The sequence below is a fragment of the Pseudophryne corroboree genome, chromosome 4 (genome assembly GCF_028390025.1).
Source record: "Pseudophryne corroboree isolate aPseCor3 chromosome 4, aPseCor3.hap2, whole genome shotgun sequence".
Classification (NCBI taxonomy): Eukaryota; Metazoa; Chordata; class Amphibia; order Anura; family Myobatrachidae; genus Pseudophryne; species Pseudophryne corroboree.
In genome coordinates, this window is record NC_086447.1 from 507,503,476 (window position 1) to 507,643,002 (window position 139,527).

Consider the following 139,527-nt stretch of genomic DNA (forward strand, 5'->3'; position numbering starts at 1 on the left):
ATATAATATCACTAGTACTGCAGCCGGACAGGTATATATATTTATTATGTAATGACTGATGACGGACCTGCTGGACACTGTCAGCTCAGCAGCACCGCAGACTGCTACAGTAAGCTACTATACTATAGTAGTATGTACAAAGAAGAAAGAGAAAAAAAAACCACGGGGAGGTGGTATACAATTATGGATGGACTGCCGAGTGCCGACACAGAGGTAGCTACAGCCGTGGACTAACGTACTGTGTCTGCTGCTAATATAGACTGGATGATAATGAGATGAAATCAATATATATGTATATATAGTATCACTAGTACTGCAGCCGGACAGGTATATATATATTTATTATGTAATGACTGATGACGGACCTGCTGGACACTGTCAGCTCAGCAGCACCGCAGACTGCTACAGTAAGCTACTATACTATAGTAGTATGTACAAAGAAGAAAGAAAAAAAAAAACCACGGGGAGGTGGTATACAATTATGGATGGACTGCCGAGTGCCGACACAGAGGTAGCTACAGCCGTGGACTAACGTACTGTGTCTGCTGCTAATATAGACTGGATGATAATGAGATGAAATCAATATATATGTATATATAGTATCACTAGTACTGCAGCCGGACAGGTATATATATTTATTATGTAATGACTGATGACGGACCTGCTGGACACTGTCAGCTCAGCAGCACCGCAGACTGCTACAGTAAGCTACTATAGTAGTATGTATAAAGAAGAATGAAAAAAAAAAAAACCACGGGTAGGTGGTATACAATATTATATATATATATATATTATATACAATTATATATATATATATATATATATATATATATTAAACTGGTGGTGGTGATTGATTATTATACTGGTGGTCAGGTCACTGGTCACACTATCAGCAACTTGCAAGTAGTACTCCTAGCAGACAATCACAAAATATATTATACTGGTCTGGTGGTCAGTGTGGTCACAATGGCAGTGTGGCACTGACTCTGGCAGCAAAAGTGTGCACTGTACGTTATATGTACTCCTGAGTCCTGCTCTCAGACTCTAACTGCTCCCCACTGTCAGTGTCTCCCCCACAAGTCAGATAATTAATACAGTCACACTATCTAATCTATATCACTTCAGCAAGTAGTAGTAGTATAGTAGTACTCCTCCTAATAATGCTCCCCAAAATTACTACTACTGTGTCTCTCTCTACTGTCTCACTCTCTTCTCTAAACGGAGAGGACGCCAGCCACGTCCTCTCCCTATGAATCTCAATGCACGTGTGAAAATGGCGGCGACGCGCGGCTCCTTATATAGAATCCGAGTCTCGCGATAGAATCGGAGCCTCGCGAGAATCCGACAGCGGGATGATGACGTTCGGGCGCGCTCGGGTTAACCGAGCAAGGCGGGAAGATCCGAGTCGCTCGGACCCGTGTAAAAAAACATGAAGTTCGGGCTGGTTCGGTTTCCGAGGAACCGAACCCGCTCATCTCTATGAACCACCATACTGGTTAAGGGGTTAGAGGCACTGGATTATGAGGAAAGACTGAAAAGGTTAGATTTGTTTACACTGGAAAAGAGACGATTGAGAAGGGACATTATTCATATTTATAAATACATAAAGGGACAATACAAGGATTTATCAAACGATTTGTTTCTAAAAAAAAAAATGCAACATAGGACATGAGGACACCCCATGAAGTTAGAAGAAATTTTTTTTCATACACAACAGAGAAAAGGGTTCTTGACAGTAAGAGCAGTAAGGATTTGGAATTCTCTGGCAGAGAAGGTAGTAGTGGTGTATTCAATCAATACGTTTAAAAATGGATTAGATAAATTCCTAGCTGAAAGAAATGTCCAAAGATACAGAACTTAATTAATTTAAAATTTATAATACAGGTTGAACTCGATGGACATTTGTCTTTTTTCAACCTCAACAATCACAGTATGTAATTATGTAACTTTGTAACACCAATTGATGGCACTAGACTTGTTTTGCACAAACCAGTTCATTTAAACAAATACAACAAATTAAAACATTAGCATTAAGTGAGGTTTGATACTCAGCATGAAAAAAATATTTTTTTACTAACCTTCACCATAATTATAATTCAAGGGGGAGGGGCATTGACACTTACTGTCTTTTGCAGGAGTAATGTGAAAACCTGCATTGTAAAACCCAGGCAGGACCTAAGTGTATCTGTCTTCATAGTAAAGTACTAAACTAGACTTTTTAATTTGGACAAGTTATCCTTTAACTCTTTTAGCCTTTTTTTCTCTTTTGCTTTGAATTTCAGAATAAATATATCTAGTATGCCTTGTACTGTACATGTGTGCTCTAGCAAGAATAGCACTGATATCTCTCTGTCAAATGACGCCACAATATTCACCAACAGGAATGACACCCATAAGCGCTTTCTGTAAATGTCAGGTTTGTTCCTACGGATTTAGTACTGCAACTATTACTGCAAATGACTTATTCAGATGTGGCAAAACTAACTTACAGTAGATGACTGGTATGATTCGGTACAGTACTCCATAAAATGTGAGATCATATTGCGTTAACTAACTCATTTCATATTATCGTTAACATGTTTATAATAACTATAGTGGACCTGGGGCCTGATTCACTATCATTTGCTAATGTGAGAACACACGCACTGAGCGTTTATTGCCAGACTACTCATGCATTGCAAACTGCAAACGCATTGCATGCCTGCAAAGGTCAAAATGCGATCAGTCTGCATATGCAGCCTAATTGTAAAGAGAACACAATTTGATTGACAGCAAGTGACCATTCATGGGTGGTAACTTGGCTTTTGTGGGGAGTGGTTGGGAAAACGCAGGCATTTTTGGGGTGTGTATCTGATGCCATCTGTGAATGCTGCGATGAAAAACATGGCACCCGGTGCAACTACATTCTCATTATTTTGAGTAGTCATGGGTCAGACGCAATTGTCCACTGTGCTTATTTTTTGCATATGCATTGCGATTCGACTAAAGCATACGCAGATTTGCTAAAGCATCGGTAGGCGTCTTTTATCCTTTCTGTGCAGCTCTTCAAATGCGATTTTTAGCAGTAGCTGGTTTGAGAAAATTGATAATTCAGCCTCGGTAGCAATCCATAGTGAATTAGGCCCTTGATTCTGAGGTGGGAGTAAAGCAAAAACCAACCAGCAAGTAACTGTGCACCTAGAGAAACCATGTTGCAATGCAAGGGGTGCAAATACATTTATGTAGTGTTTAGCATGGAGGGTAAGTACTGGCTGCTTTTGCATGTAACCTACAAATGTTGGACAGCTTTATTTTTGCCATTTAGATGTGTGTTTGAACAAGCTCCTCTCTCTCCGGATTGTTTTGGGATCCTGTCACCTGGGATGCTGGTAGTTAAAACTAGTGATGTGCACCGGAAATTTTTCGGGTTTTGGTTTTGGGTTCGGTTCCGCGGCCGTGTTTTGGGTTCGGACGCGTTTTGGCAAAACCTCACCGGAAATTTTTTGTCGGATTCGGGTGTGTTTTGGATTCGGGTGTTTTTTTCAAAAAACACTAAAAAACAGCTTAAATCATAGAATTTGGGGGTCATTTTGATCCCATAGTATTATTAACCTCAATAACCATAATTTCCACTCATTTTCAGTCTATTCTGAACACCTCACACCTCACAATATTATTTTTAGTCCTAAAATTTGCACCGAGGTCGCTGGATGGCTAAGCTAAGTGACACAAGTGGCCGACACAAACACCTGGCCCATCTAGGAGTGGCACTGCAGTGTCAGGCAGGATGGCACTTGAAAAAAATAGTCCCCAAACAGCACATGATGCAAAGAAAAAAAGAGGCGCAATGAGGTAGCTGTGTGACTAAGCTAAGCGACCCTAGTGGCCGACACAAACACCTGGCCCATCTAGGAGTGGCACTGCAGTGTCAGAGAGGATGGCACTTGAAAAAAATAGTCCCTAAATAGCACATGATGCAAAGAAAAAAAGAGGCGCAATGAGGTAGCTGTGTGACTAAGCTAAGCGACCCTAGTGGCCGACACAAACACCTGGCCCATCTAGGAGTGGCACTGCAGTGTCAGACAGGATGGCACTTGAAAAAAATAGTCCCCAAACAGCACATGATGCAAAGAAAAAAAGAGGCGCAATGAGGTAGCTGTGTGACTAAGCTAAGTGACCCAAGTGGCCGACACAAACACCTGGCCCATCTAGGAGTGACACTGCAGTGTCAGGCAGGATGGCCCTTCAAAAAAATACTCCCCAAATAGCACATGATGCAAAGAAAAATGAAAGAAAAAAGAGGTGCAAGATGGAATTGTCCTTGGGCCCTCCCACCCACCCTTATGTTGTATAAACAGGACATGCACACTTTAACAAACCCATCATTTCAGTGACAGGGTCTGCCACACGACTGTGACTGAAATGACTGGTTGGTTTGGGCCCCCACCAAAAAAGAAGCAATCAATCTCTCCTTGCACAAACTGGCTCTACAGAGGCAAGATGTCCACTTCATCATCATCGTCCGATTCATCACCCCTTTCACTGTGTACATCCCCCTCCTCACAGATTATTAATTCGTCCCCACTGGAATCCACCATCTCAGGTCCCCGTGTACTTTCTGGAGGCAATTGCTGCTGGTGAATGTCTCCACGGAGGAATTGATTATAATTCATTTTAATGAACATCATCTTCTCCACATTTTCTGGAAGTAACCTCGTACGCCGATTGCTGACAAGGTGAGCGGCGGCACTAAACACTCTTTCGGAGTACACACTGGAGGGAGGGCAACTTAGGTAGAATAAAGCCAGTTTCTGCAAGGGCCTCCAAATTGCCTCTTTTTCCTGCCAGTATACGTACGGACTGTCTGACGTGCCTACTTGGATGCGGTCACTCATATAATCCTCCACCATTCTTTCAATGGTGAGAGAATCATATGCAGTGACAGTAGACGACATGTCAGTAATCGTTGGCAGGTCCTTCAGTCCGGACCAGATGTCAGCACTCGCTCCAGACTGCCCTGCATCACCGCCAGCGGGTGGGCTCGGAATTCTTAGCCTTTTCCTCGCACCCCCAGTTGCGGGAGAATGTGAAGGAGGAGCTGTTGACGGGTCACGTTCCGCTTGACTTGACAATTTTCTCACCAGCAGGTCTTTGAACCCCTGCAGACTTGTGTCTGCCGGAAATAGAGATACAACGTAGGTTTTAAATCTAGGATCGAGCACGGTGGCCAAAATGTAGTGCTCTGATTTCAACAGACTGACCACCCGTGAATCCTGGTTAAGCAAATGAAGGGCTCCATCCACAAGTCCCACATGCCTAGCGGAATCGCTCTGTTTTAGCTCCTCCTTCAATGTCTCCAGCTTCTTCTGCAAAAGCCTGATGAGGGGAATGACCTGACTCAGGCTGGCAGTGTCTGAACTGACTTCACGTGTGGCAAGTTCAAAGGGTTGCAGAACCTTGCACAACGTTGAAATCATTCTCCACTGCGCTTGAGACAGGTGCATTCCACCTCCTTTGCCTATATCGTGGCCAGATGTATAGGCTTGAATGGCCTTTTGCTGCTCCTCCATCCTCTGAAGCATATAGAGGGTTGAATTCCACCTTGTTACCACCTCTTGCTTCAGATGATGGCAGGGCAGGTTCAGGTATTTTTGGTGGTACTCCAGTCTTCTGTACGCGGTGCCTAAATGCCGAAAGTGGCCCGCAATTCTTCGGGCCACCGACAGCATCTCTTGCACGCCCCTGTCATTTTTTAAATAATTCTGCACCACCAAATTCAAGGTATGTGCAAAACATGGGACGTGCTGGAATTTGCCCAGATGTAATGCACGCACAATATTGCTGGCGTTGTCCGATGTCACAAATCCCCAGGAGAGTCCAATTGGGGTAAGCCATTCTGCGATGATCTTCCTCAGTTGCCGTAAGAGGTTTTCAGCTGTGTGCGTATTCTGGAAAGCGGTGATACAAAGCGTAGCCTGCCTAGGAACGAGTTGGCGTTTGCGAGATGATGCTACTGGTGCCGCCGCTGCTGTCCTTGCTGCGGGAGGCAATACATCTACCCAGTGGGCTGTCACAGTCATATAGTCCTGAGTCTGCCCTGTTCCACTTGTCCACATGTCCGTGGTTAAGTGGACATTGGGTACAACTGCATTTTTTTAGGACACTGGTGAGTCTTTTTCTGAGGTCTGTGTACATTTTTTGTATCGCCTGCCTAGAGAAATGGAACCTAGATGGTATTTGGTACCGGGGACACAGTACCTCAATCAAGTCTATAGTTGGCTCTGAATTAACGATGGATACCGGAACCACATTTCTCACCGCCCAGGCTGCCAAGGCCTCAGTTATCCGCTTTGCAGCAGGATGACTGCTGTGATATTTCATCTTCCTCGCAAAGGACTGTTGGACAGTCAATTGCTTACTGGAAGTAGTACAAGTGGTCTTCCGACTTCCCCTCTGGGATGACGATTGACTTCCAGCAGCAACAACAGCAGCGGCAGCAGCAGTAGGCGTTACACTCAAGGATGCATCGGAGGAATCCCAGGCAGGAGAGGACTCGTCAGACTTGCCAGTGACGTGGCCTGCAGGACTATTGGCTTTCCTGGGTAAGGAGGAAATTGGTGGTGTGGTTTGCAGGAGCTTGGTTACAAGAGGAAGGGATTCACTGGTCAGTGGACTGCTTCCGCTGTCACCCAAAGTTTTTGAACTTGTCACTGACTTATGATGAATGCGCTGCAGGTGACGAATAAGGGAGGATGTTCTGAGGTGGTTAACATCCTTACCCCTACTTATTACAGCTTGACAAAGGCAACACACGGCTTGACACCTGTTGTCCGCATTTGTGTTGAAATAATCCCACACCGAAGAGCTGATTTTTTTGTATTTTGACCAGGCATGTCAAGGGCCATATTCCTCCCACGGACAACAGGTGTCTCCCCGGGTGCCTGACTTAAACAAACCACCTCACCATCAGAATCCTCCTTGTCAATTTCCTCCCCAGTGCCAGCAACACCCATATCCTCATCCTGGTGTACTTCAATAGTGACATCGTCAATTTGACTATCAGGAACTGGACTGCGGGTGCTCTTTCCAGCACTTGCAGGGGGTGTGCAAATGGTGGAAGGCGCAAGCTCTTCCCGTCCAGTGTCGGGAAGGTCAGGCATCGCAACCGACACAATTGGACTCTCCTTGGGGATTTGTGATTTTGAAGAACGCACAGTTCTTTGCTGTGCTTTTGCCAGCTTAAGTCTTTTCTTTTTTCTAGCGAGTGGATGAGTGCTTCCATCCTCATGTGAAGCTGAACCACTAGCCATGAACATAGGCCAGGGCCTCAGCCGTTCCTTGCCACTCCGTGTCGTAAATGGCATATTGGCAAGTTTACGCTTCTCCTCAGACGCTTTTAATTTTGATTTTTGAGGCATTTTACTGATCTTTTGTGTTTTGGATTTTACATGCTCTGTACTATGACATTGGGCATCGGCCTTGGCAGACGATGTTGATGGCATTTCATCGTCTCGGCCATGACTAGTGGCAGCAGCTTCAGCACGAGGTGGAAGTGGATCTTGATCTTTCCCTATTTTTTTAACCTCCACATTTTTGTTCTCCATATTTTAATGCGCACAACTAAAAGCCACCACAGGTATACAATGTAGATGGATGGATAGTATACTTTATGGATGACGAGTGACGACACAGAGGTAGGTACAGCAGTGGCCTACCGTACTGCTATATACAGTATAATGGACCTGGTGGACACTGTCAGCAGACTGCTAAACTACTAGTATAAAAAAAAAAGCCACCACAGGTATACAATGTAGATGGATGGATAGTATACTATTACTTTATGGATGACGAGTGACGACGCAGAGGTAGGTACAGCAGTGGCCTACCGTACTGCTATATACAGTATAATGGACCTGGTGGACACTATCAGCAGACTGCTAAACTACTAGTATAAAAAAAACACCACAGGTATACAATGTAGATGGATGGAAAGTATACTTTATGGATGACGAGTGACGACACAGAGGTAGGTACAGCAGTGGCCTACCGTACTGCTATATACAGTATAATGGACCTGGTGGACACTGTCAGCAGACTGCTAAACTACTAGTATAAAAAAAAAAAGCCACCACGGGTATACAATGTAGATGGATGGATAGTATACTTTATGGATGACGAGTGACGACACAGAGGTAGGTACAGCAGTGGCCTACCGTACTGCTATATACAGTATAATGGACCAGGTGGACACTGTCAGCAGACTGCTAATCTACTAGTATAAAAAAAAAGCCACCACAGGTATACAATGTAGATGGATGGAAAGTATACTTTATGGATGACGAGTGATGACACAGAGGTAGGTACAGCAGTGGCCTACCGTACTGTTATATACAGTATAATGGACCTGGTGGACACTGTCAGCAGACTGCTAAACTACTAGTATAAAAAAAAAGCCACCACAGGTATACAATGTAGATGGATGGATAGTATACTATTACTTTATGGATGACGAGTGACGACACAGAGGTAGGTACAGCAGTGGCCTACCTTACTGCTATATACAGTATAATGGACCTGGTGGACACTGTCAGCAGACTGCTAAACTACTAGTATAAAAAAAAGCCACCACAGGTATACAATGTAGATGGATGGATAGTATACTATTACTTTATGGATGACGAGTGACGACACAGAGGTAGGTACAGCAGTGGCCTACCGTACTGCTATATACAGTATAATGGACCTGGTGGACACTGTCAGCAGACTGCTAAACTACTAGTATAAAAAAAAAGCAACCACAGGTATACAATGTAGATGGATGGATAGTATACTTTATGGATGACGAGTGACGACACAGAGGTAGGTACAGCAGTGGCCTACCGTACTGCTATATACAGTATAATGGACCTGGTGGACACTGTCAGCAGACTGCTAAACTACTAGTATAAAAAAAGCCACCACAGGTATACAATGTAGATGGATGGATAGTATACTTTATGGATGACGAGTGACGACACAGAGGTAGGTACAGCAGTGACCTACCGTACTGCTATATACAGTATCATGGACCTGGTGGACACTGTCAGCAGACTGCTAAACTACTAGTATAAAAAAAAGCCACCACAGGTATACAATGTAGATGGATGGATAGTATACTTTATGGATGACGAGTGACGACACAGAGGTAGGTACAGCAGTGGCCTACCGTACTGCTATATACAGTATAATGGACCTGTTGGACACTGTCAGCAGACTGCTAAACTACTAGTATAAAAAAAAAGCAACCACAGGTATACAATGTAGATGGATAGTATACTTTATGGATGACGAGTGACGACACAGAGGTAGGTACAGCAGTGGCCTACCGTACTGCTATATACAATATAATGGACCTGGTGGACACTGTCAGCAGACTGCTAAACTACTAGTATAAAAAAAAAAGCCACCACAGGTATACAATGTAGATGGATGGATAGTATACTTTATGGATGATGAGTGACGACACAGAGGTAGGTACAGCAGTGGCCTACCGTACTGCTATATACAGTATAATGGACCTGGTGGACACTGTCAGCAGACTGCTAAACTACTAGTATAAAAAAAACACCACAGGTATACAATGTAGATGGATGGAAAGTATACTTTATGGATGACGAGTGACGACACAGAGGTAGGTACAGCAGTGGCCTACCGTACTGCTATATACAGTATAATGGACCTGGTGGACACTGTCAGCAGACTGCTAAACTACTAGTATAAAAAAAAAAGCCACCACAGGTATACAATGTAGATGGATGGATAGTATACTTTATGGATGACGAGTGATGACACAGAGGTAGGTACAGCAGTGGCCTACCGTACTGTTATATACAGTATAATGGACCTGGTGGACACTGTCAGCAGACTGCTAAACTACTAGTATAAAAAAAAAGCCACCACAGGTATACAATGTAGATGGATGAATAGTATACTATTACTTTATGGATGACGAGTGACGACACAGAGGTAGGTACAGCAGTGGCCTACCGTACTGCTATATACAGTATAATGGACCTGGTGGACACTGTCAGCAGACTGCTAAACTACTAGTATAAAAAAAAGCCACCACAGGTATACAATGTAGATGGATGGATAGTATACTATTACTTTATGGATGACGAGTGACGACACAGAGGTAGGTACAGCAGTGGCCTACCGTACTGCTATATACAGTATAATGGACCTGGTGGACACTGTCAGCAGACTGCTAAACTACTAGTATAAAAAAAAAAGCCACCACAGGTATACAATGTAGATGGATGGATAGTATACTTTATGGATGACGAGTGACGACACAGAGGTAGGTACAGCAGTGGCCTACCGTACTGCTATATACAGTATCATGGACCTGGTGGACACTGTCAGCAGACTGCTAAACTACTAGTATAAAAAAAAGCCACCACAGGTATACAATGTAGATGGATGGATAGTATACTATTACTTTATGGATGACGAGTGACGACACAGAGGTAGGTACAGCAGTGGCCTACCGTACTGCTATATACAGTATAATGGACCTGGTGGACACTGTCAGCAGACTGCTAAACTACTAGTATAAAAAAAAAGCCACCACAGGTATACAATGTAGATGGATGGATAGTATACTTTATGGATGACGAGTGACGACACAGAGGTAGGTACAGCAGTGGCCTACCGTACTGCTATATACAGTATAATGGACCTGGTGGACACTGTCAGCAGACTGCTAAACTACTAGTATAAAAAAAAAAGCCACCACAGGTATACAATGTAGATGGATGGATAGTATACTTTATGGATGACGAGTGACGACACAGAGGTAGGTACAGCAGTGGCCTACCATACTGCTATATACAGTATCATGGACCTGGTGGACAATGTCAGCAGACTGCTAAACTACTAGTATAAAAAAAAAGCCACCACAGGTATACAATGTAGATGGATGGATAGTATACTTTATGGATGACGAGTGACGACACAGAGGTAGGTACAGCAGTGGCCTACCGTACAGCTATATACAGTATAATGGACCTGGTGGACACTGACAGCAGACTGCTAAACTACTAGTATAAAAAAAAAAGCCACCACAGGTATACAATGTAGATGGATGGATAGTATACTATTACTTTATGGATGACGAGTGACGACGCAGAGGTAGGTACAGCAGTGGCCTACCGTACTGCTATATACAGTATAATGGACCTGGTGGACACTGTCAGCAGACTGCTAAACTACTAGTATAAAAAAAAAAGCCACCACAGGTATACAATGTAGATGGATGGATAGTATACTTTATGGATGACGAGTGACGACACAGAGGTAGGTACAGCAGTGGCCTACCGTACTGCTATATACAGTATAATGGACCAGGTGGACACTGTCAGCAGACTGCTAATCTACTAGTATAAAAAAAAAAGCCACCACAGGTATACAATGTAGATGGATGGAAAGTATACTTTATGGATGACGAGTGATGACACAGAGGTAGGTACAGCAGTGGCCTACCGTACTGTTATATACAGTATAATGGACCTGGTGGACACTGTCAGCAGACTGCTAAACTACTAGTATAAAAAAAAAGCCACCACAGGTATACAATGTAGATGGATGGATAGTATACTATTACTTTATGGATGACGAGTGACGACACAGAGGTAGGTACAGCAGTGGCCTACCGTACTGCTATATACAGTATAATGGACCTGGTGGACACTGTCAGCAGACTGCTAAACTACTAGTATAAAAAAAAGCCACCACAGGTATACAATGTAGATGGATGGATAGTATACTATTACTTTATGGATGACGAGTGACGACACAGAGGTAGGTACAGCAGTGGCCTACCGTACTGCTATGTACAGTATAATGGACCTGGTGGATACTGTCAGCAGACTGCTAAACTACTAGTATAAAAAAAAAAGCCACCACAGGTATACAATGTAGATGGATGGATAGTATACTTTATGGATGACGAGTGACGACACAGAGGTAGGTACAGCAGTGGCCTACCGTACTGCTATATACAGTATAATGGACCTGGTGGACACTGTCAGCAGACTGCTAAACTACTAGTATAAAAAAAAGCCACCACAGGTATACAATGTAGATGGATGGATAGTATACTTTATGGATGACGAGTGACGACACAGAGGTAGGTACAGCAGTGGCCTACCGTACTGCTATATACAGTATCATGGACCTGGTGGACACTGTCAGCAGACTGCTAAACTACTAGTATAAAAAAAAAAGCCACCACAGGTATACAATGTAGATGGATGGATAGTATACTTTATGGATGACGAGTGATGACACAGAGGTAGGTACAGCAGTGGCCTACCGTACTGCTATATACAGTATAATGGACCAGGTGGACACTGTCAACAGACTGCTAAACTACTAGTATAAAAAAAAAGCCACCACAGGTATACAATGTAGATGGATGGATAGTATACTATTACTTTATGGATGACGAGTGACGACACAGAGGTAGGTACAGCAGTGGCCTACCGTACTGCTATATACAGTATAATGGACCTGGTGGACACTGTCAGCAGACTGCTTAACTACTAGTATAAAAAAAAAAGCCACCACAGGTATACAATGTAGATGGATGGATAGTATACTTTATGGATGACGAGTGACGACACAGAGGTAGGTACAGCAGTGGCCTACCGTACTGTTATATACAGTATAATGGACCTGGTGGACACTGTCAGCAGACTGCTAAACTACTAGTATAAAAAAAAAGCCACCACAGGTATACAATGTAGATGGATGAATAGTATACTATTACTTTATGGATGACGAGTGACGACACAGAGGTAGGTACAGCAGTGGCCTACCGTACTGCTATATACAGTATAATGGACCTGGTGGACACTGTCAGCAGACTGCTAAACTACTAGTATAAAAAAAAGCCACCACAGGTATACAATGTAGATGGATGGATAGTATACTATTACTTTATGGATGACGAGTGACGACACAGAGGTAGGTACAGCAGTGGCCTACCGTACTGCTATATACAGTATAATGGACCTGGTGGACACTGTCAGCAGACTGCTAAACTACTAGTATTAAAAAAAAAGCCACCACAGGTATACAATGTAGATGGATGGATAGTATACTTTATGGATGACGAGTGACGACACAGAGGTAGGTACAGCAGTGGCCTACCGTACTGCTATATACAGTATAATGGACCTGGTGGACACTGTCAGCAGACTGCTAAACTACTAGTATAAAAAAAAGCCACCACAGGTATACAATGTAGATGGATGGATAGTATACTATTACTTTATGGATGACGAGTGACGACACAGAGGTAGGTACAGCAGTGGCCTACCGTACAGCTATATACAGTATAATGGACCTGGTGGACACTGTCAGCAGACTGCTAAACTACTAGTATAAAAAAAAAGCCACCACAGGTATACAATGTAGATGGATGGATAGTATACTTTATGGATGACGAGTGACGACACAGAGGTAGGTACAGCAGTGGCCTACCGTACTGCCTCATCTAGAATACTGTATTCAGTTCTGGAGGCCATATCTTCAAAAGGATATTAATACATTAGAAACTGTACAAAGGAGGGCAACTAAAATGGTGCATGGCCTACATCACAAAACATACCCAGAAAGACTAAGAAATCTCAATATGTATAGTTTGGAGCAGAGAAGAGAAAGGGGGGACATGATAGAAACTTTCAAATATATGAAGGGTTTTAACAAAGTCCAGGAGGGAAACATTCTCCAAATGAAGAGAAGCAATAGGACACGAGGACATGCACTGAGACTGGAGGGGGGGAGGTTCAGGGGAAATTTGCGGAAAAATTATTTCACAGAAAGGGTAGTGGACAAGTGGAATAGCCTCCCATCAGAGGTGGTAGAGGCTAAGACAGTAGAGCAATTTAAACATGCATGGGATAGACATAAGGATATCCTTACAAAGAAATAAGGAACAAATAAGGTTAGTGATAAAAAAATAAAATAATAATATATAAAAAAAAAAAGGGGCAGACTAGATGGGCCAAGTGGTTCTTATCTGCCGACAAATTCTATGTTTCTATGTTTCTATGTACAGTATAATGGACCTGGTGGACACTGTCAGCAGACTGCTAAACTACTAGTATAAAAAAAAAAGCCACCACAGGTATACAATGTAGATGGATGGATAGTATACTTTATGGATGACGAGTGACGACACAGAGGTAGGTACAGCAGTGGCCTACCGTACTGCTATATACAGTATCATGGACCTGGTGGACAATGTCAGCAGACTGCTAAACTACTAGTATAAAAAAAAAGCCACCACAGGTATACAATGTAGATGGATGGATAGTATACTTTATGGATGACGAGTGACGACACAGAGGTAGGTACAGCAGTGGCCTACCGTACTGCTATATACAGTATAATGGACCTGGTGGACACTGTCAGCAGACTGCTAAACTACTAGTATAAAAAAAAAAAAAAGCAACCACAGGTATACAATGTAGATGGATGGATAGTATACTTTATGGATGATGAATGACGACACAGAGGTAGGTACAGCAGTGGCCTACCGTACTGCTATATACAATATAATGGACCTGGTGGACACTGTCAGCAGACTGCTAAACTACTAGTATAAAAAAAAAAAGCCACCACAGGTATACAATGTAGATGGATGGATAGTATACTTTATGGATGACGAGTGACGACACAGAGGTAGGTACAGCAGTGGCCTACCGTACTGCTATATACAGTATAATGGACCTGGTGGACACTGTCAGCAAACTGCTAAACTACTAGTATAAAAAAAAAAGCCACAGGAGTATTTTTCAGGCAGACAAACGTATACTGGTGGTCACTGTCAGCAAAACTCTGCACTGTACTTCTGCTATAGCTGCTCCCCAGTCCCCACAATTAAGCAGTGTGAGCACTCAGCACAGATATATCATGCAGCACACTGAGCACAGATATGGTATGGAGCGTTTTTTTCAGGCAGAGAAGAGAACGGATAAAAAACTGGTGGTCACTATCAGCAAAACTCTGCACTGTACTCCTCCTAACAGCTGCTCCCCAATCCTCCCCACAATAGTAAAATAAACAAGCAAAGCAAAGCAATCAGATCAACTGTAGTGTCTCGTATAAACGGAGAGGACGCCAGCCACGTCCTCTCCCTATCAATCTCAATGCACGTGTGAAAATGGCGGCGACGCGCGGCTGCTTATAGAATCCGAATCTCGCGAGAATCCGACAGCGGGATGATGACGTTCGGGCGCGCTCGGGTTAGCCGAGCAAGGCGGGAGGATCCGAGTCTGCTCGGACCCGTGTAAAAAAAGGTAAAGCTCGGGTGGGTTCGGTTTCTCGGAAACCGAACCTGCTCATCACAAGTTAAAACACCTAAGTGGTAAAAATAAACAATAGTTACTGCGATCTTCTTTAGGGTATATTTGAACCACTTGTTGAAGAAGGATAATGTTAAAATACCCAAATGATCACAGTTACTAATACAAGAGGTAGGGCCCCTATGAATTAGGGGATTGTCTCCGTCATCAGGAGAGCGAATGGTGTGAATTTTGCCATCAATCTCCACAATGAGGCGGAAAGGGAATCCCCAGCGATATCTATATCCATTGTCACGTAATGTGGAAGTAACAGCGCGTAAATCGCGTCGTTTAGCAATGGTCACCGGTGACAGGTCTTGATAGATCTGAAGCCGGGAGTCTTCGAATAAGATTGAGGTTGAATTTCTGCACGCCAGAGTGATACTATTCTTAATCTTGAAGGACAGAAATCGGAGGATAACATCGCGGGGAGGCTCCGAGTCTTTCGGTTTAGGTCTCAGGGCGCGATGAGCTCTTTCTATTGAGATGGCAGAATTTGAAAGCGACGGGACCAGGTGTATAAACAAGCGTTGGAGGTATGGTTCCAGTTCAGAGGCTGTGATAGATTCAGAGACATTGCGGATACGCAAATTGTTCCATCTTTCGCGATTTTCACTATCCTCGACTTTATCCTTAAGAAGTTCCAGTTCACTGGATAGGTAACTCATGTCTTCACCTACTTGTTTGTGAAAATTTTGTTGGTGATCCACCCGTGCTTCCAGTGCGGTAGTGCGAGAGTCTAGTGTCGCCATATCAGATTTTATTTCTCCAATCGCTGTCTGGAAAGCTGTCGTAAATGAATTCTTAAGATCTAGTATCATGTTCTGGAGAGATTGAATGTCCGCCTTAGTTGAGGGTGCGTCCGTCTGGTCCATGATGGGTGTAGGCATCGGTGAGGATGGAGATGAAGCTTCTGACGGTTTTTCCCGGCGTGAGAAGTGTTGTGATATATCTTGTGTAGCTCCTGATTTTTTTGCTCTGGTGTTCGCTCTGCTCATAATATCTGGTGAACGGAGAACGTCCTTTTAAGGAGTGATAACAAGGATGGTCCACCTGGATGTTACGTATTCAACAGTTGGTCCGGGTGGGGGGGAAGTCAGGCATCCGTGAAATTACATCATTTATAGGACTTAGGTCCTATTAATCTGTGAAAGCAGTGAGAGGAGTTCACGGGAGAGCGTCCTGATTCACCATACACTTTTCCGTGGTTGTATGGGATGTAGTGTAGGAGATATGAAACAGCAGCTGCGGAGGTGAGGTTTTAATTTAATTCCCTGTCAAAATAGGAAGATCATTTCCTCACAGCACCTGTAGGGGCAGCATAGGGCATATAAGGTAAGATGGGCCTGTTCTGCCACCTCCAAGATGGCCGCCGTCAAAAGTAAGTGGAGTGCTCTTTTATGAATTTTCCTGACTTTGCCCCCAGGCGTTTGTTTAATGTTGGGTGTCCCCAGGCCTCTCAGCGACCTCCGCTCCCCCCCCCCCGTTCACCTCCGCGGTCAGCAGGCGTTGTGCAGTGGTGTAGCGCCTGAGTTCCGTCAGGTGCCACATCCAAGATGGCCGCCGCCACCGGAGCTCCTCGAGTACGTTCGGCTTCGGCCCCGCTCATTCAGGGACACTTATCTGTGTCTCTGCAGCTCTGTCAAGGCCCCCCAGGTAAGGGGTATTCGGTGTGGAAGCGGGGAAGGCCGGGGAGCAGCGTTTTGGCGGCCGGGCGGCGGGTGATCTCGGGCGGGGATGGTAACAAATTTAGGCCCCAGCTTCACCTCCCTGGGAAGGCCACATCCCGCAAGCACAGGGCAAGCCCGTGCTCCGGCTCTGCAGCTCACTCCCTAAGTGCCCTAGTCAACAGGGGCAATTGTGGGGTGGTATGGGGGAGATGCAGGTGGGGTAAAAGCTATTTTTAGGGGTTATTTGATTTTAATCCAGCAGGAGCTCTCTGAATGCACTACCTCTCAGTCAGGCCTCAAGCCACGCCCCCCGAATTAGGGGATTGAGTAACTTAGTCCTTGTAAAAAAATATTTTTAATTAAACAGAAATAATAGTCACTGTTGTGTGATAGATTTTTAAGTTATCTACCCCTTACCCCAAACCTCCCTAACCCTCATTTCACGCAGCTTGACCCTAACTCCCCCCCGCGCAGCCTAACCCTGACCCTCCCCGTTTGTGCCTAACCCCCTCTCCCTCTCCTGCAACCTAAATCTAACCTCCCACCCCCGCAGTCTAAACTTAACCCATGTCTGGGGTGCCTCCCCCCGCAGCCTAAACCTATCCTCCCTCCCAGCTTCCCTTCCCCCGCGGCTTACCAGAGTGGAGTCCCGGCAGACCGCGATCGGAATTCCAGCATTTGGGATTCCGGCGCTGGCATTTCAATCCATTTTGGGATTCCAGTGTCAGCATTCTGAACAGTGTCAGGATTCCTGTGTCGATATTCCGACTGTCAGTGTAACATGGTTTTCCAAGGTGCAAAGTTACTTGTTTTCTTGCTTTCCTCCCATATCAGAATCAGGGCCAGTATATTGGTAAATACATTACTATTTCAAAAAAAAATTCAATAAATGTTCAGTATTTATCGGTCAATATTTTTTATCCACTTTAAGATTCAAAGGTAACCTCAATAGCTTACACCTTTTTGTTAGAAATATTATGCTCACATTTTAAAAATAAAAACTGTAGTAAATAATAAATACAATTTATTTTATTCTTTATATAACCTTTATGTCATAGGTTGTTAATATAAATAAAGTTACTGTATATTTAAGAAGCTGGCTGTTAAAATGTCATTAGCATTACAATTTCCATCAACCAATATAATCAATTATTATCTTATCTTCCTGCACTTAGTGTTAATTAACAATTACAAACAGATGGCAAGTCACATAACAGAAATGTAAGTAACTGTGTATCAGATACAAATTCAAAGTAAGTGCATTAGTTTTACTAAATTGTGCTTTTCATTAGGATGACCATTACTATTGAACCCTTTTTCTTTGCTTTTAATATACGTAATGGGTAATAAAATAGCTTAATTGCACGTTTTATCAAAACCAATAAAACTCACTATCTGCAGTCAATTGACAGCCTATAAAATATTAATTCAATATACAGTTTACATTTGTTAGTGTCAGCTTCACTATATGATCTGACTGCTGTATCTGGCAGATTTATTTTCACCTTGACATTTCTTATCTGCACACCAATACCACTTATATGTTAAGTTAAATAAAACAAAATAGTAATTGTTGAGACAGTATAGCATCTATCCAGGGGTGCTTCAAAAGAGGAGGAGGCCTGTGTGCAGACCCTGTCTGGGACCCCTCCTCTCTAGCCAGCAGAGCTGTAGACTGTGGGCACTAGGGTCACTAGAAGACTTTAGCACTGTCTAGTCTAGTGCACATGTGCAGACATTTTCCCAGTGATTTTCTTAATGCACATGCACAAAATGTCAGGAAAATGGCTGCCCCACCAGCAGTGGTTCCCGTCTGGTCTTGTTAATTGCTCTTCTTGCCCAGATATCTCCGGTTCTTCTGGGACTCCCCTCATTCAATGGACACTAACAGCGTGTCTCTACTATGCTCAGAACTAGAGATATAAGCCTTTCAGCAGCCGGTCCCTGATCCAGCTCCACACACCTGGGATGCAGTTTTAGATTTGTGTAGGTGGATTGCTCCGGCTCTTGAAAGATGGGACTCTAGTTTTTATCCCATTAAAAGCTAAGAAATCCACTCCTAAGAACAGGAGATATCTGTGGTCAAGGAATCTGCCTCCAACCAGAAATTATGAATATTAAGCCCACTCCACTACCCACCCTCCCCCACATATGAAACACCCCCTACCACCCCTGAAAGTCATGCACCTGGGCCCCTTGATTCAGCCAAAGGCCCCCTTCTACAGTTTAGGGTTCTCCCTCCAACCCCAAGTTACTAAACACCCATCCAGGCAACAAAGGAGTAATTAGCAGAAATTACTTCTCCAGATACTGCAGTTCAATTGAAGATAGAACACCCCCTACCAGCCATGTGACATCACAGCCGCTGCTGATAGCACCCCCAGGGGTCTACACTGCTGTTAAGACAGTCCTACCTAACCCTAACCATCCCCTTCTGCAGCCTAACCCAAACCATCCCTCCTGCAGCCAGTACCAGTTTTAGGAGCGGACTAGCAGGGCAGTTGCCCAGGGTGCTGCTGCCTGAGCTTGCAGCCATAGTCACCACATGCCTGCAGCCCACACCGTGCTTGCTGCCTCTGCCTCCGGTGGCTGCTTCCCGATACTCAAAATTAGTGGGCATGACCTCGCAGGGAGGGGGCATGGCATCGCAGGTAGAGTGTGTGGCCTTGCAGGAAGTGCCACTGACACAGGCCATGCCCCCATTTTTGCTGCTGTGGGGGATCATGCTGAGCGTTCTGTGAGCTGCTGGCATGCCTCTGCCCCTCTCTCCTGGTAAATAGTCCATTCACTGCTGCTTTGCCACCGGTGAGAGAGGGACAGATGGGAGGCATGCTCCTGTGGTCAGACCCAGGACAGAGAGCTGACAGGTGGTGAGTGATGACACACACTCTCTCTCTCCCTTTCAATCTCTCTCTCTCTCTGTAGAGAGGCTCTACCTGGTGCAACATGTATAGAGTCTCTACCTGGTGCAATGTGCCCAAGAGGCTCTATCTGGCACAACGTGCATATGGGGCTCTACATGGCACAACAGTCATAAGGGGCTCATACCTGGCATAATATGTATAAGGGGTTCTACCTGGTACAATGTGTGTAAGGGGCTCTACCTGGCGCAACGTGCGTAAGGGGCTCTACCTGGTGCAATATGCATAAGGAGCTCTACTTGGCGTAACGTGCATAAGGGGAACTACCTGGCATAACGTGCATAAGGGGCTCTACCTGGTGTAATGTGTGTTAGAGGCTGTACCTGGCGTAACATGTATGAGGGACTCTACCTGGTGTAATGGGTATAATCTGGTTGCCTCCCAATGCACATTGCTATTCAGTCATTGACAAGGAAATAGGTAGACAAATATTGTTAATCAGTTAGACCCATATTCTTATCATCTACTGTAATAAGTGAACTTGTATAGATGCAATGCCTATCTGCGTTCCTTCATTAATAGTTTTTTATATACTGTATACATTTGTGGAATCTGTTTATTGTTTTGTTATTGTTATATATGTGCCTGGTTTAAATCTTTCAGTTTCATAAATCATACTTGTGAACATCTTTCTCAATTTATTGTTGCACTTTTATTAACCTACTATGGGAGGTATCCAGGGCTGGATTAAGGCTGGTGGGGGACCACACCAACCATATGCCAGCACACAACCCCCCCCCCCCCCCCCTTCCCCAGCCTCCACCAGCTCCTGCACCGCTTGTTACCCTCTTCCTCTGGCCAGTCAGCAGACATGCTGCCCCGGATCAGGAAGGAAGGCAATGAAGTCTGCAGCTGTGAGGCAGGAAACCTGGCTTCCAAACCCACTGGCGGTGGCGCACTAACCACCAATCTGCATTTACTATGACTGTGCAGAAGTACCTCGGTGGCTGCTGTTAGTGACCAAATGAGACTCCTGCAATTCAAAATGCAGTGTGTGTGGGCCCCTAATGTGTGGACAGCCCCGTTAGCCCATGTTTTAATCTGGCAGGGGGCTATCGGTATCCTATTAGCATTGGTACTTTACTGCTGCTAATTTATTTATTATTAGTTATTAACAGTTTCTTATATAGTGCAGCAAATTCCGTTGCACTTTACAATTGGAAATAACAATGATATAACAAAACTGGGTAATAAGTTATAACAAACAGTCATAGAGGTGGGAAGGCCCTGCTTGCATGCTTACAATCTATAGGGAAATAGGTATGGATACACAAGGATATATGTGCTATCTATTACAGAGTCGTCCACCAGATTTCAAAGGTTCCTGGTGGACTGTATGATATGGTCACACAGCAATGATGAAACAGGGTCGAGAAGGAAGGGAAAGTGAAGGACATGTGAGAATATGTGTGGACTGTGTAGAGTGGATGCAATTTGATATTAAGGTTTGTGAAAGTTATGTGGGCGATTCTGGAATTTGATACGCTTGCCTGAAGAGGTGAGTTTTCAGGGAACACTTGAAAGTTTGGAGACTAGAGGAGAGTCTTATTGTGCAGCCCGAAGAAAGTCCTGCAATCGTGAGTGGGAGCGAGTAATGAGTGTGGTTGTGAGACACAGATCTTGTGCAGAGTGAAGAGGTCGGGTTGGGAGATATTTTGAGATAAGCAAAGTGATGTATGTTGGTGCAGTTTGGTTAATGGCCTTGTGTGTGAGTAAAAGTATTTTATATTGAATACGGTAGAATACAGGTTACCAATGGAGGGACTGACAGAGTGGATCTGCAGACGATGAACATCTAGCGAAGAAGATTAGCCTCACAGCTGCATTCAGAGTGGATTATAGTGGGGAGAGTCTCATTTTGGGAAGACCAGTCAGGAGACTATTGCAATAATCAAAGCGGGAGATAATGAGAGCATGGATTAGAGTTTTAGCAGTGTCTTGTGTAAGGTATGGTTGTATTTTGGATATGTTTTTTAGAAGCCTGTAACATGATTTTGAGACAGATTGAATGCGGGGAACAAAGGACAGATCAGAGTCAAGGATGACACCTAGGCAGCGAGCTTGTGGGGTAGGGTTGATTGTCCAGTTTTCAACAGTGATAGAGATATCAGGTTGGTACCTACCATTGGCCGGTGGAAATATAATTAACTCAGATTTTGAAATATTAAGTTTGAGGTGGCGAGATGTCATCCAAGATGAAATGGCAGAAAGGCATTCAGGGACACGGCCCAGTACAGATAGGAACAAATCAGGAGAGGATAGGTAGATTTGAGTATTATCTGTGTACAGATGATACTGAAATCCAAAAGATCTGATTAGTTTACCAAGAGATGAGGTATAGATAGAGAAAAGCAGAGGACCCAAGACCGAGCCTTGCGGTACTCCAACTGAAAGAGGTAGCGAAGAGGAGGTAGATTCAGAGAAGCGAACACTGAAGGAGCAATTAGATAGGTAGGATAGGAACTAAGAAAGGGCTGTGTCTTTAAGATAAGATTGCTGGGGGCTATCCTATTAGCCCCGATGCTGGCATCCTTTTCCCCTGATGCTGACACTTATTGGGGATTATGTTTAAGGTGCCTCAGGCACCAGAAGCATTATTGACGATAAGGGGCCACTGAAACCGCAATAACACATGAGATCAGCCACTTATCCCCACTCCCATGTGTTTTTTTAAATGAGCATGGTTCCTTCGGCTGATCAAAATGGCCTCTAATTGGATATTGTAATAATGACCATTTAATTAAGTAATCTAACCTGCTTGTTGCCACATCATCACATGTTAAATTCAACTACCCAGTTGACATGAGTTGGACAGATGGCATAGACACTTCTAGGGTGTTCATTTAGAGATGAACGTCCACCTGTTTTATTTGCTTGAGACACATTTTCAGAATGTGCATTTGTAGATGTCCATATCAAGATATCAAGAGGGGGAACAAGGAAAAGGGTGGGCAGGTGTAGGCTGAGCACAATGAGGGCATGTTCACATAATTGTGACTCATTAAAAAATGAATACATATGCAAATATATGTCAACAGAGGTATATATCTTGCATGTGCTGGAGGGCTTGTGAAAATATTCACAAAACTGTCAACGATATTATGTCGTTGATTGTAGAGTAACCACTCCAGCAGATAACACTGACAACCTTATCTTGTCTATTTACATTACTTAATTGTCATTTCCCTATGGATTGCTACGGAAAGTTGATTCACAATTTATCCTTAAGGGCAAAAACAACAGATATGGAGGTGTTGTACTTTTCTTTTAAATGGTAAATTCAACTTTTGATTTTATTATTCTCTCTTGTGTATCTGACTGCATATCCCTATTTGTACAAAATGCAACAATGTTTTAAAACATGTTTTAATTAAATTACATATACAAATAGGGTAATTCTATGTCTGTATTGAGTTCTAAAACATGTTCCAAACATGTCCGTCTTTCATGTGTACATAGAAAAACGCATGCTTGTAAGCCTGAAGTACTATACACCTGTGCATGTACAGTACTGCCACCTCTAACTGAAACCATTGGAGTTTCTCCTTAAAAGCACTGAGTTGCGAGCAAATAAATAAATATATATATATATATATATATATATATATATGTGGAGGTAGGGGAGAAGAACAAGCGCCATATGGTGTAGTAATTTAAGTAAATGGTAAATTATAGACACGTAAATATGAGTTAAGTACCGGATGTAATCTTGAAATCAGGCCTATCCGTCTCTCTTTCCCAGTGGCTGTGTCCCACCTGTATGTCAGGAGACAAAGATCATCGCCATATAGTGTAGTACCTTCGTAAATATTTTGGGGTTCCCTCCCCTATATATCATGCGTACCAAGTCAATGCTTTAGTCAAGCATATAGGATAAGCTTTTATCCAGATAACCCAAGCAAGTCCTATGTAGTATGCTGTTCACTCAATTTCAACAAACTGCCTTGTATAACAATTTAAAAGTTTTTTAATAAACAAATACAAAATAATAAAGTAAAAAATCTTAGCTCAGTGATACAGGCAGTAGATAGGTAGGTCAGTCTCTCAATGCGTTTCGCCTTTTAGGCTTCCTCAGGAGAATACAGAGCCACAAAATATACACATATTTATAGCTACTTTCTGTCTAGTAATGTGGTTACTTCCGGTTCACGTCAATTGGTCCAGACTTCTCTCACAAAATAGAGGAAGACCATCTTATCGATCCAGGGATCTATCCTGGAGCAACAATCAGAGGAATAGATCTGCATCATACCACAAACCAAGGTTTCTTCCCAAATCTGAGATATTGAGAACAGAAAACCGGTTTACACCTTTGGAACTACCCTCAACAAGCATGACTAATGACTTTTTAGACCGGAAACCACAGAGACCATACAGGGACAGGGACCAACATGGAAGAATAAAAGAGAATATCCATACAGCATCTCTATTAAAACGAAGATTTCAAGACGGGGGAAACGAGGAGGAAGAAGACGAAAACCCAAGAAAAAGATACAACAAATAATGGATCCAAAGGATAAAGGTATATTCAACCTGTCTTCTCATGTTCTGACACAGCCACAGATTTCCTTACTAAGTAAAGGTACTACATTCGCACCTACACAGAAATCAGATAAGTTTCAAACATTTATAGATCTGAATAAATTTATTCGAAACCTGACTCTCAAACGCCACTTTGCAAGAAAGGACACAGCCATCTTAACAAATTACAATGCATCGAAATCAGGATTAAAACCAACGTCTAAATTCTATCCTTTGGAATCTAAAGGCTCCCACATAAACATTTTTTATGACTTGGTCAAAAAGGATTTATTTGAAGGTGAGGAACCACAAATAAAGAAATACAATCTCAGCAACTCCGAGAAACATGCCTTAAAAGAACTCCGGGAAAATGACAAGATTATTCTTAGACCGGCTGATAAAGGTGGAGGTCTGGTTGTACAGAATAGAGAAGATTATATTAAAGAGGCTCATAGATTACTAAGCGATACGGAATCATACAAAAAACAACCGAAAGACCCTACGGATGAATATATTGAGGAACTGAGTGCTATTCTTGTTGCAGGTTTATATAAGAATATAATCACTAAAGATGAATACCAGTACCTCATGAATAACAATCCCATTATCCCCATCATGTACCATTTGCCCAAGATACATAAGAAGTTGGACTGCCCACCCGGAAGACCTATTATAGCCGGCATTGACTCCCTAATGGCACATCTTTCTGAATATGTGGACGTTTTTTTAAAACCCTCTTTTTTAAAAGACACCACCAGCGTTTTGAGCCTTTTACAGAATTTTGAATGGAAAGAAACCTTCATATGGACTACCATAGATGTACAAGTTCTGTATTCAAGCATTACCCACGAAAAAGGGATAGAAGCATGCCGAGAGAAATTGGAGTCTGATCCCAAAATCACCAATGATCATTGCGAATTTTTATGTTCTCTTATCGAATTCATTTTAACCCATAATTATTTTAAGTTTTTGGATACTTTCTTTTTACAGGTCTGTGGTACCGCTATGGGTACAGTTTTTGCTCCGAGTTATGCGAATATTTTAATGGGCATGTGGGAACAGCGCTTCATTTATAACAATCCGGTTTTTAAAAACAACATTCGTTTTTATAGACGGTATATTGACGATATCATCATGGTCTGGGATGGAGACATAGAGAGTTTTAATCGTTTTATGGAATTCATTGGTACAAATGATTTTCATTTGAAATTTACCTGTACGACAAGCAAGAACCAAGTTGAATTTTTAGATTTGATTTTAAGTAGTGATGGTGATAAAGTTACCACGAAGAATTACATAAAAACAGTTGACACTAACAGCTACCTACATTATGACAGCAGTCATACCAAAAAATGGAAAAATAACACCCCTTTCTCGCAGATGTACAGGATAAGGAGGAACTGCAGTACTCATGAGACCTTCACAGAACAGTCTAAAATATATGCAGACAGATTCAGAGAAAGAGGCTATCCTGAGAAGATTATTAAAGAAGCTGTTGATCGTGGCGAGAAACTAGACAGAGGAACCCTAATTCATCCAAAAGAGAAGGAAATGAAGAATACTATAGTATCATTCATTACTAAATACAGTTGTGAAGAAATGAAGATTAAAAAATCGTTTTCAAGACACTGGCATATCCTAAAAATGGACCCTTTGCTCAAAGAAATTCTCCCAGAACATCCACAAGTTGTTTTTAGAAAATCCCAAAATCTTAAGGAAATCCTGGCACCCAGCATGATTAGGAGTAATGTGAGTACTACTCAAAGCCTTCCCAAGTGTAAAGGCATGTACAAATGTGGACACTGCAATATGTGTAGGTTTGTCCACCTGAATAGGAAATCCTTTTTTAATACTGAACAGACAAGGGAATTCAAGATGAAGGATTTCATCAACTGTAACACCACATCTGTAATCTATGTGATTGAGTGTGGATGCCACCTTAAATATGTGGGCAAGACAAAAAGACTACTGAAACTTTGCATCCAAGAACACGTACGAAACATCAAAAATAAAGGGGAGAGCCACCCCCTCTCAAGACATTTCGCTGAGACTCACAATTCAAGCACGGAAACTTTTACATTCAGAGCCATTGAACACGTCAAATTAGGGCCCAGAGGGGGCGACATGCTGAGAAAACTATCCCAACGGGAGATGTACTGGATTTTTACTTTAAATACCCTCCAACCACAAGGTCACAATGAAGGCTATGAGATTGCCCCTTTTTTATGAAGTACTTGTAGGGACCCCTAGAGGAAAGATTATGCATTTATCTCTGGTCTCCAAAATCGGATATTTTACATATCCCCTTCTCCTCCTCTCACCCTCACTTCCGGGTTAGATCTATTATATTCTACGATATGAACCAATATATATTAATACCAATATCGGTCATATACACATATGATGCTTTGTTTTTCTATGTATATTTATAATGTTTATGTTGATATATTTTAGAGTGATTTTATGACTGATACTAAATCTATATTTATCAATAATGATTTTATATATTTATATAAGCACAAGATTTCAAATTTTAAAAGTGTATTTATGTCCTGAAGTTGGTTTCCATATACCCCTGTTTGTATATACAAACATAAATAGGTGCTATGGTCATTAGACACTTGTATCCAAGAAATTTATTGCACCCATAGATGCCCGGTCTCGGCGTCATAACCGGTACCTGCTACTTCCGGGGACGCATACGGCGTCCACATCACTTCCGGTAGTATTTAAAAATTAAACTTTGAGCACCAAATATGTTTTTGAGCCATTCCCTTTACTTGTTGCTGTACCAACAAGTACTCACTAATAAGTATTATTTCCCACCCGGACCGCCTGTAGCGACGGAACGGACAATTATCAGGACTTGACGTCACTTCCTGTTTAGAGCCGCTACTTCCGGGAACTGATGTAATGTGCTCAAGTTGTTATATACTACCAAAAATACTATCCAATCTACTCCTCCTTTGCTACATTACAATTATAGGCAATACCGGAGGTGACAGCACTTGCGTCACTTCCGTGAGTAAAGAGGCCCATTTATTATGCATTACTCCATTAGAAGGAAGCAGGAAATGACATAGCAGTAAGGACGCGTCACTTCCGCCAATGTAAGAGCAGACTTCAGTCACTGGGGCTGGCTTGTAGGAAGTAACCGGAAGTGACGCGGCCACGGCCGGTACGAACCACGTCACTTCCGGTAATCAAGTACACACAAGCGGTGACTTAAGTCACTGCTTGTGTGTTTTGTATTAGAGATATGCATCCCACTTACTTAACCACTGACCTACCAATGTTTTTGATATATTTCTTATGTATGTTTATCATATTGAGGATCCAGGTTGATCGAGTGCAACTTCCGGTTCCGGAAATGACGTGAACCGGAAGTAACCACATTACTAGACAGAAAGTAGCTATAAATATGTGTATATTTTGTGGCTCTGTATTCTCCTGAGGAAGCCTAAAAGGCGAAACGCGTTGAGAGACTGACCTACCTATCTACTGCCTGTATCACTGAGCTAAGATTTTTTACTTTATTATTTTGTATTTGTTTATTAAAAAACTTTTAAATTGTTATACAAGGCAGTTTGTTGAAATTGAGTGAACAGCATACTACACAGGACTTGCTTGGGTTATCTGGATAAAAGCTTATCCTATATGCTTGACTAAAGCATTGACTTGGTACGCATGATATATAGGGGAGGGAACCCCAAAATATTTACGAAGGTACTACACTATATGGCGATGATCTTTGTCTCCTGACATACAGGTGGGGAACAGCCACTGGGAAAGAGAGACGGATAGGCCTGATTTCAAGATTACATCCGGTACTTAACTCATATTTATGTGTCTATAATTTACCATTTACTTAAATTACTACACCATATAGCGCTTGTTCTTCTCCCCTACCTCCACAGAAATTCATGACTAAACCTACCCAGGTCATTTTTTGAGGAACTGAGCTGCCACCAAAGAAGTTTGGAAGGTGTACATAGAACCTGAGAAAACTTGCTAGACGATTTTGGATGTTGACTCAATACAACTAATTAAGTCTTTTGCATGGTGATATCTAGCGACCCTTGGAAGGGACTTTCGAACGTTGGATAAAGCGCACTGATCTATAAAAACATTTTCTTCATATATATATATATATATATATAACGATACCCTTTGTCCGGCACTCACTAACCAACTTCAAACAGCTTGTTCTGGTGCACAACCTCTCGCAGAGCATGCAGAAAAGGAACCAATGGAGGCACTCAGAAAGAAAAAGACGACACACCGCTGGATAGGTCGACGTTTCAGGGACGGATCCCTTTTATCAAGACACGACCAGCATATACAAAAAGACAAATATTTATACAAGAACATGACTCACCAAACACCCGTCGTGGATCTCAGGCCGCCGCTTCCTGCCGAGTTGCGATGACTTCACCTGCGTGACTAAGCGCCGGGAATCATTGTCAGTCGGGTAGGGGGCGCGGCTAGCCCGTGTCAGAGTGCGGTTGCCAGGCAACCTAAACAAACAAGTTGTGCACATAAATAAAAATAACACACAAAAACAGTTATACAGATAATGAGGAACATCACCGCTAGTAATACGCTCCTGACCATACAAATGATGACAACCGTAGCGCTATATATGATATGTCTATAATTGCAATGCGACATAAGCTATGCTTGATGGGTGTTTGGTGAGTCATGTTCTTGTATAAATATTTGTCTTTTTGTATATGCTGGTCGTGTCTTGATAAAAGGGATCCGTCCCTGAAACGTCGACCTATCCAGCGGTGTGTCGTCTTTTTCTTTCTGAGTGCCTCCATTGGTTCCTTTTCTATATATATATATATATATATATATATATATATATATAAACATAACTTTGTGCCTTGGCAAAACCATGTTAAAATGCAGGTGTACCAGATTTTAAATGTACAAAATGATTAAGATTTGGGAGGGACATGTCTGATGTCAAATCTAAATTGCAGTGTCAAAATTCTTCGGACTTTGTATTCCATGATGCTGTTGTCTGTAAATATACACTTTCTGATGGGTGGAACTGTGAGGATTGGGGTGTTCCTTACTGAGAGAAGGATGATGGGTAGATGACAATAAATGAATGACATCACTGATGTAGAACTCATAAACACTCCACCGATGGCTGTCCCATGGCAGGATATATATATAAAAAAACATAGCATTTCTTATGCCATATACAGTATCCCACCACTTATTGCATGCATAGCAGAGTTAATAGCACCGTTATGCATGTACAAATGCAAGTTGGCCTTTGCCTTTGACCTTCACTGGCTGATGCACAAGCCGCGGGGTACACTTGGAGCCTTCTATGAGAATATTGTTAAAAGAAGGCCATAGGCAACAACGTGGCATTCCCTCCCAGGGATTTGTACATACATGGAATGTGGTCACACCTCAAATAACAGAGGTTTTTGAAATGTTGCCTACATTTTATAATATCTAATAATAGGAGATTACAGTTACTGTATGTAGTTAGTACAAACATATTATGCAGAGCTTAACGGAGAATACATAATTTCAGTTATTGACATTAGCACTTTATTTGAATAAGATACTTGATGCCAATGAACTTTCCATACATCCTTAAAGAAGTAAGCAATTTTAGTGAAATGTCATCATATTTACTTAGCACATGCAGAAGTTCCTTTGCTGACCTGGCAGATACTGATCACCACATGGTTCTAATATGTCAGATGCCTATTCTATCATTTCATCTAGTTAATACAGTTTTGTCCTGCTGACATTACTTGCTTACAATAATGTGCAATGTTGTAACAGCGCAACATACTAGTGTATAAAAGTAGCCATATTAAAAAAAAAACAAGGAAAGTAAAGTGTTACTAATACCCCTTTTACACCAATCAGCATATAACATGGGTTATTGCACATAAGCGTGCATAACCTGTGTTGCTGATTGGTATAAAAGATCCGAGTTGGAATAATCTGGGTCGAGTGACCCGGTATTCCAACTCGGGTTGCTTGCAGGATTGAACACGGGTTCAACCCGGTAAACGGTGCAACCCAGCTTCTGTTCACAGTGTATGGAACGGCGGCACTGGGAAATAATGTGACCTCCTAGGGCCTCTCCCGCCGCATCACGGGCAGCATCACCAACCCGGCAATGTGCCGGGATGGTGACTGCAACTGGAAAGGGGGCTGACATGGGTGGAAAAGGGGTACTAGTAAAATCATTGCTTCAGTTTGTATTTATGGGGTCTATTTACTAAGCCTTGGATGGAAATAAAGAGGACAGTGATAAAGTACCAGCCAATCAGCTCCTAATTGTCATTTCTCAGACACAGCCTGTGGCATGGCAGTTAGGAGCTGCTTGGCTGGTACTTTATCTCTGTTGACTTTATCTCCATTCACGGCTTAGTAAATAGACCATTTAGTAACTTATGGCAACAATCATATGCAAAAACATTAGAACGGAACTCACAATTAAATATTCTTTGTATTTGACAGGGAGGCTTCACTAGAAAATATTCTCTTAATTCAAAGACTGGAACTCTGCTTCCTGAATTCCCTAGTGCTCAGCATCTTGTTTTACAAGGATGTTTGTCCAAAGAAAAGGTAGGAGTACATTTTATTGCTAACAACCATCTTTCCCTTATCTAAGCCTTCCAAAATGCTACTATATCAATGAAAATACAAGTGTCTGATTTATAGAGTTTGTTTTATAGTCCAAATGAAATGTTGTTAATCAATGATAGGCTTTGATTTCAACAAATAAATACAGATACAGGTTGAGTATCCCTTATCCAAAATGCTTGGGACCAGAGGTATTTTGGATATCGGATTTTTCCGTATTTTGGAATAATTGCATACCATAATGAGATATCATGGCAATGGGACCTAAATCTAAGCACAGAATGCATTTATGTTTTATATGCACCTTATACACACAGCCTGAAGATAATTTTAGACAATATTTTTTATAACTTTGTGCATTAAACAAAGTGTGTCTACATTCACACAATTCATTTATGTTTCATATACACAGTCTGAAGGTCATTTAATACAATATTTTTAATAACTGTGTGTATTAAACAAAGTTTGTGTACATTGAGCCATCAAAAAACAAAAGTTTCACTATCTCACTCTCGCTCAAAAAAGTCCGTATTTCGGAATATTCCGTATTTTGGATATTTGGATATGGGATACTCAACCTGTACTGCGTACTGGTGAAGGAAATGTTTCACTAAATATTTACTTAATTGTGAGTTTGATATTTGCATTTGTGAGTTCAATATTATTTGATCCATTTCATTTCTAAAGTGAAATTTATAGGATATTGTAAAAAAGGAATTTAATTGTAAAGTGGATCAGGGTTAAGTTAGTCGAAATAAAATGGAAAAAATGGTAGGGGTTTTAAAATATTACAGTGTTAGGAGAGGAAAATCATGTCATAATCAATAAATAATAGTAGGATTAAGGGGATGGCACAAATTGTTGAATAAATGGAGTAGTTAACATTGAGGGACTAAAGAACTATTTGGGTATTGGGAGGCTTTCCACAATACATGAGATAAGATGAGAATCAAGAAGCAAAAATGAAGAACCACCATTGTTTGCATACTGATTGCATGTGTGTCACGAGCTGTTCCTGCAGCTCAGCGCTAGTCCCAGCTGTTGCTAAGCGAGCAGGACATCAAAGCGGCTACGGGGGATTTTGGGCCAGCTGGAGGGACGTGCGATGCTCCAGCTGCACAGAATGTGTCATTTGGAGGGAGTCTATTCCAATGGGCCTCCGGATTGTCTCTCCTTCTCTATATCTCTCTGACACTCCTGTCTAGCCTTGCCAGTTATAGTCCTCAGTTACTGCGGCAGCTCTTGTCGCTCTGTGTTATAAAGGATCTTCCTGGCCCCTTTGTCTGCTGTAGCCAATCCTGCAAACCTGGTCTGCTTGTTGAGTTCCTGTAAGTCTGCACTTCAGCCGAATCCACAAACTTAGCCTGTCAACTAATATCCTGCAAGTCCGCACTTCAGTTGAACCCACAAACTTGGCCTGTCAGCTTATATCCTACATGTCTGCACTTCAGCTGAACCTGCACACCTGGTCTGTCAGTTAATATCCTACAAGTCCACTCTCCAGCTAATCCTGGTCTGTCAATTTATACCCTGCAAGTCAAGCTTCAACCAATCCTGCAGACCTGGTCTGCCAGCTAACATCCAGCTAGGCCAAGTTTGGGTTAATTCTGTTTACCTGGTCTATCTGTTAATATTCTGCAAATACAAGCCCACGGTCAATCCAGTATGTCTGGTGCAAGCTTTTTACAAGGCCAAGCTATGACTAATCCGGCATACCATTCCTGTCTGCTGATATCCTGTAAATCCAGGCAACTTCTGCTCTGACATGTCTGATGGACTACTGTTGTCCTCCATGGCCAGGCTGCAGAAGTTCCTGACTACTATCTGTCAACATTTGCCAACAGCCTTCAACACCTCTCTGAAACCTCTGGTATGGGCGGATTACGTTGGACCCAGCGGTACTGGAGTCCCATCAGGATTGTGTTCTAGTCTCCAAGACACTAGTGGATCTCCTTTCCTCAGTCTTTTATACTGTCTAATCTGGATTCTCTGGTCTATTGGGTGAGCTCCTACTGCTGGAGGAATAAAGTCCAGGGGGATCCCTAAGTACCGGTGTGCACAACAAGTGCTAAGGGAACAGCGGGGGAGTTGCTAATGGTAAACTCCTCTTGAGGGCTCTAGGAGTCTCACCCTAATAGAACTGGAGTTTCCCTTGACTACAAGCAAGTCCAAGGCAGCTACTGTACATTTTCAATTAGTTCAGAAGCTCTCTATGGAACTTTGCAAGTTCAAGTATCCAGTCTTTTGTAACAATGTGTGGACTCTATTAAGAAAGTAAATTCAATTATTTCCTCCTTGGCCACTATGTCCTAAATTTGTTTAGTAAGTTTGGATAGTGATGGCGAGCAAAGGATTTTCCAGTATATTTGCCTATTAGGCACTCATCGGCTGTTAGAATATGTGCAACCAATTTCTAATTTTCAAGAGAATTTATTGAGGTTATGAGGGGATTGCCTAGTAAGCAGAACCAGTGATGGATGGTTTCCTGTTTTGTTTTTTTTTTCTGTAGAGGAAATAGTTGCATCAGAACAGAAAAAGACTTCTGCTTTTGGAAGTTCTTGGAAGTATTGGAAGTTATTGGAATATTTGGAGCTTCCTCTTTTGGAAGTTAGTGTTGGAGTTTGATGGCTGCATGGAGTATGGCCAGATATTCATGTATCTGGTGGTTTTCTCAGAGAGCTGAGGAATCTCCAACATTAGAATCAGAGTTTGTTACAAGTGAAAAACGAGTTTCATGGAAACGAAAATAAGCAGAGAAAATTGCTAAAGCATCAGAGCTCTATGGTGCTGAAAATAAGAGTTAAAGTTATTTACATTGTCGGACTGGAGATATTGGATTATATTTGTGGGTGGTGGGGGAGGGGGCAGATGTTTACATGAGATAACCAAAGGATTTATTGCTGGAATGATGTAGTGCACAGGTTCTCAAACTCGGTCCTCAGGACCCCACATGGTGCATGTTTTGCAGGTCTCCTCACAGAATCACAAGTGACATAATTAACTCCACCTGTGGACCTTTTAAAATGTGTCAGTGATTAATTAATATACCTGTGCACCTGCTGGGTTACCTGCAAAACATGCACTGTGTGGGGTCCTGAGGACCGAGTTTGAGAACCACTGATGTAGTGTGTCTACCAGACATTCATTTTGGTGAGGAAGAAGATAATAGGGTTAATTATCTAGAAAAATCTGTGAAGTTGAGTGTATAATTTGATAACTAGAGTGGCTAATCTCTTGTTTGAAGTAAGAGCAGTTTGTTGTATTGGGGGTTTGCTGATCAAGAGGAATGAGCTGCTAGCTGGATGGAAGCCTGCAGTAGGCATACTGGGAAAGTTGATTGCTGGAGGGGGAGGGAGGGATTATGTTTTGATTGAATATGTGCCAAATTTGTCACTGCGTCAAGCTATTTAAAATAAAGTAAAAATCTACTATGTTCATGTTCAGTCCTCATATCATTTTCTGTGAAGCAGTCTAAAATGTCTGTAGAAGTGGAATTGTACATTTATTCAACATTTTCTGATACCTTTTGCAGGTGGACACACTGATCATGATGTATAAAACCCACTGTCAGTGTATACTTGACAATGCAATCAATGGGAATTTTGAGGAGGTATTTATGCCTTTCAGCAATTCAGCATTTTATTTCTGTCCAGGGGAACATTAATTACTGTATGTCTGACTTTTGTTTTAGATCCAGCACTTTTTGTTGCATTTTTGGCAAGGAATGCCAGATCATCTGCTGCCACTGCTTGAAAATCCTATAATTATAGATATATTTTGTGTTTGTGACTCCATCCTTTACAAGGTAGGCTGTTGCTTTTTCTTTTTCTTTTCAGTAACCTCATTGGGATCTTTAAGAATGTAAATGATTGTTTATGTTTGTTTTAGGTTCTCACAGATGTCCTTATACCTGCAACAATGCAGGAAATGCCTGAAAGGTAAAGAGAAAAGAGATCCAGAGCCGTAACTAGACATTTTGATGCCCTGTGCCAGAGAGAGAACTGGCACCTCCAACCCCTCATTTATTTTCAATAGGGACATAAGGTGCATGCCATGTGGGGTAGGGGCTTGACAAGATTAAATCCAGAGATAGCCCATGCTATAATACCCCTTCCCACATTATATATATATATATATATATATATATATATCGTGGGCTATACAGTATCTGTATGTATATTAGAACATATGCAATACAACATTTTCAGGAAAACACATATTAAGTTGCATTAAGGTTAGCATTAAGGTTAGAAAAAGAAGGGGATTTGGTCAGACTGTCGAAATGCCGATGCAGGAATCCTGAAACTGCCAGGAATGCCGGCACTGGCATCCTGACAAGGTTTATAAATCCACCACCGGGATCCTGATAGCCAGGATTCTGAGTGAGTGAGTGTGTGCCGTGCCACCAAAGAGGTAAACCACGGGATCATTTATGTTTAGACTGCGTGGGGGAGGATTAGGCTGCGGGAAGTGGGGGTTAGGTTTTGGCTGTGGAAGGGGGGGGGGGGTTAGGGTCAGGGACTTCTTAACAGCAGTGTATGCACCTGGGCAAAGCAATGCACTGAGGCCCCTACCCATCCTCCAGCAGGGGGTGCTAGCAGCGGCAGCTTTGATGTCCCACGGGCGTTAGGGTGTTCTATCTGCCGCTCAGCATGTAGGACCTGATGCAGTAATTTCTGCTAATTACTCATTTACTGCACAGATGGTGGGAGATGGGACAGGAGGGAGAACACTAAACTGTAGAAGGGGGCATTGGGCTGAATGAAGGGCCCCCAGTACATGACTTCCAGGGTGGTAGGGGTTTTTAATATGCAGGGGAGGAGTGGATAGTGGATTGGGCTTAATATTCATAATTTTCCATTAGGATGGCAGCTTGGTTGATTGCAGATATCTCCAGTTAGTGGATAAAGATTTCTTAGCTTTCAATAGGAAAAAAAACTAGAGTCCCACCTTTCAGGAGGTACTCGGAACTTGGGAATATGAGTTTAGGCCAGAGCAATCCACCGACGAAAATATGAAACTGCATATCAGGCATGTGGATCTGGAACAGGGGACCAGTGCTGGAAGGCTTATAACGCTGGTTCTGGGCATAGTAAAGCCTGCCAGTGTCCACCAAAAGGGAAGAGCTATTGCAGTATACCCTCAGAAAAACTCCTAGTCAGAAAGAACCTGAGATATTTCACCGATTTTCAAAAATCTAACACCACTGGAAAAAGAAGACCCTCACCTATCAGACTAAGCCTTGGGCAACTGCCTATTGAGCCCATACATAAAGACAACCTTGGTTAGGGTTAGATACCTCTGGGGTGGGTTAGGGTTAGGCTGCATGTGGGGAGGGTTGGGTTTCAGCTGAGGGTAGGGAGGGTTAGGGTTACGAGAGCATTGGGGAAGGATACGTTTACTTACCTTTCCCCTGTTGGTATTCCCACCATCGGAAAGCTGCGGTCTGCTAATTTTATGGCAGGCATTTCATACCCAATGCAAAAAAAGTATACTAGTTTATCTTACTGTACCAATATTATAGAGAGAGACTGAATGCATTTACTTTGCTACACAATCCATCAATTTTTGTAAATAATGAACATTTGGAGGCAATTAAAACTATTGAGGTTATTTATCCCTCCATGCAACATTTTGTATAGCAAGAGGACATCTTTTGCAAAGGACCTATTTCAGTGTTTCCCAATCTTGGTCATCAAGGCACACTAAATGTCCAGGTTTTAGTGATATCCATGCTCGAGCACAGATTGTTAAATCAATTCTTTCCTTAAAACCTGGACTTTTGATGTGCCTTGAGGATGGTGGTTGGGAAAGACTGATCAATTAATGTATTCCCATTGGTGGAAATTCAGTATATAACAAACTTTATGCATGATTCTTTAGTTGTATTTATGCACATGCCAACTCCTAAATTATGAATGCAATAGGTTGCACTAAAATGGTAAACAGAGGCCAGAGATAACACAATGATAGCTTTTTACTGCACTGATACCATAATTACCAAATCTCCCAAGTTCCCTGAGTTCTACTGTATGTTTTATTCTTCGAATGTAAGGGGCCATTCCAAGTTGATCGTAGCTGTGCTGAATTTAGCACAGCTACGATCATCTTCCCTGACATGGGGGGGGGGGATGCCCAGCACAGGGCTAGTCCGCCAAGCATGTCAGTCCGCCTGCCCCCCCCCCCCCCCCCGCACAAATACAAAAGCATTGCACAGTGGCAATGCTTTTGTATTTGTGGAGTAACTCCCGGCCAGCGCAGCTCCTGCGGCTTGCCGAGAGTTGATTTTTGCTGCCACTGGCCGCAGAGGCTGCGTGAGACGTCACGCAGCCGCCGCGGCCCGCCCCCCCCCAACGGTCCGGCCACGCCTGCGTTGGCCAGACAGCGCCGCCGTCCAGCCCCCTCCTGCCCTGCGACCGCCTCTGCCTGTCAATCAGGCAGAGGCGATCGCTACTGAACGATGGTCTTCGGCCGCCTGGCATGCGCCAGCGCACTGCGGCGCTGGCGCATGTGCAATTCCGACCCGATCGATGCGCTGCGATAAACTGCAGTAAGCGATCGGGTCGGAATGACCTCCTTAGTCTTTGTTGCCTCAACCTTTTTTGCTCCCAAAACTATTATCCAATCACTATAATCACCAGTCTTGACAATTGCAACCTCCTGTCTGCCATTCCCTTCACCTGTATCTCCCATCTACAAATATTTCTTATGCATCAACAAGCGCTGCACACACATGCTTTACTCTTGTTTCCACTATTGGGAGCTTGGCAAATCCCAGTGGCAGTTGCTGGTATGATCAGTTTTTGCATTAATAGACACATTAACTAAACACCCATTTATTTATTTTCTAGATGCAACAAGGTCTCTCACTGTTCTACTTCTGCTGCACTGTGTTGCAGAAAACTGTGCACTCCAGAAATACAGAAAGCTCAAATTACCCCTCCTACCAACAAAGACCTCAACAACACACCTTCATACATCACATCACTAATATACTGGCTCTCACAGTTTTAGTGCCAACTCCGAGCTGCACTTCACTTGGCCCAAATGTACAAATGTATTAAGCCTTAAAAAGTGATAAGGTGGAGATGAATAAAGAGTGATAAAGTATCAGCCAATCAGCTTCCTAACTGCCATGTCACAGGGGGAGGCAGTTAGCTTTACCAACATACGGGATCCCAGCATTCAGTATACCGATGCCGGGTTACCGAGGAAGGACGCAATGCCGGCATCAAAATACCGACGCCTCTTGGGTTGCCAGCATCTAATTACCAACATCCAGCATCCTGATCATCCTCACAGTGGGACACACTGCCCTCCTGCCTACGGGGAGAGGTTAGGTTTAGGCAGGAGAAGGGGGGTTAGGGATGGGAAGGTTAGGTTTGGGAACGAGGAGGTAGGGTTAGGGTTAGGCACATAGAAGGGGAGGTTAGAGTTAGGCATCAAGTGGGGAGGGTTAAGTTTAGGCAGCGGGGAAGAGAGAGTTAGGGTTAGGCACCAAGCAGGGAGGGTTAGGTACCACCGGGGACGGTTAGGGTTAGGCCCCTACAAGGGAGGATTAGTGTAGGGGGAAGAGGAGGGTTAGGGGCCTTAATGGGGGGCTGTCGGGATTCTGATGGACGGCATGCCGCTGTTGGTATACTGACCACCGGCATCCCATCCATTGGTAAATCATACTGATCCCGTCACAGGCTGTGTTTCAAAAATGCCAGTTAGGAGCTGATTGGCTAGTCATTTATCACTCTTTATACATCTCCACTTTATCACTTTTTCAGGCTTAATACATTTGAGCCAAGGGGAGATTTATTAAACCTTTGAGAGAGGATGTTGTCACCCATAGTAACTAATCAACTTGTACCTGTCATTTTCAAGACTATCCTATATAAATGATAGCTATAAACTATAAGCTGGATCATAGGGGCAACTTCCCTACTTTATGTCTGTCACAGTTTTTTTTATATATTTCCCCTATAGTCTCTTTTAAAGATCTATCTCTTGAGCCACTTGATACCCAGTGACGGCACCTGGGTTGGTGACATACGGTGTGACCAATAGTATCCCCCTGGTCTGGAAAAAGGACGTGGCCTTGTTGAAGGAACATGACCTAGCGGAATCCCCCCACTGTTGTCACTGCAAGGTGCGGCCTAGTGGGAAGCCCCTGATTACCTCACTCTGCGAGCATGCCAGCATCCACGAAGGTGCTGTGCTCCCCCCTGAGATTACTGTCTGCAATGCTGTCTCCTACTCATTGACAGGAGCTGGTTGCTGCAGGATAATGTCACACTGAAGCACCTGGCTCCTGTCACTGCAGTGGAGCTGGCATTTTGGTGTCACCCAATCTGATGATAACACCTGGGTGTGTCCAGCACCCTCCTTGTGATATCTGTGATGCTAGCCAATTATGCATTTTTGTATTGTAGGCAGGATATATAAAAAATGAAAAATTCCCAATATGTATTAAAATGGTTTACATCAGATATGTTAGATATTATCTGCGGTCCCCTCCAATGTCAGGATCTTCACTGTCAGGATGCCAGTGCAGGCCTCCCAACTAGCAATATTTTATAACGAACCAGTGTAGGCATACATACAACATGTTCCAAGGCCATAATCACACGGAAAATACCATTGTATTTTATAGTATTAATTATATGACATTTCATATAAAGATAGCCTTATTGTTGACTTACCTTCCTAAGATTTGACCACCAAACTGATTTTTAATATTAAGTTCATACTAGTTAGTCAGTTCTTTTCATTGATAACAAACTTGCCCCATGTCAATCAGGAGCAGTGATCAGTCAGTTATGGTATTTTAAATACAGTTAGAGTGGCCAGGCAATACCCCCTGCCATATCCTCAGGCACCAGGTACAGTCATGCAGGGTGCAGTTGCATTGATTGTTGGACGACACTTGTTGTTCAACATTCAGAGTAGTGGTATGTCCTAGTCAATGGGGGTCAGCTGATAATAATTTCTAGTGGATTCAGAGGCATTTGCGGCAGTATGTCCAAACCCTAACTCTAACTCATATCATTAACCCTCCCTCTAGTGCCTAACCCTAAAATCCCCCCCCCCCCCATAATGTAATCCCAACCGTCCCATGCCCACAACCTTATTCTAATTCCTCCACCCGCAGCCTAACCCTAAACCTCTTTCTCTAACGTCCTAAGTGGATGCTGGGGACTCCGTCAGGACCATGGGGAATAGCGGCTCCGCAGGAGACAGGGCACAAAAATAAAGCTTTAGGATTAGGTGGTGTGTACTGGCTCCTCCCCCTATGACCCTCCTCCAAGCCTCAGTTAGGTTTTTGTGCCCGTCCGAGCAGGGTGCAATCTAGGTGGCTCTCCTAAAGAGCTGCTTAGAAAAAGTTTTTAGGTTTTTTATTTTCAGTGAGTCCTGCTGGCAACAGGCTCACTGCATCGAGGGACTTAGGGGAGAGAATTTCAACTCACCTGCGTGCAGGATGGATTGGATTCTTAGGCTACTGGACACCATTAGCTCCAGAGGGAGTCGGAACACAGGTCTCACCCTGGGGTTCGTCCCGGAGCCGCGCCACCGACCCCCCTTACAGATGCTGAAGATTGAAGGTCCGGAAACAGGCGGCAGAAGGCTCTTCAGTCTTCATGAAGGTAGCGCACAGCACTGCAGCTGTGCGCCATTGTTGTCACACACTTCACACCAAGCGGTCACGGAGGGTGCAGGGCGCTGCTGGGGGCGCCCTGGGCAGCAATATTTAATACCTTTATGGCAAAAGAATACATCACATATAGCCATTGAGGCTATATGTATGTATTTAACCCATGCCAGTTATCTAAAACTACGGGAGAAAAGCCCGCCGAAATAGGGGGCGGAGCTTATTCTCCTCAGCACACAGCGCCATTTTCCTGCTCAGCTCCGCTGTGAGGAAGGCTCCCAGGACTCTCCCCTGCACTGCACTACAGAAACAGGGTAAAACAGAGAGGGGGGGCATTTTTTTGGCGATATTTTGATATATTTAAGCTGCTATAAAGAACAACACTTATATAAGGTTGTTCCCATATATATTATAGCGCTTGGGTGTGTGCTGGCAAACTCTCCCTCTGTCTCCCCAAAGGGCTAGTGGGGTCCTGTCTTCGATAAGAGCATTCCCTGTGTGTCTGCTGTGTGTCGGTACGTGTGTGTCGACATGTATGAGGACGATGTTGGTGTGGAGGCAGAGCAATTGCCGATAATGGTGATGTCACCCCCCAGGGAGTCGACACCGGAATGGATGGCTTTGTTTATGGAATTACGTGATAATGTCAGCACATTACAAAAATGACGACATGAGACGGCCGGCAAACCAGTTAGTACCTGCCCAGGCGTCTCAGACACCGTCAGGGGCTGTAAAGCGCCCTTTACCTCAGTCGGTCGACACAGACCCAGACACAGACACTGAATCTAGTGTCGACGGTGATGAAACAAACGTATTTTCAAGTAGGGCCACACGTTATATGATCACGGCAATGAAGGAGGCTTTGCATATCTCTGATACTGCAAGTACCACAAAAAGGGGTATTATGTGGGGGGTGAAAAAACTACCTGTAGTTTTTCCTGAATCAGAGGAATTAAATGATGTATGTGATGAAGCGTGGGTTAACCCAGATAGAAAAATGCTAATTTCAAAAAAGTTATTAGCATTATACCCTTTCCCGCCAGAGGTTAGGGCGCGCTGGGAAACACCCCCTAGGGTGGATAAGGCGCTCACACGCTTATCAAAACAAGTGGCGTTACCGTCTCCTGATACGGCCGCCCTCAGGGATCCAGCTGATAGGAGAATGGAAACTACCCTAAAAAGTATATACACACATACTGGTGTTATACTGCGACCAGCCATCGCCTCAGCCTGGATGTGCAGTGCTGGGGTCGTCTGGTTGGATTCCCTGACTGAAAATATTGATACCCTGGATAGGGACAGTATTTTATTGACTATAGAGCAATTAAAGGATGCTTTCCTTTATATGCGAGATGCTCAGAGAGATATTTGCACTCTGGCATCGAGAGTAAATGCGATGTCCATATCTGCCAGAAGGAGTTTATGGACGCGACAGTGGTCAGGTGATGCGGATTCCAAACGACATATGGAAGTATTGCCGTATAAAGGGGAGGAATTATTTGGCGTCGGTCTATCGGATCTGGTGGCCACGGCAACTGCCGGAAAATCCACCTTTTTACCTCAGACCCCCTCCCAACAGAAAAAGACACCGTCTTTTCAGCCGCAGTCCTTTCGGTCCTATAAGAACAAGCGGACAAAAGGACAGTCATATCTGCCTCGGGGCAGAGGAAGGGGTAAGAGAGGGCAGCAAGCAGCCCCTGCCCAGGAACAGAAGCCCTCCCAGGGTTCTGCAAAGCCCTCAGCATGACGCTGGGGCCTTACAAGCGGACTCAGGAGCGGTGGGGGGTCGACTCAAGAATTTCAGCACACAGTGGGCTTGCTCACAGGTGGACCCCTGGATTCTGCAGGTAGTATCTCAGGGTTACAGGTTGGAATTCGAGAAGTCTCCCCCTCGCCGGTTCCTAAAGTCTGCTTTGCCAACGTCTCCCTCAGACAGGGCGACGGTATTGGAAGCCATTCACAAGCTGTTTTCTCAGCAGGTGATAGTCAAGGTACCCCTCCTACAACAGGGAAAGGGGTATTACTCCACGCTATATTGTAGTACCGAAGCCGGACGGCTCGGTAAGACCTATTCTAAATCTGAAATCTTTGAACCTGTACATACAAAAATTCAAGTTCAAGATGGAGTCACTCAGAGCAGTGATAGCGAATCTGGAAGAAGGGGACTTTATGGTGTCCCTGGACATAAAGGATGCTTACCTACATGTCCCAATTTGCCCTTCACATCAAGGGTACCTCAGGTTCGTGGTGCAAAACTGTCATTATCAGTTTCAGACGCTGCCGTTTGGATTGTCCACGGCACCTCGGGTCTTTACCAAGGTAATGGCCGAAATGATGATTCTTCTGCGAAGAAGAGGCGTATTAATTATCCCTTACTTGGACGATCTCCTGATAAGGGCAAGGTCCAGAGAACAGCTGGAGGACGGAGTAGCACTAACCCAACTAGTGCTGCAACAACACGGGTGGATTCTGAATTTTCCAAAATCTCAGTTGACCCCGACGACACGTCTGCTGTTCCTGGGAATGATTCTGGACACGGTTCAGAAAAAGGTGTTTCTTCCGGAGGAGAAAGCCAGGGAGTTATCCGAACTTGTCAGGAACCTCCTAAAACCAGGGAAAGTGTCTGTGCATCAATGCACAAGAGTCCTGGGAAAGATGGTGGCTTCTTACGAAGCGATTCCATTCGGCAGATTCCACGCACGAACTTTTCAGTGGGATCTGCTGGACAAATGGTCCGGATCGCATCTGCAGATGCATCAGCGGATAACCTTATCGCCACGGACAAGGGTGTCTCTTCTGTGGTGGTTGCAGAGTGCTCATCTGTTAGAGGGCCGCAGATTCGGCATACAGGACTGGGTCCTGGTGACCACGGATGCCAGTCTGAGAGGCTGGGGAGCGGTCACACAGGGAAGAAACTTCCAGGGAGTATGGTCAAGCCTGGAGATGTCTCTTCACATAAATATACTGGAGCTAAGAGCGATTTACAATGCTCTAAGTCTGGCAAAACCCCTGCTTCAAGGTCAGCCGGTGTTGATCCAGTCGGACAACATCACGGCAGTCGCCCACGTAAACAGACAGGGCGGCACAAGAAGCAGGACAGCAATGGCAGAAGCTGCAAGGATTCTTCGCTGGGCGGAAGATCATGTGATAGCACTGTCAGCAGTATTCATTCCGGGAGTGGACAACTGGGAAGCAGACTTCCTCAGCAGACACGATCTACACCCGGGAGAGTGGGGACTTCATCCAGAAGTCTTCCACATGATTGTGAACCGTTGGGAAAAACCAATGGTGGATATGATGGCGTCCCGCCTCAACAAAAAACTGGACAGGTATTGCGCCAGGTCAAGAGACCCTCAGGCAATAGCTGTGGACGCTCTGGTAACACCGTGGGTGTTCCAGTCAGTGTATGTGTTCCCTCCTCTGCCTCTCATACCAAAGGTACTGAGAATTATACGGCAAAAGGGAGTAAGAACGATACTAGTGGCTCCGGATTGGCCAAGAAGAACTTGGTACCCGGAACTTCAAGAGATGCTCACGGAGGATCCGTGGCCTCTACCTCTAAGACCGGACCTGCTTCAGCAGGGACCGTGTCTATTCCAAGACTTACCGCGGCTGAGTTTGACGGCATGGCGGTTGAACGCCGAATTCTAAGGGAAAAAGGCATTCCGGAAGAGGTCATTCCTACACTGGTAAAAGCCAGGAAGGAGGTGACTGCACAACATTATCACCGCATTTGGAGAAAATATGTTGCGTGGTGTGAGGCCAGGAAGGCCCCCACGGAGGAATTTCAACTGGGTCGATTCCTACATTTCCTGCAAACAGGATTGTCTATGGGCCTCAAATTGGGGTCCATTAAGGTTCAAATTTCGGCCCTGTCGATTTTCTTCCAGAAAGAATTGGCTTCAGTTCCTGAAGTCCAGACTTTTGTAAAAGGAGTACTACATATACAGTCCCCGGTTGTGCCCCCAGTGGCACCCTGGGATCTTAATGTAGTCTTGGATTTTCTCAAATCCCATTGGTTTGAGCCGCTCAAATCGGTGGAGTTGAAGTATCTTACATGGAAAGTAACCATGCTACTGGCCCTGGCTTCAGCCAGGAGAGTATCAGAATTGGCGGCTTTATCATATAAGAGCCCATATCTGATTTTCCATACGGACAGGGCAGAACTGCGGACACGTCCTCATTTTCTGCCTAAGGTGGTGTCAGCGTTTCACCTGAACCAGCCTATTGTGGTGCCTGCGGCTACTAACGATTTGGAAGATTCCAAGTTGTTGGACGTGGTCCGGGCATTGAAAATATATATTTCAAGAACGGCGGGAGTCAGAAAGTCTGACTCACTGTTTATATTGTATGCACCCAACAAGATGGGTGCTCCTGCTTCTAAGCAGACGATTGCTCGTTGGATTTGTAGCACAATTCAACTTGCACATTCTGTGGCAGGCTTGCCACAACCTAAATCTGTCAAGGCCCATTCCACAAGGAAAGTGGGCTCATCCTGGGCGGCTGCCCGGGGGGTCTCGGCATTACAACTCTGCCGAGCTGCTACTTGGTCAGGGGCAAACACATTTGCAAAATTCTACAAATTTGATACCCTGGCTGAGGAGGACCTTGAGTTCTCTCATTCGGTGCTGCAGAGTCATCCGCACTCTCCCGCCCGTTTGGGAGCTTTGGTATAATCCCCATGGTCCTGACTGAGTCCCCAGCATCCACTTAGGACGTTAGAGAAAATAAGAATTTACTTACCGATAATTCTATTTCTCGTAGTCCGTAGTGGATGCTGGGCGCCCATCCCAAGTGCGGATTGTCTGCAATACTTGTACATAGTTATTGTTACATACAAATTCGGGTTGTTATTGTTGTGAGCCGTCTGTTCAGAGGCTCCTACGTTTGTCATACTGTTAACTGGGTTCAGATCACAAGTTATACGGTGTGATTGGTGTGGCTGGTATGAGTCTTACCCGGGATTCAATATCCTTCCTTATTGTGTACGCTCGTCCGGGCACAGTATCCTAACTGAGGCTTGGAGGAGGGTCATAGGGGGAGGAGCCAGTACACACCACCTAATCCTAAAGCTTTATTTTTGTGCCCTGTCTCCTGCGGAGCCGCTATTCCCCATGGTCCTGACGGAGTCCCCAGCATCCACTACGGACTACGAGAAATAGAATTATCGGTAAGTAAATTCTTATTTTTACTAGTCCGTGCATAATGTCAGCATTTCACATGTTTTTATTTCACGTGTCGTCGTTGTGAACATGTAATCAGCATTTCACATGCCGTGTACATGCCGACATGTTCAATGCAACATTTTAACAATGTCAACATTGTTTATGCCAACATTTTGACTAAATCCGCTACAGATATGGGTCTGAATTTTAATAACACCAGAGAACTGGGGTCTTCTTTCATGTTACTGTAGAGATTGAGGAGGAGGCAGATTTTACATTATACCAGTGTTTTGGAGTCTATATTTTTATTATAACATGCTCCACTCCTCCACAAAGAAAAGTCTGGATCTGCCTTTGAGTAACGCGCATCAATCATAAATGATTCACCCAAGAGGCTGTAAACTAGGATGCATGTTTACTTGCTAAAAACACACTCATATAGTTGCTAATGTCAGTGTAAGTTATGTGTGTCTGTGTATAGATAGAAACAAATCATTTAACTAATTTATTGATTTGAAAACTATGTATGACTATGTATTTATAATCTACTATCTCTACAGACCTATTTTTTTTATTAGTTTATTAGCAGACATAAGAAATTTTGCTAAACACTGGGAGCAGTGGGTTATTTCATCATTGGAAAACCTTCCAGAAACTCTCTCAGAGAAGAAACTGCCAATCGTCAGAAGATTTGTATCGTCTTTGAAAAGACAGACTTCATTCTTACACTTAGCTCAGGTATGTCTTTAATAACACCTACTGCTTTGTGCTTGGGGGTAAACCATTTTGACAGACTTAAAAAGGAATATGAAACGTGTAATAGATTATTCAATCTGACCTGGGTGAGAGCTGAATACACTGTGGGGTTTTACCATGCCGGGTCAATTCAATTAGTGGGGATAAACCCGTGCGTTAATCCCCAAGTGTGTTCTGTTCATCCTCGCAGCTGCAAGTGCTTAACCTTTCCCAATGTAGAGGGGTTCTCTGTCCAGGTGTGTCCAGTGACCTGCTGCTGTGGGTGCCAGTGAAGGGGCAGCGCATACATGTTGGATACAGTACAGATTTGAGCAGATTATTATATAGATCTGTATGCAGTTGGAGCAGCAATCATTCAGAAAGTACGTTGTTAGAGTTAAAACTTATCTAACCACAATGATGAAAAATGCTTATTGTAAAATATGGGGAGGGTGTCATCTTATCTAACTCAGTTGTATGTTGCATATTTTGCTGTCTGGGTGTTGCCTAATAAGTTATAATAATTTATGTGATAATTTGCTGCATACAGTGTCGGACTGGGGCATGAAGGGCACCGGGCAGTTGTTTACGGGTTTGAATAACCTTAAGAGGGGGTGTGGCCACAGATGCTTGGCTAACCATCAGAGAGTGGTTGTCTGGGCCCCTTGATAAATATATACAGTAAATACTGCTAGTACATGCATAATGATGTACCAGATTGATGGGTCCGGGGTTTACGGTTTTCATATATGGCTATAAACAATCCTAACTCCCATTGGAAAACCATGCACCAGAATTAACTTCTGTCACCTTGGTTATACATTTTGGATATGTATCTAAAGTTTAAAACAGAAATTGAGACATTTTTGAAATTTTCATTTTTGATCATAATTGTGGGTCCTGGGCTTATGTTTTTTTTCATATACGGCCATATACATTTCTGACTCCCATTGGAAAACCATGCACCAGAATTAACTTCTGTCACCTTGGTGATACATTTTGGATATGTACCTAAAGTTTAAAGCAGAAACAGCAATGCACTGTAGAGAATATAGCATAGTCCTGTGCAGCATATGATAACATATGTACAATGTATAATTCAAATGCATAGTCTGGAACATGCTGCGGGATGTAATGGAGTCAGGAGTGCGGGATACTGGTCGATCTTGGACTTTTTTTTAAAGGGACAATCACTTACAAGTAGAGATGAGCGGGTTCGGTTCCTCGGAATCCGAACCCCCCCGAACTTCAGCCTTTTTACACGGGTCCGAGGCAGACTCGGATCTTCCCGCCTTGCTCGGTTAACCCGAGCGCGCCCGAACGTCATCATCCCGCTGTCGGATTCTCGCGAGGCTCGGATTCTATCGCGAGACTCGGATTCTATATAAGGAGCCGCGCGTCCCCGCCATTTTCACACATGCATTGAGATTGATAGGGAGAGGACGTGGCTGGCGTCCTCTCCGTTAGAATAGATAGAGACACTTGAGTTGATTTACTACTAACTTAGTAATTTTGGGGAGCATTAGGAGTACTCAGAGTGCAGAGTTTTGCTGATAGTTACTAGTGACCACCACCAGTTTTATTTATTATTTAATATAATCCGTTCTCTGCCTGAAAAAAAACGATACACAGTCACATACCATATCTGTGCTCAGCCTCAGTGTGCTGCATGATAATATCATCTATGTATATCTGACTGTGCTGAGTGCTCACTGCTCACACAGCTGAATTGTGGGGGAGACTGGGGTGCAGTTATAGCAGGAGTACAGTGCACACTTTTGCTGCCAGTGTGACTGACCAGTGACCACCAGTATATTGTCTGCCTGAAAAAGTTAAACACTCCTGTGGTGTTTTTTTATTTTATTCTATAAACGCATTCTGCTGACAGTGTCCAGCAGGTCCGTCATTCATTATATTATATAAATATTTACCTGCAGTAGTGTTATATTTTTTTTGTTCATCTCTATCATCTTTATCATCTCTATATTAGCAGACGCAGTACGGTAGTCCACGGCTGTGGCTACCTCTGTGTCGTCAGTGCTCGTCCATAATTGTATACCTACCTGTGGTGGTTTTTTTTTTTCTATCTTCTTCATACTAGTAGTTTAGGAGTCTGCTGACAGTGTCCAGCAGGTCCGTCATTATATTATATATACCTGCAGTAGTGATATATATATATTTCTCTGACGTCCTAAGTGGATGCTGGGGACTCCGTCAGGACCATGGGGATTAGCGGCTCCGCAGGAGACAGGGCACAAAAGTAAAAGCTTTAGGATCAGGTGGTGTGCACTGGCTCCTCCCCCCATGACCCTCCTCCAAGCCTCAGTTAGATTTTTGTGCCCGGCCGAGAAGGGTGCAATCTAGGTGGCTCTCCTAAAGAGCTGCTTAGAGTAAAAGTTTTGTTAGGTTTTTTATTTTCAGTGAGTCCTGCTGGCAACAGGCTCACTGCTACGAGGGACTTAGGGGAGAAGAAGTGAACTCACCTGCGTGCAGGATGGATTGGCTTCTTAGGCTACTGGACACCATTAGCTCCAGAGGGATCGAACACAGGCCCAGCCATGGAGTCCGGTCCCAGAGCCGCGCCGCCGACCCCCTTGCAGATGCCGAAGAGTGAAGAGGTCCAGAAACCGGCGGCAGAAGACTTTTCAGTCTTCATGAGGTAGCGCACAGCACTGCAGCTGTGCGCCATTGTTGTCAGCACACTTCACACCAGCGGTCACTGAGGGTGCAGGGCGCTGGGGGGGGCGCCCTGGGCAGCAATGAAATACCTATACTGGCTAAAAGATACATCACATATAGCCCCTGGGGCTATATGGATGTATTTAACCCTTGCCAGGTCTCAGAAAAACGGGAGAAGAAGCCCGCCGAAAAGGGGGCGGAGCCTATTCTCCTCAGCACACAGCGCCATTTTCCCTCACAGAAATGCTGGTGGGAAGGCTCCCAAGCTCTCCCCTGCACTGCACTACAGAAACAGGGTTAAAACAGAGAGGGGGGGCACTTATTTGGCGATATGATTATATATATTAAGATGCTATAAGGGAAAAACACTTATATAAAGGTTGTCCCTGTATAATTATAGCGTTTTGGTGTGTGCTGGCAAACTCTCCCTCTGTCTCCCCAAAGGGCTAGTGGGGTCCTGTCCTCTATCAGAGCATTCCCTGTGTGTGTGCTGTGTGTCGGTACGTGTGTGTCGACATGTATGAGGACGATGTTGGTGAGGAGGCGGAGCAATTGCCTGTAATGGTGATGTCACTCTCTAGGGAGTCGACACCGGAATGGATGGCTTATTTAGGGAATTACGTGATAATGTCAACACGCTGCAAGGTCGGTTGACGACATGAGACGGCCGGCAAACCAATTAGTACCTGTCCAGGCGTCTCAAACACCGTCAGGGGCTTTAAAACGCCCATTTACCTCAGTCGGTCGACACAGACACAGACACGGACACTGACTCCAGTGTCGACGGTGAAGAAACAAACGTATTTTCCATTTGGGCCACACGTTACATGTTAAGGGCAATGAAGGAGGTGTTACATATTTCTGATACTACAAGTACCACAAAAGAGGGTATTATGTGGGGTGTGAAAAAACTACCTGTAGTTTTTCCTGAATCAGATAAATTAAATGAAGTGTGTGATGATGCGTGGGTTTTCCCCGATAGATAATTATTGGCGTTATACCCTTTCCCGCCAGAAGTTAGGGCGCGTTGGGAAACACCCCTTAGGGTGGATAAGGCGCTCACACGCTTATCAAAACAAGTGGCGTTACCGTCTCCAGATACGGCCGCCCTCAAGGAGCCAGCTGATAGGAGGCTGGAAAATATCCTAAAAAGTACATACACACATACTGGTGTTATACTGCGACCAGCGATCGCCTCAGCCTGGATGTGCAGCGCTGGGGTGGCTTGGTCGGATTCCCTGACTGAAAATATTGATACCCTTGACAGGGACAGTATTTTATTGACTATAGAGCATTTAAAGGATGCATTTCTATATATGCGAGATGCACAGAGGGATATTTGCACTCTGGCATCAAGAGTAAGTGCGATGTCCATATCTGCCAGAAGATGTTTATGGACACGACAGTGGTCAGGTGATGCAGATTCCAAACGGCACATGGAAGTATTGCCGTATAAAGGGGATCGGTCCATCGGACCTGGTGGCCACGGCAACAGCTGGAAAATCCACCTTTTTTACCCCAAGTCACATCTCAGCAGAAAAAGACACCGTCTTTTCAGCCTCAGTCCTTTTGTCCCCATAAGGGCAAGTAGGCAAAAGGCCAGTCATATCTGCCCAGGGATAGAGGAAAGGGAAGAAGACTGCAGCAGGCAGCCCATTCCCAGGAACAGAAGTCCTCCACCGCTTTGGCCAAGTCCTCAGCATGACGCTGGGGCCGTACAAGCGGACTCAGCTGCGGTGGGGGGTCGTCTCAAGAGTTTCAGCGCGCAGTGGGCTCACTCGCAAGTGGACCCCTGGATCCTACAAGTAGTATCCCAGGGGAACAGATTGGAGATTCGAGACGTCTCCCCCTCGCAGGTTCCTGAAGTCTGCTTTACCAACGTCTCCCTCCGACAGGGAGGCAGTATTGGAAACAATTCACAAGCTGTATTCCCAGCAGGTGATAATCAAAGTACCCCTCCTACAATAAGGAAAGGGGTATTATTCCACACTATATTGTGGTACTGAAGCCAGACGGCTCGGTGAGACCTATTCTAAATCTGAAATATTTGAACACTTACATACAAAGGTTCAAATCAAGATGGAGTCACTCAGAGCAGTGATAGCGAACCAGGAAGAAGGGGACTATATGGTGTCCCTGGACATCAAGGATGCTTACCTCCATGTCCCAATTTGCCCTTCTCACCAAGGGTACCTCAGGTTCGTGGTACAAACTGTCACTATCAGTTTCAGACGCTGCCGTTTGGATTGTCCACGGCACCCCGGGTCTTTACCAAGGTAATGGCCGAAATGATGATTCTTCTTCAAAGAAAAGGCGTCTTAATTATCCCTTACTTGGACGATCTCCTGATAAGGGCAAGGTCCAGAGAACAGTTGGAGGTCGGAGTAGCACTATCTCAAGTAGTTCTACGACAGCACGGGTGGATTCGAAATATTCCAAAATCGCAGCTGTCTCCGACGACACGTCTGCTGTTCCTAGGGATGATTCTGGACACAGTCCAGAAAAAGGTGTTTCTCCCGGAGGAGAAAACCAGGGAGTTATCCGAGCTAGTCAGGAACCTCCTAAAACCAGGAAAAGTGTCAGTGCATCATTGCACAAGGGTCCTGGGAAAAATGGTGGCTTCTTACGAAGCGATTCCATTCGGCAGATTTCACGCAAGAACTTTTCAGTGGGATCTGCTGGAAAAAGGGTCCGGATCGCATCTTCAGATGCATCAGCGGATAACCCTGTCTCCAAGGACAAGGGTGTCTCTTCTGTGGTGGCTGCAGAGTGCTCATCTACTAAAGGGCCACAGATTCGGCATTCAGGACTGGGTCCTGGTGACCACGGATGCCAGCCTGAAAGGCTGGGGAGCAGTCACACAAGGAAAAAATTTCCAGGGAGTGTGATCAAGTCTGGAGACTTCTCTCCACATAAATATACTGGAGCTAAGAGCAATTACAATGCTCTAAGCTTAGCAAGACCTCTGCTTCAAGGTCAGCCGGTATTGATCCAGTGGGACAACATCACGGCAGTCGCCCACGTAAACAGACTGGGCGGCACAAGAAGCAGGAGGGCAATGGCAGAAACTGCAAGGATTCTTCGCTGGGCGGAAAATCATGTGTTAGCACTGTCAGCAGTGTTCATTCCGGGAGTGGAAAACTGGGAAGCAAACTTCCTCAGCACGACCTCCACCCGGGAGAGTGGGGACTTCATCGGGAAGTCTTCCACATGATTGTGAACCGTTGGGAAAGACCAAAGGTGGACATGATGGCGTCCCGCCTGAACAAAAAACTGGACAGGTATTGCGCCAGGTCAAGAGACCCTCAGGCAAATAGCTGTGGACGTTCTGGTAACACCGTGGGTGTACCAGTCGGTGTATGTGTTCCCTCCTCTGCTTCTCATACCTAAGGTACTGAGAATTATAAGACGTAGAGGAGTAAGAACTATACTCGTGGCTCCGGATTGGCCAAGAAGGACTTGGTACCCGGAACTTCAAGAGATGCTCACAGAGGACTCATGGCCTCTGCCGCTAAGAAGGGACTTGCTTCAGCAAGTACCATGTCTGTTCCAAGACTTACCGTGGCTGCGTTTGACGGCATGGCGGTTGAACGCCGGATCCTAAGGGAAAAAGGCATTCCGGAAGAGGTCATTCCTACCCTGGTCAAAGCCAGGAAGGAGGTGACCGCACAACATTATCACCACATGTGGCGAAAATTTGTTGCGTGGTGGGAGGCCAGGAAGGCCCCACGAAGAAATTTCAACTCGGTCGATTCCTGCATTTCCTGCAAACAGGAGTGTCTATGGGCCTCAAATTGGGGTCCATTAAGGTTCAAATTTCGGCCCTGTCGATTTTCTTCCAGAAAGAATTGGCTTCAGTTCCTGAAGTCCAGAAGTTTGTCAAGGGAGTACTGCATATACAACCCCCTTTTGTGCCTCCAGTGGCACTGTGGGATCTCAACGTAGTTCTGGGATTCCTCAAATCACATTGGTTTAAACCGCTCAAATCTGTGGATTTGAAATATCTCACATGGAAAGTGACCATGATGTTGGCCCTGGCCTCGGCCAGGCGAGTGTCAGAATTGGCGGCTTTGTCTCACAAAAGCCCATATCTGATTGTCCATTCGGACAGGGCAGAGCTGCGGACTCGTCCCCAGTTTCTCCCTAAGGTGGTGTCAGCGTTTCACCTGAACCAGCTTATTGTGGTACCTGCGGCTACTAGGGACTTGGAGGACTCCAAGTTTCTAGATGTTGTCAGGGCCCTGAAAATATAGGTTTCCAGGACGGCTGGAGTCAGGAAAACTGACTTGCTGTTATCCTGTATGCACCCAACAAACTGGGTGCTCTTGCTTCTAAGCAGACGATTGCTAGTTGGATGTGTAGTACAATTCAGCTTGCACATTCTGTGGCAGGCCTGCCACAGCCAAAATATGTAAATGCCCATTCCACAAGGAAGGTGGGCTCATCTTGGGCGGCTGCCCGAGGGGTCTCGGCTTTACAACTTTGCCGAGCTGCTACTTGGTCAGGGGCACACCCTGGCTGAGGAGGACCTGGAGTTCTCTCACTCGGTGCTGCAGAGTCATCCGCACTCTCCCGCCCGTTTGGGAGCTTTGGTATAATCCCCATGGTCCTGACGGAGTCCCCAGCATCCACTTAGGACGTCAGAGAAAATAAGAATTTACTTACCGATAATTCTATTTCTCGTAGTCCGTAGTGGATGCTGGGCGCCCATCCCAAGTGCGGATTGTCTGCAATACTTGTACATAGTTATTGTTCAAAAATCGGGTTATTGTTGTTGTGAGTCATCTTTTCAGAGGCTCCGCTGTTATCATGCTGTTAACTGGGTTCAGATCACAGGTTGTACAGTGTGATTGGTGTGGCTGGTATGAGTCTTACCCGGGATTCAAAATCCTTCCTTATTGTGTACGCTCGTCCGGGCACAGTATCCTAACTGAGGCTTGGAGGAGGGTCATGGGGGGAGGAGCCAGTGCACACCACCTGATCCTAAAGCTTTTACTTTTGTGCCCTGTCTCCTGCGGAGCCGCTAATCCCCATGGTCCTGATGGAGTCCCCAGCATCCACTACGGACTACGAGAAATAGAATTATCGGTAAGTAAATTCTTATTTTTTTTATATCATTATCATCTCTATACTAGCAGACGCAGTACGGTAGTCCACGGCTGTAGCTACCTCTGTGTCGTCAGTGCTCGTCCATAATTGTATACCTACCTGTGGTGGGGTTTTTTTTTCTATCTTCTTCATACTAGTAGTAGGAGTCTGCTGACAGTGTCCAGCAGGTCCGTCATTATATTATATATACCTGCAGTAGTGATATATATATATATTTTTATATCATTATCATCTCTATACTAGCAGACGCAGTACGGTAGTCCACGGCTGTAGCTACCTCTGTGTCGTCAGTCACTCGTCATCCATAAGTATACTAGTATCCATCCATCTCCATTGTTTACCTGAGGTGCCTTTTAGTTGTGCCTATTAAAATATGGAGAACAAAAATGTTGAGGTTCCAAAAATAGGGAAAGATCAAGATCCACTTCCACCTCGTGCTGAAGCTGCTGCCACTAGTCATGGCCGAGACGATGAAATTCCATCAACGTCGTCTGCCAAGGCCGATGCCCAATGTCATAGTACAGAGCATGTAAAATCCAAAACACAAAATATCAGTAAAAAAAGGACTCAAAAATCTAAAATAAAATCGTCAGAGGAGAAGCGTAAACTTGCCAATATGCCATTTACCACACGGAGTGGCAAGGAACGGCTGAGGCCCTGGCCTATGTTCATGGCTAGTGGTTCAGCTTCACATGAGGATGGAAGCACTCAGCCTCTCGCTAGAAAAATGAAAAGACTTAAGCTGGCAAAAGCACAGCAAAGAACTGTGCGTTCTTCGAAATCACAAATCCACAAGGAGAGTCCAATTGTGTCGGTTGCGATGTCTGACCTTCCCAACACTGGACGTGAAGAGCATGCGCCTTCCACCATTTGCACGCCTCCTGCAAGTGCTGGAAGGAGCACCCGCAGTCCAGTTCCTGATAGTCAGATTGAAGATGTCAGTGTTGAAGTACACCAGGATGAGGAGGATATGGGTGTTGCTGGCGCTGGGGAGGAAATTGACAAGGAGGATTCTGATGGTGAGGTGGTTTGTTTAAGTCAGGCACCCGGGGAGACACCTGTTGTCCGTGGGAGGAATATGGCCATTGACATGCCTGGTGAAAATACAAAAAAATCAGCTCTTCGGTGTGGAAGTATTTCACCAGAAATGCGGACAACAGGTGTCAAGCCGTGTGTTGCCTTTGTCAAGCTGTAATAAGTAGGGGTAAGGACGTTAACCACCTCGGAACATCCTCCCTTATACTTCACCTGCAGCGCATTCATCATAAGTCAGTGACAAGTTCAAAAACTTTGGGCGACAGCGGAAGCAGTCCACTGACCAGTAAATCCCTTCCTCTTGTAACCAAGCTCACGCAAACCACCCCACCAACTCCCTCAGTGTCAATTTCCTCCTTCCCCAGAAATGCCAATAGTCCTGAAGGCCATGTCACTGGCAATTCTGACGAGTCCTCTCCTGCCTGGGATTCTTCCGATGCATCCTTGAGTGTAACGCCTACTGCTGCTGGCGCTGCTGTTGTTGCTGCTGGGATTCGATGGTCATCCCAGAGGGGAAGTCGTAAGACCACTTTTACTACTTCCACCAAGCAATTGACTGTCCAACAGTCCTTTGCGAGGAAGATGAAATATCACAGCAGTCATCCTGCTGCAAAGCGGATAACTGAGGCCTTGGCATCCTGGGCGGTGAGAAACGTGGTTCCGGTATCCATCATTACTGCAGAGCCAACTATAGACTTGTTTGAGGTACTGTGTCCCCGGTACCAAATACCATCTAGGTTCCATTTCTCTAGGCAGGCGATACCGAAAATGTACACAGACCTCAGAAAAAGACTCACCAGTGTCCTAAAAAATGCAGTTGTACCCAATGTCCACTTAACCACGGACATGTGGACAAGTGGAGCAGGGCAGACTCAGGACTATATGACTGTGACAGCCCACTGGGTAGATGTATTGACTCCCGCCGCTAGAACAGCAGCGGTGGCACCAGTAGCAGCATCTCGCAAACGCCAACTCTTTCCTAGGCAGGCTACGCTTTGTATCACCGCTTTCCAGAATACGCACACAGCTGAAAACCTCTTACGGCAACTGAGGAAGATCATCGCAGAATGGCTTACCCCAATTGGACTCTCCTGTGGATTTGTGGCATCGGACAACGTCAGCAATATTGTGTGTGCATTAAATCTGGGCAAATTCCAGCACGTCCCATATTTTGCACATACCTTGAATTTGGTGGTGCAGAATTATTTAAAAAACGACAGGGGCGTGCAAGAGATGCTGTCGGTGGCCAGAAGAATTGCGGGACACTTTCGGCGTACAGGCACCACGTACAGAAGACTGGAGCACCACCAAAAACGCCTGAACCTGCCCTGCCATCATCTGAAGCAAGAAGTGGTAACGAGGTGGAATTCAACCCTCTATATGCTTCAGAGGTTGGAGGAGCAGCAAAAGGCCATTCAAGCCTATACAACTGACCACGATATAGGAGGTGGAATGCACCTGTCTCAAGCGCAGTGGAGAATGATTTCAACGTTGTGCAAGGTTCTGCAACCTTTTGAACTTGCCACACGTGAAGTCAGTTCAGACACTGCCAGCCTGAGTCAGGTCATTCCCCTCATCAGGCTTTTGCAGAAGAAGCTGGAGACATTGAAGGAGGAGCTAACACAGAGCGATTCCGCTAGGCATGTGGGACTTGTGGATGGAGCCCTTAATTCGCTTAACAAGGATTCACGGGTGGTCAATCTGTTGAAATCAGAGCACTACATTTTGGCCACCGTGCTCGATCCTAGATTTAAAACCTACGTTGTATCTCTCTTTCCGGCAGACACAAGTCTGCAGGGGTTCAAAGAACTGCTGGTGAGAAAATTGTCAAGTCAAGCGGAACGCGACCTGTCAACATCTCCTCCTTCACATTCTCCCGCAACTGGGGGTGCGAGGAAAAGGCTCAGAATTCCGAGCCCACCCGCTGGCGGTGATGCAGTGCAGTCTGGAGCGACTGCTGATGCTGACATCTGTTCCAGACTGAAGGACCTGCCAACGATTACGGACATGTCGTCTACTGTCACTGCATATGATTCTCTCACCATTGAAAGAATGGTAGAGGATTATATGAGTGATCGCATCCAAGTAGGCACGTCAGACAGTCCGTACGTATACTGGCAGGAAAAAGAGGCAATTTGGAGGCCCTTGCACAAACTGGCTTTATTCTACCTAAGTTGCCCTCCCACAAGTGTGTACTCCGAAAGAGTGTTTAGTGCCGCCGCTCACCTTGTCAGCAATCGGCGTACGAGGTTACTTCCAGAAAACGTGGAGAAGATGATGTTCATTAAAATGAATTATAATCCATTCCTCCGTGGAGACATTCACCAGCAGCAATTGCCTCCACAAAGTACACAGGGAGCTGTGATGGTGGATTCCAGTGGGGACGAATTGATAATCTTTGAGGAGGGGGATGTACACGGTGATGAATCGGAGGATGATGATGAGGTGGACATCTTGCCTCTGTAGAGCCATTTAGTGCAAGGAGAGATTAATTGCTTCTTTTTTGGTGGGGGTCCAAACCAACCCGTCATTTCAGTCACAGTCGTGTGGCAGACCCTGTCACTGAAATGATGGGTTGGTTAAAGTGTGCATGTCCTGTTTATACAACATAAGGGTGGGTGGGAGGGCCCAAGGACAATTCCATCTTGCACCTCTTTTTTCTTTCATTTTTCTTTGCGTCATGTGCTGTTTGGGGAGTGTTTTTTGGAAGGGCCATCCTGCGTGACACTGCAGTGCCACTCCTAGATGGGCCAGGTGTTTGTGTCGGCCACTAGGGTCGCTTATCTTAGTCACACAGCTACCTCATTGCGCCTCTTTTTTTTCTTCTTTGCGTCATGTGCTGTTTGGGGAGTATTTTTTGGAAGGGCCATCCTGCGTGACACTGCAGTGCCACTCCTAGATGGGCCAGGTGTTTGTGTCGGCCACTAGGGTCACTTATCTTAGTCACACAGCTACCTCATTGCGCCTCTTTTTTTCTTTGAGTCATGTGCTGTTTGGGGGGGTGTTTTTTGGAAGGGCCATCCTGCGTGACACTGCAGTGCCACTCCTAGATGGGCCAGGTGTTTGTGTCGGCCACTTGGGTCGCTTATCTTAGTCACACAGCTACCTCATTGCGCCTCTTTTTTTTCTTCTTTGCGTCATGTGCTGTTTGGGGAGTATTTTTTGGAAGGGCCATCCTGCGTGACACTGCAGTGCCACTCTGACAATGCTAAATTCCTTTGTCGTATAACAACCCTTTATGAAGCTAAGAACACTGTACGCTGTTTGCTTAAGAAGTACCGTAATGGTACGCTATTGGCGTAGCGATCGCTCAGCCGTAGGCGAGACGCTCAAGCGTCACGTTCGCTCGCGGCCCAGTGATCACAGGACACGTTATTGGTTATGTCTAGGGGAAAGATTCGCTGTAGCGTAGCCTACGCTCGAGACCACGAGGAGGTCACCAGCGATGCAGACGCTCACAACACTATACCTTTATGATAAAACCTTATACCAATGAAATACACTGAATACCTTAATGTGAGTACAGGGTGTAAGTGCAACCTTGTGTAACCTGACTAACTACAAAGCTGCTTGAGCGTCACCGACGCTCAAGTGAACACTTAACACTATAGAAAATACACAGATACTGGTTTAGGTTCCAAAGCCTATTAACTGTATTATATCTAATATACTTGTAAAAGGGGATAACAGTACAAATGATACACTACAATATAACAGAGACTTCCTAACCACAGAACTAAACAATAAATACAAAAAGACAATACTACACTGACCTAAATGCAATACAATACAATACTATCTAATACAATACAATACTAGCCTAGTCTAGGGGAGATATGAGAGAACAGGACAGAGAGAGAGAGAGAGCGAGAGAGAGAGAGAGAGAGATTGGCTCACAGAAAGACAATGATAACGGAGAGAAACTTACGCACAAAGGGTATGATCGCCTGCGCCTCGATATCCAGCTCCCGGCTATCAGCAGATAACCGTTGATGAGAGAGTGAGAGCTGGATGTGGTCGGCCTGCCTATTTATGCCCCACACACAATGCAATCTCCTGGTCCTACAATCCCATTGTCCATTGGCCGAAGGAATTCGGCCCTGCATCATAACAAAAGGTCATAGGGTGATTCATACAGGTGGGCTGTGACGATTTCCAACAGCTCAGGTGGGTGGGAAACTGGGTTTCCCGCCGCATACCTGAGTATGTGTAAATAATAGAAATGGACATAAACTTCTTATGTCCATAACTATTCGCACGAGCGATTAATACGCTCCAAACCAACACCGGAATATTGCTAATTAAATACTCTTCCGATGGGTACCAAACACTGCTGTATGATTCCTGTTAGACCCTTCGTACGATATAAAGAGGGATTCCTCAGCCCTGGGACATTGTATTTTAACCAAACTTTCAGAATCTATCAAAGGGACCATGATCTATAAACTACATTAATTGTGAAAATATGTAACGAATGAGTCGCACGCTACGACTATATAAACTCTACCGTAAATACGCATACCGCGCCTGCGAGTGCACGCTATTGCGGGTATGCGCCTCCACGGGAGAGCGAACGCACGCGCAGCGCGGACCAGTGTGTGGTGCAAATATGGCAACGTGCATTGAGACATTTTTCTGACTTTGACAGTCCACCCTTTGGCAGTCAATAATAACTGCCACAAAACATTTAAGGAGAAAAATGTAAGTCAGGGGTTAATTGATTTCCATGGTTGGGTAGGGGAGGAGAGAGGAGAAGGTGTGAAGAGGGTATGACCTAGTGAGATAGCAGAAGCATGTGTGTATGAATCCATGTTTGGGGGGTCATGTATCATCGTGCCGTACGTGTTGTAAATCAAGCTTCGAGGTATTGCGAAGTATACATTTGAATTCCTTCTTATCCTGTGGTACAGGTCTGTGGATGGGCTGTCAAACTTTACCGAGCTCTTTTCGGATTTTGAACAAAATGGGGAGCACATTTTAGTTGATGATACATGAGTGGGGGAGGTATGTGGTTGCTGATATCTGTGCCTGTGTTCCCTATCGTCTATGTGTGTCATTACCTGAGGGTTGTAGAGATGAAGATAAAGAACACTTACGAAAAATGCAATGATATTCTATGTCAGGGAAATGTACATCTGTTGTTGAAGTTGTGTTCGGTATCTGTTGAGAGTCGTCTTCTTTGCGCTGTTTTGCTCCTTAGGCATGAGCAACAAGCTTTGTCAGTGCCATCAGATTTACAAAAATGTTGGGCTAGCGTGAGTTTAAAAATACTAGGGAAACTGGGGATCCATGGCAAAGTTCATCAAGTGTCCATATTTAAAGTTGTCAAATCTTCTTCTTTGGTCAATCCGTTGTCTGTATACATCTCGTCTCGTCAGCTTCCTCGTCCAAGGGGGTCTTTGTATCTTGGAGAAAAGCAGAAAAACAGGTGAAAGAAACGGACCGTATAATCGCATTTTCATCACATTCTGGTTTCTATCATTGGGTCATAAATCAAATCCAGGTTAATTACGGTTTCCTCACTCCTCAAGCTCATCACTTTTGTACTTTGTTTGCACCTCATTAAAGCCTGCCCGCATCTAAATATCAATCCAATCGATATAACGACACCCAAGATACATAGTAGAAACTTTCCAACATCCATTATGACTCCTTGAGCCCACTCTCCCAAACCGGAGAACCAATTTCGCGGGTTCAACCATGACACCCAACTAGTCAGCTCATTACCTACAGCAGCAAGGGTGAGATTGTGTTTTCGACGAAATTCCCACTTCAATTGGAGAATATCATCCATCTTTTGGTCTATGACCTCTACCGGATCCTCGGTGCTATTCGTGATATACGTGCAACACTTTATGCCGTACTGTGTTGCCAATGTAACACAATATCCGCCTGTTACTGCTGTAAGATAATTAAGAACCATCCTATGCTGAACTAGTTCTGTTTTATAAGCTTGAAGTTCCCTTCCAGTGTATCTAAACGTGTCATCATACATTTCAGTGATATTATCTAACAAATTGGCGAGTGCGGAAATGTATCTATAATTCATCACTCCTCGAGCGGTACGAGTGAAATCTAACGCTACCAGAACCTGAATCCCGGTGGATTCATGGATAAGATCAGAGGCCGGATGCTCTAACCTTTCTGACAGTTGTCTTTTAACTCGGTGCTCGTAATGAGTGTGAGTATAAGGAGCTTGGGCACCACGGTGTATGTCCTTCATTTTGTCATGTGTTACAGTCATCACTTCAGGCAATACTTTTCCAATATAACACAATCCTTCAGAGTTTGGGGCAAGCCACTTGTACGCCTTTCTCCCGCATATGAAATATGCATCATCGGGGAGAACATAAGGGACGGAGAAGGACATGATCATGTTACAAACCTTCCAGGTGAAATCTCCTGACCCTAATTCTTCCATCTGCTTAATGCACGTATCGGTTTGTACGATATGTGCACAGTATCCTGGTGATACCTCTCCAACTCTAGTAATCCTATTTCCTAAGGTATATCGATACCGGAAAGATTTTCCTCTACTGGCTATGTGGCGTACGAGCTCTGTATCTGTAGGCATTCTATCTGCTCTGTGTGAAAAGGTCATGGTAAGGTTGCTCCATGACACTTCCCAATTTCCCGGTTTTCTAGGATTGGAGATGTTAAAACATAAGAGGGACCTATCCACATGGTATTGGTGGAGCTTCAAACTAGGAGGGCTGGAGATGTTAAACCTCCGGTCCACCGGTCTCCCACCACTTAGCTCAAGTACCTCCCCTAACGTTAAAGGAAATGGTACTAGCCCTGATTTGCTGTGACCCTGAGGTACTTGAGAGCATACCCAACAATCTGTTTGGTTTAACACGTTACCCACTAAGGAGTGATAGTCACTCAATGGATGCCGGTCTATATGGATATTAAAACTAGATTGGCATTTCTTTATGCATCCATCTTCAACCAGATTATCACAGAGCCTACAGATACAATTTTCTTCAGCTAACAATCCATCACAATTTCTTCTATCAGATCGTTTTCTGATACTCGCCTTTGCTTGTTGGTTTGGTTGATCTTGGAAAACTACGCCTCCATCATCATAATCGGAACCCATTCCAGAACCTCTTTCGACCTCTATGGTACTCTCGCCGGAACAGACTGCTCTGGTCAACATCATGGTTAACATCAAAATCCGGATCACAGTCTCTTGGGGCAAGTCCATCTTTGAGGAGGGAAATAGAGAAGAATGAGAAGGGGGAAAAAGAAATTTTAAGGGAGAGGGGCTGAGAAGTGGAGAAAAACAATAAAAGGGAGAAGGGAGTCGACAACTGCTTTCGGTCTTCAAGGCTCAGGTGCCGCCTCAGTCCTCCTGGAACAGACACTCCAGTGATACAACCTCTACCGTCTGTTCCTTATCACGGGACTTCTCTGGATCAGCAACCTTTTTGCAGTGGGATGAATGGACCCAAGTCTCTCTCTCAGCCACCTTCAATGCTGTGGTGCTAGTCAATAAGACCTGGTATGGTCCTTCCCATCTATCAATAAGACAACCTGAGCGTAGAAAATTTCGTATCATTACATAATCCCCAGGTTCAATGTCATGACAATTACTATCTGGTAAATCAGGAATCATCAACTTCAGATTATCATTTTGATTCCTCAACTGCTTACTCATGTTAATCAAGTACTTTACAGTTACTTCATTGTTACATTTCAAATCATCCAGAGGGTTAATCATGACATGCGGTTGTCGACCAAACAAGATTTCAAAAGGGGACAGATTAAGAGGGGACCTGGGAGTGGTTCTGATGCTATACAAAACAATGGGTAAAGCTTCTGGCCACGTCAATCCTGTCTCTGCCATTACTTTACTCAATTTATTTTTAATAGTGCTGTTCACTCTTTCGACCTTCGCACTCGCCTGTGGACGGTACGGAGTGTGCAGCTTGCTATCAATACCCATCAACTTACACATTCCTTGAAAGACATCACCTGTAAAATGGGTACCCCTATCACTTTCAATGATTCTAGGGATACCATATCTACATACAAATTCCTGCACAATTTTCTTAGCTGTAAACATAGCGGTATTTGTAGCTGCTGGAAAAGCTTCGACCCAATTCGAGAAAACATCTATACAGACAAGTACATATTTCAAATTTCTACATGGGGGTAATTGAATGAAGTCAATTTGTATTACCTGGAAAGGGCCGCCGGCAGGTGGGATATGGGATGGTTCTGTAGGTATTGCTTTTCCAATATTCTTTCTCAGACAGGTAAGGCATGACATTGCTCTTTTACCCGCATGAGAGGAGAATCCTGGGGCGCACCAGTATGCTCTTACCAATTTGCACATCCCCTCCTTGCCTAGATGAGTCAGCCCGTGAGCTGCTTCAGCCAGACATGGAAGGTATGCCCTGGGGGCCACCGGTTTACCATGTCCATCCGTCCAGAGCCCTGAGGACTCCTGGCCATATCCCTTTGCCTTCCAGACTGCTCTTTCCTGTGTGGAACACAAATTCTGCATCTCACACAACTTCTGTGTGTTGATGGTATTAAATACCATCAACTGTGTGGTGTTTGTCCGTGTGGGGGTAGCAGCTGCAAACTTTGCGGCTTCGTCTGCTCGGCTGTTACCAAGGGATACTGGGTCTTGGCTATATGTATGTGCTTTACATTTGATAACAGCCACTCTGTCGGGTTCCTGTATCGCTGTTAGAAGCCTTTTTATGTGAGCTGCATGCGCTATCGGTGTACCAGCTGCTGTCATGAAATTTCTGAGACGCCATAGCGCTCCGAAATCATGTACTACCCCGAACGCGTATCTGGAATCGGTGTAGATATTGGCTGACTTACCCTTAGCCAATTCACATGCTCTGGTTAGGGCGACCAGTTCAGCAACCTGGGCTGAGTGAGGTGGGCCTAGCGGTTCCGCTTCTATGGTGTCTTGGTCATCTACGACTGCGTATCCAGTACACAAGTCTCCCGAGTCTGACTGTCTGTGACAACTACCGTCCGTGTAGAACGTGAGTTCTGCATCTTCCAGTGGATTGTCACTGATGTCAGGCCTTGCGGTAAAATTTTGGGTCAAATATTCCATACAATCATGTGTATCTTCCTTTGCATTAAATCCTCCTTCCCCATCACTCTCACCTTCCACCCTTTGTGTCTGACCAGGCACACCTGGGAGAAATGTTGCAGGATTTAATGCGCTGCATCTCCTTATGGTGATGTTTACGGGGGCCATTAATGCCAATTCCCATCTTGTAAACCTTGCTGATGAGACGTGTCTGGTTTGGGCAGAATTCAATAAGGCAGATACCGCATGCGGTGTATGGATTGTGAGGTTGTGGCCTAGCACAACATCTTCGCTTTTTGTCACTAGCAATGCTATCGCCGCAACGCTACGCAAGCATGTGGGGAGGGATCGCGCTACCGTGTCTAGCTGAGCGCTGTAGTATGCAATTGGCCTGCTGGCATCACCGTGTTTTTGTGTTAGTACACCTGCTGCGCACCCAACACTTTCTGTTCCGTATAGTTCAAAGGGTTTCCCATAGTCTGGCATACCTAGTGCTGGTGCCTGCGTTAGGCACTGTTTGAGTCTCTCAAATGCTGTTTCAGATTCGTCTGTATGCGAAATCCGATCAGGTTTGTTTGAAGAGACCATTTCCTGCAAAGGTAGCGCCAATATGGAAAACCCTGGGATCCAATTACGGCAATACCCACACATTCCTAAAAACGTCCTGATCTGTTGCTGGGTTTGTGGCAGTGTCATGTCTCTAATGGCTTGGATTCTATCAGCGGTCAGGTGTCTCAGTCCTTGTGTTAGACAGTGTCCCAAATATTTTACCTTAGCTTGGCATAATTGCAACTTGTCTTTGGAAACCTTGTGACCTGTGTCTGAAAGATGAAACAGGAGCTGTTTCGTATCCTTCAGAGATGTTTCCAGTGAATCTGAACACAGTAATAAATCGTCCACATACTGTATCAATACTGATCCACTGTCTGGTTGGAAAGACTGTAAACAATCATGCAAAGCCTGAGAAAATATACTTGGACTATCTATGAAACCTTGGGGTAACCGAGTCCACGTGTATTGGACTCCTCTGTATGTGAATGCAAACAAATATTGGCTGTCAGGGTGCAGAGGTACCGAAAAGAAAGCGGAGCAGAGGTCAATAACAGTGAAAAATTTGGCAGTGGGAGGAATTTGCATTAGGATGACAGCTGGATTAGGCACTACGGGGAACTGACTCTCAACTATTTTGTTAATCCCCCTTAGATCCTGCACTAGCCTGTAACCCCTCCCCCCACTCTTTTTAACAGGGAAGATGGGACTATTTGCGGTGCTGGACGTTCTTACTAGAATGCCCTGTTGTAGCAAGCGCTCTATTACGGGAAAAACTCCTAACTCCACCTCTGGCTTCAGAGGATACTGTGGGATTTTTGGAGCTATCCTACCATCTTTTACTTGCACAACTACTGGAGCTACGTTTGCCATTAATCCAGTGTCCTGTCCATCTTTTGTCCAAAGTGACTCTGGTATCTGAGATATCATCTCTTCTACTTGGGATGGATTCCTATTTGTCATAATGGAATGTGACATTAATTTTGATGGGGAGTCTAACATGTCTCGTACTTCCTGAGCGTGATTCTCAGGAATGTCCAAGAATACACCTTCAGGAGTACAATAAATGACGCAACCCATTTTACATAGTAAGTCTCTCCCCAGGAGATTAGTTGGTGCCGATGCAGCCAGCAAAAAGGAATGCTTGGTATGCAAAGGCCCTATTGTAATCTCGGCTGGTTTGCTAACAGGGTAGTGCTGGACTACTCCTGTTACTCCCATGGCTGGAATTGTCCTACCAGTGGTTCTCATGCCCACTGTCGAATTTATCACTGACTTGGCCGCCCCTGTGTCTACAAGAAAGTTTAAAGTTTTACCAGCCACATTGATTGCAATCTCTGGTTCGCTTCCAAGACTGGCAATCAACTTAACTGGCTGCAGATTACAGGTATGGCCACACCCCTATTGGGTATGCTGACCTCCCTGAATCCCGCTGGCAGCAACTACTTGTGAGGGAGTTAGCTGGGAACTACCAGAGGCATGCCAATCTCTGTTTGTGGGATATCTTTTTGTTTCCCCTGTATGTGGCTCAAAACTCCGCCTCTGTGGACCCTGCTCCCAATGTCGTGTGTTGTGTTGTTGTCTAGGGGGTTGAAAAGATCTTTGTACATTCTTTGTTCTACATTCTCGTGCAAAGTGTCCCGGTCTGTTACAAGAAAAACACGTTATTACACTTGCCTTACCCACAGGATTCGGTGGTACATACGCAGGTTGCCTTGTGGTCAGCGCCTGTATACTTACGGACATCAACTTATCACTTTGCGACTCCCTGTGCCTAGTGATGTTTCTGTCGTGATCAATAGCAGCCTCTCTCAATGTGGACACTGACAGACCTCGCCAACATGGCTGCGTGGTCTGTACCCTAGCTTTTAATGTTTCTTTCAAACCATCCATCAGTACAGATACTGCTACTTCTCGATGGTTTGGGTTGGTCTTAATGTCTTCTATACCAGTGTACTTTGCCATTTCTAATAGTGCCCGGTGAAAATATTCTGTTGCCGTTTCGGACTCCTTTTGCTTAATGGAAAATATTTTATTCCATTTAACAACGGCTGGGAAATACTCTTTTAGCTGTAAATTTATCCTTTTTACATTATCCTTGTTGTACACGTCTGTAAGCGGTACATCTTTATCCAATGCACAGTCAGCTAAAAATTTAGTTGCGTCAACATTGGAAGGTAAACAAGCTCTTAGCAGTATCTGCCAATCCTTGTTGTTGGGTTCTACAGTGTTACCTAGATCCCTGATGTATTTTTGGCTAGCAACTAAATCCTTTCTGGGGTCAGGAAATTCGGACACTATTGTTCTTAATTCCATTCTGGAAAATGGAGTGTACATGGCAATGTTCCTTATGGGAGTGGCTCCAGACACATCTGTTTTTCCATTGGGAACTGCTATTACCCTTACAGGAGCAATTCTAACAGCCTCTTCCTGTGTAGATTCTACAGCTTGTTGTGGTACAATTGTTTCAGTGTAGTGCATGGTGCCGTACTTACCCGTTGACACGACCTCACCTATCCCTCCGCTAGGGGCTTTCACTAATCTCGTGGGTGTCGCTGTGCCTACTGTGGTCTCTGCTATGGTGGCTGCAAGAGAGAGAGCTGAAATTGTTGCTGAATCGTCTTCTTGATCACACTCCTGAGGAAGGTTCAAAACAGGGTACATCTTGCACGGGTTAATACTTGCATGAGTTATTTGGTTAACATCATTAACATTTACAGTGTTACTAAGAGTTTGTGTTTTACAACCCAGTGCGTTTCTCTCCGCAATCAACCTCTCTCCTGCAATGTATGGTGGAGGAGGAGCTGTGGCAATCAACTTCCTGACTGCCCCAGATCCTGCCGCCAGAGCCAAACCTCTCTGTATCTCACCTTCCTGGTGCCATAACTGTAAACAATCATGATGTTGAATTCGTCTCTTTGTTGATTTTACGAGACATATCCTCCTCCTTAAATTTTGTAACACTTCTGGACTGAAGCTACCTATTCTTGGGAATTTGTCCCTGTCTTGTACAGTCATTCTCTCCCATTCATCACATAAAGATTCGGTGTGAATTCCATATTTTTCACACATTACATATCGTGCCGACCCAATTGGTCGGTTCACAGAATCAACCTGAACCAGGGTTGATCGCCCCCTACCTGAGCAACTGGCCCCCATAGTCTGCAGGTGTTGCTTAGTCCTCCTTGGATCTCTGTATCAAGGTTTTCAGCAAGCCTTTACAGACAACCAAATTACTCCACAGTAGGCCGGCGGTGGCGGTTTACCGAGTACCCCACTCACTCGCCCACCTCGACCAATACGACCTGATCACACCGATATGGTGCTGGCGTACTCGATACAGGGCCCCTATGGAACCTTCAGTTTACTGGAACATATGAGGGTTACCCGCAGGACACTTACTCTTTCCAGTAAAGTTGGGGTTGTTAGATAGTTCCTGAGTGACCAGCGAACTTCCCTTCCAAAAATAAAAAATTACACAAATCACGTCAGAATGTACAGATAGCGTTTGTGACCACTTTACTCTAATGGTATTAGGTCAGATTACTAACTACTGCACACAATTACGTGTGGTCCAATCGTTCAGTACACGAGCACTACTTGTCATGTACTGAAAGATCAATGGAATCGATGTTTCCGGCCGCGATTCCTTCAGCAAGAGCTTATGGCCTATATGGGTTCTGCACCAACACCCCAGGCGTTGTGCCACTGGACTTTTATAGCGGACCTTTTACCTTACGACCTCCTGGTCTGTTACCTTATGACCTCCTGGTCTTGTTACCTTATGACCTCCTGGTCTTGTTACCTTATGGTCCGCTATACTCTAATGCTCAAATATTATTTAACCAGGGATGCCTCCCTAGCCACCGTATATGTCACTTACACGTATGTCCCTTGACGAGTACCCGGCTTTCCTTTTGGTTCCACCTTAAAGTTATATAAACTTTTGTATACAAAACACACTCACTCAACACATGTACACTTTTGTTTCTATATCTATTTCTGCGCAGAAATTGTCTTTAGGCCAAAAGTGTTACCAATTAGGAGCAGGATCTGTTAAACTAAATTTCAGATTTTCCAAAAATAGATTTGCGCTATTTACCGCTTCGCGTTATCTACCGCTGTGCGTTACTTATCGCCTTTGCGTTACTTCACTTTATCACAGCTTGAGCTACGTGGGCGTAACCGGACGCTACGTTGCGTAATGAACGCTGCGTGCGTCTGCCTTTGGATTGCGTACGCAAGTCTTTTGTTAGGGACACGTGTACGCAAAACAAAGATCCACCGTAACACAATTTCTACCTTTATCAATGTAGATGATCCCTGATCATCTACCGCAATCCACACTGACTGCCTTGTATCTCAGACAAACCGTGTGTTTGTTCTATACTTTAACTATCACCTCTACTATGAAATAACAGCAAATCTCTTTTTAGCACTTTCTATCAACTATAAAATTTGGCAAACAGGAATAGTGATATACGAAAATGAAACAGAAAATGCAGATATATGTATGCGTGCGTACGCAAGACAAAAGAAAAATAAACAGTTTTAAAAAGACACAAGCGTTTTGTTCTTACTTCCGGTTCCCGGATTCCTTCAGCACTCTTTATCTAAGCGAAGCAGACGCTTATCCCGCCAGCACTATGAGACAACCTCCCACCCTTTGCTGGAGGGATAATGTCTGCTCTGATCTACCTAGTGCAGATATGAGAAGGATAGGACGAGTCCCCAATTGACAATGCTAAATTCCTTTGTCGTATAACAACCCTTTATGAAGCTAAGAACACTGTACGCTGTTTGCTTAAGAAGTACCGTAATGGTACGCTATTGGCGTAGCGATCGCTCAGCCGTAGGCGAGACGCTTAAGCGTCACGTTCGCTCGCGGCCCAGTGATCACAGGACACGTTATTGGTTATGTCTAGGGGAAAGATTCGCTGTAGCGTAGCCTACGCTCGAGACCACGAGGAGGTCACCAGCGATGCAGACGCTCACAACACTATACCTTTATGATAAAACCTTATACCAATGAAATACACTGAATACCTTAATGTGAGTACAGGGTGTAAGTGCAACCTTGTGTAACCTGACTAACTACAAAGCTGCTTGAGCGTCACCGACGCTCAAGTGAACACTTAACACTATAGAAAATACACAGATACTGGTTTAGGTTCCAAAGCCTATTAACTGTATTATATCTAATATACTTGTAAAAGGGGATAACAGTACAAATGATACACTACAATATAACAGAGACTTCCTAACCACAGAACTAAACAATAAATACAAAAAGACAATACTACACTGACCTAAATGCAATACAATACAATACTATCTAATACAATACAATACTAGCCTAGTCTAGGGGAGATATGAGAGAACAGGACAGAGAGAGAGAGAGAGCGAGAGAGAGAGAGAGAGAGATTGGCTCACAGAAAGACAATGATAACGGAGAGAAACTTACGCACAAAGGGTATGATCGCCTGCGCCTCGATATCCAGCTCCCGGCTATCAGCAGATAACCGTTGATGAGAGAGTGAGAGCTGGATGTGGTCGGCCTGCCTATTTATGCCCCACACACAATGCAATCTCCTGGTCCTACAATCCCATTGTCCATTGGCCGAAGGAATTCGGCCCTGCATCATAACAAAAGGTCATAGGGTGATTCATACAGGTGGGCTGTGACGATTTCCAACAGCTCAGGTGGGTGGGAAACTGGGTTTCCCGCCGCATACCTGAGTATGTGTAAATAATAGAAATGGACATAAACTTCTTATGTCCATAACTATTCGCACGAGCGATTAATACGCTCCAAACCAACACCGGAATATTGCTAATTAAATACTCTTCCGATGGGTACCAAACACTGCTGTATGATTCCTGTTAGACCCTTCGTACGATATAAAGAGGGATTCCTCAGCCCTGGGACATTGTATTTTAACCAAACTTTCAGAATCTATCAAAGGGACCATGATCTATAAACTACATTAATTGTGAAAATATGTAACGAATGAGTCGCACGCTACGACTATATAAACTCTACCGTAAATACGCATACCGCGCCTGCGAGTGCACGCTATTGCGGGTATGCGCCTCCACGGGAGAGCGTACGCACGCGCAGCGCGGACCAGTGTGTGGTGCAAATATGGCAACGTGCATTGAGACATTTTTCTGACTTTGACAACTCCTAGATGGGCCAGGTGTTTGTGTCGGCCACTAGGGTCACTTATCTTAGTCACACAGCTACCTCATTGCGCCTCTTTTTTTTCTTTGCGTCATGTGCTGTTTGGGGGGGTGTTTTTTGGAAGGGCCATCCTGCGTGACACTGCAGTGCCACTCCTAGATGGGCCAGGTGTTTGTGTCGGCCACTTGGGTCGCTGAGCTTAGTCATCCAGCGACCTCGGTGCAAATTTTAGGACTAAAAATAATATTGTGAGGTGTGAGGTGTTCATAATAGACTGAAAATGAGTGGAAATTATGGTTATTAAGGGTTAATAATACTTTGGGATCAAAATGACCCCCAAATTCTATGATTTAAGCAGTTTTTTAGGGTTTTTTTAAAAAAACACCCGAATCCAAAACACACCCGAATCCGACAAAAAAAATTCGTGAGGTTTTGCCAAAACGCGTTCGAACCCAAAACACGGCCACGGAACCGAACCCAAAACCAAAACACAAAACCCGAAAAATTTCCGGTGCACATCTCTACTTACAAGGCATGGTTTTGCCTTGTAAGTGTCTGGCGATCTCGTACTCCATTACATCCTGCCGCTCATCATTAGAGGAGGGGCTGGGCCCGTAGGCAGTGGGGCCCACTGGGGTTTTCCACTGTACTCCTGTGGGCCAGTCCAACCCTGGCTGTATACACTAAAAACAAAGCTTTGTGATATAGGGGGGTGATGTATCAAACCTTGGAGAGAGATAAAGTGGAGAAGTTGTCCAAAGCAACCAATCAGAATGTAAATGTTCTTTATCTAGCACAGTCTATGAAATGACAGATGATAGGTTGCTTTGGACAACTTTATCTCTCTCTAATGCTTGATACAGTACATCTACCCTATAGTAATAGATTGACATTAATAGTACAATTCATTAATTGATACAAGTCAGTGACGTGATACAGAATTTCCTTACAGAAATGTGGCAGCCTTCAGTCAAACAAGAAATGTTGTCTCTAATTTATAACAGAGCATTTCTGTTATCTGCTGAATAGTGCAAATCAGCATGTCAATATTTTGGACTTTGGCTTCACTTTAAGATAAACTGAGGTCAAAAACATAATCGGTTTAATTAAAAAGACAAGCAGAATTAATTCCAAGAAACAGTTATCTTATTACTATAGTAATGAATACTAAAGAAATGAAAAATAATACCTTTTATTTTTATAACCATCATTATACAGTAACCCATAGTCTTTTCACATGTCATTCTGATAATTTAAGTGAGATAATTAGGAAATATTTGAAGATTAATTCAAGTTAAAGAACACAAACACACAAAAATACAGTTTCTATTTGCCAATTACTGTAAGCCAAGTAGCCATACATGCAATGTAGAATGTAATACAAAAGCTGGGTGTCAGGATGGACATTCCATAAGAAAGCCTGACCCCACTGACAGTAGCACTGCAGAAATAGCAGTCCTCCTCTCATTAAGATTAGTGAGAGCATTACCCTGAAGGCTGCTGAGTGTTGTACATTAATTGGTTTGCATTAGTGTAGCAATATTATTTCAAGTATTTTATTGAAAACGTGGGAATGAGTTGACAATTTTCCACTATGTTATGTATTTATGTTTACACTTATTCTGGCATACCTCCAAACTGTCCCAATTTTCGCGGGCAGTTGGGAGGCTCTGTCACTCGCTGCTCTGCGGTGAATAGACGCTGTGCACATGGCATGGATTGAGGCGTCACTGCAAGGTCATGCCCCTTTCCTGAGGCCACACACCCTTTTCCAGCCAGGCACAGCTACGCAGCGCAGGAGTCCCGCTTTCAGTCTCACAAAAGTTAGGAGGTATGTCCTAGTAAAAGTAAGTGCTAAAAGACAACACTGAACTAACACAACTATGGGACAATTGGCTTAGTCAAGATGAGAAAAAAAACAGTCTAGACCAGCGGTTCACAAACTTTTTTAAATCATAGCGCTCTAGAGTATCAGGGAAAAAGTTTCTATTGAGAAATTTAGAAAGAAATATTAAATTAAATTAATTGTGTCTATATTTCATCCTTAGGCTCAGTTATGTGGTGGGGGACAAGCTTTGCTTCTGTTTGTCCACAGTTTATGATTGACCAGGGACGTGCAGTCAGGAGAGGCAGGGGAGGCAGTGCCTCCCCTGTCATTAATGATTAAAATAATACAAAGAAGATACTTATGACACATATTCTGTGTCATAAAGTATCTGCTTTAGCCTTCATATTATATTATTCATTTTTGCCTGGTAAATAACTGTTTTAAATGTGTTTTCGAGGCACCGCTCTCGGTGCCTCCCGCTGTCAGTGTAAAGGGCCGGAGGAGGGGGGCGGGGCCAAGCTTTGGTCAGTGAAAGCCCATTAAAAAAGCAGCACAAGCGGCACCTAACAGGAGTGCCGCTTTGACAGGGGCATGCTTTCAGCTCATATGAAAGCACGCCCCTGTCTCTGAGGAAGCTGTGATTGAGCAGTGGGCAGGGCCGGCCCTATAATTACTCCTGTAGGTGGAACTGGTAAGAGGCTGTGTACGGCCCCCAGTGTACCCGCACCCTACCCAGATCCTCTCTGTACACTTCACCACTGGCGGGGGTCCAGGTGAGCACTGGTCAGGGGTCCAGGTGATCCGGGAGTGTCATGGAGGGGAGGATCATAAATACATGGTCGGACTCTGTGACAGGGGGGATCTCTACAGGTGCTAGGAGCCCCGTGGGGTGAGAGGACGCTCTTACAAGGCAGGATCGCTGCTGGGTCTGCCTGGCAGTATGAGAAAGGAAGGTTCTCTGTGAGGAAGGGGCATGTCTGCAGCCCCCCCCCTCCCGCATACCTGCATTCTGACCTTCTGCTGGGCCGGTTCCCACTGTGCGCAGTGCCACATGGCCGCTACCGCGATCGGTGCTCAGCCAGTAACAGGAAGCCAGGTAGGGGACTCATCTACAGGGGAAAGCTGTGCGGGTGCCCATAAGTCTCTCCCCATATGTTTTATATTTTAACTAGGGGTTGTGAGGCCAATTGCAGCCCCTACCCTCCCCTTTGCCGTGGGACACTGTTTTTGCTCTGTCTCCGGGGTTCCTCCCACTGTGAGCAGCGCTAGAGCACCTGCCCCCATTCCTCTGCAGAGCAGGATATTGTGTTCCACTTCCTGATTCTTCCTGACTGTACAATAATAGCTCCCATGTGGCAGGTGTAGAGGTGGGCCAGTGAGGAGCAGGCTGATGTATCATCATATATGGGTATACATAACAAGGTAATGGCTTAAGTGGAGAGGGGCTGATATGTGATTTCCTCCCTTTATCTTTCTTGTCTGACTGTTCCTTCATTCTGTTTGTCTCTTTGCTGTCCATCGATCTCTCTGTTACTCTCTGCCACCTGCCTCTTCATTCTGCCTGCCTCTTTCCTCGGTGTCTGACTTCCCACCATCCTCTCACATCCTCTGTCTGTCTGCCTGTCGCTTTCCTCTGTGTGTCTCTTTCCACCATCTTTTCACTTTCTCTGTCTGTCTGTCTGCCTGTCTGTCTCTTTCATCTGTGTGTCTCTTTCCACCATCCTCTCACTTCCTCTGTCTGTTTGCCTGTCTGTCTCTTTCCTCTGTGTGTCTCTTTCCACCATCCACTCAAATCCTCTGCCTGTCTGTCTCTTTCCTTTGTGTCTCTCTTTCCACCATCCTCTCACATCCACTGTCTGTCTCTTTCCTGTTTGTCTTTCTGCCATCCTCTCACACCCTCTGTCTGTCTGCCTGTCTGTCTCTTTCCTGTGTGTGTCTCTTTTTCTGCCATCCTCTCACATCCACTGTCTATCTGTCTCTTTCCTTTATATTTCTCTTTCCACCATACTCTCACATCCTCTGTCTGTTCATCTGTCTCTTTCCTCTGTCCTCTCATATCCTCTATCTGCTAGTCTGTCTCTTTCCACCATCATCTCACATCCTCTGTCTGTTTACCTGTGTGTCTTTTCCTTTGTGTCTCTTTTTCTGCCGTCCCCTGTCATATTCTGTGTCACTGACCTAGGTTGGGGGTGTTGTGAACTTGGGGGTTCTCCCGATGGTAGGGGAGAGGAACCACAGTTGGGACGGAACAGAGATGGCTTGATATAGGTCTTCCTCATACAGGACTCTGACAGGAAAGCTTGGTGAAATTATTAAAGGACTTTATTGCAGGAAGAGAGCAACACAATGTCACATAACAGAGAAGGAGTGTATGGAGAAATGTCCAGGAAGTACTTGTGAGTGACGGTAAAAGATACTGGTGACTGAAGAACTTGAGAGCGGTGGTTAAAAGACACTGATGATTTGAAGAACTTGAGAGTGGTGGTTAAGACTTTGATAATTCCCATTCCCACATCTTTTGAACTCCAGGATGACCGGAAAACTTGGAAACATGAGCCCACTGCAACAACCTTGGTCGAAATTTAGCTGGCACAGACATTCTCCCAGGAGGAGGACCCAAAGCAGTGGAAGCCGCTGACATAGAAACTGGACTGAGTATCAAAGCCTTCTCAACGGAATTCTCCTCATCCGAAGCTATTAAGGAATGGGATAAAGCATCAGCCTTGGTGTTAAAAGTCCCAGCCCGGTACTTAATAACAAACGAAAACCGGGTAAAGAAGAGCGCCCATCTAGCTTGACGGGGATTCAAGCACTGGGCCATCTTGAGGTACAGCAAATTCTTATGATCAGTGAAAATTGTAATTAGGTGTTTAGCACCTTCCAAAAGATATCTCCATTCCTCCAAGGCAGATTTTATTGCCGAAAGCTCTTTGTCTCCAATGGTGTAATTCTGTTCCGCAGGAGAGAATTTGCGAGAATGGAAACCACATGGATGTAACTTCCCATCTGGAGCGTACTGCGAAAGCACGGCACCTATGCCTACCGAGGAAGCATCAACCTCCAAGAAGAATGGTTTTGAAAAATTTGGTTGTTGAAGGACTGGAGCGGACATAAAGGCTGCCTTTAACTGAGCGAACGCTGCTACGGCTTTGGAGGACCAATGACTTGGGTCAGAACCCTTCTTGGTTAGGGCAGTAATGGGTGCCACGATGGTAGAGAATCCTTTTATGAATTTCCGGTAGTAATTTGCAAAGCCCAGAAATCGTTGTACCGCTTTCAAGGAAAGAGGCTGAGTCTAGTCCCGGATAGCAGTGAGTTTCTCTGGATCCATACGAAGCTCCGTGCCCGAAATGATGTAACCAAGAAATGGAATAGAAGGAACCTCAAAAGTACATTTGGAAATCTTGCCATAAAGATGATTCTCTCGTAATCGAAGAAGTACCTCTTTGACCTGTATTCTGTGCTCTGTGAGATTTTTAGAAAATATCAGAATGTCATCCAAATATACCACTACACTTAAGTATAGCATATCCCGAAAGACTTCATTAATGAATCCCTGGAAGACGGCAGGGGCATTGCTGAGGCCAAACGGCATTACCAGATACTCGTAATGCCCGTCCCTGGTATTGAAGGCCGTCTTCCATTCGTCCCCCTGTCGGATACGTATCAAATTATAAGCTCCCCTTAAATCAAGCTTGGTGAAAACTCAGGCTCCGCGAACTCTATCAAAAAGCTCCGTAATGAGCAGCAAAGGATACTTGTTCTTAATGGTGACATCATTTAGACCACGATAGTCAATACATGGTCTCAGCCCTCCGTCCTTCTTCTTCACAAAAAAGAAACCCGCCCCCGCCGGAGAAGTAGAGGGGCGGATGAATCCTTTCTGTAGATTAGACTTGATATAGTCCGACATAGCTTGGGTCTCGAGCAATGATAAGGGATAAGTGCGACCCCGAGGTGGCATTTTCCCCGGAATGAGCTCAATGGGGCAGTCCCAGGGTCTATGCGGTGGTAGCTGATCGGCCGCTTGCTCTGAGAACATGTCAGAAAACTCCTGATAGGCCTCCGGAATGAGCCCTTCATCTGACTTGGAAGATACACGGAGCGGATAGACTGGGGTGAGACAATTTGAATGACAAAAAGAACTCCAAGATGTTATTTGTGTCGAACTCCAGTCGACGTGAGGATTGTGAAGTTTAAGCCAAGGAAGGCCAAGAACCAGATCGTGGGGCATCTCCCGAATCACTAGGAACTCTCGGTGTTCTTGATGCAGAGCTCCCACTTGCAGTTTGATTGGTACTGTACAACTTGAAATCAGACCGTTAGAAATTTGGGTACCATTGATAGCAGTCAACGTAATAGATCGTTTGACCGACCGTAGCTGACAACCCAGATCCTGGGCACAGGAAATGGAAATAAAATTCCCTGCAGCCCCTGAGTCCAGCAGAGCCTTAACGGATTTGACTATTGACTCAGAGAACAGAGACACGGAGAGTAAACAGTCCACTGGCGGAGAATGTTTAGAAGAAACTCCTAGCTCGACTCCTCTGGAACAAGCTAGGACTGCCCGTTTCCCGGGCGAGACTTGCAAAGCTTGAGAAAGTGATCCGCGGCTCCAAAGTAGAGGCAGAGTCTACACTCACGACGATGCTGACGTTCTTCTGGGGACAGCCGAGATCGATTAATCTGCATGGGTTCATCAGGACTTGGAATAATCGTTTGCTTAGACGGAAGAGATCGGACCCTTGATCGATCTGACCGACTATGTTCGCCACCTCGTTCCTACATGCGAAGATCTACCTTTACACAGAGCGAGATCAACTGTTCTAAAGAATCCGGCAAATCTCTAGTGACCAACTCGTCCTTTAGACGATCGGAGAGCCCGTTCCAAAAGGCAGCCCGAAGGGCATCATTATTCCAGCGCAGTTCTGAGGCTATGGTCTGAAAATTAATCACATGCTGTCCCACTGAACGAGAGCCTTGTCGGACACGAAGCAAGTCTGCAGAGGCAGCGGTCGTCCTGCCGGGCTCATCAAAGATCCTCTGGAATGACGTAATGAAATTGGTGTAACTAGAAACCAATGGATCAGATCGCTCCCATAACGGAGACACCCAATCCATCGCTGAACCCTCGAGCAAAGAAATAATGTATGCCACCTTGGACCGATCAGTAGGGAAGTTATGTGAAAGCAGTTCAAAATGTACCTCGCACTGATTGAGAAAACCACGGCAATTATTTGGATTCCCATTATAGCGAGAAGGAGTAGGGAGCTGAAGGCGTGACCTGGTTCCAGAGGAGGATGGAATATTACTAGAGACAACCACTGGAGCGGGTACTGGAGCTGGGGCCGGTACTACTGAGGCCAGAGAAGTCTGAATTTGATCCAGCCGACCAGACAATTCCTGTAGATAATGCATCACCTGGCCCTGTGCTGCTTCCTGACTTTGTACTCGAGAAATCAAGTCCTGGATGGTACTTGCCTCTGGGCTCCGATTCCCCGGGTCCATGAGGCCTGAGTATACTGTCACTGACCTAGGTTGGGGGTGTTGTGAACTTGGGGGCTCTCCCGATGGTAGGGGAGAGGAACCACAGTTGGGACGGAACAGGGATGGCTTGATATAGGTCTTCCTCATACAGGACTCTGACAGGAAAGCTTGGTGAAAATATTAAAGGACTTTATTGCTGGAAGAGAGCAACACAATGTCACATAACAGAGAAGGAGTGTATGGAGAAATGTCCAGGAAGTACTTGTGAGTGACGGTAAAAGATACTGGTGACTGAAGAACTTGAGAGCGGTGGTTAAAAGACACTGATGATTTGAAGAACTTGAGAGCGGTGGTTAAGACTGATAATTTGAAGAATTTGAGAGTGGTGGTTAAAGACACTGATGATTTGAAGAACTTGAGAGCGGTGGTTAAAGACACTGATGATTTGAAGAACTTGAGAGCGGTGGTTAAGACTCTGATAATTTGAAGAACTTGAGAGTGGTGGTTAAAGACACTGATGATTTGAAGAACTTGAGAGCGGTGGTTAAGACTCTGATAATTTGAAGAACTTGAGAGCGGTGGTTAAAGACACTGATGATTTGAAGAACTTGAGAGCGGTGGTTAAAGACACTGATGATTTGAAGAACTTGAGAGCGGTGGTTAAAGACACTGAGGACTTGTATAACTTGAGAGCGAGGGTTAAAGACACTGAGGACTTGTATAACTTGAGAGCGAGGGTTAAAGACACTGAGGACTTGTATAACTTGAGAGCGAGGGTTAAAGACACTGAGGACTTGTATAACTTGAGAGCGAGGGTTAAAGACACTGAGGACTGGTATAACTTGAGAGCGAGGTTTAACCTGCAGCCCACGCTGACTCCAAGAAGCACTGGTGACCAGAGCGCAGTGGAACCCAGCAGCGGCTGGGAACGCTGGAAGCTGTGCAACAACTGACACCTGGAAATGCCGGAGACACTGGGGTATGCTGCAGAGAGATCCGCCGAGGACAGAAGCACTGGCATCCACTTCAGCGGAAAAGACGATACTCAGGCGCCGAGACGCTGCCCGGCATCTGCCTTTGAATCTCCCGCCTCCGCTGGATTGGCGGAACAGTCTGATGACGTCACCTGCTCCCCGCCCACGTGATGCCGGGTGTCATGTCGGCGCCCCTGCCCCGGAGAACCGCCGGGAGCCGCGCCAGCCAGGCGCCGGAGCCCGTGGACCAACGAAGGCGGAGGCCGCAACACAGACCAGCAGGCACGCATGGGGTAAGCGCGGTGAACGCCGCCTATGGCGTGTGACATTCTGTCTCTCTTTCACCAGTAAGTCAACCCTATCGCCTTATCTACCCAACAGTTCATATTGTGTGGAGGACAGACATAATTACTAGTGGACGTTCTGAATTAGTTAAATATTTAAAAAGGGTATTCCACCTCCAAATGATTACACACAGCTTTCTCTCTCCACATTTTCTATATATATCTCAATCATGTCCCGTCTCCTGACTCCTTTATTCTGTCCTCACTGTCCTGTCTTTGTCCCCACTGTCGTGTCCCTGTCCCCTCTGTAATGGTGCTATCACCTTTGTATTTTCCCTGTCACTCCTGTCTCCTGACTCCTCTGTTCTGTCCTGTCGTCTCTTTCCTGGTCCTATGACCTCTGTCCTGTCCTCACTGTCCCTGTCCTCACTGTATTATCCCTGTCCCCTCTGTAATGGCGCTATCACCTTTGTACTTTCCCTGTCACTCCTGTCTGCTGACTCCTCTGTTCTGTCCTGTCCTCTCTGTCCTGGCACTATCACCTCTGTCCCTATCCCAACTGTCCTGTCCCTGTCCCCACTGTTCTGGTGCTATTACCTCTGTCTTGTCTTCACTGTACTGTCTCTGTCCCCACTGTCCCGATGCTGTTACCTATGTCCTGTCCCTGTCCCTCCTATCTTCCGACCTCCCTGTTCTGTCCTGCCATTACCTCGGTCCTGTCCCTGTCACTCCTGTTTCCTGACCCCTCTGTTCTGTCCCTGCATCCTCTGTTCTGTAGAGCTGTGAAACGGGGGAGAGACAGCGGGGAGGGATCTGAAAAGATCCCTCACCTGCACAAGCTGCCGCATCAAGGACATCAGCGGTAACTGGCAATGGGTTTGGGGTGATAGCGGGCATCAGCTCGGCAGCGGTAGGGGTCATCAGCGGGACACGGCGAACATTATGGCTGCAGTGCCTCACCAGCCACTGACCTCACCGCACGCCACTGTGATTGAAAGTCACTAGCACTGGTTTTGCCTATTACATTGACCATAAATAATTTCAATTGGTCCTGGACCACCAATCCAAGGCACACCTGCAAGAGTCTCGCAGCACCCCAGGGTGCCACAGCACACAGTTTGAGAACCACTGGTCTAGACATTAAAATGATACAAAAATGATAGACTTGCATGAGTTTCTCATTTTTCTCTTTCTTACCTCTGAGTTTCCAAGTGCTCTTTTTTGTTTGTTATTATTTTCTGCCAATCTAATGCATATTAGCCTATGGAAACTTCATGTCCATCATGCAAAACAGCAAAGATTGACATTGTTGTTTTTTGAAGGGGAAAACACTTACAAGGCAAAACCATGCATTTTTAAAAAAGATTACCCCTTTAAAAAAGTCTAAGATTGGCCGGCATCCCACACCTCCTGCAATCTCGAACTCCATTACATCCCGCTCTGTCAGTCAAATTGTTTGCACTACTAGTATAAACCATACACACTTGTTTTGCATAATATGAAAAACAAAAATTGAATTCAAGATAATCAACTATAAACAATGTATGTTTCTATTTTTCAGATTGCTCGGCCAGCCCTGTTTGATCAGAATGTGGTGAACGCCATGACATCTGACATTGATAAAGTAGACTTGTACAGTATTGGTTCTCAGGCTCTTCTCAGTAGCTGCAGTGGTGCTGACTCAGACAGTGACGTCTACACAGAGTGTGAGTTCCTGTCTTGTCAATGATATTTATAAAAGAAAGGAAATATATTGATTTATAAAAAAATTGTTTGTATTGGCATATAAAGTAATTCAGTAAGCCATGCAATTCTGCATAAATATAGACATGTACCAAAAGCAGATTATTTTGCATATCAGTCTGTGATTTGTATCTACCTGTATGTGCAATGATGGCAACTTTGGGGTTTGCATAGAATGAAACATGGATAAATCACTTAGGCCAAAGGCCAAATGTGGTTCATGAAGATGCAGTTTTAAATTTACAAATGGACTACAGAGATTTTCAGTGTGCAATCAACGCAATTCTAAAAGATTACTACTCAGATTGTTTTTAAAGGAATCACTTAGAGATCAATTTCAAATTGTTCTGTTGATTATGATTATTCAAAGCAGCAACAAGCACTAGGCTATGACAGGCTGAGCTAGTGGCTCTGTAATAGAATGGACTGGAGATACTATAACAGTGAAAGCCGTAGATTTATAATGTACAGTAATACTGTCCCAGCCTGTTCAACGGGATGGCGGTGGTCATGTGACCAATGGCGGAATTCTCAGATCGGGGCTGGAACATCAACAGCCAACATTAAGGCCCGGGGTGGGGGAGGGTGGGGGAGGGTTAGGGTTAGGCACTAGGGGGGTTTAGGGTTAGGTACTAGGAGGGGTAGTTAGCGATAGCCAACACCCCTGAGGGTTAGTTGTAGCCTTCTGAGGGTAAGGGATAAGGTAAGGAAGTGAGGAGAGTAAAAATACTTACCCTGTCCAGTGTTGGGATCTTCAGTTTCGGTAATGTGACGGCCATCATCCCAACCGCCGGTATTACATACCGAACCCTGTTCAACATGATGGTAATTTCACTAAAATAATCAGGCCCACATGCAAAATACTGCCACTCCCTTGGAAAAATATAACAGTGCTGAATGCACTAGGAGGTTTTCAATATACATAGCAGGAGGGTATAGAGTATGCTGGCACTTATATTTCTAGATGTTCCAATATACAGTATAAGTGCTTTGAGGCTGTGCCTTTTTTGGGGCCTGATTCAGTACTGTGATTAACTGGTTGGGGCTGTGTATGTACAATTATAAAATGGCGCTTCCCCGTTGTGAGTTTCCTTATTATAGTGCCTCCAAGGACGTGCGGTAAGGTAAATGGCTCAGGAGACACTGGCTAGCACCAAAGCCAGATTTACACACAATATATGATCCAAAGGGTTCATGTGGGCATTATGCAAAGGTGCAGAGGTATAAACTCCTGGAAATTTGCTGTGTTGATAAGAGAAGTGCAGAAAATATAGGCAGGGAGGACACTGCTTCACCTGTCATAAACTTTTTACTCCACAGTTTTGACTATAAAAATGATTAGAATAATACAAAGAAGATATTTCTAACATATTATGTGAATTTTTCATATACTTTATACAGTCAAAACTCTGGCGCAAACATTTGTATGACAGGAAAGGCTCTGCCTCACCTGCCTCACCCCACCGCACGTCACTGAGTGCCTCTAGCTATAACAGATCATAGCCAAATGATGGTTGCTGTCGTACCCCACGCTGTTTGTTCCCGGTACTCGCTGCAACTACCTTAGGCTATGAACCCTTCCAAAGTATATTTATAAAGTCATATAAATAAATCTTTCTGTGTTTATTTTCAGTTGCATATCAATGTTAAGTAAATGTGCTTTTTTTGCACCACATATTTTAAGTTTCCACTACTAAAGTAAATCTGTCCAATGCTAAATTAGTTTGTTAGTGCATAAAACAGAGCATAAAACATTTTTGTTTGATTTCTCTTTACACAGTGTTTCAAGAGTTAAAAGATCTCTTAAAGAAAAATGCTACGGTGGAGTCCTTTATTGAGTGGTTGGATAATGTTGTAGAGCAAAGAGTTATCAAGGTGAATCACTTTTCTGTACATAAAAATAGTAAATCAGGGAGCAACGTGACAAATCTTTGACACAATGGCCCTCATTCCGAGTTGTTCGCTCGCAAGCTGCTTTTAGCAGCATTGCACACGCTAAGCCGCCGCCTACTGGGAGTGAATCTTAGCATCTTAAAATTGCGAACGAAAGATTCGCAATATTGCGATAAGACATCTCTGTGCAGTTTCTGAGTAGCTCGAGACTTACTCTGCCAGTGCGATAATTTCAGTGCTTGTCGTTCCTGGTTTGACGTCACAAACACACCCAGCGTTCGCCCAGACACTCCTCCGTTTCTCCAGCCACTCCCGCGTTTTTCCCAGAAACGGTAGCGTTTTTTCACACACACCCATAAAACGGCCAGTTTCCGCCCAGAAACACCCACTTCCTGTCAATCACATTACGATCACCAGAACGAAGAAAAAACCGTGAGTAAAATTTCTAACTGCATAGCAATTTTACTTGGCGCAGTCGCAGTGCGAACATTGCGCATGCGCATTAAGTGGAAAATCGCTGCGATGCGAAGAAATTTACCAAGCGAACAACTCGGAATGACCCCCAATGATTTTTGTGATTTTACAAATGAAGTATATTGAGCGATATTGCTCATTTTCCCCCTTCTAAGAGACGGGGTGACACCACTGAACAATACCCTGGGAGGGTAGGGAAAACACTAGGTGATATCGCTCATAGGTGGTCATTCCGAGTTGTTCGCTAGCTGCATTCGGTTGCCGTGCAGTGATGAGGCTAGAAAACGGCACTTCTGCGCATGCGTATGCGGCGCAATGCGCACGCGCGTCGTACTATTACAGTGAACGATGTAGTTTCACATAGGGTCAAGCGAAGCTTTTCAGTCGCACTGCTGGCCGCAGAGTGATTGACATGAAGTGGGCATTTCTGGGTGTCAACTGACCGTTTTCAGGGAGTGGTCGGTAAAACGCAGGCGTGCCAGGAAAAACGCAGGCGTGGCTGGGCGAACGCAGGGTGTGTTTGTGACATCAAAACAGTAACTGAACAGTCTGAAGTGATCGCAAGCGCTGAGTAGATATTGTGCTACTCTAAAACTGCACAAAAAAACTTTGTAGCCGCTGTGCGATCCTTTCGTTCGCACTTCTGCTAAGCTAACATACACTCCCAATGGGAGGCGGCATAGCGTTTGCACGCCTGCTAAAAACTGCTAGCGAGCGAGCAACTCGGAATGACCACCATAGAACGTAACGTCTAGTGTGTACCCAGCTTAAGAATAACACAATAGTCATACAGTAACAGAGTTACTGGGGGTTAATAGTGATTTGAGGAGACCTCCATGCAGACTACTGCTGATACTGCAAGGAATTTAAATCCCCTGAATGCCATGTGCATAAACCAGTCTGGAAGCACATAAAACTGCAGAGAACTGCATGTGGCATAGGCTGGATATCTCGTTGTTACATGATAGAGTAATCACTGTTTTAACATACCAGAACTAGTGATGATTACCCTAATTAATGAAAGTGTAATCAGCCGGCACATGTTACCTCACAGGAAGACGCAATTATGACGTGTGTGTTATATTAGGTTAGAAGGGCACTGTATGTCAAGACTGTAGCTTGTGGTTCCATAGAGCACTTCGGCCCAAATGTTTTAAACATTAAAAAATGATTAAGTGGAGACAGATAAAGGGGTATATTAAATAAAAGTCGGATCCATTCCGACATGCAGTTGTCAGAATGGATCCGACAATCCCTATTCAATGGACGGCCGCTGCTGTCAGCAGCTGCGGATGCGCTGACAGCAGCGGCCAGGAGTGCAGATGGCGGCGGGCGTGAGCGGGACGGCGGCGGGGGGTAAGCTGGGCAGTGGGGGGAGCAGTGATCGGCAGCCGGAGGGGGAAAGCTGGCTGCGGGGGGACATGTCTGCGGCGGCGGGGGGAGGCGCTGCAGGGAGAGAGGTCTCCCTGCAGCGCCTCCCCCGCCGCCACAGACATGTCCCCCCGCCGGCCGACGATCTCTGCTCCCCCCGCGGCCCGCAGCACCGCTTGTCTCCTCACCTCAATCCGACTTGTTTTCAAGTCGGATTGAGTTTGTCGGAAAGGGTGCCAATACCTGTCGGATTTGTCCCCATTTCCGACAGAAGTTTTTTGTCGGAAAAAATCAGCCCCTATTGAATAGGTCAGAACCCCTTCCGACCTATTTCTGTCGGAAGCTGCTGTCTTTGCGACAAGACGGCAGCTTCCGACAGTTATTGAATACAGCCCTTAGAGTGATAAAGTACCAGCCAATCAGCTCCTATCATTTTGTAAACACAGCCTGTGACATGGCAGTTAGGCAGCTGATTGGCTGTTACTTTATCACTCTAAGGGGGTCATTCCGAGTTGATTGCTAGCTGCCGTTGTTCGCAGCGCAGCGATCAGGCAAAAAATCGGCACTCTGTGCATGCGTATGGTGCGCACTGCGCACACGCGACGTACTTTCACAAAAGCCAATGTAGTTTTACACAAGCTCTAGCGACGCTTTTCAGACGCACTTCTGGCCGCAGAGTGATTGACAGGAAGTGGGTGTTTCTGGGTGGTAACTGGCCATTTTCGGGGTGTGTGAAAAAACGCAAGCGTGCCAGATAAAAACGCAGGAGTGGCTGGAGAAACGGGGGAGTGGCTGGCTGAACGCAGGGCGTGTTTGTGACGTCAAAACAGGAACTAAACAGTCTGAAGTGATCGCAAGGTAGGAGCAGCTACTCTTAAACTGCACAATTTTTTTTTGTAGCAGCGCTGCGATCCTTTCGTTCGCACTTCTGCTAAGCTAAGATACACTCCCAGAGGGCGGCGGCTTAGTGTTTGCACTGCTGCTAAAAGCAGCTAGCGAGCGAACAACTCGGAATGAGGGCCTATATCCATCTATTATCACTTGTTAAGGATTAATACATATGGGCCTTCATGAACACTGTTGAAGGACTTAAATTTAATTAGAAGGGTAACCTTTTTAAATGTGGAGAGAAAAGGTGTATGGGCACAACATAAATGGGGAGATTAACAAGAAAAGTGTATGATAAAAATAGGGGACACCTACACAAAACAATGACTTACAACAGTGGTGGGCAAGAATGTCTGACATGTAGAAAAGTGATTTGTGATAGTTATCCAAGTTGAAATTTTGTATACAAGATATTGGTGTTGAGCTTGGGACTGGCATGATGGGATGGGAACCTCCTCACAATTTTGCTATAGGATTCAGGGGGAGATGTACAGTATCAAAGCTTGGAGATAGATAAAGTGGAAAGAGATAAAGTACCAGTCAAACAGCTCCTGTAATTCTCAACACAGCCTGTAACATGGCAGTTAGAAGCTGATGAGTTGGTAATTTATCTCTCTGCACTGTATAACTTCAAGTTTTGATACATCCCCCTCAGTCATGTCTAATTAGTGTGAATACAAAAATTAGTTGTAAAAAATATGAATGTACAATGGGGGTGATTCAGACCTGATCGCTGCTGTGCGTTTTAGCTGAGCAGCGATTATCGTTTGACTGCATATGCACCGCAATGCGCACGCGTGTCAGCAAACAGTAACAGGCTGATGCAAAAATGTCAATATCACAGCCATTCGCATGTTGATTGACAGGAAGAGGCTGTTTGTGGGCGGTAAGTAACTGACCGTTTTCTGGGAGTGTCAGGTAAAATGCACAAGCGTTTTTTGGGAGGGTGTGTGACGTCACCTCCGGACCTGATCACCTCATCGCACTATGGGCAGGATGTATTAACATACAATGCCGCCCCTCACAGCAATGTTGATCGCATATGTACTAACATATGCGATTAACATCGCAATGCAGTGACGAAGGCCACCCGCAATACCTGTGAGGTGGTGTGTGGGGTTTCTCCGTCACCTCCCTGGGGTGTCCACCTGCTCATCTGCTGTGAAGCAGGCAGCAGATTGTCCAGGGCGCCTCCTCTTCCTCCCTGCAGCCGGAAGGACCGCCGGCTGTATTGCTAGGGGGAGGAGGAGTTTAGCTTCCGGGACCAGAGCTTCCTGGATGAAGGTATGCCAGGGGGAGGGGGGTCGGCATCTGCGGCGGGGGGCGACGGAGGTGGCGGGTTGCAGTGGCCGGTGGTAAGAAGCCCATAGGCTTCTATAGGGTATCGCCATCCCTTTAGTACATCCCGCCCTGTAGGAGTAAGTGCTGCGCTGTGCACAGACTGCACACAGTGGAAAAATACTTCAATGGTGAGTGAGGTGCTAATGGATTTGCAGCTGTCCACTGACTGAGGGATTTTTTGCAGTTCGGCGTACACATGTGACCGCACACTTGCACAGCGAATATACACTCTCCTTGGGCGACAACTATCTGAACGCAGCACAACAAATTTAGCAGCCCAGCGATCAGGTCTGAATCACCCCCAATGTTTGGTCATTCAGTCTGTGTATGTGATTAATTGTATCTTGTTTGGTCAATTTACTTGGGACCAACAGTTGGAAGCTGTGCATTCTGTTTACATTTGTTTAACAAATAATTTGAAAAGTACATATCGCTTGTGGCTTTGTGATTTTAAACCATTATTGTCTTTATGTAATTTCATTATCTCCTTGTGTTTTACCACAATCTATCAGAATAAAAAATAGCTCGAGTTGAAAACCACAATAAGATTCAATAAAGATTAAATGATCATTTGAACAGCTTAAGATAGTAAGGCAGTGGTTCCCAAACTTTTTTGAATCACGGCTCCCTAGAATATCAGAATTTTTTTCAGGCACCCCTAGGCCAAATATTTCTTATTGAGAAATTGAGAAAGAAATATTACATTAAGTAGATCACGTTTATATGTCATCCTTAGGGTCAGTTTTGTGGTGAGGGACAAGATTTGCTGCTGTTTGGCCACATATTTTATGACTGGCAGCCACCAGCACTGGTTTTGCCTATTATATTGACCATGAATAATTTGAATTGGTCCTGGACCACCAACCCAGGGCACCCCTGCAAGTGTCCCGAGGCACCCCAGGGAGCCACGGCACACAGTTTGGGAACCTCTGTAGTAAGGTAAAAATGAGCAGATATGCATCCATGATAAGCTTTTGTCATATCCTGTAATGTTCATTGTGTTCATTTGAACAAACTTGTACCTTTCAGTATCTTAATAGTAATGGCAAGCCTCTTTGTCACAATAAATACAGACACCTTTATCTTTCCATTCTTCTGTTGAATCTGGTACAGTTAATTCATGTAGCAATGGAAAATTTTGGCAGTTGTGTTCCAATGAACTTGTAGTAGGCTTTATGTCACAAATTACACTAATATTGCTTTATTATAATTGTTTTTCTGCTCCCAGACTAGCAAGCAAAATGGAAAATCACTGAAGAAGAGAGCTCAAGATTTTCTTTTGAAGTGGAGTTTTTTTGGAGCCCGTGTTATGCACACTTTAACGTTAAACAACGCATCTAGTTTTGGTATTGGAGCTTAACAATGAAAAGTGTAATATCTTTATGTATAGTGTAAATACTGTATTGTTTCATAACAAATGTAATAAACACATAAAGATGTTTGAACATATATACAGTATGTCAGTCTAATCTATGGCTCAATTCAATATCATATTATTTGCCAGGAGAAATGATTGCCGTAATACATACTGTACTACATACTACGTAGCTACTGTATTTGTGGAGTCTACTCATTTTAATTCACTATCCATTTTAAAAGGAATAGAAATTATATGTGGCTTACACTCATTAAGATGCTTTTTGTAAATACTTTTAGCTATTTATATTATATATATATTAATATATAAATAAAGAAATAAAGACCTGTATACCATCACTCATTGCATTCTTATATCTAATAGAAAACACCTTGCAGAGATTATAAGGCTACAAGTCATGTAATCTGTATAAAAAATGCTAAGGAATTAACCTAAACTTAGTTACTTCCTCGATTACTTTTAATATCACTAACTAACCATAACTCGAAATTTATGGGCCAATTAAAAAATTTGGAGGGTTCCAAACAGCTACCCAATTCAACTACAATTCAGTTTCTTGCTTAGCCCAAACTATGGGCAACGCATTTATTAAATATTTAGCAATCACAAAGAGCTAATTTAATTATAATCACCCTTCATCCACATGAGCTGTAATTTCTGATTGATGCCCACATGAATAATAGTCAGCCATTTGATAGGACGCTTAAAGCATAGGTCTGCAAACTCGGTCCCCATTACCCCACACAGTGCATGACTCCTTGAGTGTATTGTCTACAACCGCCTTACTTCCTTTCTTTCCTCACACTCACTACTCGACCCATTCCAGTCTGGCTTCCGTCCTCTCCACTCCACTGAAACTGCCCTTACAAAAGTATGCAATGACCTCCATGCTGCTAAATCTAAGGGACACTACTCTCTACTTATTCTACTTGATCTCTCTGCTGCTTTTGACACTGTGGACCATCCTCTCCTACTGCAAATCCTTCACTCCATTGGTCTGCGCGACACTGCCCTCTCTTGGCTGTCTTCCTACCTCTCTGACCGTTCATTCTCTGTCTCTTCTCATGACTCCACCTCCCTCTCACTTCCACTAACTGTAGGTGTACCCCAAGGTTCTGTCCTTGGTCCTCTCCTCTTCTCACTCTATACGTCCTCACTAGGTAAGCTCATTAGTTCTTTTGGTTTCCAATATCATCTCTATGCTGATGACACCCAAATCTATCTTTCCTCTCCAGACCTCTCCCCTGCTCTCCTCACTCGTATCTCCAACTGTCTCTCTGCTACCTCTTCCTGGATGTCCCAGCGCTTTCTTAAACTTAACATGTCTAAGACCGAACTGATCATCTTTCCTCCCTCCCGCATAACCTCAACTCCTACAATCTCATTATCTATTGATGGCACTACTATCTCCTCTAGCCCCCAAGTGCGCTGTCTTGAAGTAATCCTTGACTCCTCCCTCTCCTTCAAACCACACATTCAGCACCTCTCACAAACCTGCCGTTTTCATCTAAAAAATATTTCCAGGATCAGACCCTTTCTGACCCAGGATGCTACTAAGACTCTTATCCACTCACTGGTCATCTCCAGACTGGATTACTGTAATCTCCTCCTGACTGGCATTCCTGACAAACACCTCTCTCCACTCCAATCTATCCTCAATGCTGCTGCCCGGCTCATTTTCCTCACCAAACGCACTACGTCTACCTCTCCTCTCTTACTAGACCTTCATTGGCTCCCCTTTCCTTTCAGAATCCATTTCAAGCTTCTCACACTCGCTTACAAAGCCCTCACCCACTCCTCTCCCATCTACATCTCTGATCTTATCTCCCTTTACATTCCCACACGTCCTCTTCGCTCTGCTAATGCACAACGACTTTCCTGCCTACGGATCACCTCCTCCCACTCCTACCTCCAAGATTTTTCACGTGCTGCACCATTTCTCTGGAATTCCCTACCTCTCCCCCTCAGACTCTCCACCTCTCTACAAAACTTCAAACGGGCTCTCAAGGCCCACTTCTTCACCAAACCCAGCCAAATCTCATCCTAACCCTCTGTTCTACACTCTCCATGTACCCCATCTATGTCACGCCTGTCTGTCTACCCCTCCCCTTTAGAATGTAAGCTCTCACGAGCAGGGCCCTCTTCCCTCATGTGCTTATCCTTTCTTACTTTAATAATCTTCAACTGCATCAACTCCAGCAGTCTTCTGCCACCTGATACTTATTCCAGTGTCATCTGCTGATGTAACTATGTTTATTTACCCTGTACTTGTCCTATACTGTCATCAACTGTAAGTTGCTGTTTTCCTGTTTGATTATTTATGTACTCTGTAATTGGGCGCTGCGGAACCCTTGTGGCGCCATATAAATAAAGGATAATAATAATAATAATAATAATAAAGGTGCACAGGTGTATTAATTACTCACAGACACATTTTAAAAGGTCCGCAGGGGGAGTTAATTATTTAACTTGTGATTCTGTGAGGAGACCTGCAAAACATGCACTGTGTGGGGTAATGAGGACCGAGTTTGCAGACCTATGGCTTAAAGGATAATGGGCCTAACTCAGACCTGATCACAGCAGCACATTTGTTAGCTAATGGGCAAAACCATGGGGGTCATTCCGAGTTGATCGTAGCTGTGCTAAATTTAGCACAGCTACGATCTTCTTCCCTGACATGCGGGGGGACACCCAGCCCCAGCACAAATACAAAAGCATCACAGAGCAGCGAGGCCTTTGTATTTGAGGAGTAACTCCCGGCCAGTGCAGCTCCTGCGGCTGGCAGGGAGTTAATGGACGCTGCCACTGGCCGCAGCGGCTGCGTAAAACATCAAACAGCCGCCGCGCCCCCCCCCCCCAACGGTCCGGCCGCGCCTGCATTGGCCGGACCTCTCCCCCTAAACGGCGGCTTAACACCGCCGTTCAGCCCCCTCTCGCCCAGCGACCGCCTCTGTGTCTGTCTGTGAGGCAATCGCTAGGCAACAAAAGCTGCCATGCGCCAGCGCACTGTGGCACCAGCGCATGCGCAGTTCCGACCCGATCGCTGCGCTGCGACAAACTGCAGAGAGCGATCGGGTCGGAATGACCCCCCATGTGCACTGCAGGTGTGGCAGATATAATATTTGCAGAGAGTTAAGGTGGCCATCCACTACTCAGACTTGTCTGAACTGCAGATAGCATCAGATTTCTCTTGAACTCTCCCGGGAGCGTCCCGGGAATCGGATCAGACCCTGGCTTTAATTTGCATTGCTTTCACTTCAGATATATCTGATGCAATATATCATGTGCCAGATCGCATCAGGTATATCTGATGCACACATGCTACATGCGATTCATCTGATGCTGCTGCTGCCGCTGTTCCCCCTCTTGGTGGGTGGGAGTGGCCAGGGAGATGCCAGTCAAGTGACGCTTCAGATGAATCTGATCAGATACATCTGAAGTAAAAAAAACACTCTGATGTGCACCTGTTTTCTTCAGATTCAGATAAATAGTTGGGGCAGCCTCAGAGATCTGTAGTTCAGACATATCTGACACGGGAGTGAGCATTGGATCGGAAGAGCCATCCAATGTGACACTTTTCTTCAGATATGACGGTCAGATGCATCGAAATCTGAAGAAAACTGCCCAAATCTGAGTAGTGGATGGGGACCTTTAGATTTGGGTGGGTTATTTTGTTTGTTTCTGTGCAGGGTAAATACTGGCTGCTTTCTTTTTACACTGCAATTTAGATTTCAGTTTGAACACACCCCAACCAAATCTAACTCTCTCTGCACATGTTATATCTGCCTCCCCTGCAGTGCACATGGTTTTGCCCATTAGCTAACAAATTTGCTGATGTGATGAGGTCTGAATTAGGCACAATGTTTTCCTATAGGCCATAGTTTTAATAAGTGAACTGACAATATAATTTCATAGAATGTCATGGATATGTTTTGCCTTTTCTAAAGTAGCAGCTACGTATCCTGTTATGTACTGTACAGTATGTTCTCTATTTAATAGATACACACAAGCCCTCCATAAAAATGCAAATTTATACTATTATATTATTATTCACACGTACTGTATATATTTTTCTTTTAAGCCATTACATATTGCTGTATTGATGTTATAATACTGGAAAATGGTGGCTGATATATAAGACACACAATAAAAATACAAATTTGTAATTTAACTAAATTGCAGGATTAAAATTACCATTATTGTTTTATGTAGTTATTTAATAGTATTAAATAGGACTCAGTAAGGTGTTATATTGTTCCTAAATGTATACAATTCTGGTTGACTCTGGAAAGTTTGTTATATTTACATAGCAGATAAAGTACATAGACAGAGAACAGTAAAGCTGATCGTAAATCAAGTCTTTGCTTTTCTTTAGTATAGGACATCTTACTTTCATCAGGATGCCCTTTGATCTAATGTTTGTGTCATCAAATAGTAAATAAATTGAAATATGTGCCTCATTCAACTAGAGATTAGAATAAGATCCAAAAACTGGTCTTTGTTGATCTTGGTAGGTCATTTAAAGTACAGCAACTATTGATTTAATTGCCTTCACTTGCTCCTTGTAGAGTGTGGGGAGATGGTCATGAAGATAATAGCAATAATGCACTTTTCATTTTGTTTATCTGCAGGATCATTCCATTTAATAAGAATGCTACTTGATGAATATATACTACTGGCTGTGGAGACACAGTTTAACAACGATAAGGAACAAGAGCTCCAGAATTTATTGGATAAGTACATGAAGAATGCAGGTAGATTGGTAGAATATATATTTCAATCTTTATAACCAACAACAGATATACTGCAACTGCTTTTAGTACAAAATAATACAGATGGCGCAAGATGCATGATACAACTTACTGTAGATGCGCTGCCAGGAGTAGCAATTATTCTTATTCTTATTATTATTATTATTATTATTATTATCCTTTATTTATATGGTGCTACAAGGGATCTGCAGCGCCCAATTACAGAGTACATAAACAAAATAATCAAAACAGGAAAATAGTGACTACAGTTGAAGACAATATAAGACAAGTACAGGGTAAATATAGGGTAAATATAGTTACAGCAGCAGATGACATTGACATAAATATCAGGATGGCAGAAAACCGTGGGATTTGGTGTCATGGAAGATGATAAGCACATGAGGGTTAAGGACCCTGCCCGTGAGAGCTTACATTCTAAAGGGGAGGGGCAGACAGACAGGGGTGACACAGATTGGGTAAACAGTAAGCGTGGAATAGATGGTTAAGGGGGGTACTCACGGAGAGATCCATGCTTAAAATCTAAGCAATCTGACTAGATTACTTAGAGTTTAAGCACAGATCACTCGTGTGTACCCCCCACAGCGATAGTGATGCGCGGCCCCGCACATTGCTATCGCCGGTGCTAGATTGGCTCAATGAGCGAGCTCCCCAAACCCCCCTTCCCCACGCTCAGCACATATCGCGCTGTGCTGAACGGGTGGGGAGATGTGTGTTGAGCGGTTCGCTCAGCACACATCTCTCCCGTGTATAGGGTCCTTTAGGATGAGAATTCCCTGGCCACTTTGGATTAGTTTTTTTTATCACAATATAATGTTATACAGTTGCTGATTTTATATATATATGTGTGTGTGTGTGTGTGTGTGTGTGTGTGTGTGTGTGTGTGTGTGTGTGTGTATCACTCCAAAACATTTCTCACAGAGACACTATTCACAGAAAAACAGCAAATACCTGCTTCGCTGGCAGCAGCACGTCACTGCCTCACTGAAAGCAGCACATCACTGCCTCACTGACAGCGGTACATCACTGCCTCACTTATAGCAGTACATCACTGCCTCACTGACAGCGGTACATCACTGCCTCACTGACAGCAGCACATCACTGCCTCACTGACAGCAGTACATCACTGCCTCACTGACAGCAGCACATCCCTGCTTCACTGACAGCAGTACATCACTGCCTCACTGACAGCAGCACATCCCTGCCTAACTGAAAGCAATACTTCACTGCCTCACTGACAGAAGCACATGAATTAGGCCCTTAGGGGTCTATGTACTAAAACTTGGAGAGAGATAAAGTGGACAGAAATAAAGTACCAGACAATCAGCTTCTAACTGCCATGTTACAGGCTGTGTTTGAAAAATGTCAGGAGCTGGCTGGTACTTTATCTCTTTCCACTTTATCAATCTCCAAGGCTTAGTAAATTGACCCCATAGTCACTTACACTATTAACCAGTTAAACATTTATTCATTAAAAATAATCCAAATTAAACAGTCTATTCTGAACTATCTTTTCCTCCTGTTTTATATGATAGATATACATATACAACTCTTGGGTGTATGGTCACACTCTAATATACAGTATATGCATGCCTTTGACTGTATATGTCACAACACACACCAAGGTATGTGTATGCCAGATTGCAACCATACACCCAAAAGTGGTATATGAGTTACTTAAGCAGCATTGTGACACAGTGGTAATCAATGTTATGTCAGTGCTGAGACCATGCTTTTGCTTTTGATCTGGGTCAGAGATTGCATGCTCTTCTATTTTTTTGTGTGATCTTACTGACTGGAGGGAAGCGACTCTAGTGGATGTTTTGTAGAGAATTTAATTTGCAAGCTTCACTGGAGCAGGTACTAATGTGAATGAACATTGTCTGTAAAGCATTGTTTAATATGCTGGCATTCTATATATAAAGGTAAATAATATATACATGGTGGTCAAAGCTTTCCTGGGAAATAAATGTTTAGATTGTTTTAGAGTCATTGGAGGGGATATGTATCAAGCATCTGATAAATATAAAGTGGTGAAGTTGCCTAAAGCAACAAATTAACTTCTGTCAATTCAAAGACTGTTTATTTCCTTCAGAGGAAAAATGGGAGACCATGTGGTACAGATGGTACATCCCCCCTCCTCTGATGTCAGATGTTCTGCAAAATACTGAGTGACCTCCCTGTGTTGTATGAAAGAGGTTAAGAAATACAATAGAGGTCAAGTGATGTTGTGGCATCTCTAGCTATAGATAATGATCAAGTTCAGTCTTATTGTCTGCTTTATGTCAATGACCCATCAAGCTTCACACACTACCCTAGTTACAATAACAGGTGAGACATGATTAATGGTACATAAAGCAGACAATTATTGCTGAGGCCACTATAGTGTACAACTGATAAAAGGACCAATGGGGCATAAAGAAGGAAAGAGCTGGGGTCCTCAGATGGAAGCCCATCTGGTACCCATCACTGGGATATAGCATAAGTGCCACATATTAACCACTTAACTGGCAAGACAGGCTGACAAGGCCTAACAAGGTTACAGCAAATGTGACTGTCCTCTTCATCCCCTGGTGTTTTAAGAGGAAATATATTCAACTCCCAGGTGTGATGTAGCTGTCTCTTACTGTGGACATCACCCCAGAACATCATCCTAGTGCACATGCTCCTATAACAAAAGTGCAAAGAGAGAATCTTGAGCCTACCCTTGAACTCTAGTATGCAAAGATCGGCTGCAGCAGGGAGACTGTTGATAAGTCCCCCCTATGACACACTCAGTTGTGCTTTACATGGTGGAAATGGGAAGAGTGCCTCATAAAGATGTATTGCAACTGGGAGGATAGGGGTGCAGTATTTCAATGGTGACACATGGCACAGGTGGAGGGGAGTAGTACAACAATAGGGATCTATGGGGATTGATGAGTGAGGGTGCTTCCACTGAGGATTTATTACCATTAGTAATAGTATTACAATTGACATGAGAGGGGTAGGGGTGATGCCACTGGGAATCTATGATCACTGGGGGTGTGGGGTTAATGTTACAGTAGGAACATACAGTATGGACACTGAGGTGGTGCTAGATACATGCAATGTGTATTTTTTCAAAATAATAGGTACATTTAGTTTTTTTACAGATGTTCTTGACTTAAAATTATTTGAATAAATTGACAATTTTTGATGATGTTTTTGAAAAAATAATTGTCAGTTAAGTGGTTAATAAATACAGAGACAGTTGCTTCACAGAGCATTAATACATTTTTACATTTCCAGATGCAAGCAAAGCAACATTTACTGCCTCACCAAGCTCTTGCTTCCTTGCTAGCCGAAACAAATCCGGTGGTCTTCCAAGTGATCCTGCAGTTAAAAATGAGTGTCTCCAAGAACAGAATTACCATGATCTGTCACCACAGCAACATGTTGGACTTGTTCGTGGCTTACACTCTTTTACAAATGAAAATAATGAAGACATTACACTTACAGGTAATTTGTGTGGTAATAGTATGGGTGAAAATGCATATCACGCCATGAATAATGTAAAATTAATAATCTATAAACCAAAACATGATTACTATTGATCTTTGCAGGTAATGTATTCTAGTGTTTACATAATTTTCAAAAGTAAAACTGGTACATTCTGGTTTTCTGAAGTGTGTGCAGATCATAAACCCACCACTTCCTTTTTTGGTTCCTCAAAAGGTAGTATTAATAGAACTTCCTGCTTATCCTGATAATTTTGGTTTAGTAAGAACTACATACTGTTTTAATTAACATTGTGCTTTACACACACTTTCCTGGAATAATTATGTCATAAGCCATAATATAAGCCATTTTTGAATTTTGAAGGCATTTAGAAGTCATCAAGGAACTGAAGGCCTGTGTTGTGGCTGCATAATCTGAATATTATGATATACTGTACTGTCCTGACATACAGTAGAAACTGTTTAGTCAAAAAGAGACCACATAGCATACCATTGAAATATATTTTCATTTAACATTTATTGTTTTTTAGATCACATGGAGGTTTCCCACAGCACAGCCCATCTGATGACTCCACCTATGTCACCAACCATTTTGAACCGAGGAAGTGTTATAAATCAAGGACCAATGGCTTTAAGGCCTTCTAGTGTAGGTTCAGGAATACCTACCCATTCTCAAGCCTCCTCATTTTCTGAACCACTCTACCAAAATATTCCTCAACCAAACCAGAACTATTTTGGTACTAGTTCAAACTATCAAGCCATGTTTAGAGCACATGTTCAGTCTCCTTCTGGGGCCTTTCACCATAGGTTGGATCAGAGTCGATACCCACAATTAAATGAGCAACAAGTTCCACGAGATTATTTCACCAACAGCTGTGCAGTAACTCCATTTAACACTCGTCCTTCTTCAAACTATGGAACTTCATCAAATACTCAAGACATGCAGTTCTTTAATACCAGTGGATTTAATTTTTTAAATGGTTCTGTCTCTGGAAACTGTCCAGGAGGAGGTTTTTCTTCAAGCACATCCAATGGTATTGTTCAAAATTTGTATAAAATAGTTTGTTTACAATATTTTTTTTCCAAATGTAACATATAATTTTATTCAGCATATCATTTTACTCAGCAGAACCTGCTTGTGCGTCCTATTACATTACTTTGCGTCTAAGATGCATTTTCACAGAAAAAAATGCACAAAAAGACGCTTGGTGCTGCAGAGTCACACAGCACTCACACGTTATGTGTAACACAACTTGTAGCGCATGGAGCAAAGATGTAAGAGGACACATCTGTGTCTGCAATATCATAGCCTTTTCTGATCTTTCATTATAAAGAGGATTAGAAAAGTGGAGAATAAAGTAGATGATTCTTGTGAACTACATGTACTGTCAGATAAATGTTTTTTTTTCTTTGAGTAGATTAGTGTGAAGTATGTATGGAAGCCAGCAAGATGATTGTTTCTGGAGTTATTTGCTTAGATACCCAGTGGTATTACTGGTACAGTAGGTGAAAGTAAAAAAAAATTAAAAAGTGGCCCTCATGATGATCATTAATATATACATTAAATAAACCAGTATATCTAGCTGTGGAAAATCCTATTGACATAGAAATTAAATCTATATACATTACTTTTGATATTTACCAAACTTGTACTGTATGTTGTGTCTTTTCTGATAGGTTACTATGGAAATCCTTTAAACTACTCAGAATCTCATCGGCTTGGGTCAATAATTGATCAACATGTATCAGTCATTAGCAGCGTTAGTTCTATTCGCCCTCTTCATTCATTTAATGACATCCATGATCCACTCAATATATTAGATGACAGTGGAAGAAAGCAAGTTGGATCTTACTACTCTGACTCATCGCCTCCTATTATTTGTCACAATGCAGTGGGTAAGATAAATACAATTTTTTTTTGCAGATAATTAACTGAAGTTAATCACAGACAAAGGCAATATCTGTTATTGGGCTCCTTTTAACACTAATACTAAATACCAGTGGTATATTTAATTTAGTATCAGTGGTACTATCAGTGGTACTAACGAATATGCTACCAGTACTTTACATAACTTATCTGTCCGGTGGGTCCCACAGTGTTCCCCTCCCCTATCCTGCACCCTAACAATGCCAGTGAAGGGCTAATGACCAACATGCATGCGCATTGTGCTTAAAACCGGCGGGAAATCAACAAAGCCTTAAAGACTTCACTGAAGTTGGAAAGCGACCCCATTTCCCAAACCCTTCACTGCCTAAGTATAAGATGTTGGTAAATCTGGCAGCATAGCATCCCCATAGAAACCTATGAGGGTTGCGGCTCGGTTGCGGCTGCCGGTAGGAATGCAGGTACCTGCTGCGGTCCCTCAGAAATACATTTGAGGGATACTAAATATTTGAGGTTAACCCCACAATATTAAGTTATGTTAATTCTTAAATGGAGCCCATTGTCTGTTTAACTTCAGCGATGCTACTCCCAGCACTCATCTCAGCTCCCTTCACTACTTTTTGTGCTAAGTGCTTTCAGTCGGTAACTTGCACCTGCAAAATGCAGTAAGTCATCAGCATTGTGATTTATGTACATACTTAACATAACACCCCTGTACCTCACACTGTGGAGATTCTTCCCAGAACTACTTGGTTGGGCATAGGCCTGGATTCTTGTTCTGCCTTGCGGCTGTCTTTTTTGTGTTTTCACTACTTAGAGGTCCTGCTGGAATTTTAAACTTGAGGGCCTGTGACTTGAGCTGCAAGCTTAAATGTTGTGATCTAATACATACCTCCCAACTGCTCTGATTTTCGTGTTTTTTGGGGACTGTCCCGCTGTCCCACCCGCGGGCAGCAGTGTCCTGCGGTGGGGGGGGGGTTAGTTGGGAGGCTCCTACACTCGCTGCTCTGCTTAGCAGAGCAGCGCTGAATAGACGCTGTGCGCATGCACACAGCGTCTATTCAGTGCAGACAGAGGGAGAGAGGGCATGCCAGCGGCTAACAGAGCGCTGGGCATGCCCCCTCAGTGATGAAACCGGGGGAGTGGCTCGCGATCATGGGTCCTCTTGTGAATCCACGCCCCCTTTCAAAGGCCATGCCCCTTTTCGGGAGCGCGCGTCGCCGCGCGTGTGTCCCTCTTCACAGCCGGACAAAATTGGGAGGTATGTCTAATACCTAATGTTTTAATTTGACTTACTTTCCAAAATGAAAACAAGCTGTGACAGTAGCTGTCTTTTTGTTTTAGTCTTCTATGTTTGTTGGTAGTTAGTGTTCAGTTTTGCATGTTCAATATTCCAAAGGTGTTTAAGTAGAGGGGTTGTCAAGGTAGTCTTTTAAAACCTAGCAAATATAGTTGTGTAGTTTAAGACACTGCTACCAGAGTAGCTGAGCTGTATTGTGTACTTGAAGAAAGCCTGAAATAAACAGTATTATTAGAAGTAAGATAAAGGAACATCATCATTACCTCTTAAAAACAGGAACAATTATGGCTGTTGACAGAGTGTTGCGGTGTCGGATAGGGATGTTAGTCCACACAACGGCACTTAACAGGATGATTGGTTTATTCATATAACAGAGATAACAGCTTGTAGTATATAGAAGGTGTTCTGCAGCAGCAGAAACTTACAGTGAGTATACATATCAAGCACTACAGCAGTAACACAGCATCTCAGTACACACAGGATCCAACAGTATACACACAGGGTACGGCTGCGGGGTAGACAAGGTCGCACACTGAGGAGAGTAGAAGCTACACGTCAGTGCAGTTGTCTCTCCAAGGAAGAACTCTCTCAGGCTGTTCACTAAGCACCTCCTCCTGCACTGAGCTGACACTAGGAGGGAAAACACTAGAGCAGGAAAGCTGCCTCTAGTGTTGGGAACGGAGACAGACAGCAGAGTGATTCACTGTCTAACAATCGCTAGCATTGCCTTCTATCTTTCATTTTACTGATTTCTAAATACATAGGTGGCTTTTGTAAACAGAGTATATACAGGGGCATCAAGGGAACCAGTGACAATCCAAGCAACTGAATAAGAGTGTTGCTTTGTGGCAAGGGGGCGTGGGCCATTGTCATCATTCAAGGGGCGTGCCCAGCATTCCCAAAAAATTGGGCTTGGGCTGCCCCCAGAGACTCTCCCTGCACTGCCGGATCAGCTTTAATGACAGGAATAACCATAGGGTACCCAGATCCTGGTTACTGATGCATTTTGGTGTCTGTACTTTGTCCGCATCTATATCAACATCAGACTGCCATCAGATATACAAGACACCCTCAGGTTATTTCAGGATGTCCGGCTAGACCACTGCTCCCAAGGATGCAGCTACTGGCTTTTGCATGTCCGGAAAACAGGTCCGGCACACCCCATTTTCTGAAACTTTCTCTATCCCCAACCCCAAATGGCTGCAGACTGTCACTCACCCAAGATCTGCAGCTGTACTGTGACTGACATCACAAGACCTGATCTGCACATGTGCATTGCGGCTCTTGCACATGTGCAGATCATTAAACATTGGAGAGTTGCGTAAATTTCTTAATCAGTCCCCTGTTAGCAGTAACATGATTTTGCCTTATGATGGGATTATCTACATATATAAGTGCGAAAGCCCTCACTCACTCACTCACTCACTCACTCACTCACTCACTCACTCATCACTAATTCTCTTACTTCCCCATATGTTAGGAAGCTGTAATTTAACATAGGTATTCTTCAGGTGGGAAATAGGAAAACTATATAATTAGAATTTTAATACACCTCCCCTAAGGGGATGAAAAGGGGGTTGACATGACGTAATAACCAATGCATGGCTTGCGTTGCGTGAACGAGAACGCCCAAATGGACAATAAGATCAAAATTTGGATTGTACCTCCAGTATGCAGAATATAATAAACTACAAAAATGTGAAAGCCCTCACTCATTCACTCATCACTAATTCTCTTACTTTCCGATATGTTAGGAAGCTGAAATTTAACATAGCTATTCTTCAGGTGGGAAATAGGAAAACTACATAATTAGAATTTTAATAAACCTACCCTAAGGGGATGAAAAGGGGGTTGACATAATTACGTCATTACCGATGCGTGGCTTGCGTTGCGTGAACGATAACACCCAAACAGACAATCGGTTCAAAATTTAGATTGCACCTCCAGTGTGTAACATAGTAACATAGTAATTGAGGTTGAAAAGAGGCAAAATGCCCATCGTGTTCAACCTGTATTCTGTATTAAGTTGAATTGATTTTACTGTACCTGCTGAAGAATGTTTTTATGACTAGTTAACAACTATAAATCCTGTTACACCTGGATTAACAACATCAATAATTTAAATGTTGAAACCTTGTATATCATTTTCAATCAGAAACTCATCCAATCCTTTTTAAATGCATTTACAGAGTCTACCATTACCACTTTCTTTGGCAAGGAATTCCAAATCCTGATTGCCCTAACGGTAAAGAACCCTTTCCTCCGTTTAGTACGGAATTTTTTTCCTCCAGCCTCAACGAGTGCCCACGGGTCCTAAACAGAGTTCTTTTAATTAATAATTCCTCTGATAACTCTTTGTAGTGCCCCTTTACATATTTGAAGACATTAATAATGTCTCCTCTTAGATGCCTCTTTTCCAGTGTATACATATTCAACCTAGTAAACCTTTCCTCATAATCCAGTCCCTCTAGCCCTTTAATCAATTTAGTAGCTCGCCTTTGATATTTTTTATACAGTGGTGCCCAGAACTGTACACAATATTCCAGGTGCGGACATACCAATGATTTGTACAACGGTAGAATTACATCCTCGTCCCTTGTCTCAATTCCCCGTTTTATGGACGCTAGCACCTTACTTGCCTTCTTTACTGAGCTTTGACATTGTATACAGGGCCGGTTCTTAGTCTTGTGGCGCCCCGGGCAAAATATGGGGGCGTGGCTTCGAATGGGGGCGTGGTCACGACACTGAAAGAAAAAAAATAAATAAAAAAAAAGTATACTTACCATCCCCGTTCCTGATCCAGACCGCTGCAGACCCCCATCCGCCGGCGGCGCCGCTCTTCTCCTCTCTTCGATCTATGGGAGAGACGTTATTACGTCTCTCCCATAGAACAGCATAGACACTAGAGGTCAATTATGACCCCTAGTGTCTGTGCCACTATGCTGTGCGGTGCGCGATGACGTCATCGCGCATCGCACAGCAAAGGTCCTCTACATGAAGGGAAACTAGACCGTAGCGTCTAGTTTCCCTTCATGGAGAGGACCTTTGCTGTGCGGTGCGCGAAGACGTCATCGCGCACCACACAACTAAAGTCCTCTCACTGAAGGGAAACTAGACGCTACACGTCTGGTTCCCTTCAAAGCGGGGGGGGGGGGGGCACAGCAGGGCACTGCGGGGGGCACAGTGGCGGATCTTGCCCTGGTGCGGCGCCCTCCGGATGGTGCCGGCGCCCTCCGGAAGGCGGCTCCCCGGGCAAAAGTACCGCTTGCCCGTGGCAAGAACCGCCACTGATTGTATATGGTTATTAAGCTTATTATCAATGAGTACCCCCAAATCTTTTTCCAACACTGTTACCCCTAGAATTGAATAAACTACAAAAATGGCCATGTAACTTTTTACAGTATCTGCTACCTTCCAGTCCCTCTGAAAGTGGCAGCAGATGGAAGTTTCTCTTCCCTGTAGCCGCACACGCTGTCTACCTGACTGGTCGCATCCAGTGCGACCAGGTCAGATAAAGCGCTTGCCGGTGTGGTCACATCTGATGCGACCAGTGCTGCCATCATAAATTATGGGGCCCGCGACTGACAAAATAGACAGGGCCCCTCACTCCCCCCATAAAAATTCTGCTGCACTGCTTCACTCCTATGTGATGTCATACATTGTGATGTTACATATAGGTGGAGTGTTGCGGACCTACAGGAACCGTTTACAGAGAGCTGATGCGCAGATAAGACTTGTTTTAAGAAGTAATCCTTGTGCATCAGACTGCTGTTGATTCACAGACTGGTGCAGCTCTACAGGTATTGGCAATAGGAGCGAGGGGTGGGCCTCTCTCTCTGTAAGGGCCCGGGACACCAGTCCCCACAGTCCCCCCCCTGATGGCTACCCTGGATGCGACCATGCCAGGCAAGTGTTAAGGGCCTCTTTTCTTCTGGGCTCAGGGACTGGAGAGCTCCTCTTGTGAATCCTCATCATGCCACACATAAGAACATGACATCAGAGGAGGATAAGGGTATCTGGCCTGAGGCCAGCTGACTAGAATTGGGTGTCTGACTTGCTTGCTCATTGATGTGGCTAGGATATATTGGGCCTAATTCATGTTTGCATATAATGGCCGATGTTCACACAATGAAGAGACTATCAGCAGACTGCGCATGTACTATATTGTGATCACAATGCGTATGCTCGTACATGCAAACACATGATCCCTGTGTCACTGCTGCTGTGCCAATCTGCAAAGCCTTAGGCCTACCTTCAACCTTAATGTATCTCGCTTTTACATATAGGCTGCAAATGTGTATGCAACTGCGAATGAGTTTTCGATGGCTTCGGTGGGCTTCTCTTTTCCTTTCTGGGTGGCAGCTTCACTTGCTAACATTAGCAATTCTATAGTCTAGAAACTCGCACTTGCGATTGCATGTTCATAAAAAAAAACATGGATTGGGCCCACTTTCACTGATAGTGAGATTCATCCAAGGTACAGGGTGGCCTGTGAGTCCACTGCCACTGCCTGTACTGCACCTAGAACAGGGAGTTAATGTTTGTGCACAGAGGTGCAGTTGTTGGAGTACAGTGCACTCAGTACCATGTCTCCTTTGTATACATTACACTGGGTGCGCATCCTCTAGTATTTACCCTTTAGTGCTGGAGCATCATGGAGGCAGAGACTGATGACACAGTTCTTCCTGCAGTGGAGAGAGGGAGACAGTTCCTCCTGCAGTGGAGAGAGACAGTTCCTCCTGTAGCATTTGTCGCACTGCCTGAGCGGGACGGAGAGCAGTGGGCAGTGTGTGTTCCTTCCAACAGGAGTCAGCCTGCATGGACATGCAGCCTTCCATCCCATACTGTCAGAGTCACTACCTTACCACAGCCGCATGACGTATAGCGATAAGTACCGCGCTTTCACTGTACCAACCTCATATATATATGAGTGAGTTACTGCTGCTGCAGAACATCTTCCGCATTAACAAGTGTTGACTTTGTATCTTAATAAACCAGCTTTCTGGTTAACTATCAATTGTGTTGATTAACATCATTATCAAACACAGCAACACTCTGCCAACAGGTTATGTGCCCAGCCCTGCGTGTTTGAGTGATAGCCCAGAGCAGAGGTACACAGAACAAAAGTACAACAGATTAATTTAAAGAAACATTTTATTAAAACGCTGAGAAGATGCAGGGCACAGCATGAACTTTGCAAAATTGAAAGGTTCAGAGAACTACACTACATAGGAGTTTGCCATGGAGATGCAGCTTAAGCGGGAAAAATTGTGGAAGGTCACAATAGACCCAGGAGCAGGTCGTAACCCAGATGATGCAGACAGAGCAATCAACACGATAGGCTTAGCTGTGGAGCAGCATGTTTATTCTATAATCAGTGGCAAAGTGTCAGCTAAGGACATGTGGACAGCCCTACAAAAGGTGTATGTGGATAGAGGACTGATGAGAAGGATAAGTTTGAGACGCATGCTATATGGGACAAAATTGAGTGTCTGCAAGGACATGAATGATTACATTGATAAGATATAGTCAATAGCTCAGCAGTTGGCATCTGTGGGGGCACAGGTGGACGAAGATGAAGTGGCAATGGCAATGTTACAAAATCTGATGCAACAATTAGATTTTTTTGGTGGTTGCTTAGGAGTCTAATGATACCAAGCTAACAACAGAAATTGAAAGGGCCAAGCTACTACAGTTCCAAGAATGTATTCCTGTCGAGACCATAGCTGAGGGTTCTCCCTTACTCACAAAAGGGACAAAGTCCAAAGTTCAAGTGTTTTTGTTGTCACAAGTTGGGGCATAAGGCTTCAGATTGTAGGATGAGAAATTGCAGTGGTGTGCAGAAGCAGCATGACAAACCAAACGAGTCAGCACTGAATGTACCAAATATGGCAAATAGTCACAAGAAGGATTGCTGGTACATAGACTCGGGGGCCACTAGGCATTTTAGTTGCAATCAGCATTGGTTCAGTTCTTTAACACCGTGTGAACCCACTACAGTAAAAGGGATTGGAAATAAAGGCCCTCATTCTGAGTTGATCGCTCGCTAGCTGCTTTTAGCAGCAGTGCAAACGCTAAGCCGCCGCCCTCTGGGAGTGTATCTTAGCTTAGCAGAAGTGCAAACGAAAGGTTCGCGGAATTGCTACAAAAAAGATTTTGCATTTTCAGAGTAGCTCGAGGCTTACTCCTAGCTAGCGATCACATCAGATTGTTTAGTCCCTGTTTTAACGTCACAAACACGCCCTGCGTTCGGCCAGCCACTCTCCCATTTCCCCAGGCACGCCTGAGTTTATATCCGACACGCCTGCGTTTTTACACACACTCCCCGAAAACGGCCAGTTACCACCCAGAAACATTCACTTCATGTCAATCACTCTGCGGCCAGCAGTGCGATTGAAAAGTGTCGCTCGACCTTGTGTAAAACTGCATAGTTTTGTGTGAAAGTACATCGCGCCCCATACGCATGCGCAGAAATGCCGCTTTTTCACCTAATCGCCACGCTGCGACCGAAAGCAGCTAGCGAACAACTCGGAATGACCCCCAAAATCCTTACTGCATCACAAGTTGGGACAATCACAGTACGTTTAAGAATTGGAGGAGAAACAGTTGTTACAGATATCCAGAATATATTATTCGTGCCAGATTTGGGAAGTCATCTCATTGCTATAAACTTCCTAGAGAAAAAGGGTTACAGAGTCCAGTTTGCAAAGGGCAAGTGTATGGTGCTACATAAAAGAGGGACTGTAATTGCTTCAGGTGCAACCAACTATGGGGGTCATTCCGAGTTGATCGCTAGCTGAAAATGTTCGCTGTGCTGCGATTAATTAAAAAAACGGCACTTCTGCGCATGCGTATGCGGCGCAGTGCACACGCGCAACGTACTTTCACATTGGCTGATGTATTTTCACACAAGGTCTAGCGAAGCTTTTCAGTCGCAATGGCCGCCGCAGAGTGATTGACATGAAGTGGGCATTTCTGGGTGTCAACTGACCGTTTTCAGGGAGTGTTCAAAAAACACGTGCGTGCCAGGAAAAATGCAGGCGTGGCTGGGTGAACGCAAGGCGTGTTTGTGATGTCAAATCCGGAACGGAATGGTCTGATGTGATCGCAAGCGCTGAGTAGGTCTGAAGCTACTTAGAAACTGCACAATATTTTTTTGTAGCCGTTCTGTGATGCAATCGTTCGCACTTCTGCTAAGCTAAAATACACTCCCAGAAGGCGGCAGCTTAGCGTTTTCACGGCTGCTAAAAACTGCTAGCAAGCGATCAACTCGGAATGACCCCCTATATTTCCTGGACACTGGGGGTAATTCTGAGTTTATTGCAGCAGGAACTTTGTTAGCAACTGGGCAAAACCATGGCCCTCATTCCGAGTTGTTCGCTCGGTAAAAATCTTTGCATCGCAGCGATTTTCCGCTTAATGCGCATGCGCAATGTCCGCACTGCGACTGCGCCAAGTAAATTTGCTATGCACTTAGTAATTTTACTCACGGCTTTTTCATCATTCTGGCGATCGTAATGTGATTGACAGGAAATGGGTGTTACTGGGCGGAAACAGGCCGTTTTATGGGCGTGTGGGAAAAAACGCTACCGTTTCCGGAAAAAACGCAGGAGTGGCCGGAGAAACGGAGGAGTGTCTGGGCGAACGCTGGGAGTGTTTGTGACGTCAAACCAGGAACGACAAGCACTGAACTGATCGCAGATGCCGAGTAAGTCTGAAGCTACTCAGAAACTGCTACGAGGTGTGTAATCGCAATATTGCGAATACATCGTTCGCAATTTTAAGATGCTAAGATTCACTCCCAGTAGGCGGCGGCTTAGCGTGAGCAACTCTGCTAAAATCGCCTTGCGAGCGAACAACTCGGAATGACCTCCAATGTGCACTGCAGGGGAGGCAGATATAACATGTGCAGAGAGAGTTAGATTTGGGTGTGGTGAGTTCAATCTGCAATCTAAATTGCAGTGTAAAAATAAAGCAGCGAGTATTTACCCTGCACAGAAACAAAATAACCCACCCAAATCTAACTCTCTCTGCAAATGTTATATCTGCCCCCCCCCTGCAGTGCACATGGTTTTGCCCAACTGCTAAAAAATTTCCTGCTGCGATCAACTTGGAATTACCCCCACTGAGGAGTGTTCTGCAATGATGGCTACTGATGCAAACCGATCAATGAAACTGTGGCACAAATGTTTGGGTCATCTAGGATATGACAACATCCAGAAACTGCTGGATGGAATGGTAACAGGGATCACTGTGAGTAACGATGAAAGACTTATGTGTGAGAGCTGTATAAAAGGAAAGCAAACTCGCAAAACATTTCCAAAGTCAGTTAGTAGAGCAGAGACACCACTAGCTCTAGTGCACACCGACATATGTGGTCCAATGGAGGTGGAATCAATTAGTGGCTACAAATATTTCATGATTCTCATTGATGACGCCACAAGAATTACATATGTATATTTTATTTAAGAAAAGAGTGACGCTGTCAACAAAATTGTGGAATACAAAAACCTGGTGGAGTCTCAGACAGGTCTCAAATTAAAGGTCTTGAGATCCGACAATGGTGGAGAGTATGACAAGGTGATAGCTGCATTCCTTAAAAAATATGGCATAAAACATCAACTAACAATTGCCTATACACTGGAACAAAATGGCGTGAGTGAACAGGCAAACTGCACAATTGTTGAGAGAACACGGACTATGTTAAGTGACGCGGGCCTGGAAAAAAAGATTTTGGGAAGAAGCAGTATCTACTGCAGTATACCTAAAAAATCATACACCTACAGATGGAGCCTACATTATTCACGCTCCATGTGTGACTAGGCGCGCCTGCCTGGGTGCACCTAGTCACTGTGAGAATCTCCGTCTGGACGCGCACGCGCACCCGGACGGAAACGCTTCCCATTCACTTAAATGGAGAGTGTCTCCGTCCGGATGGGCGCGATCGCCCAGACAGAGATGTTTACAATAGGAAGCGGATCATGCACTCCCAGTGGGACTAGGCAGATGGATCGCCTAGTCATGCCGAGAGTGCACGCCTGTGCCTCAGGGAGCCAAGATAAGGAAGGCTCCATCTGTACAGTAGCTGTAAAAGGTAAAACACCGCTGGGGGCGTGGTCCAATAAAACGCCAAGTGTCAGTCATCTTCGTGTCTTCGGGAGCAAAGCTTTTGCTTATACCTAAGGAGAAAAGGAGAAAGTTAGATCCAAAATCCATAGAATGTATTATGCTCGGATACTGTGAACAAGGACGGTGTTAGGGTGTTCGGCGCCCCCCTGCAAACGATAAATTTGCACCCTCCTACAAAAAAGTCCTCGTAACATGTCTCTTTACAATGTTTCATATTCTGAAATGTAACATGCAGTATTTTGTAAAATGAATGATAAGGGGTTCAGTAATGTGTGCATGGTGAACTGCTGTGGCATTACTTATCATAGAATAATGACCCCCGGCTCTCCCCCACATGCTGTGTGGCAGCTCCCCCTACCAAATTCTCAGTTTCTATGTAAGGAGGCAGCTGCTGCAAACACTACCTGAGCGCCTCAACTTTAAAAAATAAAATAAAAAATAGGTTAGCTGCATGATAAATCAGTGACCAGGGGGGGTTTCTAGGTACTTGGAAACCCCCCTGCGTGCACGTATGCCACACCCTACACTGGTCAGAAGACCAACTCTGGGATCCCAACATTGATCACAATGCCACAACTGGAATCTCCACTGTCAGCATCCCGATCGTATGTATGCCGGGGCGGGTAAGGGTAAGGCTGTGGGGGGCGGGGGGGGGGGGGGGGTAGATGCTAGGTTTAGGATGCGGGTACAGTAGGATTAAGGTTAGGCTGTGGAGGGGGAGGAGGTTATGGTTGGGCTGCAGGCAGGGTGGGTTAGGGTTAGGCACCCCTGTGGGGGGGGGCAGTTGCGGTTAGGGGAGGGAGGGTACGGGAACGAGGATTAGGCACAAAGGAGGGAAGTTAGGGTGAGGCTGCGAAAAGGGAGGGTTAGGAGGGTGGGGAGAGGGGAGAAAACCCCTTACACCTGTTGGTCTTTTCTGCAGTGGGATCCCGGCATCAATATTGGATCGCATACTGATTCCGTCCCAACGTCTCAGCAGCTGCCACACTGATACCTATATATGCATACATATCGTACTGACACATATATAGAAATACATATCTCATACATATAATAGAGATAATTATATACTACAAAGAGCACACTAACACATATATAGACATCAAATTCACAATGACACCTATATGCAGTACATCACATCATTCTACTATCATTACATGGGGGGGACACATTCAGCATCACACTGCTTATTCAATAAATCATAATCATAATACTCACACACTGGGTGACAGGCGGCCACTCAGCTCCACGGTAGTCACCGCCGGCACCTGGCATCCACGACCACTCCTCTCCGGGCCTCACACTACAGGGACCGCACCAGTGTGAAGTGGTGTACTGTGCACAGGCAGGGACAGCATCAACGTCTGATGGCAGGCACAGCGGCACCGTACAGCGCACACACACAATAATCCATGGCCTGCCCACAACACTCCCCCATCATCACAGTGGGCAGACAGCTTTTCACAGGCAGAGCCCACACACACTCAGTCTTTCCACAGTCTAGCTGTCAGATATGCAGCAGCTTGGTGCACCCATGTAGCTGCGCCCCCTCTGTCCATGTGGCCCCACCCCCTTTTCTTACGATCAGTCACTCACTGCCACATGCCAGCCGCTGTCACAGGATGGGGAGAGGAAGCCTCAAGCTGCCAGCGCCACTGCCTCTCATAGTACGGGTGGAGACTGAGGAGGACGGGAGGAAGCTGACGAGGAAGGAGGACGCTGACGGAGGTGGCTGGTGACGAAAGCACAGTGTCAATTTTCACAGACGACACTAAACTGTGTCGAGCAATTAATTCAGACAAGGATGTTGAGTCTCTGCGGAATGATTTATCCAGACTGGAGGTCTGGGCAGACAAATGGGGAATGAGTTTCAATATAGAAAAATGTAAAGTTATGCACTTTGGGACTAAGAATAATTGGGCAGCCTTTAAATTAAGTGGGGAAAATGTAGGGATAACCTTAGTTGAAAAGGATTTGGGTGTGCTCATCGATAATAGACTTAGTAGCAGTACGCAATGTCAAAATGCAGCAACAAAAGCAAATAAGGTGTTAGCATGCATAAAACGGGGAATGGAGACATGGGATGAGAGTGTAATCCTGCCACTGTATAAATCATTGGTGCGGCCGCACCTGGAATATTGTGTACAGTTCTGGGCACCAAAGTATAAAAAAGATATTTTGGAACTCGATAGGGTTCAGAGGAGAGCCACCAAACTGGTTAAGGGGTTAGAGGCACTGAATTATGAGGAAAGACTAACAAGGTTAGATATATTTACACTGGAAATGAGGAGGCTGAGAGGGGACATTATTAACATTTATAAATACATTAAGGGACAATACATGGACTTATCAGATGATCTGTTTATCAAAAAAACGCTACACAGGACACCCCCTGCGGTTAGAAGAAAAAAATTTCATACACAACGGAGGAAAGGGTTCTTCACAGTAAGAACAATAAAGATCTGGAATTCCCTACCAGAGATGGTAGTAATGGTGGACTCACTAAATAAGTTCAAAAATTGATTAGATAAATTCCTAACTGATAGAAATATCCAAGGCTACAGCATCTAAGTGATTTATCATTTAAAATACAGGTTGAACTCGATGGACATCTTGTCTTTTTTTTACCTCACTAACTATGTAACTATGCAACTATGTAACTATGTAACAGTGACAGGCACAGCAGTTGGCAGCAGCAGGGGGCCCAGGTGCTGCAGTGGTTATGCAGAGCAGGCAGAGCGCCTCTCCACCCTGGCACCTACCTGCTCTGCATACCTTTGCTGAGCGGGTAGCGCCAGGCCTGACTGTGAAGAAAGCAAAGGATACAGACTTTGGGATATTACAAACAAATATCTTCTTAAATCCAGAGATGTAGTGTTCCATGAAATAGCGCCACTAACTGGGGCAGTGGAGCAAGAAGAAAAACAACATGGATGTACAAGAACGGAAAATGTGTCTGAAACTGAGAATGTCAATGTAGACATCCAATCAGGAAACAGGAGTTCCATGAGGAGCAACAAAGGTGTTCCAGCCAAGAAATACAGTGAGGAATATGCAAACATACAGTAGCTTACTGTGAACCCCAAAACATACAGGAATCAAAGTCAAGCAGTGATTGGACAGTGTGGAAGTCAGCAATTGATACAGAGCTGTCAGCACTGGATGCTAACAGTACATGGACTGTAGTTGATAGGCCAAGCAACCGTAAATGATCTAGAACAAGTGGGTCTTTTGCAAGAAGTTAAATGCAGACGGGACAATTGCTCATTACAATGCCCGCCTTGTTGCCAAGGGATATACCCAAAGGTCCGGAATCGATTACATAGATGATCTACTACTGGCAGGCCAAGAGAAACACATCACTCACGTAAAACACCAGCTAAAGCAAAGGTACAAGTTAAAGGATCTAGGCCCTGCAAATCATTTGTTAGGCATGAGGACTATACAAAATCTAAAGGAAGGGACTGTTACAATTGATCAACAGACATATATTGAGGTAATACTTTCCAAGTATGGAATGTCTGACGCAAAACCAGTAAGCACTCCCATTGACAAAAGTATAAAAATGGTAAAGGCCATGTCACCAAGCAGCCAGGAAGAGATAGAGGAAATTAAAGAGATTCCTTATCAGAATGGTGTTAGAAGCTTAATGTATGCAAGTAATGGGACTCGTCCTGACATCACACATGCAGTAAGTTGGGCAAGTCGGTTTGCAATCAATCCTGGGAGGCAACACTGGATTGCAGTCAAAAGAATTTTAAGATACCTTAAAGGTACAAGTTCACTATAGTTGGGATTTACAAAGTCTAAAGATCTCAGCTTAAAAGTTTTCTTTGATGTCGACTGGGAATCAGATGAGGACGACCGTCGTTCCTACACAGGGTATCTGTTTGTATTGGCAGGCGCAGCCGTCAGCTGGGCGAACAGGAAGCAACCCACAGTTACCCTTTCTACTACAGAAGCAGAGTATATGGGACTTACATAAACATCAAAGGAAGCACTATGGATAAAGGAGACATTGTGTGAATTAGGTCTTCTTTGTCACAGTGAGACCATCAACATTGCATATGAAAACAAAAGAGTAATAGATTTGCCTTCTAGCACCAAGCATTATGGACGGTCTAAGCATATTGCCATAAGACATCACTTCATTCATGAATTAGTGGGGAATAAGTCCATCAATGTGGAATATGTGGCAAGTGAGGACAATGTTGCCGACATGTTAACAAAGGGACTGTCATCACACCTGCTAAATGTGTTTTGAAAGAATGTGGACTAGAATATATATGATGTTGATTTGTTCTTACCGTATGACTTTATTGAAAAGTTTGATAAAATGTCACGTACTTTTATATGTGACCGGAGATAGTCCTGAGCAATGGGGGTGTTGGAGTGTAGTGCACTCAGTACCTTGTCTCCTGTGTATACATTACACTGGGTGCGCAACCTCTAGTGTTTAACCTCTAGTGCTGAAGCATCAGGGAGCCGGAGACTGATGACACAGTTACTCCTGCAGTGGAGAGACAGAGAGAGACAGTTCCTCCTGTAGCGTGTGTCGCACTACCTGAGTGGGACGGAGAGCAGTGGGTGGTGTGTGTTCCTTCAAACAGAAGTCAGCCTGCATGGACATGCAGCCTTCCATCCCATACTGTCAGAGTCACTACCTTACCACAGCTGCATGACATTTAGAGATAAGTACTGCGCTTTCACGGTACCAGCCTGTTATATATATGAATGAGCTAGTGCTGCTGCAGAACATCTTCCGCATTAACAAGTGTTGTCTTTGTATGTTAATAAACCAGCGTTCTGGTTAACTATCAATTGTGTGGATTGACATCACTATCAAACACCACAACTCTCTACCAATAGTAGTGTGGAGCAGGGCCGGCCCGACCAATGTATGCAGCTGCATAAAGTGCAAGAATGAAGAGGGAACTGCTGCAATCAGTGACACTCACTTTGAACATCGCTGCCTGCCCTGGGCTCTTACAGACTCCTTTGACCAGCGCACAGCTGTGCCATTGTGCCCCCTGGGAAACTTCTCTGACTCTGGCAACCCTAAGCACACAGCAGCAGGTATCAGCCAGGAATGTGTTGTGGTAATTGGCGGAGTGGCTCTGTTTTTTGTCCCTGCCAGCCCTCGGTGGGGGAGATGGGAGGAAGCATGGCTGAGGCTGCAGATGGGCTGAGAGGTGGATATGGAGGAGTGTCATTCAACAACCCCTGCTCAGATTTTTGAGTAGTCAGATTCAGTGCCCAATTATACCCTGTGGAGCCCCTAGGCAGTCAAAATCTCGGGGCCCCCATTGCAAATTATCACCTAAAACATTTTTCATTTTATCTACCAACAGTCTATATGATCTGGAAACTGTAATGTGAATCTGATGTCTATGGTTTATGTAGAGTCTTTAATGTAAAGTTTTTGTTTCTTTGAGTTGATTCATTGTTTCTATCTTTTGGAAACAATTTAAGAAAGCTTGATTGTCATTTTCTTTTAAGATCAAATCAATATTATTTTGATTCGTTGTTGCAGAGCCACTAAAAGGCTCGAGGCTCATAGGCCACTGCCTACTCTGCCTATTTGGTAATTCGGCACTGGTACGATTACTGACCTCTCAACCGTCCCCTAATGCCAGGGAGCAGGGAGAGGGAGAAGTATCCGGTAACAAGAGGGAGCTACCCTATTGTATGACAGAAATGGTAAGGTATGTGCCTTTGCTTGGCTACCAGCTCCCACGGTACAATCTGTGTGTGTCAGTGTGTCCATATGCAATCTGTGTAACGCAAGGGCGGGCAACATGTAATGTTTATAAGGAGCTCTAACATGGCATAATGTGTATAATGGGCTCTACTGTGGTGTAACATGTATAAGCAGCTCTACTGTGGTGTAAGGTGTATAAGAGGTTCTGTTGTGTAGTGTAATGTGAATAATAGAAACTACTGCATGGTGTGGTGTAATGTGAATTTGTACTATTATGTGGCCACTCAGCTTCAACATGAAGCCACACCTCTATATATTCTACTAAGGGGCATCAAAACACATATTCACTTTAAAAAAAAATAGGCTTGGGCCGGCTCTGGAGTGGAGCCATGGTGCCCAAAGTACAACTACTCTACAGTGCTCCTCCCCAACCTGTACTGGATTTTGCTTAAGTCAATTCAATGGTGTCACAGAATGGGAGGAGAGGTGCCCCCCTTCAGAGCAGGAGTCCAGCGGCAGATGACTCCGTTGCCTCCCAGAGTTCTGCCTCTGCGCAGAGTGCATGCGCTAAGTTGGGGGTAATTCCAAGTTGATCGCAGCAGGAAATTTTTTAGCAGTTGGGCAAAACCATGTGCACTGCAGGTGCAGAGAGAGTTAGATGTGGGTGGGTTATTTTATTTCTGTGCAGGGTAAATACTGGCTGTTTTATTTTTACACTGCAAATTAGATTGCAGATTGAACACACCACACCCAAATCTAACTCTCTCTGCACATGTTATATCTGCCTCCCCTGCAGTGCACATGGTTTTGCCCAGTTGCTAACAGAATTCCTGCTGCGATCAACTTGGAATTACCCCCTAAGTTAGTTTACACAAAACTTAGTAGATTTGCTGGTGTTCGAACGATGATTTTCAGACGCACTGCTGATCGGTGAATGATTGACAGGAAAGGGGCGTTTCTGGGTGGTAACTGAGCGTTTTCTGGGAGTGTGCTAAAAAAACGCAGGCGTGTCAGGGAAAAACACGGGAGTGTCTGGAGAAACAGGGAAGTGGCTGCCCGAACGCAGGGCGTGTTTGTGACGTCAAACCAGGAACTAAACGGACTGAGCTGATCGCAATCTTGGAGTAGATCTGGAGCTACTCAGAAACTGCAAGAAAATAATTAGTAGCAATTCTGCTAATCTTTCGTTCGCTATTCTGCTATGCTAAGATACACTCCCAGAGGGCGGTGGCCTAGTGTTTGCAATGCTGCTAAAAGCAGCTAGCGAGCGAACAACTCGGAATGAGGGCCTTTATGCAGTAAAATACCAATACCATACAGTATTCTAATTTCTAACCCTAGTACTTGCGCTGCTGTAGATCACTGAGGGAAAACCATACATAAGCAATTTATCTTTTCATTAAAGATGAAAACAATCCCAGTTGTGACAGAATTCAACATACAGTCCACATAAATACATAAAACAAAGACCTATATGATCAAGGGGGTGTGATACAATTTACCGGTGATCAGGAAGCCAGCAGTCACATGACCGACACCGGCATCTCGATAATTAGTATGCTGACAGTGGATGGGGTAAATTTTTTACCTTTTACACCTCTCCTGCCTCCTAATCCTAACCCACCTCGGGTGGGTGCTAGGGCTACCACCCCCCCTCTAGTGCCTAACCCTTACCCCCTCTTCCCCCTCCCCGGGCCCTAACCCTAACAGTCGCCCCGATACTTACCTTTGGATGTCGGCAGTCATGGTTCCCGTGCCGGGACTGAGTTGTGACGGGATCCAGGTATCAGTCGCATGACAGCCTGAGTCCCGAGCAAGGGGTGCCTTTAAAACCAGAGAGGTGGAAAACAATATAGTTATAGAAGAGCAAATGAATTTATTCACCGAATCACAGACAGAATGACTCATCTGTTTTCATGCTTTTAGTGTGGCTGATGTTAAACAGCTCAGGCTGCACCCACAGTTGTCAGTGTGTTTCACTCTAAAGTCATGTGACTCGCACCACGGTGATCTGGCTGGTGGTGTCAACAATACAGATGACGCAGTACACCACAATCTGTACTGAGAGCATCTGCTGCAGGTTTTTCCGTCCACACTTAGGGGCTACTCAGGGGGTAATTCAGAGCTGATTGTAGCAGCAAATTTGTTAGCAGTTGGGCAAATCCAAGTGCACCGCAGGTGTGGTAGATATAACATTTGCAGAGAGAGTTATATTTGGATGGGTTACTTTGTTTCTGTGCAGAGTAAATACTGGCTGCTTTATTTTTACACTGCAATTTAGATTTCAGTTTGAACACACCCCATCCAAATATAACTCTCTCTGCACGTTGTATCTGCCACACCTACAGTGCACATGGGCCCTCATTCCGACCCGATCGCACGCTGCACTTCCTCGCAGCGGTGCGATCGGGTCTGGAATGCGCACGTGTGGCGTGCGCATTGTGCATGTGTGGCATTGTCTGGCGACAGCTGTCACCGGGCAAGGACGCTGACATTGGAGAAAGCTGTCGCAGTGGCGACCGCAGGAAGATTGACTGCAGGAAGGCGTTTCGGGGCGTCAACTGACCATTGGAGGCTGTTTTCGGGGAGTGGTAAGAAAAACGCAGGCGTGTCCAGGCGAACGGAGGGTGGATGTCTGACGTCAAAGCTGAGCCCATCATCGCTGGATCCGTCGCACAGGGTAAGTATGTCCAGGGCTGGTCTTGATCTTGATTTGTGAGAAACTTTTTTAGTATAGCAGGGCTGCACAAGCGATCATAGCCCTGCTATGCTAAAATACACTCCCCCATAGGCGGAGATTAGTTGATCGCACCAGCAGCAAAAGTTGCTTGGTGTAATCACCTCTGAATGACTCCCATGGTTTTGCCCAAATGCTAACAAATTTGCTGCTATGATCAGGTTTGACTTACTCCTCATGTCTCTGGGTGTCTAACCTCACAACTTAGCCCTCTGTAAAATGAGAAATGGGAAAAAAGACTCAACTCAGTTATGTCCAATTCTGAGTGATGTCCTGTATATTTATTACAAAAGTAAAATAAAACAGCATTAATATGGAGAGTTGTCAGTTAAACTGAGCAATTTGTCATGGTCGTTTGCTAGAGTATATAACTAACAATTTCCAGCACAGTGCACAAATAATTATGGTGGTATAAACTTGCCAATGGACCCCTTGCAAGTTATAATAAATGCTTTTCATAACCCAATAAAATTGTTTTCATGGCACTTTGCTTAATATATACCTTGCAGTCTTTCAAAGTTTTAACAGCGAAGTCTGGAATTAGTGGGCTGGTCGGTATCAGACTGGGGCATGAAGGGCCTCCCGGGGAATGCAGTGGTAGAGGCTCATATTTAGAGGTGTGGCCAGCCTCCAGAGGGGGTGTGGTCAGCCACCACAGAAGCTTGGCTAACCATTAGAGAGTGCATCTCTGGGCCCTTTGATAAATATATACAGTAAATACTGCAAGTGCATGCACGATAATATACCAGATAAATAACAGCAATGCACTGTATACACCATAGTCTTGTGCAGTATAAGGTAACATATGTATAATGTATTATTCAAGTGCAAAGTCTGGAACCTGATCCCTAGAGGAAGAGGTGTGTGTCATCGCCTCCCCCCCCCCCCCCCCCCCCCGAAAGCATTGGGGCCCACCGGGGTTTTCCTCTGTTCCCCTGTGAGCCTGTTTAACCCTGGGAATGGGAACTTATTCATTTAGGTCAGTGGGTCCCAAACTGGATGCCATGGGGCACTTGCAAAGGTCAATTTGACAGGCAAAAACAGTGCTGGTGGCTGGCAATCATAGGCGTAGGAAAAGTAGGTGCAGGGGGTGCTGCTGCTGCAGGACTGGGGCCACCTTGGGGCCTGGCTCTCCCCCTGCACCTACTTAGGCCTTCTGCCTGCCCCACTGACCTCACCTGCTGACCCCTTTGGCTTCTCCTCTTTTAGCAGTATACTGCTGCTACAGGCCCATCTGCTGTCGGTGTCACTGCTGGCTCTGTCTCTCCTCACTGATGGTGGGAGGAGGCTTGGCATTGCTCAGCCCAGCTCCTCTCAGCATCAGTGAGGATGGAGAGATGGGGCCAACAAGGATACTGACAGCAGATTTGCCTGCAGCAGCAGCAGCAGCACACTGCTAAAAGAGGAGAGGTCACTGGGTAACCCAACACAAAGTAGCGCTGTGGTGGTTTGTGTGGGGTTTGGGGGCTGTGATGCGATATGGTGTGGTGCTGGCGTGGGGACAGGGTTGGAGTGCAGTGAATTGTGGTGTGAGAGGGGGACCTGAAAAGATTGCTATGGGGCCCCATTAGGCATAGCTATGCCCCTGGTGGCAATAATAAAATATGTGCCCATACAGAAGTGCAACCCTATCCACCATCACTTACTTTAATCTAAGGATAATACATAAGCACAATTTACTTAATGTAATCAGTTTACTGAATTTCTCAGTAAGAAACTGTTGGCCCAGCGGTGCTGTGAAAAAAATCCAGACATTTTAGAGCACTGTGATTCAAGAAAGTTTGGGAACCACTGATATGAATTAGGCTGTGATATCTTGTATGATCATTTCTGCTCAGTTTGTTATAGTTTAATCACATTACTGTAGATCTAATTGCAATTACCCTGCTGGGTTAAGATTTTTGATTAGTAAAATGGTGAACTGAATGCATCCTAGGTATTACTTGCGTATTTATATGTATAAAAAAATCAGTTAGTCACAATACAGTACCATTCAAATAAACATTATTACAGTATAATAATAAAAATAACTCTTCAATGCATTCAGAAATTAAAAACCTCTACTTTATTCTGCAGCTTCAAACATACAGAGTGCATCATCTGCCTCCACCTCTCAATGCATGTATACAACGTCTGGACAATTCACTTCACAGGAAGATATGGATTCTCATGTGCAGTCCACTGATGCCAGGGAGATGGTCTCCTCCTTGCCTCCAATCAATACAGTCTTTATGGGAGGAGCCTCTGGTAATACTTGAGACGGCACTGCTAAAATAGCAATCACACTGTGTAATAAAGCTCAGTTTTTCGGATGATTTAAAGACCATTAAAATAGAACATCGTTGAGTGAAAACACATTAAAATATGATAAAAAAATCTTTGACTGAATTGGTAAACATTCCAAAACGTTCAGGAAAATAATGCTACTAATTTTTGATAAAAAAATGTAGAGGTCCGAGACATGTAATTTCCAAATGTGTGCAAGTTAGCCATCTATTAATAACACAGTATATTGGTATAAAATTTACACATGCGTAAAAAGTGCACCTGGCAATATTCAAAAATACTCTTACCACGTTATTACCTTATTACATTGTTCTAAAATCATAAACAAGTACGCCAAGTAAAAGGGATTATTCACTCATGACAATGAATTGTTTTCTTGTTGTAATAAAGGTCAATATGTGATGTTGCCATCCATTTATATTTGCACAAATACTGTATGTCTTATTATCCAGCTTACACAACTTTTTCTGTTTTCATCCTAACTGCTTGGTTTAGTGTCTTTTTTCTTACATTGTGGTAGTGACAAGACATGTGGACTGCTTTCATTACATGTGTCACTTTTGTATGTACTGTAGAAATGTTTTTATTACATTGTCAGAATGGGTTAGAACTATGCTTATCCATATTGGTTTTTATTTGTACTGTAGCTTTCTAACCAGACACATTCATGGATCTGGCCCGCACAAGAACTTACCAGTCTGCTCAACCCCTTCCAGCAAAAGATGCCAAAAGTTGCACTTCAGACACTCACATCTAGGCATCTATTCATGAAGCAGTGTAAAGAGTGGAGAAGTGAGCCTGTGGAGAAGTTGCCCATGGCAACCAATCAGCTGCTCCGTACAACTGTTTAGTATGCAAATTATAAATATTACATCATTGGTTGCCATAGGCAATTTCTCCACCGGCTCACTTCTCCACCCTTTTCACTGCTTCATGAATAGACCCCTTAGAAACTGTTACAATTTTGTACATAACCCAAACATCAGGAATTTTTCATAGCAGTGAAAAGTGTGCAGAAGTGAACCAGTGTAGAAGTTGCCCATGGCAACCAATCAGCATTGAAGTAACATTTATAATTTGCATACTATAAAATTAGACAGAGCAGATGATTGGTTGCCACGGACAACTTCTCCACTGGCTCACTTCTCGACACTTTTCACTGCTTCATGAATAGACCCTTAGTTCCTGTAGCTAATCTGTATCTGGTGTCACATCTCATACTGACCAGATCCTGTGCAATACTGGCCATTAGTTAATCAGAAGGCATATTTCACTAAAGTTTATATGTAATTACAGTAATATGCCACAGATATTAATTTAGATATACTGTAAAAGTTGATACCATAGTGTACTGTTCTGTATCTGCCATGTTCATCCTTTAAAATTACATATTACTTCTAAGAATTATTTAAATGTTTGATTATTCGTGTATATATTAAATGTGTATATGTCTGTCTATTTGTAAAAAAAAATGTGTATATTTAAATATATGTATTGTATAGTTCCTATTTATTATTACTAAAGAGTGTCTGTTTACTAGAATTTGTTTGACACAGTCATGATATGTTTTCTACCTCCAGAGGAATTGTTTACAAGGTTTAATTTACCTATCAATAAATTTCCAGCATTACTTATTTTCATTAAAATGTCTCCTTTCTACTTTAAAAGGTTGTATGTTTCCTCCATTTAACACTGATTTGATTTGACAATGATCTGTGAATTCGGATAAGGCTTGTTATACTTGTATAAACCAAAATTTGCTCATCTCAAAATTTTACATCTTTAATTGGGGAATTATGCAAATATACGCAGATGAGGACAATTAGTAATGTATTGACTAGTTAGTTCATTCCGTTCTAGCATTTGATATCACAATTTCACAATTTATACATCATACATAGGTTTTAAATTTATATTTTATAAGGTTGACAGTACATACTGTGGTACAAGCTATGTATAATTTGGAGCAGAGGAGGGTAAGGGAGGACATTATAGAATCAAATATATCACAGATTTTAATAAGGTACAGGAAGGAAACATTCTTCAAAGGATGAGACGTATTAGAACATGAGGACATGCACTAAAACTGGAGGAACAGGTTCAGGGGAAAGTTGAGGAAAAATTACTTCAAAGAAAGGGTAGTAGACAAGTGGAATAGCCTCCCATCAGAGGTGGTAGAGGCTAATATAGTAGAGCAATTTAAACATACTTGTGATTGACATATGAATATCCTTACACAGACCTAAAGATCAAATACAGGTTGAGGTTGCAATATGGTTACAAAAGGGGTAGACTAGATGGGCCAAGTGGTTCTTATCTGCAGTCAGATTCTACGTTTTTATGTTTGTAAAGATTACTATTGTTCAGTACAATTAGCATACAGACTATTTACATGTCTGATCCTTTTTTCATCAAATTTGTAAATTTAAGATATATTTATTAATTATGTAAATAAGGAAATAAACTAAAACTAAAAAGTAAAATGTTCATACACAGTATAAAGTGCACTGGTCAAATACATAATCCTAGTTAATCTACCAAGGCTTGTTAAAAAAAAAAATCAATCATTAAAAATCAACTGCAGCATAACTATTGCCAACTTACCTAACAGAGAGTTTGCAAAGAGGATCTGAAAAGAAGCTTAAATTATTAAGTGTAGCCACTGGCGTGCGCAGCACATTTTATTAGGGGGTGCACCGTCGGAGGGGTGTGTCTAGCACCGCCTTATGGGTGTGATTAGCACCATCTATTGATGGTCAACGCATATAAAATATCCACCTTTGTACCAATCCTAATAAAGCAGATACATTGTCAGATGTTGTGGTGTGCACCAAACAAACACCCCTGATGGCACTCACTGCAATTACACTGCTCCTCCTCAGCCTAGTCTGGCTCCCCCTCTCTTTCCCCTGCAAGCTGCAGCAGCTTACTTACAAGTCAGTCACTCACTGACACTGACAGTCACAGACTAGTTACTGCTGCTGCTGGAAAAACAAGTGACATGTCAATGCTGCTGCCAACCGCCTGCCAGTATTGAATTTGTCTTCCTAAGAGGAACGCTGGCTGCATGCTGCTCCTCATCAGTGGCTGGCGTTGGCATAGCATAGAAGGAGAGAGGTGGGCGTGTGACGGGTGGGCGTGCGAGCAGCATGACGTAATCACATCACATCACACTGTTTTTGTACATGGTGGTGGAGCTGGGAATTTGAAAGACGGTGGCAGTGGCACCCTTGATTAACACAGGCGTCCGGTCAGTAATGCAGTCCTGACAGGGTGCAGCGCAGAGGGGACAGTAATCAGCCTGCTCAGCAATCTCTGCATCAGGCATGTGAGATCGGGGTGCCAGACATTAGGGGGTGCCTGTGCGCACCAGGCACCCCCCCTGCGCACACCTATGAGTGTAGCATGAGCTATACCAGTTCTAGTGATCAGTTTTCTCAGGAGAATGACTATTGTAGAATGGGATTCAGTTGGCATCCTGATGTTAGAAATGCCGGCAGTCAGAATACTGGTGTTGGAATCCCGACACCCCTCAGAATCCCAATTTAAATATGCCGGGGAGGGTTAGGGTTAGGCTGTCGGAACGGAGGCTTAGGGTTAGGATGTAGGAAAGGAGGGTTAGGGTAAGGGTTGGGAGAGGGTTAGTATACTTATGTACGAGGTGTTGGGATTCTAAACATCAAAATGGCACTGCTAGCCATGTGACTGCCGGCATTCTAAGCACCGGTCTCCCATACCCAACCCTCAGAATTAATTTGTTGGTAATAGGTAGGAAGTTTGCATTTTTATTTACTGACAGTCTTTGCAATAAGTGGATTTCATTACTTCAAATCATTGAGCAAATTGCCATTCAGAATCACTGCCTTGCAACTAATGTAGTCTATTCCTGAGCTATTCAGCTACTGCTGTACTGTATAACTTATAGAATCAATGTTGAAATTATTTACACATATCCCTAAAAAGAGTTCTGAGAGTTCTACTTTGGAGTATCAGTCACAGCAAAAATTCACCTTCTCTTCAATTATTATTTCCCTTTTACTGGCCACCTAATGCTGCTGGAGGAAAGGAGGAAGTTCTATGCACATTTGCAGCTCATGTCCCATGCATGTGGATATTGATGTGACCTGGTTGGAGATCCAATTAATCTTCTCCAGTTTCACTGGCCCCATTGGTGACCAAAGCTAACAACATCCTAAGATCAGTTCTTGATGAAATGTGTAATTCTACCATCCCAGCTCTTGAAAATTGGTTAAGACAAAGCCTTTAATAAAGTATTTAAAGTTCTGCAGGTTGGGTACTGGAGACTGGCACTTAGAATGCCAGTGGTCACATGACCGACAGCGGCATTCCAATACTTAGAATCCTGACATTGTGCATGTAAGTATAGTAACCCTATCCCAACCCTAACCCTGACCCACCCTTCTCACAGTATAACCCTCCCTTCCATACAGCCTAAACATAACCCTCCCTTCCCGCAGCCTATTCCTAAACCTCCCTTCCCGCAGCCTAACCCTCCCTTCCCGCAGCCTAACCTTCCCTTCCCGCATCCTAACCCTAACTCCCTTGCCACAGCCTAACCCTCCCTTCCCGCAGCCTAACCTTCCCTTCCCGCAGCCTAACCCTAACCCCCTTCCCACAACCTAACCCTAACCCTCCCTTCCCACAGCCTAACCCTCTCCCTAGTGCCTAACCCTCCCCCCACCAGCATTTCAAACATCGGGATGGGAACTACATTCCGAATAATGACACTGGACATACATTTTAATGGTTCTAATCAAATTTTTACTTGTTTGTTTGTTTATTTTTTTAAGCTGAGCAAATGTAATATACAAATTAAAAGATATAATTTTCTAACTTTTAGCCATGTGCAATAAAACATTTTTTAAAGTTGGAATAAGTAATGGATATTATTTACAATCACTCAACTATAGTCATGAACTAAATTACAAATTAAACTCTTAATAGTAAGAGTAGAGAATCACATTTTACTGTATTTTTTTAAACTATATTTAAAAACAGTATACATGCATCTCAAAGTAAGACCTTTTCTTTTTTGAATATATGCTATGCATTATTGCACCATATGTTACATATGTATTACCTTTAGGTAATATAGTTTTCTGTATGATCACTACTGTACTTTACACAGTTATAGTCCCATTTTATTTTATTTCCTCAAATTAAACATGGTTTCTGGAATTGGGTTAGCTTACCTCTTCCATTGATGGCACAGATGGATATACCATTTAGAAACACATAAAAAATTATAATAACCATATGAAATAGGAAGACCAACTTGCTTTCCTGTTGGTTTAGTTGATTATTATCCTTATACAAATACTGGACCACATGTTCATTTCACCTTCAGCCATGGCTGCTACATCAGAGGATGATAAAAAATGAGAAATACAACATTTTAAAATAATGATAGGACTAGAGATGTGCACCGGAAATTTTTCGTGTTTTGTGTTTTGGTTTTGGATTCGGTTCCGAGGCCGAGTTTTGGATTCGGACGCATTTTGGCAAAACCTCCCTGAAAATTTTTTGTCGGATTCGGGTGTGTTTTGGATTCGGGTGTTTTTTTTACAAAAACCCCTCAAAAACAGCTTAAATCATAGAATTTGGGGGTCATTTTGATCCCATAGTATTATTAACCTCAATAACCATAATTTCCACTCATTTTCAGTCTATTCTGAACACCTAACACCTCACAATATTATTTTTAGTCCTAAAATTTGCACCGAGGTCGCTGGATGACTAAGCTTAGCGACCCAAGTGGCCGACACAAACACCTGGCCCATCTAGGAGTGGCACTGCAGTGTCAGACAGGATGGCACTTAAAAAAAATAGTCCCCAAACAGCACATGATACAAAGAAAAAAAGAGGCGCAATGAGGTAGCTGTGTGACTAAGCTAAGTGACCCAAGTGGCCGACACAAACACCTGGCCCATCTAGGAGTGGCACTGCAGTGTCAGACAGGATGTCAGATTTAAAAAATAGTCCCCAAACAGCACATGATGCAAAGAAAAAAAGAGGTGCACCAAGGTCGCTGGATGGCTAAGCTAAGCGACACAAGTGGCCGACACAAACACCTGACCCATCTAGGAGTGGCACTGCAGTGTCAGGCAGGATGGCACTTCAAAAAAATAGTCCCCAAACAGCACATAATGCAAAGAAAAAAAGAGGCGCAATGAGGTAGCTGTGTGACTAAGCTAAGTGACCCAAGTGGCCGACACAAACATCTGGCCCATCTAGGAGTGGCACTGCAGTATCAGACAGGATGGCAGATTTAAAAAATAGTCCCCAAACAGCACATGATGCAAAGAAAAAAAGAGGTGCACCAAGGTCGCTGGATGGCAAAGCTAAGCGACACAAGTGGCCGACACAAACACCTGGCCCATCTAGGAGTGGCACTGCAGTGTCAGGCAGGATGGCACTTCCAAAAAAAAATCCCCAAACAGCACATGATGCAAAAAAAATGACAGAAAAAAGAGGTGCAAGATGGAATTGTCCTTGGGCCCTCCCACCCACCCTTATGTTGTATAAACAGGACATGCACACTTTAACGAACCCATAATTTCAGCGACAGGGTCTGCCACACGACTGTTACTGAAATCACTGGTTGGTTTGGGCGCCCACCAAAAAAGAAGCAATCAATCTTTGCACAAACTGGCTCTACAGAGGCAAGATGTCCACCTCCTCCTCATCGTCCGATTCCTCACCCCTTCCACTGTGTACATCCCCCTCCTCACAGATTATTAATTCGTCCCACCTGGAATCCACCATCTCAGGTTCCTGTGTACTTTCTGGAGGCAATTGCTGGTGAATGTCTCCACAGAGGAATTGATTATAATTCATTTTGATGAACATCATCTTCTCCACATTTTCTGGAAGTAACCTCATACGCCGATTGCTGACAAGGTGAGCGGCTGCACTAAACACTCTTTCGGAGTACACACTGGAGGGTACAACTTAGGTAGAATAAAGCCAGTTTGTGCAAAGGCCTCCAAATTGCCTCTTTTTCCTGCCAGTATATGTACGGACTGTCTGACGTGCCTATTTAGATGTGGTCACTCATAATCCTCCACCATTCTTTCAATGGTGACAGAATCATATGCAGTGACAGTAGACGACATGTCAGCAATCGTTGGCAGGTCCTTCAGTCCAGACCAGATGTCAGCACTCACTCCAGACTGCCCTGCATCACCGCCAGCGGGTGGGCTCGGAATTCTTAGCCTTTTCCTCGCAGACCCAGTGGCGGGAGAATGTGAAGGAGGAGCTGTTGACGGGTCACGTTCCGCTTGACTTGACAATTTTCTCACCAGGAGGTCTTTGAACCTCTGCAGACTTGTGTCTGCCGGAAAGAGAAAAGCAAGTTCAAAGGGTTGCAGAACCTTGCACAACTTTGAAATCATTCTCCACTGCGCTTGAGTCAGGTGCATTCCCCCTCCTTTGCCTATATCGTAGGCAGATGTATAGGCTTGAATGGCCTTTTGCTGCTCCTCCATCCTCTGAAGCATATAGAGGGTTGAATTCCACCTCGTTACCACCTCTTGCTTCAGATGATGGCAGGGCAGGTTCAGGACTGTTTGCTGGTGCTCCAGTCTTCGGCACGCGGTGGCTGAATGACGAAAGTGGCCCCCAATTCTTCGGGCCACCGACCGCATCTCTTGCACGCCCCTGTCGTTTTTTTAAATAATTCTGCACCACCAAATTCAATGTATGTGCAAAACATGGGACGTGCTGGAATTTCCCAGATGTAATGCACGCACAATATTGGTGGCGTTGTCCAATGTCACAAATCCCCAGGAGAGTCCAATTGGGGTAAGCCATTCTGCGATGATGTTCCTCAGTTTCCGTAAGAGATTGTCAGCTGTGTGCCTCTTATGGAAAGCGGTGATGCAAAGCGTAGCCTGCCTAGGAATGAGTTGGCGTTTGCGAGATGCTGTTACTGGTGCCGCCGCTGCTGTTCTTGCTGCGGGAGGCAATACATCTACCCAGTGGGCTGTCACAGTCATATAGTCCTGAGTCTGCCCTGCTCCACTTGTCCACATGTCCGTGGTTAAGTGGACATTGGGTACAACTGCATTTTTTAGGACACTGGTGACTCTTTTTCTGACGTCTGTGTACATTTTCGGTATCGCCTGCCTAGAGAAATGGAACCTAGATGGTATTTGGTACAGGGGACAAAGTACCTCAATCAAGTCTCTAGTTCCCTGTGAATTAACGGTGGATACCGGAAACACGTTTCTCACCACTCAGGCTGCCAAGGCCTGAGTTATCTGCTTTGCAGCAGTATGACTGCTGTGATATTTCATCTTCCTCGCAAAGGACTGTTGGACAGTCAATTGCTTACTGGAAGTAGTACAAGTGGTCTTCCGACTTCCCCTCTGGGATGATGATCGACTCCCAGCAGCAACAACAGCAGCGCCAGCAGCAGTAGGCGTTATACTCAAGGATGCATCGGAGGAATCCCAGGCAGGAGAGGACTCGTCAGACTTGACAGTGAGATGGCCTGCAGGACTTTTGGCTTTCCTGTCTAAGGAGGAAATTGACACTGAGGGAGCTGGTGGTGTGGTTTGCAGGAGCTTGGTTACAAGAGGAAGGGATGTGTGGTCAGTGGACTGCTTCCGCTGTCATCCAAAGTTTTTGAACTTGTCACTGACTTCTGAAGAATGCGGTCCAGGTGACGTATAAGGGAGGATGTTCCTAGGTGGTTAACGTCCTTACCCCTACTTATTACAGCTTAACAAAGGCAACACACGGCTTGACACCAGTTGTCCGCATTTCTGTTGAAATAATTCCACACCGAAGAGGTGATTTTTTTTGTATTTTGACCAGGCATGTCAATGGCCATATTCGTCCCACGGACAACAGGTGTCTCCCCGGGTGCCTGACTTAAACAAACCACCTCACCATCAGAATCCTCCTTGTCAATTTCCTCCCCAGCGCCAGCAACACCCATATCTTCATCCTGGTGTACTTCAACAGTGACATCTTCAATTTGACTATCAGGAACTGGACTGTGGGTGCTCCTTCCAGCACTTGCAGGGTGCGTGCAAATGGTGTTGGGAAGGTCAGGCATCGCAACCGACACAATTGGACTCTCCTTGGGGATTTGTGATTTAGAAGAACGCATAGTTCTTTGCTGTGTTTTTGCCATCTTAACTCTTTTAAGTTTTCTAGCAGGAGGATGAGTGCTTCCATCCTCAGGTGAAGCTGAACCACTAGCCTTGAAGATAGGCCATGGCCTCAGCTGTTTCTTGCCACTCCGTGTCGTAAATGGCACATTGGCAAGTTTACGCTTCTCCTTAGACGATTTTGATTTAGATTTTTGGGTCATTTTACTGAGCTTTATTTTTTTGGATTTTACATGCTCTCTACTATGACATTGGGCATCGGCCTTGGCAGACGACGTTGATGGCATTTCATCGTCTCGGCCATGACTAGTGGCAGCAGCTTCAGCACGAGGTGGAAGTGGATCTTGATCTTTCCCTATTTTCCCCTCCACATTTTTGTTCTCCATTTTTTAATGAGTGGAATTATATGCCAGTAATATATCAATAGCAATGGCCTACTACTATATATACTGCGCACAACTGAAATGTACCACAGGTATGGATGGATAGTATACTTGACGACACAGAGGTAGGTAGAGCAGTGGCCTACTGTACCGTACTGCTATATAGTATATACTGGTGGTCAGCAAACTGTGCAAAACTGAAATGCACCACAGGTATGGATGGATAGTATACTTGACGACACAGAGGTAGGTAGAGCAGTGGCCTACTGTACCGTACTGCTATATAGTATATACTGGTGGTCAGCAAACTGTGCAAAACTGAAATGCACCACAGGTATGGATGGATAGTATACTTGACGACACAGAGGTAGGTAGAGCAGTGGCCTACTGTACCGTACTGCTATATAGTATATACTGGTGGTCAGCAAACTTTGCAAAACTGAAATGCACCACAGGTATGGATGGATAGTATACTTGACGACACAGAGGTAGGTAGAGCAGTGGCCTACTGTACCGTACTGCTATATATTATATACTGGTGGACAGCAAACTGTGCAAAACTGAAATGCACCACAGGTATGGATGGATAGTATACTTGACGACACAGAGGTAGGTAGAGCAGTGGCCTACTGTACCGTACTGCTATATAGTATATACTGGTGGTCAGCAAACTGTGCAAAACTGGAATGCACCACAGGTATGGATGGATAGTATACTTGACGACACAGAGGTAGGTAGAGCAGTGGCCTACTGTACCATTATAGTATATACTGGTGGTCAGCAAACTGTGCAAAACTGAAATGCACCACAGGTATGGATGGATAGTATACTTGACGACACAGAGGTAGGTAGAGCAGTGGCCTACTGTACCGTACTGCTATATAGTATATACTGGTGGTCAGCAAACTGTGCAAAACTGAAATGCACCACAGGTATGGATGGATAGTATACTTGACGACACAGAGGTAGGTAGAGCAGTGGCCTACTGTACCGTACTGCTATATATTATATACTGGTGGACAGCAAACTGTGCAAATCTGAAATGCACCACAGGTATGGATGGATAGTATACTTGACGACACAGAGGTAGGTAGAGCAGTGGCCTACTGTACCATACTGCTATATAGTATATACTGGTACTCAGCAAACTGTGCAAAACTGAAATGCACCACAGGTATGGATGGATAGTATACTTGACGACACAGAGGTAGGTAGAGCAGTGGCCTACTGTACCGTACTGCTATATAGTATATACTGGTGGTCAGCAAACTATGCAAAACTGAAATGCACCACAGGTATGGATGGATAGTATACTTGACGACACAGAGGTAGGTAGAGCAGTGGCCTACTGTACCGTACTGCTATATATTATATACTGGTGGACAGCAAACTGTGCAAAACTGAAATGCACCACAGGTATGGATGGATAGTATACTTGACGACACAGAGGTAGGTAGAGCAGTGGCCTACTGTACCATATAGTATATACTGGTGGTCAGCAAACTGTGCAAAACTGAAATGCACCACAGGTATGGATGGATAGTATACTTGACGACACAGAGGTAGGTAGAGCAGTGGACTACTGTACCGTACTTCTATATAGTATATACTGGTGGTCAGCAAACTGTGCAAAACTGAAATGCACCACAGGTATGGATGGATAGTATACTTGATGACACAGAAGTAGGTAGAGCAGTGGCCTACTGTACCATACTGCTATATATTATATACTGGTGGACAGCAAACTGTGCAAAACTGAAATGCACCACAGGTATGGATGGATAGTATACTTGACGACACAGAGGTAGGTAGAGCAGTGGCCTACTGTACCGTACTGCTATATAGTATATACTGGTGGTCAGCAAACTGTGCAAAACTGGAATGCACCACAGGTATGGATGGATAGTATACTTGACGACACAGAGGTAGGTAAAGCAGTGGCCTACTGTACCATACTGCTATATAGTATATACTGGTGGTCAGCAAACTGTGCAAAACTGAAATGCACCACAGGTATGGATGGATAGTTTACTTTACGACACAGAGGTAGGTAGAGCAGTGGCCTACTGTACCGTACTGCTATATAGTATATACTGGTGTTCAGCAAACTGTGCAAAACTGAAATGCACCACAGGTATGGATGGATAGTATACTTGACGACACAGAGGTAGGTAGAGCAGTGGCCTACTGTACCGTACTGCTATATATTATATACTGGTGGACAGCAAACTGTGCAAAACTGAAATGCACCACAGGTATGGATGGATAGTATACTTGACGACACAGAGGTAGGTAGAGCAGTGGCCTACTGTACCATACTGCTATATATTATATACTGGTGGACAGCAAACTGTGCAAAACTGAAATGCACCACAGGTATGGATGGATAGTATAGTTGACGACACAGAGGTAGGTAGATCAGTGGCCTACTGTACCGTACTGCTATATATTATATACTGGTTGACAGCAAACTGTGCAAAACTGAAATGCACCACAGGTATGGATGGATAGTATACTTGACGACACAGAGGTAGGTAGAGCAGTGGCCTACTGTACCGTACTGCTATATATTATATACTGGTGGACAGCAAACTGTGCAAAACTGAAATGCACCACAGGTATGGATGGATAGTATACTTGACGACACAGAGGTAGGTAGAGCAGTGGCCTACTGTACCGTACTGCTATATAGTATATACTGGTGGTCAGCAAACTGTGCAAAACTTAAATGCACCACAGGTATGGATGGATAGTATACTTGACGACACAGAGGTAGGTAGAGCAGTGGCCTCTGTACCGCACTGCTATATAGTATATACTGGTGGTCAGCAAACTGTGCAAAACTGAAATGCACCACAGGTATGGATGGATAGTATACTTGATGACACAGAGGTAGGTAGAGCAGTAGCCTTCTGTACCATACTGCTATATAGTATATACTGGTGGCCAGCAAACTTTGCAAAACTGAAATGCACCACAGGTATGGATGGATAGTATACTTGACGACACAGAGGTAGGTAGAGCAGTGGCCTACTGTACCGTACTGCTATATATATAGTTATACTGGTGGTCAGCAAAATTCTGCACTGTCCTCCTACTATATACTACAATGAAGCACAGATATGGAGCGTTTTTCAGGCAGAGAACGTATAATACTGGTGGTCACTGGTCAGTAAAACTCTGCACTGTCTTCCTACTGTATAATACTGCTGGTCCCCAGTCCCCACAATAAAGCAATTAGCACACTGAGCACAGATATTTGCAGCACACTGAGCACAGTCAGATATGGAGTGTTTTTCAGGCAGAGAACGTAGATATTTGCACTTGCAGCACACTGAGCACATATATTTGCAGCACACTGAGCACAGATATTTGCAGCACAATTTGCAGCCCACTGAACATAGAAACTAAGAGGACGCCAGCCACGTCTTCTCACGATCATCTCCAATGCACGAGTGAAAAATGGCGGCGACGAGCGGCTCCTTATATAGAATACGAATCTCGCGAGAATCCGACCGCGGGATGATGACGTTCGGGCGCGCTCAGGTTAACCAAGCAAGGCGGGAGGATCCAAGTTGCTCGGACCCGTGAAAAAAAGGTGAAGTTCGGGCGGGTTCGGATCCCGAGAAGCTGTTAGAGATGAGCGCCTGAAATTTTTCGGGTTTTGTGTTTTGGTTTTGGGTTCGGTTCCGCGGCCGTGTTTTGGGTTCGACCGCGTTTTGGCAAAACCTCACCGAATTTTTTTTGTCGGATTCGGGTGTGTTTTGGATTCGGGTGTTTTTTTCAAAAAACCCTAAAAAACAGCTTAAATCATAGAATTTGGGGGTAATTTTGATCCCAAAGTATTATTAACCTCAAAAAACATAATTTACACTCATTTTCAGCCTATTCTGAACACATCACACCTCACAATATTATTTTTAGTCCTAAAATTTGCACCGAGGTCGCTGTGTGAGTAAGATAAGCGACCCTAGTGGCCGACACAAACACCGGGCCCATCTAGGAGTGGCACTGCAGTGTCACGCAGGATGTCCCTTCCAAAAAACCCTCCCCAAACAGCACATGACGCAAAGAAAAAAAGAGGCGCAATGAGGTAGCTGACTGTGTGAGAAAGATAAGCGACCCTAGTGGCCGACACAAACACCGGGCCCATCTAGGAGTGGCACTGCAGTGTCACGCAGGATGTCCCTTCCAAAAAACCCTCCCCAATCAGCACATGATGCAAAGAAAAAGAAAAGAAAAAAGAGGTGCAAGATGGAATTATCCTTGGGCCCTCCCACCCACCCTTATGTTGTATAAACAAAACAGGACATGCACACTTTAACCAACCCATCATTTCAGTGACAGGGTCTGCCACACGACTGTGACTGATATGACGGGTTGGTTTGGACCCCCCCCCAAAAAAGAAGCAATTAATCTCTCCTTGCACAAACTGGCTCTACAGAGGCAAGATGTCCACCTCATCTTCACCCTCCGATATATCACCGTGTACATCCCCCTCCTCACAGATTATCAATTCGTCCCCACTGGAATCCACCATCTCAGCTCCCTGTGTACTTTGTGGAGGCAATTGCTGCTGGTCAATGTCTCCGCGGAGGAATTGATTATAATTCATTTTAATGAACATTATCTTCTCCACATTTTCTGGATGTAACCTCGTACGCCGATTGCTGACAAGGTGAGCGGCGGCACTAAACACTCTTTCGGAGTACACACTTGTGGGAGGGCAACTTAGGTAGAATAAAGCCAGTTTGTGCAAGGGCCTCCAAATTACCTCTTTTTCCTGCCAGTATAAGTACGGACTGTGTGACGTGCCTACTTGGATGCGGTCACTCATATAATCCTCCACCATTCTATCAATGTTGAGAGAATCATATGCAGTGACAGTAGACGACATGTCCGTAATCGTTGTCAGGTCCTTCAGTCCGGACCAGATGTCAGCATCAGCAGTCGCTCCAGACTGCCCTGCATCACCGCCAGCGGGTGGGCTCGGAATTCTGAGCCTTTTCCTCGCACCCCCAGTTGCGGGAGAATGTGAAGGAGGAGATGTTGACAGGTCGCGTTCCGCTTGACTTGACAATTTTGTCACCAGCAGGTCTTTCAACCCCAGCAGACCTGTGTCTGCCGGAAAGAGAGATCCAAGGTAGGCTTTAAATCTAGGATCGAGCACGGTGGCCAAAATGTAGTGCTCTGATTTCAACAGATTGACCACCCGTGAATCCTTGTTAAGCGAATTAAGGGCTGCATCCACAAGTCCCACATGCCTAGCGGAATCGCTCCGTGTTAGCTCCTTCTTCAATGCCTCCAGCTTCTTCTGCAAAAGCCTGATGAGGGGAATGACCTGACTCAGGCTGGCAGTGTCTGAACTGACTTCACGTGTGGCAAGTTCAAAGGGCATCAGAACCTTGCACAACGTTGAAATCATTCTCCACTGCACTTGAGACAGGTGCATTCCATCTCCTATATCGTGCTCAATTGTATAGGCTTGAATGGCCTTTTGCTGCTCCTCCAACCTCTGAAGCATATAGAGGGTTGAATTCCACCTCGTTACCACTTCTTGCTTCAGATGATGGCAGGGCAGGTTCAGTAGTTTTTGGTGGTGCTCCAGTCTTCTGTACGTGGTGCCTGTACGCCGAAAGTGTCCCGCAATTTTTCTGGCCACCGACAGCATCTCTTGCACGCCCCTGTCGTTTTTAAAAAAATTCTGCACCACCAAATTCAAGGTATGTGCAAAACATGGGACGTGCTGGAATTTGCCCATATTTAATGCACACACAATATTGCTGGCGTTGTCCGATGCCACAAATCCACAGGAGAGTCCAATTGGGGTAAGCCATTCCGCGATGATCTTCCTCAGTTGCCGTAAGAGGTTTTCAGCTGTGTGCGTATTCTGGAAAGCGGTGATACAAAGCGTAGCCTGCCTAGGAAAGAGTTGGCGTTTGCGAGATGCTGCTACTGGTGCCGCCGCTGCTGTTCTTGCGGCGGGAGTCCATACATCTACCCAGTGGGCTGTCACAGTCATATAGTCCTGACCCTGCCCTGCTCCACTTGTCCACATGTCCGTGGTTAAGTGGACATTGGGTACAACTGCATTTTTTAGGACACTGGTGAGTCTTTTTCTGACGTCCGTGTACATTCTCGGTATCGCCTGCCTAGAGAAGTGGAACCTAGATGGTATTTGGTAACGGGGGCACACTGCCTCAATAAATTGTCTAGTTCCCTGTGAACTAACGGCGGATACCGGACGCACGTCTAACACCAACATAGTTGTCAAGGACTCAGTTATCCGCTTTGCAGTAGGATGACTGCTGTGATATTTCATCTTCCTCGCAAAGGACTGTTGAACAGTCAATTGCTTACTGGAAGTAGTACAAGTGGGCTTACGACTTCCCCTCTGGGATGACCATCGACTCCCAGCGGCAACAACAGCAGCGCCAGCAGCAGTAGGCGTTACACGCAAGGATGCATCGGAGGAATCACAGGCAGGAGAGGACTCGTCAGACTTGCCAGTGACATGGCCTGCAGGACTATTGGCATTCCTGGGGAAGGAGGAAATTGACACTGAGGGAGTTGGTGGGGTGGTTTGCGTGAGCTTGGTTACAAGAGGAAGGGATTTACTGGTCAGTGGACTGCTTCCGCTGTCACCCAAAGTTTTTGAACTTGTCACTGACTTATTATGAATGCGCTGCAGGTGACGTATAAGGGAGGATGTTCCGAGGTGGTTAACGTCCTTACCCCTACTTATTACAGCTTGACAAAGGGAACACACGGCTTGACACCTGTTGTCCGCATTTCTGGTGAAATACCTCCACACCGAAGAGCTGATTTTTTTGGTATTTTCACCTGGCATGTCAACGGCCATATTCCTCCCACGGACAACAGGTGTCTCCCCGGGTGCCTGACTTAAACAAACCACCTCACCATCAGAATCCTCCTGGTCAATTTCCTCCCCAGCGCCAGCAACACCCATATCCTCCTCATCCTGGTGTACTTCAACACTGACATCTTCAATCTGACTATCAGGAACTGGACTGCGGGTGCTCCTTCCAGCACTTGCAGGGGGCATGCAAATAGTGGAAGGCGCATGCTCTTCACGTCCAGTGTTGGGAAGGTCAGGCATCGCAAACGACACAATTGGACTCTCCTTGTGGATTTGGGATTTCAAAGAACGCACAGTTCTTTGCGGTGCTTTTGCCAGCTTGAGTCTTTTCAGTTTTCTAGCGAGAGGCTGAGTGCTTCCATCCTCATGTGAAGCTGAACCACTAGCCATGAACATAGGCCAGGGCCTCAGCCGTTCCTTGCCACTCCGTGTGGTAAATGGCATATTGGCAAGTTTACGCTTCTCCTCCGACAATTTTATTTTAGGTTTTGGAGTCCTTTTTTTTCTGATATTTGGTGTTTTGGATTTGACATGCTCTGTACTATGACATTGGGCATCGGCCTTGGCAGACGACGTTGCTGGCATTTCATCGTCTCGGCCATGACTAGTGGCAGCAGCTTCAGCACGAGGTGGAAGTGGATCTTGATCTTTCCCTAATTTTGGAACCTCAACTTTTTTGTTCTCCATATTTTATAGGCAGAACTAAAAGGCACCTCAGGTAAACAATGGAGATGGATGGATTGGATACTAGTATACAATTATGGACGGACTGCCACGGTTAGGTGGTATAAAAAAACCACGGTTAGGTGGTATATATTATAATAATAATACAATTATGGATGGACGGACTGCCTGCCGACTGCCGACACAGAGGTAGCCACAGCCGTGAACTACCGCACTGTACACTGGTTGATAAAGAGATAGTAGTATACTCGTAACAACTAGTATGACACTATGACGACGGTATAAAGAAAGAAAAAAAAATACCACGGTTAGGTGGTATATATTATAATAATAATACAATTATGGATGGACGGACTGCCTGCCGACTGCCGACACAGAGGTAGCCACAGCCGTGAACTACCGCACTGTACACTGGTTGATAAAGAGATAGTAGTATACTCGTAACAACTAGTATGACACTATGACGACGGTATAAAGAATGAAAAAAAAACCACGGTTAGGTGGTATATATTATAATAATAATACAATTATGGATGGACGGACTGCCTGCCGAGTGCCGACACAGAGGTAGCCACAGCCGTGAACTACCGCACTGTACACTGGTTGATAAAGAGATAGTAGTATACTCGTAACAACTAGTATGACACTATGACGACGGTATAAAGAATGAAAAAAAAACCACGGTTAGGTGGTATATATTATAATAATAATACAATTATGGATGGACGGACTGCCTGCCGACTGCCGACACAGAGGTAGCCACAGCCGTGAACTACCGCACTGTACACTGGTTGATAAAGAGATAGTAGTATACTCGTAACAACTAGTATGACACTATGACGGTATAAAGAATGAAAAAAAAACCACGGTTAGGTGGTATATATTATAATAATAATACAATTATGGATGGACGGACTGCCTGCCGACTGCCGACACAGAGGTAGCCACAGCCGTGAACTACCGCACTGTACACTGGTTGATAAAGAGATAGTAGTATACTCGTAACAACTAGTATGACACTATGACGACGGTATAAAGAATGAAAAAAAAACCACGGTTAGGTGGTATATATTATAATAATAATACAATTATGGATGGACGGACTGCCTGCCGACTGCCGACACAGAGGTAGCCACAGCCGTGAACTACCGCACTGTACACTGGTTGATAAAGAGATAGTAGTATACTCGTAACAACTAGTATGACACTATGACGACGGTATAAAGAAAGAAAAAAAAATACCACAGTTAGGTGGTATATATTATAATAATAATACAATTATGGATGGACGGACTGCCTGCCGACTGCCGACACAGAGGTAGCCACAGCCGTGAACTACCGCACTGTACACTGGTTGATAAAGAGATAGTAGTATACTCGTAACAACTAGTATGACACTATGACGACGGTATAAAGAAAGAAAAAAAAATACCACAGTTAGGTGGTATATATTATAATAATAATACAATTATGGATGGACGGACTGCCTGCCGACTGCCGACACAGAGGTAGCCACAGCCGTGAACTACCGCACTGTACACTGGTTGATAAAGAGATAGTAGTATACTCGTAACAACTAGTATGACACTATGACGACGGTATAAAGAATGAAAAAAAAACCACGGTTAGGTGGTATATATTATAATAATAATACAATTATGGATGGACGGACTGCCTGCCGACTGCCGACACAGAGGTAGCCACAGCCGTGAACTACCGCACTGTACACTGGTTGATAAAGAGATAGTAGTATACTCGTAACAACTAGTATGACACTATGACGACGGTATAAAGAATGAAAAAAAAACCACGGTTAGGTGGTATATATTATAATAATAATACAATTATGGATGGACGGACTGCCTGCCGACTGCCGACACAGAGGTAGCCACAGCCGTGAACTACCGCACTGTACACTGGTTGATAAAGAGATAGTAGTATACTCGTAACAACTAGTATGACACTATGACGGTATAAAGAATGAAAAAAAAACCACGGTTAGGTGGTATATATTATAATAATAATACAATTATGGATGGACGGACTGCCTGCCGACTGCCGACACAGAGGTAGCCACAGCCGTGAACTACCGCACTGTACACTGGTTGATAAAGAGATAGTAGTATACTCGTAACAACTAGTATGACACTATGACGACGGTATAAAGAAAGAAAAAAAAAATACCACGGTTAGGTGGTATATATTGTAATACAATTATGG

At 44.5% G+C, this 139,527-nt stretch overlaps 1 protein-coding gene across 1 annotated transcript; it reads left to right on the plus strand.

Moving 5' to 3' along the window:
• The first annotated feature begins 29,159 nt into the window (after positions 1–29,159).
• On the plus strand, positions 29,160–112,565 carry RFX6 (regulatory factor X6). The gene is made up of 15 exons (XM_063919333.1): positions 29,160–29,177; positions 30,988–31,095; positions 34,646–34,723; positions 34,805–34,918; positions 35,002–35,051; positions 46,494–46,653; positions 81,408–81,552; positions 83,370–83,464; positions 88,785–88,902; positions 93,566–93,688; positions 96,974–97,183; positions 97,713–98,216; positions 98,860–99,078; positions 108,571–108,691; positions 112,364–112,565. Exons 1-15 carry the CDS (start codon positions 29,160–29,162, stop codon positions 112,563–112,565), a joined length of 2,265 nt encoding a protein of 754 aa, XP_063775403.1.
• The last annotated feature ends 26,962 nt before the right edge of the window (positions 112,566–139,527 follow it).

What these genes read in the sequence shown, in the direction of transcription:
- RFX6 (XM_063919333.1), top strand. An exon ending in CATTCTTACACTTAGCTCAG is followed by an intron (nt 46,654 to 81,407) that starts GTATGTCTTTAA and finishes TCTATTTTTCAG; the next exon opens with ATTGCTCGGCCAGCCCTGTT. An exon ending in ACTCGCAAAACATTTCCAAA is followed by an intron (nt 108,692 to 112,363) that starts GTCAGTTAGTAG and finishes TCTTAAATCCAG; the next exon opens with AGATGTAGTGTTCCATGAAA.